The sequence below is a fragment of the Gossypium hirsutum genome, chromosome A09 (genome assembly GCF_007990345.1).
Source record: "Gossypium hirsutum isolate 1008001.06 chromosome A09, Gossypium_hirsutum_v2.1, whole genome shotgun sequence".
NCBI lineage: Eukaryota > Viridiplantae > Streptophyta > Magnoliopsida > Malvales > Malvaceae > Gossypium > Gossypium hirsutum.
The window spans coordinates 60,677,541-60,814,513 of NC_053432.1; the positions used below are offsets into that span (position 1 = coordinate 60,677,541).

Below are 136,973 nucleotides of genomic sequence, written 5' to 3' on the forward strand. Positions count from 1 at the left end.
TGAGTTGACTCGAAAAAATGAAATAACTTGATTCGATTAACTTGAAATTTGAATTTTTTTTCAAATTGAGTTTTGGTCACCCCTATTTGCATGTGTGGACGTTTGTGTCCAACATATGAGGTTAGATTTAGATTGAAGAAAATATCACGATTTTGTCAATAAAGACAGAAAATCTCATAATTTTATCATATAAAAAATTATTAAATGTCACATTGATGATTACATTAATTAAATTAAAATTGGAATTGAACTTGATTTGGTTGTCGAACAAAGAGTCAAAGTTATTAAAATATTAAAATTTTATACTATTTCGCCTCTTCTTTCTAATTAAAGTATAATAAAAGTATTATGAAGGTCCCTGTACTATGAGTTAAATTATATTTTGCCTCTTTACTCAAAATATATACAAATTAATCATTATATATTAAATCAAGGAGCAATTTGGTCATTTCAATTAAAAATTTCATCTATTTATAATGTTAAAAACTAGTGTGACTAACAAAATAACTAGACAGGGACACGTAGCGTGACACATGTACTTTGTGTTGATTTTTAGGGACTAATTTTTAATAGTAGAAATAAATAAAAATTTTAACAAAAGAACTAATTTGCTCTTTGATAAAAAAATAAACTACAATCTAACTTTAATATAAAGATCTTCATCCGAAATTTACTGTAGTTGTATTTAATATTGGTATTGGGACACGTATTCAAATATGAATAAGAGAATACTAATCTGATGTTTCCATGAAACTTAGAATAAAATTAATTTTGGTTTAAAAAATCAATCACTTTACAATTGATGTTTGGCGCCTCACCTACCAAAGCTAAATGAAAACTTTCACCACCGCCATGAATGTACAAATTACATGTATAAAAAATAATAAAAGATTCATAAATTCAATGTTGCCGCCATTGTTGAAAGCTTTCACATGAATAGAGCAGCATATAGAAGGTGGTTCCATGTATCAGGCAAACCAGGAAGACACCAATGGCTACAATCATTGCCCGAAAGACCGCCATAAGTGGAAGGATGAGCATCTTTTCTCAGTTGCGATAGTGTTGTAATATCCAGCAAATACACCGGATTCTTCATCGTCCCCAAAACTTTGTTCACGACAGCCGCCGCCGGTGGAGCCCCCGCCGGGTATGTTGGACCGGAAAGTGGCTCCAGTTCTCCGTTATAGTTCTTGTTTGGTTGGTTCCATTCCCTGCCCCTGGTTTCATATAAGCACACAATCAAGATTTTTTAAGCTTAACCGAGTTTTCGATCCAAGATTAAAAAGGAGGGCCCGGTTGGTTTTGAATCGGGTCAACTAGGATTTTAAAATTTCCGAATATTATTTTTGGTATAATTATATGATTTTTCATCCGTTCTAAGTATAGTCTTGTTTGGACCGGATAGTATTTAGATAAAATCTTCTCAATAATATTAACTTCAAGATTTGAATTTGGTCCGAATGTCTCAGAAAAAAAATTCACTTCCACTTCTTCTAATTAATTAGAATTTTGAGTTGACCAATTCTTTTATTTGTCTTTCAAGTTTGACACTTAATTTTAGATCTAGGCTCACGTTACTTCAAATTCAAGTTATGTTAGGTTTGAGTAATTTTGAGATTGGATCTTTTTGTATTCAAGTCATTTTCGAGTTTGTATTGATTATGATCAAGTTGATGGCTTTTTATGATTAAATTGGGTTAGGTTGGATTGGATTTAAATTTAGGTTAATGAAATTAAATTTTGGGTTCAAGCAAAAATTAACGACGGTAGTTTACATATTATTTTGAGACTTGATTATGATTAATAAGGTCTAATCAAACTCTAATCAAGCATACCAAAATATTAAGATTGTTGGGGGTCGAACCCCCCAACACATCAAATATTATTCTTGATTGTGAGGGGTTGGGGGTAGAGAAGGTGTCTTCCAATTATATTGAGAGCCTAAACTAGTTCAAAGAGTGACTTTGTCAATAGACTAATATACTTAGTTAAAAGAAAGAACTATTTGAGTTGCATGTTAATATTGTTGAGGGTCAGACCCTAACATATCAAGTATTAGTTTTAGTGGGGAGTTTTGTTTCTTGACTTTGCTAATGGAATGAGTAGATTCATAGAGTGAAATACCAAAAAATTTGAGTATCTAAAAAAACAAAAAGTTCACACAACGAGAAAGCCTCAAAAAAAGGTCTAAAAAGACTAACCATATGTGAATCTCAATTGAAATAATATTTGACTCGTAGTAATTCAAAACCACTCAAATTTAAAACTTAATAATCACCTAATCGAATTCAAAATTTTCAAAACAAAATTCGATTAGTTTGGAACTTACTCGTAATGGGTGGGAGAAATGCCTTGGAAGAAGACTTTGGTGATGTTACGATCCACATTGTTGTCTACCCAATTAGCCCAAGTTGTAAGCCCTTTGTTCAATGCCACCAAACGGTCCATATCTTCGTATACTTCAGACCCATCTCTAATATAATCCCATCTACATAAAAACAAAACTTTACAATCATAATTATAACAATCAGATTGATTTCATATAATGATGGACAATTAGATGATAGGTATCGTACGCTTGAGATTGTCCTTTGTGGGTCCACCAATGCCACGTGTTGAAAATCAGGAGGTCCATCCCTTTCCATGCATTGCCTCCATTGATGGAGCCTAGATTAAGCACTGCACCAACGGTTTCTCTAACTATATCTACTAAGTATGGTGTTCTATACATATACAAAGTCACTCCATAATCCTGCATAAAGTTATTATTTGTTTGTTTCAATGTTTTAAAAACCGGATCAGAAGTTTCATCCAAAAAAATGATCAGAAATTAAATTGATGATAATTTCGATTATTAATTCAATAGATTATATTAGTTGTTATATTAAAACCATAATTTAAAGTTAGTGATGTGAATTTTTTAAAAAATATTATTTGGTCGCACAGTTATAGCCGCAAAAAAATCCGATTGAGCATACTTAATTAATATTAAATTTACATGTTAACTTATTATTGTTTAAAGTTATTTATAAAAAAAAAATTATGTTATCACTTTTAACAATAATATATGGTTTTATTAATTTGAACCTACTAATGACATTATAGTAGAGAGTTGACCAACACTAATTATAGTAAAGACTAAATTCTTTAAAATAAAAGTAGGGACTAAATTCTAAAAGTATAATGATAAATTTAATCCTACATGTCTACATTTTCCATCGATTTGGCCCTTATTTGTTTTTTGGAGATAAATTTGACCATATTACTTGTTTTTCCTTAACAAAAATGTTGACTAAAATATTAAATTTTTACAATATTGATGTGGCAACTTGTGTGACAATCCATGAACACTTAATGTTATCATGACACTATTTGTTTTATATGTAATGTCAACAAACAATTTAAGAATTATAAAAAAATAGCATGAAATACACATGGATTACCATACAGGTTGCTATATTTAAAAATTTGACATTTTAATTGGTATTACCGTTAAAAAAATTATTTCAACTTTTTTTTATAAAAAAATGTTGATGGTTAAATTTGACTTTTTTATTTTTTTATTTTTTAAAGTTTGAGGGCTGAATTCAACTAAAAAAGAATTAGAGTCAAATTGATAAAAGATACAAACATTTAAGAGCTAAATTCGAAATTATGCCGATTTGAAATTAAAGCATATTTTAAGCAATACTAAAATAATTAAAAACAGACACAGATTCAATGTGCGAAAAACACACTCACCTCAAAGACAACGAAAGACAAAGGGTCTCTCCTCACATATGTGGTCTTGGAATTAGGCACCGATGCTTGAAGCATACATGCCAGTGATTCCCACATGTTCAAACTCAGTGAGTCACCCACAAACATTATCTTCTTTCCCTTCCATTTTCCCAGAAAATTCACCCCATCAAATCTAACAATAAAAGGAAAAAAAAAAACCAATCTTCCTCATTAAAACTGTCAACAAATATAAAAATAAACATGAAAAGAAAAAACCAAAGGAACTCCTCTGAGGTTAAGTGATAAGGAGCTTCGTAGAGTTTTATCAACCCGATAGGGTTAAACCGAATATCGAAAAGTGAGATAAAAGAAAGTATACCTTGGCAAGTTGCAAGAGTCAGGTTTCCATGAATATTGAAGGAACTGTTTATCTTGTCTACCATATTTAAGACAATCAAATTCAGAATCTATGAAGGGACATTGTGAAGAATTATAGAAAGGATATGAAGAAAGATCCAAAACCCATTTTCCTTGAAACAGATTACATCCATTCTTGGCTTGTTTTCTACCTTTGATATTATTACTCACATTGTAATAATGTCGGCTTCCACTTGTTTCTTGCATTAACATAACCCAAACTAAAGGGAACAAACTCAACAGGGTTTTGAAACTGAAACCCATGTCGGATTTTCTTTCTTTTTTTGTGATGAATCTCTCAAGAAAGGAAAAACAAATCCTAGCTTTGATACGAAGAATAAAATGCTATAAAACCCAAAGCTTTTAACCCTAAACCCTATATATATATTAAAATACATCATAAGTTACGTAATTTTTGAGAATTTAGAATATAACAATTTTATTATTATACAAACATATAGTTTTATAAAAAAAAATTAAAAAGCTAAACGGGAAATCTGCCATTTGGGGAGGCCACTGCGTGCCTCCCTTTTCATTCGCTCTTGGTTATAATTAGTTTAAATTTAATTAAAAATATTAACAATGTTAATAATTATATCTAAATTATAAAATATAAAAGTAAATTTTCTAAGAGTATATTGACTTATACCATATTTTAACAAATATATATTGAATGCGGTTGACAATGCGAGATGAAAGGTAGGGTAGGACTGCCTGGTGGCTTCACGTGCTGGAATAAGCTAAAGGAAATTGAATTTAAAAAAAAAATTTCTCCAGAATGATTTTTTTTTTGAAAAAAACTAAGGATTAAATTACTCAAACCCCTTTTTTTTAATTACTGGAATAGGTCGATTTTTGGAATTTTTTAGGAATTGGTTGATTTAGGGCACTTTTAGTTGGAAGCATTTTCAGGAGAAATCCAGAAAAATGCTTCCAGTTGAAAGCGTTTTTTGCGTGTCACCAGTAAAACGCTTCCAGCTGGAAGCATTTTTTCCCGTTTTATATTTGGGGTTTTAGAGTTGTTAGGGGTCTTAGTGTTTAGGGCTTAGGGTTTTAAATTTTAAATTGATTAAATTTTTAACATAATAATTGTAATTATCGAATTTGATAATTAAAATATTCATATTTATTCAAATCGTATATTCGAATTTCATTTTGTAAATCGATTAAAAATCGAAACTCGGAGTACTTGGTTTGGATGCAAAACTAGTTTAAAAGTTATTTGCATTTTTTTAATCTTAGTTTAATCCGATATTTCAATAAAATACTCGTCCATTGTAATATGTAAATGAGTGGTTTTGTGAAATGATAACAAATATCAACTTTCATTTTGTGAAATGCTAACAAATTACAACTTCAATTTTGTAAAATGATAACAAATATCAACTTTAATTTTGTTAAATGATAACAATATCCCTCTGAAAACATAATAATAAAAATCATCGATATATTATAAACGTTCGATACAATGATAAAATTAATCAGTTTAGATACCAGTAAGAATTTGTGCCATATCGGGGTGGTCGACAGTTGCGCGCTGGATTCTTTCTTGGTTTAGCCTCTGGGCAGGATTGTGGTCGTTGGGGTTGTGGTCTCGGTAGCTCCTCTTCTTCACCTTCGGTTAATTGTGATCCTTGCATTCTCGGTTGCTATTGTGCATCATCCGGTCTAAGAATAGATGGTTGGGAAGGTAACCCAACCTAGTAGAACAAAGATCCCAAGGTGTTTACCTCACAAATGACGAATGAGCATAACTATGTTGAGTTCCATACACCGATGGGATAACGAGTGGACTCTCCGTCAGTGCTTGAAACATAGATAGCCTATACGTAGTTTTTTGCATCATCGTCTTCGGAGGTGCCGATGGCATAAGCGTGTAATACATTGGGGACGGATGTAGTACACTCCAACCTGACAAAGGACTAGAAGAAAAAAAATGTAGTGCAATATATGGTGCTTATGTGAAGATGATAGGGTTGGAATACACGCCATAATAAGACGGTACATATTGACTGGTGGGTGGTGTGGGCATCGGTTCTACGACTGTTGATGCCGGTTCTTGCATGGGCACTAATGATGGACCCGTCTCGCTAGCCATTGGATTTAAAAGGGGTCGTCGTGGCCTACTCGTATGAGGATGCCGACGCATTGCCTCTTCCCCGTACAAATATGGCTTGCCATGGATCTTAATCCATGACATGTACTCCGGATCACATGCCAACTCTGGAACGATGATAAGTTCACGAGCAGGTAATAAATCATACCAATTATTCCACATGTTGATATGTTGGGAGTGGAATACAAGCCAATTCTTATTCGGTCACCGCAAGTCGATAGGATTTAGATCATCAAGGTCTTGAGGTGCCACGGGAATCAATTTTCAGAATCCAAACTGTCGCAACACTCTATTGGTCTCATATATCTCGACAGTAACGTACACTACCAATGAGACCTTCATGTGCTAGATATTGGGATTCACAAAGAATTCCTCGAGGATGACTTCTTGAATTGCCGGATCCTCGTATGGTGTCCATTCAAACTATATTAACGTGATTAAGATATTAGTTATATATATACTACTAAATATGAAATCAACTACGATAATATTATGTAGTTCAAATTTAAATAAATAGATACCTCCACTTCCGATCGTTGGTCTAATAGAAGCCATATATCTTGAAGCTCAGTAGGTAATCCCACGTGACTCGACCCATGGTTCCATCTATTTAAATAATTTGTTAGTATAATAATGTTTATTTAAATCAATTTTATTATTAAAATATCTACTGAATTTTACCTTATTACAAATGGGAATGTATATGGGTAATTTACTCGATGACGTAAAAATGGAAATTGGTACTGCACCCATGATTGCAGTAGTAAAATGCAACCACCAATTTTGATTTTTCCTTGTTGCATCACCCAACACATGTCCCTGTACAATGTCGTCAACATGGTGGACCCCCAACTGAGTTCGCCCACTCCTCTGAAATTGATGAGTTTCAACAGCCACCTTAGATGAACGAGATTTCGTGACTTATCCGACTTTAAGATAACCCCGATGATCTGAAAGATGTATGCCCGAGCATATCGTTCTCTTTAACTTTAGTCGAATCCTCATCCAATGTCACAAAATTTCTTTGTAACCAAGCCATTTCGATCTGACGTCCGTAAATCGTCTCCAGAACCAAACCTAAAAGATCACCACATATGCCTCATCAATCACCAGATTGAACAGACCCGGTGGCTATCGACCCATCTACATGTAACCTCAACTGTAAATGGACGTCCTCTAGAGTGATAGTACACTCACCGCATGGAAAATAGAATGTGTATGTCTCGGGTCTCCACCTCTCCACCAACACGCTTACGAGTTTTGGGTCCAACTTACACCCCCCAGACTACAAGGGCCACGTGCCAAAAACCGACTTCCCTCAAGTATGGTTCAATCAATAGTGATGGAGGAATGGGTAGGTTATGAATATGACATTGTAAAATTTGATCTTCCGCCTATTTACGTAAAAAATATACAAAATATTAAGTTAATATATAACAATGAAATAAAAAAAAATTAAAATTATTAAAACTTATTCTTACCATTTGCAATTAAATGACGAAAATGTGCTTGTTGTCATGAAGGATTAGTGAACCGACCATTGCTAATTATATAGAACACAAATTAATTTTTTTAAAAAATATTTTCAAAAAGTATTAATAGAAAATCTAATTTAGATATAAATAGAATTTAAGTAATAAATTTAAGAGAGAATTTGTGAGAAATGAGTAAGGGTGGTTTTTTTTTTTTACCTTTTGGGAGGGGGGGCAACGACTATTGTTGGAAAAGTATCTGTTAGAGGGGGGAACGTGTCCACCTGGAAGAGTTTTCTGCGTGTCACCAATAAAACGCTTCCAGCTGGAAGTGTTTTCCTTAAGTTAGCCTATACCTGTAAATATTCCAAAACTTGGCCTATTCTGATAATTAAAAAAAAAGATATTTTTTGGTAATTTAATCGAAACTAAGATAAGCAATTAATTACATGGAAACATTTTGAAATATAACACACTTTAACTCCGTTCATTTTTAGGATTTTTTGGATCTCTCAATTTGCATGTCTTCCGTATTCGGCTAAAGCGTCTGCAACATGGTTGTACTCTCTAGATATATGTCTTACTAGCAACTGATTTTCATGAGATAAAAAGATATTGTTGGATCCTCTTGATTAGAGCAGAATTCGAGATGTTCGATTCACTATCTTAAATAGATTTAACTACCTCCAAACTATCATATTGGATTATGACCTTGTCATGAGCTCTTCTTTAAAATTTTTTGAGGCTTTTCATAACTCAACATCAAAGACGAAGTGTTTTCTCAAAATTTTTCATAATTCAACATGAAAGACCAAGTGTTTTCTCAAATGATTTTGTGTTTTGCGCTTGTAAGTTATTTGGGTTTTATTTAAAAAAAATAGAATATTGAATGCGTTGAATTTAGGTATATTTATTGAACAAACAAGTTTGAATTAAAGTGGACAGGATTGGATTATAGATATAGCACTAGGGTTTTTGTAAAGTAGTTTTTCGTTCAATGGACCGGCTGCATGTCACGGGCATGAGCTGACAGCCTCATACTATCATTCTGCACATGCTTCAACCTTTTTGGAGTGGAGAAATTGCATGCATAATAATAATAATAATAGTAGTATTTTTTAAAGTACAAATTGATGTAATTCTAAACCCGTGATGGTCTTACAAATATTATATATTTCTCAATTGCTTGCAAAAGCATTGTTTTTTTTCCCTTTATATTAGGAGAAATAAGATAACAAGATTTCAATCTCTATCATTTAAATATTAGAAGAAAATTTTCATTTTAATTTAAATAATAATATTTTGAAAAAATAATAAAAAATTTAAAATCTAAGTTATATTTACGAATTTCAATTAAATTAAAATTAATATTTGATCATCTTCAAATGAAATGTTAAAAATAAAATTAAATAAATATTAAATCTAAAATAAGATATATTGTACTCTTAATAAGTGAGAAAGACCAACAATCATTAACTTTAAAAAAATATTCATAACTATAAAACAAATAATATTTTAATTATAAAAATAGTAAATATTTTCTCAATAATTGGCGCGTAGGAACCAGAGGCATTTGGGGGCACATGGAATTCCGGAAACTAACCAGGAATGCAAATTGTGGAACTCTAATTAATTAAAGCCCGAAAATACCATTAAGAAACGGGGGAAAACATTGTGAAACACCAAAAAGGGTTTGTGGGGGACAATATAGTTAACATGGTAGCATTAGTTGTTTTCAGCAAGCTTTTATTTTCAGGAATTTCTAATCAAAATACCTCAACTAGGCTTGATCATGGGTCGGGCCATTCGGCCCGGTTCGAAGGTCTGCTCGAAATGTGAGAGGGTTTGGACAAAAATATAGGCTCGAAAAATAAGTTTGGACAAAAAATAAAACCCTTTTAAAAAAGGGCCTGGCCTCGGGTAAGATATTTTTGGCCTGTGCCCGGCTCGGCCCAACCCGAATTAATTAAAAGACAAAAAGAAGCTGCTCTTTTTTTTAATGTTATTTTCTTGTTGTTTTCTCCCTATTTTGCTACCATTTTACATTATATTGCTACTATTTTATTGTTATTGTTTGGATATTGTATAAAACTTATTTTATTGTTAATTTTGTTATTATTTTAAAGGCATTTGTTAATTTTGTTATTATTTTAGAGGCATTTGCTTGTTAAGTTATATTTATCTTAGTGTTATTTAAGTCTACATTTTTTAAAAATTTATTTTCAACTTGTTGAGAAATATATATTTTTATGTTTTTAGTATTTTTGATGTAGTATATATATTTAAAAATTATATAAAAATAATATAAAAATTTAATACGGACAGGCCGGGTCGGGCCTGGTTTTATCATTTTCATTCGGGTTAGGCTTGGGCAAAATTTTAGGCCCATTTTTTTGGGTAGGGCCCGGGCCTAGTAAATGAGTCTGAATTTTTAGTTGAGCTCGGTTTGAACCCGACCCAGCCCAGCCCATTAGCACCTCTAACCCCAATATGATTGTATTATGTAAAATGTGTTTATGTATCAGGTTATACGAGTTTGGGTTGGGTTTATGTCAATATTGTACATAAACCATGTTGAGTGGATGTTGGCATCGGATCCTCGACAGAAGGTATTGCTTCATTTGGGGAGTTTTGTTTCTCTATTTTGAGGAGAGCTCGAAGGGTTCATGGAGTTAAATAATGCCTTGGTTGATGTACATATGATGTAGATATAACCTGTAAGCTCATATAAGAGGTATAGGTATTATTAGAAATTAATTATGAAAAGTGCGCCTGTGGGGATCGAACCATCAACCAAAGTCTTATATGCTTTTTTGCTTAGAGGTGTTGGGTCCTAGACCCTCAACGAAAGTTATTCTCACTTGGGGGTTTTGTTATTGGAATAAATCCAATTTATAAAAGTTTTTTTTTGTAACATTAAAATTTTGAAAATTGAGTCGATTTGTAATATTTATAACAATAAAATTTTGCCCAAAAATACATGTGCTTTGAGTCAGATGAATCCTAGACGTTCCTGTTAGGAAATGTGTCCATATTGTAGTAAACATGTAATTGTTTTCTATGTATTTGAACGGTGAATGAATAAATAAAGTTAATTTCACATTTTACTATTATGTCTTTTGTGTTTCTATCTTTCATGTTTTGCATACATAACGAAACTGTGATAAGTAAATATTATCTGATTGATTATTTAAGTTCAAACTGATGATAAGTGGTATTGTAAGAACATTTACATTGCGAGAAAGACAACTTACTTCAGTAGATAATCTAAACGAGTCTGTCATCTCATAAAAGAATCAAAGTTAGCATTTGATTCAAATACATAAAAGGATTATTATATCGTCTACAATTTCAATTAGAGAGATGGCTAGTCTTAGCTATCGGAGTAGTTGACTCCATGGGTAGAGATATAAATGTATTCATTGGAAGAATGATACATTGGACTATACTCAAGATGAATTAATTTTAAGTTCGTTTGTGAGTTCACTTGTAACGTTTATGGTGTGATTTACCTAAATCTTGATGAGTTAGCCACTGACCATGCATATGTAACTCATGTTCATTGATATAAGTGAAGACTTATGCTCTAAAAATGACCAAGCTCATAGCCGGTATATTGAGTACATAACTTATGTATGACATGACTTTGCTAGCAACAATGGAATTCATTACTTGATTAAAGAGTTAGCAATGTCCTCTCATTGACATTGTGTGGATTGATAAATATGGAACGAGACCACGGGTTACTTGTTCTCGAATAAGCAACTTATCATAGTCATTTGTTGACAGTGATCATATTAATTATTAAAAAGACACAATGGTGACAATGAGATAAAATAATATTGTACTGAGTGAATAAATTTAACTAAAAGGAATCAATAATATCATATGAGCGTAACACACACATGACGAGGTCATTGGACAAAGCAATTGGATGAATTGCTTTCGTAAAGAGTATATAATAAGAAGTTTTTAATCATGGTACTTTTTGTGGACTGATTCCATGATTAAGTAATTGCAAATTATTAGAACGATGCTTCTGGACATAATTGCAATTATAGAGCCTAATGGTATATATCTTATTGGTCCCTCTGCTAGCTCAACAAAAGCTCGATCGAATTGCATTTGAATCAAAAGAAAATTCTACAACTTTGAAAATAATTTAATTGAGTTGAATTAATCGATGTGGAATTAAATTAGGTGGTCGTGAGAATTGTTCAACTAAAGAATTTTATTATGAATTTTCTTGAAAAATTAATTTAGAAAATCTAAGTGATTTTTGGAAAATTAATTTCGATCAAGTAAAATTTAATTAATCAAGTTAATTAAAATTAATATGATATTTTTGAAAATTAATTTTCAAGTTAGACAATTGGCCCAATGGGTAATTAAATTTTAAAAATTGAATCTGAGATCAGAAATTGAACACAAGAACCCAATACCGAGATCGAGACCCAAAAACTGGTCGAACCGAGCTTGGCATGTGAAACTGGGCCGACGGTCCAACCGATGGTAGGACTAGACTAGTCGGTTCGTCATTGGCTTGGATCGATTTGGCAACAGCGAAACCAGCTTGGGGTACTGTAAAGGTGTCGCACTTGCGATGACACCACCAGACACGACGGTGCTAGTGGCGATAGCGGCGATATTTCAGTGGCCAGGGGGTGATTCTTTGATGGTTGAGTAGTGAAAGAATATAATTTAATGTTAATCCAAAAATAATATTATGTTCATAATTTTAATATTAAATTTAATATTAATTTAATATTAAAGTGATTATCTTAATATTAAATTTAATCTAATACTTATCTTGATAAGTACTATATTAATTTAATATTAAAGTGATTAAGTTTAATCATAATTGAATTCTCTAAACTCTCCCTACAAAAAGAGAGCCATGTGTAATTATTTTTCACACACTTGAATTTAAGAGAAAGTTGTAGAGAGAAAATTCTCTAAAAATTTATTTCAGAAAATTTTTAGAGATACTTTTCTTATTTACTATTTAGATTAGAAGTTTAGATGAATTGTAAAATTACCCTACTAGTAATTTCGTGGAAGATTTTCTAATTCGAAGCTAGCCCACACTCGACAAACGCGAACTTGAGGATAGTGGAGAAGACTACACGATCAAAGAAATCATCCGAGACAAACCGAAATATACAAATTTGATTAAGTGTTTATTATTTTAGATATCACAACCAAGTTCTTTTTTTGGAAAAAATTTTACAACTTTGATTTCCTCAAATCTAGTATATTTACTAAGATTGTCACCCCTCATGTTGCATAAGGGATATGTTTGGGCCTCTCATGTATTAGGTTCGATTATATATGCTTCCTGGACTTTTGACTCAATATTTTATAATTCAAACTAACCCAATATTTATTTTTATTTTCCAAAAATAAAAATTATTTAATCAATAATTAATTCAATAGATTAAGTTAACTAAATTAGTTTCCCAGTTAAATAATTTTCTCAATCCAATTCTGTTTTTGTTAAAGTCATAACAACTTTACTGTTATAGAATCTATGAGGAAATATATTTAATTTTCTTATTCAACAAATCTCATAATAATCAATTAATCTAATTTTATCTCTAAACTTCAATTATTTAATTATAATTAATTAAATAATAATTCAAAGAAAATTAAATTCTCATTTCATTTCTATACTTAACGAGAAAACATATATATTGCTAATATGATCTATTTCTGTTACTTCATCATTTCCATTCGTTTCTTTTCATTTGGTTTCACATGCAATTTATTTATGGTTTCAACGAGCTAACGGAAGGACTGATTAGACATATATAATTAGGCCACAAATGGTTTATAATTAAGTTCCGACTTTTCGCCTATTAATTATAAACTTATTTAGTCACAAAGTTATTTCACTAAAGTATCATGATTGAGCTCCCCCTAATTATATACTATTACAAAAGCTACTTAATAAGTGTTAATCCAATGACCTTGTTATAATTGTGTTACCCTTATAGGATATCATTAATCTCTTTGGGATAAATTCATTCTTTCAATACAAACTCATTTTATCTCACGATAACCATTATATATTTCTTTATGAAAAGTCAATTACTATCAAATAATAGTCAAGTCATTTATCATAAAGGCCAATGACTCATGGCCAGGTTTACTTTTCATCTATCATGTAATGACAATGAGAATATAACATTTACCCTTTAGCTAAGCTATGAATTTCACTATTGTGGAATAGTGCTAGATACTACAGAAGTCATATACCCAACGTACCAACTTTCAGTTTCTTATCTATTTGAATTCAGACTTTCATTTACATCAAAGTATTCAACTCACGCATACATAGTCTATCATTCACTCAGGATTAAGGTATGTCGCACCATGAACATCACAAGTGAATAAACACGTAAACGAATCTAGGATATATTTTACTTGGGTCCTGCCTGATGTATTATCAGTCCAATAAATTATATCTATGTCTCTATCTTTTAAAAGTTACCCGCTCCAATGCCCAAGACAAAATATATCCTCAATTGGACTTATAGACAATATATTAGTCTTTTGATCGGCTTGCTCATTTTCGATTAGACTAAGGACATGTTTAGATGATCTACTAATATAAGTTGTGTTTCCAAATTAAAATCCAACCATGTAATTCCGCTTAATATTAGTTAAACGTTTGATAATCAGTGAGCCAATATTTGCTTCCATTTTGCTTTGCATACAAAACTATTGAGGACAATTTACAAAGGGGTATTAATGTAATTAATGAATATTTTTTGGAACAAATTTCTTTGAAAAATACAAATATGCATAGACGAAAACTCTGCATTAAGGACACTAGGTCTAATTGTGAGTTGTGCCATTAAAGTAGTAGAAAGTGACTTCTAAGAAAAACAAAAATGTTCTTCCACAAATATAAGACATCCTTTCTCACTTTCATTTTGTGAAATTGTGATCTTAATCTTGTTGACAATAGTCATTCACAAAATATAAGGCTCAATTTGTTTGATCGTTCAAATTGTTTATAATATAACATCTCTTCCTCACTACTTGTGTCAGTAATAGCAGCAAATTTATCTTCTAATAGTGTCAAGTTAAGATCCAAAACACCTAAATGGAGATCAACTTATTCACTTTATCCAAAGAAGATTAACCCATTAAATAAAGTAACAAATGAAGCTTGCAAATGAGGAGAAATAGCTGCAAAATAATACATAAATGCTCAAATATTGAATTCAGATATGCAAACAATCCAAACATATCCTAGTTCTCCTTTTGGTAGATACTACAATTTCCTATCATGAATAAATGCTAATAACCTTAACAGACAAATTAATAATTTTCATTAAATATACATGTTTTGGACGTTCAAATATATATGTAACTAACAAAAAAAATTAATTTATTATTATAATTTTCATTATTCATAAAATAAATAATTTATCTTTAAATAAATTTAAAAATTTTTAATGAGTAGTGAAAATCAAATATCCATTTTTTTCATCACAATTAATTAATTAATTAATTATATGAATATTAACAATTTAAACATGCATAATTTAATTGGTATTTATAAAAAATTGTAATTTGAGCACTTGATGGGTGTCGAAACCATCAAATAACAGTAATTAACAGTATAGAGCAGTAGGGTCGAATTCATAGGGACTGACTATCTAATTTCGCATTTTTTCATGACCAGAATTGTTGTTGCAGTTATAATCGTGCCCACGACCTGTGTGTAGAAATGCTAAAAATAAAAATAAAAATGGAGGGGTTAAGTTGATTAAGATAATAAAATAAGGAAATACGAAAAATAAAATAAAAATAGATTCGAAAATAAAAATATAAATTTAGGAAAATAAAATAAATAGATAAATAAAATATTTTTTTAAGCTTAGCCTTAGCCTATGTGTACTCCAATTTTGAATCGATCATTAAAATAGATTTTCCCTTCCAAGCAATAAGTTGGTTATAGCGACCAAGAACATCCCGATCGCCAACTTTTCCTTATGTAGTCGACCTCTGATAAGCTATAAAAGTAACATGTTTTTAATCTCATTCTTGATGAGTTTCTGGATGATTTATTATGTAATTTAGTAAATTTGATGCTCCTAATCCTTTAAATTCATGTTTCATACTTAGGTGAGCATAAGGGAGCTAAAGGAGCGAAAAAAAGGCCAAAATCGGATAAAAAGAGTTGTTTTTAGGATCCACACGATTTAAGCATTTCCACACAGGCTAACCATACGCCCGTGTGAGCCACACGGGCTGGCCACACTCCCATGTGCCAGCCCGTGCCGATTTCGAACCTTGCTTCCCTTTTACGTGAAAAAACCTAATTTTTAGGGTTTCTGAGCATTCTAAAGTTTATAAATACATATTAGAAGAAGACCTAGAGGGCAAGCAGAGAAGAACAAGGAAAATACTAAAAGAACGCCACCAGATTCATTTCAGAAGCAGATTTCCTTCAAGATTGAAGATCTCCATTCAATTTCTTTAGAAGTTTCATTGGGTTTTTTTATGTCTTGTTGTTATTCTAACTTTGAGATGATGTTATTCCACATTATGAACTAAATTCCCTAGATACCTAGGGAAGATGAAACCTATAATGAATCTTATTATTTGATTTTTGAATTACAAGATAAATACTTAATTCTTGTTCTCAATTACGTATAATTATTTCATGTTTTAATATTTTTAAGATATTGATTCATGTTAAATGTGCTTATTTTAGTGGAGCAAAAGTCTGTGTTTAAGAGTAGATCTAGTATAATTGAGTGGAGTTGCATGCAATCCTAGAAATAGGACGATATAAATCTATCGGATTAGAGTTAAATCTAATAGGGGAATCCATAGATCGAGTTAATACGACAATAGAGGTTTTAATTAGAAAGAGATTTCAATTAATCAACTTAAAGTCAGTTGTTCTTATTCTCGAAAGAGATATTAACATAAAATAGAGATTTCTACGAATCAAGACACAAGTGAATAAATCGTTTAATTCAGATTCAGAATAATAAGTGAAGTCTAGGTGGATTCTTTCTTGGGTATTGCCTATCTTATTGGTTTTATTCGATTATTTTTCCTAATTCACTCCCTGTTGCGTTCTTAGTAATTAGTTTAGTTAATTTTAGATTAAAAACAATCATCCCATTTTATCGGCTAAATAATAGAAAAATAGAAATTACTAGTACTTTTAGTTTTTGTGGATACGATATTCCCTACTCACCATAGCTATACTATTGTTCGATAGATGCGCTTGCCTTTGTCGTAATTTTAGTTAGTTTAGTGACCATCAAGTTTTTGGCACCGTTGCCGGGAACTAAAATATTAGGAACACTCAATTTTTATTAATTTAGTCATTTTTATTTTTATTGCATTTTATTTTTTTATTTTTAGTTTAATTTTTTTTTTTCTAATTTTTCTTGTATTTGCTTCTTGCAGGTTCCTTTAGTTTATGACTAGAAGAAACCCATCGGGACCACTTCTATTTGATAGTAAAATTGAAAGTACAGCTTGCAGAAATCGTACAGAAGCAAGACAGAGTAAACAAAGTATAGTAGAAGAGTAAAAGGACGTTATTATTATTACTGAAGAGATGGCTAAAAATCAGAATAATCAGCTACCTCTTGTGGTTGCTGCGAATCCTGCAAATCCAAATCCTGCTTCTCATACTATGTACGATTATGCCAAGCCCACTTTAACTGGGGCTGAATCGAGTATTGTGAGACCTTCCATTGCTGCGAATAATTTCGAACTAAAGCCGAACACCATTCAGATGATTCAACAGTTTGTTCAGTTCGATGGTTTGCAAGATGAAGATCTAAATACTCATTTGGCTAATTTTCTAGAATTCTGTGATACTTTCAAGATTAACGACATTTTGACGACACCATTCGCCTACGATTGTTTCCCTTCTCGTTGAAAAATAAAGCTAAACAGTAGTTGAACTCCTTGCCACGAGGTTCTATCACTACATGGAATCAAATGACCGAGAAATTCCTATTGAAGTACTTTTCATTGACTAAGATAGCTAAGTTGAGGAATGATATCTTTTCCTTCGTACAAATGGATTTAGAGACCTTATATGATGTATGAGTGAGGTATAAGGACTTATTGAGAAGGTGCCCTCACCATGAGTTACCTCTATGGGTACAAGTTCAAACCTTCTACAACAGTTTGAATCCCTTAACTAGGTAATTGATCGATGTAGCTGCCAGTGGTACTCTGAATAATAAAACACCTGAAGAGGCTTATGAGTTTATAGAGGAGATGTCACTGAACAATTATCAGTGGCAAGTTATGAGGACGAAGCCGACAAAAGTAAGCGGTGATTTTAACCTTGATACAGTCACCATGTTATCAAATCAGGTAGAATAATTAAATAAGAAAATTGATGGTTTATGTGTTTCTACGCAGGTATATCCAGTGGTGCAGTGCGATGCAAATTGAGGAGGAATAAGCAATCCAAAATATTTACCCTACGGTCCTAGCACAAAAAATGAAAAATCAACTATATGGTAATAATTCTAGACCTCAGAATAATCCTTACAGTAACATTTATAATGCAAGTTGGAGGAACTATCCCAATTTCTCTTGGGGTGGTCAGGGAAACTAAATACCATAAACCCTTTCAAGCTTTCAACCACCTTACCAACAAGAGAAAAAGTCGAGCCTTGAGGATATGTTGATGAAGTTTATTTTGGTGTCAGAAACTCGATTCCAAAATACCAAAAAAATACTTAAAAATCAACAAGCGTCAATTCAAGGGCTCGAGAACCAAATAGGTCAACTTGCCAAGCTCATCTCAGAAAGGCCACAAGGTAGCTTGCCTAGTAATACCGAAACTAACCCAAGGGAGCAACTTCATACAATCACTGTGCGAGATGAAAAAGGGTTAGTTGAATCTAAACCAAAACCATGGCAAGAAAGTATGGTATGTAAATGTAAGGTTAAGGTAAGCTAGAATGAGCAGAAACCGGTCGGTAAGGAATATAAACCTCGTATGCCATATCCCAACATGACAAAGAAAGACCACACAAATGAACAATTTGGTAAATTTCTTAAACTTTTGAAAAAGTTACATATTAACTTATCGTTTATTGAAACTCTTTCACAGATGCCTAATTCCGTTAAATTTTTAAAGGAGCTTTTGGTAAACAAACAGAAGTTAGATGATTCGTCACACGTAGAGCTAAATGCAGTCTGCTAGCTAGTTTGCAAAATAAACTACCCAACAAATCGAAAGATCAAAGGAGTTTTACTATTCCTTGTTTAATTGGTAGTTTAAATGTTAATAATGTTTTGGCTAATTTAGGGGCTAGTATTAATGTCATGCCCTATATAATGTTTAAGTAATTAGGTCTTGGGAAACCCAAACAAACTAGGATGAGTATTCGATTAGCAGATAGAACCATTAGATTTCTGAAGGGTATTATTGAATATGTACTGGTCAAAATTGATAAATTCATATTCCCAGTTGATTTTGTTATTTTAAACATAGATGAGGATAGCGACGTACCTTTGATTCTAGGTCAGCTCCTTTTAGCAACTGCTAAAACTATTATTGACGTTGGTACATGTGACTAATACTTCGGGTAGGAGATGACACAATTACTCTCTAAACTCATAATTCTACTAAGATATCTAGTGATCGAGATGATTATACGAGTTCTGTTAATATGAATAACATTGTGGCTCAAACTTCTTTGCAGGAAACCCCTCGAAAAAATGTGATGGAGCCACGTTCTAGTTCATGTGACAAAAATAGAACAACTCATAAAGAACGATTACTACAGATCGATGAACTAGATGAATGGCGGACACATGTCAAGGAGAAACCGAGAATACATGATGCAAAACCAAAGCTATACCATGATGAGCATGTGGATGAAATAAATCAAACTAAGGTTGGGGACCAAGTACTGTTAGATAAAACGGACCTTCGAATTGTCACTTCAGAGCATAATACAAACAAAGCAACTCCTTTTACAGTATTGAATGTCTTTCCATATGGTACAATTAAGGTAACTCATTTTAAATTTGGCACTTTTAAAGTAAATATTACTTGACTCAAACCTTATTTGATAATAGAATTTACAGCGAGAAAGAGGAGTTTTGACTCTGCGAACCACCGTGACTGTACGAATACGAGGCAAGTCAAGCTTAGACTTTAAATAAGCTCTTCTTGGGAGGCAACCTGAGCGTTAACACTACTAATTTCTTAATTATATCTCATGATATTTTTAAAATTAATTAATTTTCAAAAATAAAAAAATAAATAAAAAGGGAAATTTTTTTTGACCAACATGGCCTGGACACACGGGCGTGTCCCAAATCGTGTGCATTAAAAGGGGCTCGATAGTGAGTTGCACAGCCTGGTGACATGGCCATGTGACCTACACGGCCTGGACACACAGGCGTGTCCTTGGTCGTGTAGATACTAGGACTTAATTTTTCCAAAAATTGACAGAGACATGGCCTAAAATAGTCTACACGGGCGTGCGACACGTCCAGTACACACAGGCGTGTCCTAGGCCGTTTAAAACTTGAAGCTAATTTCTTTATTTTAAAAATAAGTCAAAGAGTTACACGGGCACACGGCCGTGTGCAAGACACGGTCGAGCCACACGGGCGTGTGGGAGGCTATACAGGTGCAGGAGAAGCGAAGGAGGTTGCACGGTACACACGGCCGTGTGTGCCACACGGCCTGGACACACGGGCATGTCCTTGGCCGTGTGAAGATTGGGCTTGAATTGTTAAAATGCATACAGACTTAAAATGAGCCACACGAGCCTAAACACGATTGTGTCAACCCTTTTTAAGCAAACCCTAATTTTATTTTCTAAAATTTGTCTTCTTCTTCTTCCCTCCAACCTTAACCTAATCGTCGCTTCCCTACCTCCACGTTCTGGCCACCAGAATCTTTTCCCTTTCCCTTCCTTTTTTTCCTTTCACCGTCATCTCCTCCCCTCCCCCTCATCGTTCTCCTTGTCACACACCAGAACCAAACCCCCACGCTCTAAATGTAATGCCCCAAAATTTAAATTTTTGTTTTTGCTAATGTGTGACACAAATCTACATCTGCTTCAGTGGTTAAGTGTTCTGGGTGTGTATGGGAGGTCTCAAGTTCAAGCCATGACTTGGGCACATTTTGGTATTTTTATGAATAAAACCCAATCTTTGGTTGATAGGCTTTTAAATAAAAGATGCTAAGTAATTAATAAAATGGGCCTGCTGGTCTGGTGGATAAGTGGAGTGTTGGTAAGATAGAGGCTCTGTGTTCGATTCTCTGCATTGGTAAAGAATAGTATTTTTTTGACTAATTTTCGACTAGAGTTGTACTGTGGTTGGACTCTGAGTAGTGAGGTGTTGGATGAAGAAAAGTAAGGGGAATTGGGATAGGGGGTTATCAAAATATTTCTGTTCAATTTTCTTTTTACAAAATTCTATTATCTTCTACCCCTCTCTTCGCCCAAATTCCACCTCTCCCTCCTTTTCATCTTTTTTTATTATTTTATTCAAGTTCACCTCCTTTGTTTTATGCTGTGCGTAATCCTGATCATTTGGTAAGTTGTGTTTTGTCATAAGTGCTAGCGATTTTCTGACTAGATGATTAACAAGAGGATTTGATTTGCTCTCGGTTTAGGTGTAGCCCAAGAATCTGCTGAAATTCTACTTATTTTCTCCTTTTTGATCTTCGTTTTGCTTTCTTCCTGTACAATGTTTCTTATTGCTCGTTCGGTAAGTACTCATTTTTATCACTATTCTGTTGTTCTGAAATTAGTTTCTAAAAGAGGGTTGTTTTGGTTCTATCGATTTAGGTAAGGATTAGGCAATGATTAGTGCCTCGATGGAGTCTTGAACGATAGTGATATTGATTCGTTATTCAGTAAGTGACCGTGTTTACTTTTTGATGATTCTAAGATAATGTTGTGAATATTCCCGAGTTGGTTTGTGAGTGTGCTGCTAAAATTGGCTTTGGTAATGTCAACCATAGGTTCTCGAAATACGAAATTGCGTTTAGGAACGAAAACGATACCGGTGTGTACTTGATTGTGCAGAAAATAAGGTTTTGGCAAAAGCTGAAAACCTCACTGTCGACGCCATCCGGGCGTGTGATTGCCCGTGTGGTAGGCCGTGTACCTTAACACAATCGTGTGATCAATGAGGTCAGGCCGTCACAGCCAAGGCCAATTTGGGCTGTGTGGGCCACATGGGTAGGCCATATGGGCTTGTGAGTCCATTTTTACTGAAATGACTATTAAGGTTGTATGGGTCGCCCAAGTCGATTGTGAACCTTCTGTAGAGTTAGTAAGCACTACTTAGACCCTTAACTGTGTGATATTGATTGTGTGAATTATGTACCGAGTGTGTTATATGCAAGCATGTATACTGAAATGAATGTGTATCTGACAAACCTATGATAACATGACATTTCATTGTATGTTGCATTGCATTAGGTTGAGTTGATATTATTTGGAGGAAGTGTATTGAAAGGCTCTTAAGCCTAATATAATGGAGTGTAGGGATGGGTGGGTTGATTTAATCCCCACATGGAGTGTAGGGTTGGATGGAGAAGGTGTGTAGAAGCTGGTTGGATAGGACTTGGTTACTGAATACTGTATATCTGTTACTGATACTGTGATGGGCTAAGGCCCTTGTGCGAACTGATATTGATACTGAAAAAGGGCTTAGGCCCAAGACTGCTTTTGACTATGTATTGGCGGCATTGCACATTGAGTTTTCGTAAACTCACCCCATTCTGTTTAATGTGCACAGGTAATCCTCAGACCTAGATGGATCGATGCGACGGGGGACTTAACGGTGACCACGGTTCTGGATTTTCATGGTTTTATTTTATTTTATGATTTATGGTCCAATTATTATATATTTATTGGGTTGTAATTTGAGGACTCTCTGGGACTTTTGCATAAATTTGGGTTTTTTATTTACTTATTTATGCATTTTATGGATTTATACCTGCTAGTGGAAGGAAAATCGATTTTCGAAATGTTAAAGTATTTTTCTAAAACTCACGATCACATAAATTGTTTTTATTTAAGCTTCCGCAACGAGAGGTGTTTTAAAACAAATGATTTAGATGAGGAAAACAATTTCTTTTAGATTCGATAAAAGTTAAAAAAAGATAATAATATGGAAATGATTTTATCGCAACAATTTAGTTTCAAACACACTATCATGTGACATTACCAGATTCGGCCATAATGTCTAGGCCGGGTTTGGGGTGTTACATTAAATCCCCATTTTTCGTCCTTCCCTTTCCCTCTCCTCCCTTCCCTTCCCTTCCGCTATTCAAGCCTGACCACCACGCCGTCCCAAACCACCATTGTTCTGTTGTCGTTTTTCCCTGTCGCCCCACTATGGTTTACTTTGATCACTACCCACCACTGTTTGTTTTATTTTATTTTATTTATTATTTATTTATCTCTTTCTATTATTATTAGGTATCTTATTTATTTCTTTATTGTTTATTATTATGATTATTAGTTATTTTATTCTCTTTATTTACTGTTTATTATCTATTTTCTATTCTTAGTTATATTCTTTTATTTTTCTAGTAATATTTATTCCTTGATCTTATTCTTATTTTTACTTCACTTTTTTTTTTCATCCGATTTTTATTCTTAACGCTACTGTTTTGGTTTATGCTATTGTTTCAATTACCATTGTTTTTTGTTCTTAGTATTAGGATTGTTTATTTATTTATTTATTTATTTCTTATTTTTATAATTCTTAATTTCAGAATGTCATGATTTGTCTTTTAGTTACGAATTTGTTATTTAATTTATTATTCCTTATTGTTTTCACCACTTTGATTCATGATGGCTTCACTTTATGGTTTTTGCATGGTTGGATCTTTGTACGTACTGTTTTAGGAATAATTTTCTATTTTGGACTACTTGAATTTTACCTTTTTGGCCTGTGGTTATGCTTTATTTATTGATAAATTATTTTTTAGGCACACCATGACGGACACACATGGCAAGTCCAAGGTCGCTATCCCCGCCTTGAAAAAGCGGAAGACCTCTGGCGTGACCTCCTCCTCGAGCGCCTTCGCCGAAGCCCGCCACCCTTATCTCTGATTTTCTGCGGTCCCCCAGGAGGATTTATTCTAGCTACTTCGACAACGCCCACTCGGCCTAGGTCGATGTATTGATTGGGCCGCTGTAACGCCTCAATTTTTGAGATTTCTGTAATTTCCAATGACTTTTAGAAATAATGTGTTTTGACTGTCTGTTGTGGGTCTGAGTATGGTGGTGGGCCTTTAAAAGCCTCAAGAGTAAATTTAATTCGAGGCAATTCCTGAATTTTTAATTTTGGAGAGAGAGGGTTCTGGCGATATGGGTTTTTAAAATTAAGGTGGTAAACTAGGGCACAAAAAGATCTGTGGTAAAGTGGCATGTGGCGCCACCTAGGTGTTTGGGGAGTGACGTGTGGATGTTTAGGGGGAGCCAGAGTTCAAGTCACAAGGTAAGCGTGTTGTTACTTTTATTTTTTTGTGTGCATGTGCCAGGCATGTGATAGAGCTTAAGTGGAAATTCGGCTAGGGCTTTAGGAAGGTTGGGCCGTGGGTCTGAGTGGCCATTAGGGCAAGCTTTATTTTCTTTTTGTTTTGCCGAATTAGGGTTAGCCACCTAGAGCCTTCCCTTTCATTCTATTCTCTTCTCAGTATCGCAAAAAGCTAAAAAACGCAAAGTTAGATCTCCTGAGTGCCGAATTCTTCCTTCTTTTCTCCTCTATTCTTCTATTTTCTTTTCTCCTTCTTTTCTTCTCTAGTCGAAACATTCCTACCATTCTACTCATCTCCTCTTTCATTCCCATTCTTTTCTAAACCTCTATAGCTGATTGCCATAAAAGCCGAAATCCCGAAAGTTGTTTCTTGTGCCGATTTTTTCTTGTCAAAATCCTCTTATTTTCTTCATCTCTTTTGGCCTATTTTCACATCCTTTAAACCTCAAACCCTGTCGGCAATACCACTGCAAAACCACTATACCAAATCATCATCCTCTTCACAGTTCCAAAAGTCAAAAACACCATAGTTTTTAGGGACATATAGCCGAATCTTTAAATCTCTAAGATTCGATTTCTGCAAGTGTTTAAAGGCTGGATCTGCATCAGATCTGAGTAGAAACTAAAGTGGAATCGTTTTGGTTGAAAGAACCTGAGGTAGGTACTCAAATCAATTCTTTATTTCGGGTTTTAAAAAAGCCGGAATCCTTAAAGGCATAGGGAGGCTGTCGATTGGAGCTTGAGGCTCTAAGGGTTGTAACAATTGATTTGTTTTGGTATTAGTGTGATCTAGAGGCTGCTGATCGAAGGCTTGGACAAGTGGAACGACTAGATCGAGATCTAGTCACTAGTTTTGGCAAAGGTAGGATCTCAAGGGCCATATGTATTGATGGCCGATTATGGTAAGTAAGTTTATGATGGTTACCATTGTATTTTGGATCTGATATGTCTAGTGACGATTGTAGGATATCGTGGGAGATTTCGGTAGCAGTTTTCGCAAATCAGGTGTGTAAATGACACCCACTAGTAGACTAGATCGGCAAAAGCTGAAAAGCCGAAATGCCGAAAAGCCGGCATTTCGAGAACTTGCGAGCGTGCGAGCGCTCGTGGGATTGTTTGTATTAATAATTTTGGTAACTTCAATGGTAAGATTGTAGAGTGCGCAATTTCGTGCACTTCGGTATATTTAAGCTTAATGGACAGAAATCGAGTTAATGGGCCAACGAGCTCAATTCGGTAAAAACGCTCGGTAAGTGTTTCTGTTAATACGTTAATAACTGTAATGAGCATGAAACCCTAAAAAGACTGATAAAATTACTGAAATACCTCTGTAAGGTAGAATTACCGTTATACCCTTAAAAGGGTAAGTTTACGATTACGCCCCTCGAGGGTAAATAACTGTTCTTACGCTATAATCTGACTGTCTTTCTGAAGCATGCCTTGTGAATTATATATATTCTGCATACATGTCATACTGCATGGGGTTGAGTTTTGTTATGGAGGAAGAACCCGTTCTGGTGGCTGTGTCACATATTCTAATATAAGCAGCTTTGCTGCGGATTATAGTTAGTGCCGCAACCGGTGCTAACACTGTAAGTGTAGGGATGGCGCGGGTGATTTATTCCCCACAGGAAGTGTAGGGATGGACGGAGGTAAGCGCAAGGTTGGATGGGGTTATCATGCATTAATCATATGAGACTGTTTTGTTATGGGCCAACTGTATTGAAATGGGCCCAACTGTGTTAATATGGGCAAGGCCCAATATATCTCGACTTGTAATAGGGCTACGACCCAGATTGATACTGACATGGGCTAGGCCCAGTATACTCTGATACTGTAAGGTGCTATGGCCCAGATTAATATTGATATGGGTTAAGGCCCAGTTAACTCTGATTTCTGAATAGGGCTTAGGCCCAGTAAAGCTTGAACTGATTTAGGCTCTAGTTGGGTTTACTTTACACACTGAGTTTTCCAAACTCACCCCCTTTTTCCCATCCTTGCAGGTGAGCCTTAGATCGGTGGACTTGGAGCTGGAGGGATTCGAGTGGCCATGTGGACTGTTTAAAATAAGTGTTTATACCCTCACTTTTATTTTAGATTATTTCTTTTATGTTTTCGGGTTTTTAATTTGTAATAAGGTCGCTTTAATTATTTTTAATTTTTTTAGTATGTTTTGTTAGCTTAGTTTTGATATTGTTTTAATTGATTGAAATTGAATAGCTTTAGGGCGCGTTTTAAAAAGGTTACTTGATTTCAAAATATCGCGATAACAAGGCAAAGCTTCCGCAACGAAAACGTTTTCAAAATTAATAACCTTTTTCAAATGGTTTTAAACGAATTGGTTTTCCCTGAACAATCACTTAGTTAAAGTGTGGCAATGGTTGGGTGCATGTCTAGGATTGAATCCGTGAAGAGCTGGGTACTTAAGCAATCTAATTGACTCACCTCCTCTTTTCTGGCATCCTACCTGGTGCACAGCTTCCATTCACTTTAATCTTTAACGAAGATATTCTTTAAACACTAAGAAAGACTTTAGATAAAACAATGACTTTTCTAGTAACGCTTCAATGTGACACGTCGGATTCGGTCGTAACGTCTGGGCCGGGTTTGAGGTGTTACAGCCACGTTAGAGTAGGTCCACCTCACTGATCTTGTTCGAGTCTTTATTGCCACAACCCTATGAGACTAATTTTTCTCTATCATTGAACCCACATACATGGAGCTGACGTTGGATTTTTGCTCGACATTTACTCTTTCGCACGCGATGACGACTCATGAAGAGCCAAGCACCATCACCTTCTAACTCGATGGCTTAGTACGCCATATGAGTGTTCCCGAGTTCGGTGCTGCTATAGGACTTTATACTGAGGAGTTTATGAGTGCTAAGAAGTTCTTCCGCCTATATCGGCACATTCACCACTCGCTAGCTAGTTGTCGGACAAATCTTATAGCGAGTCTGACCCCCTATGATGTGAGTCGCTCGAAGGCAATTTCTCTCTCTGGCCTTACGGTATCTTCATGCCCTTTTAGCTCACACTTTGACCTGTAGGAGAGAGAACACTGGATCCGTCAGTACTACTGATGCTTATTTTCTATGGAGCATGATTATTGGGCATATATTTGATTTGGCATACTTCATCGCCTTGGCCTTCTGCCATCAGACTGACTGCCACAAAAAAGATCCCATCTGTTTAAGCCCTTATGTGACTCGACTTGCTCGATACTTAGGTCTTTTTGACACGCCGGAGTAGTCCTCTACACTTACACTCGTCGGTTAGATGTCCCTACAGGGAATCTCGAGCATGATTCATATGAGGATAATCGAACTGCGTCATGGAATGGATCCTTCTTAGTATCCTTTATTTCATTTTAACGCTCAAAATGAACCCGAAGACTTCACTGATGATGTTCCTCTCCATCACGAGGACCCACTACAGCCTCCACCTTCGAGCCACCACCCTGTTTCTTCTGCTGCTACCTTAGTAGACCTTATCGAGTGGTTCACTTGCTTTGAACAATACTGCATTCAAAGGTTTAACAGTATTGACGCGACATTGCAGCAGAACTGTTAGCATATCCATATCTCCTCCTCAGCGCCAACGACTCATGACACCGACGCTTCTGCTGATGAGGACCATTGAGTCCATTTGTTTTATTTTCTTTTTCTTTTTATTTTCTTAAACTTATTACATTTTTCTCTTTTGAACTATATATTTTTTATTCTTATGGTTGTTTTTAATCGAGTTTTAATCCCTTAATCTTCTTCACTATTTGTGTTTATTTTCTTATTTGTGTGCTCAGAATCATATTCTATATTTAGATTTCACTACAATTCCGCTGTTCACTATTTTTATCCAAAATTCAAGGCAGTTTTAGTTTTCTCCCTCTCTTATAATATTCTTGTTATATTGTGATTTTATCTGTTTGTACATTGAGGACAACATACGTCTTAAGTGTGGGGAAGTTATTTATATAATTAATAGAAAACCACTGAATTATGACTTGTATTTAAGTAATTTCTTCATACTTCTATTAGAATAAATTTTTATTGATTTGTGATTTTTGTTGATGTGTTTTAGATTAATTTGCTGATAATTTGTATTGGTTGATTTAAACTTTAAGGCATGAGAGAATCAAGCATGATAAGTCTTTTTTCAAAATTAAAAAATTTTAGGTTGTTTCCTTGAATTGAGGCGTTACCTTGAAGTTTGAGATTTGCAAGATTGACATCAAAAACCATATTTTTTTGTGAGATTTTGAGCCTTTAGAGCATACATTTTTCTTACTCATTTTATTATTGGTTATGAGTGTGTCAATATTAATTTGTTATTTTAGAATTTGCTTCCATTATGCATATCGGGACCACACCTTTGATTTGATATACTGAGATGATAAAGACACTTAGGTTTTAACCCACTTATCCCATAAAAAGCCTACCTATAAAATTAACCCTTAGTGAACCCTTTTAAGACTAACACACCGTTTCTTGATTTACCCATTAGTGTTAACCCATAACTCTTTTTTTTTTGTTCATTAAGAATTTTTCCTGTTTTATTGACTCCAATTTTTTTATTGAGATTTGATTTGGTTAATTTCCTAATTAAGCCTTTTGTTTAAGTTGCTGAATTATTGATTCTTGTTCTCAAAAAAAAAAGAATGATAATATATATACATATATATATTGACTATTATTTAGTTATATGTTAATTGAGCTTGAACAGTTAAATTCATACTTTTAAAATAAAAGCTCGTGTTATTCTTGAATGGTTTTCAGTTGATGTAATTGTTTTTAATTCAACATTTGTTTATTTTTCTAGTTTGGTAATTTATCAATTTGATCTCAATTTTAACCATCTTTTTTAGCCTTTCTCCACTCCTTTAACCTAAGCCCCATTACAACCTCTTAAAGACCTTTTGATTTGTGTATCATCTCATTTTATAGTGGTGGAGATTTGATTTTCATACAAGCCTATGGTAATGACTTTTCATGTTTGACTATTGAGTGCTTATTTTTGAACCTTAAACGCTTTGAGTGAATCTTTAGTAAGGATGTCCACTCTTGTCGGCTTTGAATTAAAGGTAATTACTTAGATAAGGGGAAATACCTATGTTTTCATGCTTTAAGAATGTTCGACTTGGATAGTTTGAATCTTTAGTGCTCTTTTAGTTAAATTATCAATGTATGATTATTTGTGAATTATTTCAAAACATTATTAATGAGAATTATAAGTTGAGAAAGATTAATTTTTAATTGTGAGTTGAGGATTTTGCTTGAGGACAACCAAACACTTAAGTGTGAGGATATTTGATAAGCTATAAAAGTAACATGTTTTTAATCCCATTCTTGATGCGTTTTTGGATGATTTATTATGTAAATTAGTGAATTTAATGCTTCTAATCCTTTAAATTCATGTTTCTATACTTAGGTGAGCATAGGGGAGCGAAAGGAGCGAAAAACATGCCAAAATCAAACAAACAAAGCTGTTTCCAGGATCTACACAGCCTGGGCATTTCCACACGGGCTAACCACACGCCCGTGCGAACCACACGGGCTGATCACACGCCCATGTACCAGCTCATGTCGATTTTGAACCCTGCTTCCCTTTTACGCGAAAAAACCCAATTTTTAGGGTTTCTGAGCATTCTAAAGTTTATAAATACATATTAGAAGAAGAGCTAGTGGGCACGCAGAGAAGAACGAAAAAATTACTCGAAGAACGCCACCGAATTCATTTCAGAAGCAAATTTCCTTCAAGATTGAAGATCTTCATTCAATTTCATTAGATTTTTTATTAGGTTTCTTTATGTCTTGTTGTTATTCTAACTTTGAGATGATGTTATTCCATATTATGAACCAAATTCCCTAGATACTTAGGGAGGATGAAACCTATGGTGAATTTTATTATTTGATTTCTGAATTACATGATAAATACTTGATTCTTGTTTTCAATTATGTTTTAATATTTTCAGGATATTGATTCATGTTAAATGTGCTTATTTCAGTGGAGCAAAAGTACCTGTTTAAGAGTAGATCTAGCATAATTGAGTGGAGTTGCATGCAATCCTAGAAATAGGACGGCATAAATATGCAAGATTAGAGTCAAATCTAATAGGGGAATCTATAGATCGAGTTAATACGACAATAGGGGTTTTAATTAGAAAGAGATTTCAATTAATCAACCTAGAGTCAGTTGTTTTTACTCTCGAAAGAGATATTAATATAGTTTAGGGATTTCTATGAATCAAGGCATAAGTGAATAAATCATTTAATTCAGATTCAGAATAATTAGTGAAGTTTAGGTGGATTCTTTCCTGGGTATTGCTTATCTCATTGGTTTTATTCGATTATTTTTCCTAATTCACTGTGTTCTTAGTAATTAGTTTAGTTAATTTTAGATTAAAAAAAGTCATCCCATTTTATCGTCTAAATAATAGAAAAACAATAATTACTAGTACTTTTAGTCCTCGTGGATATGATATTCCCTACTCACCATAACTATATTATTGTTCGATAGGTGCGCTTGCCTTTGTCATAATTTTAGTTAGTTTAGTAACCATCAATCTTAGTACGACCTGCAAACCGACTCTTATCAAATTTCTAGCTGCAATACACATGTTCGCAATTTAAGATTTCGATAGCCTTGCAATCTGAAAAATCCAACTCAAATCAACGGCCTCAACCGCGTCGGTTGTTTAAATCCAATTTCTATCTCCCTTGATGAAATCCAACTGGCTTTTCCCACCTAGACACGCTAATTTGTTCATTGGAATTCGAACACAACACGACCGATTCGTCTTCCCAACTGTACGCTAAACAACTCCAACCTAATGTACACTTTTTGAATCGAAACTGAATCAACTTTAAGTAACGAATTTGTACTATCCCATATACTAGAGAGATAGGAAATATTGCGTTGAGAGATTTTTTTGAGCGGGTTCGTATCTGATGATTGTTTTGTTGGAGAAATTTCTAGGCTAAAGCTAAAAAAGGTTTAGTTAATAATTAAGAAAATTATGCTTTGGAAATGGATTAAATGGAATTGTAGAAAGTGGAAAGAGAAAGAGCCTTGGAAGGAAATTAAACTAGAAAGGTTGAAAGTATAAAGAAAGAAAACAAAATGGCAGTAGAGGAATTGACGCAGGAAGGAAGAAAATAAAGGAAATTTATTAAATGTAAAAGTTTAAGTGTGTGTTCAATTGGTTGTAGCCACTAAGTATTTATAAATATTTTTAGTACTAAAATTTAGTTATTTTTTTTAAATATTATCACTAAATAATTCAAAATTTAAAAATCAAATTTAAACTAGAGAATAAATTTAAACTAATTATAGAGTTGTAAAAATATCAAAAATCTTCAATCTTTATCCAGCTACTTTTTAACAAAAATCTTCAACCCTTCAGTTTTTATCCAATCATCCTTGAATCTTCAATCAAGTCCTCTTTACTTTTTGTTCCAATTTAGTCTTTTTTGTAAGAGTTTGAATTCAATACACTAACTTCATTTATGATAAAAAAATCTAAATTTAATAGCATTTTATCCGATAATTAGCCAAAAATAAATATTTTAAAAATACAAATTTATTTTGCTATCAGTACTTTAACAACTAATAAATTATTTATATCACATAAATACCAAATTAAAATTTTAAAGGATAAAAATTTTTAACACCCTTAAAACTCAATATTTAGTGTACATTAAATATATTATGTAATCTTGCAAATAAGAATAACCTAACATAAAAATATCACATCTAACAAACCCAAGCATAAAAATACTCGATCAATATATAAACTAGAAAAGAAGCGATGCTAATTTAATTGATTTAGTAACAACAAACAATAAATATTTTCTCCAATGAACTTAAAGTTAATATGAATTTCTAATTAATTATAAATTCATTAAGAAAATCATATATATTCTTTAATTCAAAATTCATGGTACTGTATGTAAAATCTTTTGATCTTTTAACTTTATGCAAATCAAAATTTTAATATTGCACAAACAATGATTTTTGGACTTTTAAAGGTAATATGCTTTTCACAAGTTTGAGAAATACATGATGTGAAATTGGATTTGGTCATTCAGTTTTGACGAATAAGAATATTACAATAAATTAATTTTTCCCTGACATTTTTCATTAATTACACCAACCGTAAGTGATGGAGGTTATAATTTTTATGAGTATTTTTTTTTGTGTAATCCTAATAGGTAGAGGGAGAATCAATTTATAATGATAAACTTTTAATTCGATACATCCATTAAGTAACCAAATAAATGTATAAGATTTAATTTTTAGGGATAAATATTAAAAATATATATGAACTTCGATCCAATGTGTAATGTTACACATTAACTTTGATTTTGTGTAATTTTATACATGAAATTTTGATTTTATTCAATTTTCACAAGTTATTGACAACGTTATTGAATTAACACCATTTTACGTTGATATATTATATATGCAAACAATTATTGAAAATAAATGTATCTATTAATTTCTTTAAACGTGTACAATTAAATCAAAACTAAAATTTTATGTATTCATATAAATTACAATTCAAATTTCATATATATAATTATACCAAATCAAAATTCATATATTAAATTAACTATTAAATCTATAAATTTAATATTTATCTACAATATTTATAAAAGAAAAACTCTCATTCTATTTAAATTATTCCAAATACTTTTAGACTTCAACCACCCCAAACGCAAAGTGGGGGCAATCATATCCCAATCAAGTGGTCCTACATTAAAAGTGTTCACTTTCCAATCATTTCAATGCAAAAAAAAAAAAAAGGTTGTGCATTATCTGTCAATTGGGGGCATTCCATTGGAAGCAAATCTCTGGGATTTGGATGCAAATCACCATTTTTCTTAATTTGGGGGCATTTTCCCCTCATGGTTCAGAGATTCTTTGTGAAACTATATATGTTCTAAATTTGACAAATTAGATTCTTCATGGGACCTATTTCCGAAATATTTACTCAACAAATGCCATTTCATACATTCTATATAGTTAATGTTTCATCTATAAGATGTTTATCTTTAAAAAAGAAAACACCCACTTGAAAATCAATATCTATTTTGAATGTTGGAGTGTAAGTTGAGATTATATTGTAATTAATTCTAATATTTTTGTCTTTTTTTATTTTAGGTTTAACTTTTTTTTAAAATCGATCCTAAATTTTAGATAAATTTCTAGATTAACTTGAATAAATGATTTGACTCTTGAAGACATTTAATTAATCCAACTTAAATTCACCCAAACATAAAATTGCCAATTTTAGACTTTTTGCCAAATTCTCAACACTTTCTGGCATTTTTTTTCTAAAATTAAAAAGGAAAGAATAAACCTCCAAGTTGAAAAATGAATTTTGGTCAACTTTAGAATTTAAATATTAAAAAATAAATTCAGCTCATATTGTAAATAATTTTAATATTTCCACTCAAACCTATTTTTTAAATGTATTTTTATCCAAAATTTTTTAAATTTCAAATAGATATTAAAGTAAGCTATAATTCACCCCTTCAACAAGGTTAATTGATGTATCTCAAATTGAACCAATTCAAAACCCCACCTCACTGGCTGATTTGATAAATCTAGTAATTAATATATTGAAAAATAATAAATAAGATGCCAACCCAGTTATGATCCATACAATGAAAAATGTGCAAATTAGGTCTCTTCATAACTAAAAAGTATTAATATTTATATTCTTTTCTCCTTTCAAATTTAAGATTGTGAACCAACAGAGACCTGCCTGTCTGGATAAACTCAAAAACAGGTCTTAAATTGGGCCAACCAGCAGGGTCACCATATCCACCATATCAATCAATATACTTTAACCTACATGATTGGCACAATAAAAAATTCTTAACTAATCCAATTTATTCAGCCAATGAGACATGTAAGGTTGGTGGTCAACAACAAAATTTGGCCAAAAGTCATTGATCCTAGTGATGAAGTTATAAACTTAATTCAATTTATTTATATATTCATTCTTAACAGGTTATGTTTAATAAATTTAAAGTTCAAGTACTAATATTTGCAATCCTTCCTCTATTTTTTTTATTGAAGAGAGTAATCAGAACTTTTACATCACTCAACGTGGTCTTCCATTACAACTCATATCCTCATGCAAAATGGTGAGAATCACAAAAGGAGGCTGCAACATACGACACAGACCTAAGGGACGTTGGAGAGCAGGCACAACGAGCGCATCAGCTGTTCGATTGCCCTCACTCTACGTGTGCTGAATCCTCGCTTCCCACTGCATTTTCAGTAGCCGTCTAACTTCTCGAACTATGGCAATGCTATCCGTTTCCAAGATGATTTTCCTAGGCCTCAGCTCCCAAGCCTGCCATAGCCCATCATACGCCCCCCATATCTCTGCTTCAAGGACCAAGCAAGCGCCATACGGCGCACAACCCAACTAACCAAGTTTCCAGTATGGTCTCTCCCCCCAGCGGCTGCTGCATGCTCTAACCAACTTCCGGGTTTTCCCACTGCACCAGCGCACTTTATTATAAATCCTTCCACAAGATGAACTATGACCAACCTAAAGCCCATCCCTCTCAACACAGTGATAGGGGAAGCAGACCAAGATCCTATTTAAATTGCGCGTTTCGTAAAAAAAAATGGATTTAACTCAAAAAAATGATAAAGAAAACAAAATCAACTAAAAAACAAATTCAAGAATAAAAAAATTCAAAATTAAAATTTCAAAATTAGATAAATAAAGAAAACATAAATTAAAAGGTGAAAGATCGATTGAATAAACAAATGGATATGAATAGATCAATCGAATAAACAAATAGATATGAATAGAAGATAGTTGTCCAACTTAACCCTTTGAAATCCTCAACAAATTTAATTAATAATTCTAATTAATCCTCCAATAAATAATTCTTATCAAATTGAAGGATGAAAAATAGATTATCACAACTACTTCTAGAAAATTGAGAAGAAAAACGGCTTCTAAAATTTACAAGAAAACTATCTTGCACGAAAGAAGTTAACTCCAAGAGTTAAAAAATTTATTAATAATTACGTCTAAATAAAACTCTAATTAATTTAAACAAAAAAGTTTCAGTAGAATTAAACTTTTTTGTTTGCTATGAAACATAAAACTCCTAAACAATTTTAAATATTTAAAAATATCCTAAATTTTGGAATAAATAAATAATAAATAATAAAATCTAATAGATACAATATAAGACTCATATAATCAAAATTAAGCTTTAAACTCGAACCCAATATGATTCAAACTAGAATTAAAGTTCAAAACTCGTAATTTTTCTACTAGCATAATCTTCAATAAAATGATTATGACTTGAGCTTCTAAACTCAAAATCGAGTGATTTAAAGTGCATTTCAAAATTAAAAAATAACTTTTTAAACGCTACGCAGACATCTTAGACTAGAAATATTTATATCCCAGTTAAATATTCGTCACAGACTGATTTTTTAAATTTGAAAATGGACAGCTTCTATTGAATTAATTTTAATAAATTTCTCCTGCAATTATCATATAAGTCTGCGAGCTCTATCGATAACGCAGCCCTCAAAACGTTAAAGATGAGCCAAAAATCTCATCGTTTAGTTCTTTCCAAATGCACCAGCATATTGCGCCAAACAACCTCCAATTGTCTGGTGCCTCTGAAAACCGAATGGGGTCTGATATGTTAACATGAATCCATTCGTTCAACGGCAAACTCAAACAATCTTGTAGATTTCCAGGATGAATAAGCTGTGATCAAACTGAAAACGCCGAAAAACAAAAAAGCAAAACATGGTTGATGGATTCGGCTTGAAAGTTACACACCGTACAACAAGAGTCAGTTGCCATATGCTGTCGGATCCGTACCTCATTTGTTAGCACTTTGTTTTTAGGCCACCAGCCATAAAAATACTCTAACACGTTTGGGACAGTCAAGCTCCCATATACTCTGCCAGAAACTACGTTAAGGCACAGACGTTGAAAAAAGGGTTGATTTTGTGGAGCTAAGGGTTAAACTTGTGAAGCAAAAGGTTCAATAGTGGTAGCGTCATCAATAGAAGTAGGTAACACAATGAATGGCAAGACTATAGGTACTGAAGGGGACATACAGGATGATGGTAACAGGCTTAAGGTGTCTAGGAGTACGGGGCTTGAGGGCTGTAATAACTAATGATAAGCAAAAGTGGGAGTTTGGCTAACTCCGATGAACGTGGATGATGTTGCGAAGGAGTTAAGCAAACTAAGACTGATTGGAGTTGACTAGATTCGAGTATTCTAACCAATGCTTGAGGCACGTTGGGGTTCTGGTGGTGTAGGAGTAGTACGGCTAATTCCGGTGATAGTAGTAGTGAAGATACTAATTGTGAAGTTCTCAGCAATAAGAGGGTTACGGATATTGTGAGGGAGATTGGTTTCAATATCAGAAGGATTGTTCTTATCGTTGAGAGGGTTGACTTGGGTATCAATAGGGTTAGCTTCAATGACAGAATCCATGGCTCTTGGCTCGGTTCCCACAGACGATGTCAAATGTTAACATCTAACTAGGTGGAAGATGGGTTGGAAGTTTTCTTAGACTAGAATGATTGGAGGACTGGCAAGACAAGAAAAGATTATGCGAGGCATCAGAGTTTATGCTCTAGGAAGATCGTCTTGTACTTAGGTTCAGTTTGGCAATGCTTTTGAGAAGTGCTGTGTAAAAGTACTTTTGAGAAGTACTTTTAAAAATTTTAAGTGTCTGGTATTGCTATCAAAAAGTGCTTTTGAAAAGTAAAATGTCTATTTTAGACATGATATTATAAAGTAACAAATATGTATTTAAATAATTTTTAAATTAGTTAATATTATGATATTTTAGCAATAATATAAAAAATAATTTATTATAACTCATTGTTAATATTTTAATATATAATATTAATTTTAAATATTTCTAAGTAATTAATATTAATTATTTATTAAATTTAATTAGAATATATAAACTATATTTAAATATTTAAATATAATAATTAAATATTTGTAATTAGATATTGACACAATTGTATTATTTTTAAAAATTATTTTTTATTTTTAATTAATGCTTTTAACACATTTGTAAAACTCATATTAGATAACATAGAAAATATAAACCTAACAAATTAAAATATTACATATATTTGGATTAAAGTTTCAAAAAGGGATAATATTTATATGCCAAATATAAATACTAAAAATTTTACAATAGCATTTACAATTTAAAGTGAATTCATTAAACTAGAAGCTATAGCATCTCTTGTTAATTCTATTTCAAAACCACTTGAATTGTTTGATTCATCGTCATCATCACCATCATCGTCGCCGTCGTCATCATCATCACTTTCTCGACCATTCATAATTTCTAAATCAATATTATTCTCATATGCCCAGTTAATATCTTCGTATTCCATAAAATCTGCATCATTTCGGCCGGCATGTTTTCGGATAAAATTGTGTATCGTCATTGCAGCAACAACGATCATCGTTTGCTTTTCAAAACTATAACTTGGCATATCTCTTAAAATGGCCCTTTTTTTTTTCAAAACACCAAAAGTTCGTTCAATCACACTACGTAATGATGAATGTGAATGATTGAATACCTCTTCTTTACCAGATACCGGTCTACCTCTACGAAAGTCAGGTAAATGATACCGCTGACCTCTATATGGTCCAAGATAACCTTTCATTTGAGGATATCCAGAATCAACAAGATAATATTTTCCTACATGTCATAATATAACAAACAATTAATTCAAGAATTTTTTTATAAAAATTATCAATTAAAGAACTTATACTTTATTTTTAAAAAAATCACATATAAATAAAATATCTAACCATTTGATGGGTGCGGAAATTTGTATTTTGGATCTCGAATAGCATCAAGAAATATTCTAGTGTCATGTGCCGATCCTTCCCATCCAGCCATGACAAAGGTGAAACACATATTAAAATCACATACTGCCATGACATTTTGAGTAGGGATACATTTTCTTCCAATATAGGGAATTTGTTCATTTGGTGGAAGAATAGCGGCAATATGAGTACCATCAATTGCACCTATGCAATCCTGAACAAATAATCATATTAGTCTCGTGCATATTTTAAGTCAACCAAAAATATTAAAAATATAATAAGATAAAATTAAATTTTAACCTTAAAATGCGGCATATATCTAGAATCATTACGTATTTGTTCGGGTATTGAGCTAAAAAAAGGATCTTCTGGTGCAATTAGATCAGTGGCCATCCTTGAAACTTTTTCAAGCACAATTGCAAAGTACTGACTTATTGTTGATCCAGACCTTTGAAATCTTTCTCGACATTGGGAAACTTTTGCACCGGTACCCAAGATGTATAAAAAATTCCCAACATTTCACTAGAAGATATGTTTCTTGAAGTTTGCAAGTTGTATCTTGTCTCCAAAACTTTCAACAAACTTGTGAATACCATTTTAGACATCCTAAAATTAATCATACAACGTGACTCGTGACCGTCAAGGATCTCTCGAATCCATGTTTCACCTGACTGTTTTGAATTCATGCATGGCTGCTTTAATATATACTTCTCGAAATATAATTGTACGGAAGAAGATGCAACAACAAATAATCGATTAAAACATTCCATGCGTTGTAAAATCTCTTTCTTTTCCCTTTCATCATCACTGTCATCACTGCTGTAATTCTCAACTCTACTCATCACCTGCCAAAAAATTTGAACATCCAAAATCATATATAAACAATTATTGATAAAACTAATTTAGTATAAATAAGTAGAACATAAATTCAATAACCAAAGACCAAACATAAACAACTATTAATAAAAGTAGATTACACATAGATAAGTAGAACATAAATTCAATATCCAAAAACCAAACATAAATAACTATTGATAAAACTAGTTTAGGATTTTTGTTTAGTCACATAATAGATATCTCCTAACCCTAGAAGATTAGAAAATTTTCAGCTATCCTCCATTTCCGTCTTAAGCCACAAAGCTCTAATCTTGGGATTAATTGATAAAAACATAATTCGCTTGTCCTTATTGAGCAATAATCTAAGTGCGAAAAAGTATAGCAGACTAGCTTCTGGAACTTCTTCCGACATGCTGTCGAGCACTTTGACTGCTTGTGGAATACCATATGGATCCATAACAGGAGTCAAACTAGATGTGGCTTAACTCATATTGTCAGTTGCATTGCATAATTTTTCTATTTGACTAGACAATCTTGCAGCCCCTCCAATTTGCTTTGAGGATTTCTTTCTTCCAGTTTTAAAATGTGAACTTGATATCTCAGGATTTTTCCTTTTTTGACCGTTTCCATCAGTTTGAACATCATTTGAAATGTGAACATCATTTGAAATGTGAACATCATTTAAAATGCGAACATCATTTCTCACATTTTCTTCTTCATTCTCTTAAGGTATTTCATTGTTAACATCTTCAAAAATATCACTACGGAGTGTACCAGAAGAAGGTGCCCATGCTTTATCACCTGTTGCAACTATCCCCATGAACATTTGGTCTAACTTCCCTTCGAATTCAGGATCAATGCCCGATGTTCTAAATTTTTGAGCTTCAGGCACAACCTACATATCAAATGATAGTTTAATAACAGTAATTATCAATAAACTCATAAATAAGAAAAAAACAAAAATAAAGGGAATTATTAATGTACCTTTAGCCTACTCTCCCACCAATCATCCGATGCATCAACGGTTCTTTTTATAGGATTCCACCCTAGACTAGTATCTTCACCTTTAAGTTTCTTCCAAGCTTTCCATTCTTTTTTTAGGGCATCCCACCTATTTTTAAGTTGTCTTTGTGAAAAACCCTTGCCTGTTTCTTTCTCAGTCATTATTTTCAACCATCAATCTTTTGTGAAATGAGTACCAGGCCTATTGCCTTTCAATATCTCTTTAATACAAATATCACAAAATATTTCTGTCAATCTCTTATCCCACATTGCTTTCACTTTTTCACCACTAACTTCAATCGCCGACGTTCTCATCTATTGTGTATACGAACAGATTCGTTTCAGCCAGTAAAGCAATTAAGAAAATCAAATGTCACAAAAGTATATTTTTTTAGATGTGTATCGAAATCAAGATAGGATCCTAAGATTTTTTTTCTCAATCAAAATCAACTTTCCAAGACCGGAATAATAACCAAGAAAAAGAACACAACTAATAATAACATCAAACACAATTAAACCATGCAGCTTCAATGACAAAACAAGCATACTAATAAAACATAGAGAGGCTGTTTAACACTGAAATTATTAATGATTAATAAAATAACCTGAAATATTTTGCATTGGTTAAAAGTGCTTATAGAATTAATTTCTTTACGTTGGAGTAGAAATATGGAGAAGATAGCAGCCAAGCAGCGAGCCATGTTGAGAATTTTCTCGACAATTGGTATCGAAATAATTAACATAGATAAAATAGTTTTTAGGTGATAAATCAAAGTTAGCTTTAGCAGCAAACTTAATTAGCTCATTCATATCAAACATAATTCTTCTAATTTTAGATTCTTGATTAAATTGTTCTTAACAATCTAATAATTGTACAAATTTATCTACATCCTCTATCTTTTTATCTGTATGAACTTCTCTGCCATTCTATACTATAAATATATAATATCACTATCTGTAAATTCTTCCTTTAAATATTTCATTATTAATATTTATCACATTAATCCTATCTTTTTTCCCTACAATATTTAGCTATATCCTATTTTTCCACAACTAAAACATTTACATTCTTTTATAGATTTTTTTATCATTATCTATATTATTTTGAGAAAGTATTTTTCCTCATATATTTATCTCTTTTAGAATATGTTCTTTTATTTCTCTTAAAATCTTTGTATCTATATTTCTTATAAGGATATTTTTTACTTATTTTAATGTTATCTATTTTGTTAATATCTGAATAATCTTCTGACTCATAATTTATATTATTTATGTCTTTCCTATTACATCCTAGTTTACGTGCTTTAAGATCTGGGCATACATCTTTAATAAATTTTAGATTAATTTTTGCTCTATCTTTGGTAGATTCAAGACATTGTCTTCTATTTGACTACAGCTAATATGGTGGCCTATTGTTTTGCAACATTCTGCTATTTTTTGTTGGGCTGAAGCAACACTAACCTTTTGACTTTCCTTCTTTCTATAAATAAACTAAATTTCAACAATCTTACCCAAACTTGAACGAAAAATTATCAACAAAACTAACCCATCACTGGAAGCAAAATCTTTATAAAGATAAAAGGCATAGACATAGTTCTTTCAATCTACAAACAACTAAAACAGTTTAATAAAAAAAAGAAGACCCCAAAAAGAACCCTTTTTTAGAAATAAATAGTATGAAGCATACTTAACAACAAAATTCAACCAGAAAAAAAAGAGCAAGATTTTGCTATAACGATCAATCGATTGGAATCAAATATATGGGAAAGCAAGATCAAAAGTAACAGATTTGTGGGCGATTTGAGCTTAAGAGAGTGAGTGCAAGAAAGATTTGTGAGCTTTCAATAAAGCAGAGAGTGAGTGAGCGAAGCCCCAAACTGAGAGAAGAAGAGAAGAAGATGAGAACGAAAAAATTAAAGAGAAGAATGAGAAGGAAAAGAAAAAACTCACCGGTGGTGGAGAAGAGAATCAAACCAGAGAAGAAAATATTGTTGAAAATTAAAATGGAGGAACAAAACACTTCTGTAAGAATTACAGCAGATGAGACATGTTTTGGTTATGGTTTTGCTTTTTTTACTTAAAATGGAGGAAATAGGTTCTGCAAGAAATCTTTTAAAGCAGCAGGTGAAGATGAGAAGAACAAATCAGAGAACAAATCAGACAAGAAAAGAGGGAAATAATATCCTCTAATGTTTAGAAAAAGTAGAGGTTAAAATAGTAAAATACTGCCAAGAAGTACTTTTGGCTGATAAAAGCCAAAAATTTCTCCTTTTCATCTGTGCAAAAGTCTTTTTTTTAAGTTGAAAAAAGTAGTACAGATGAAAGTTGTTTTTATTACTTTTAACAAAAAATCACTTTTTTACCAAAAGCCCATCACACAAGTAGTGCCGAACGGGGCTTGGGTTTCACGCTTATTTTCTTATGACAACTTATTCTCATGAGCTAACATAACAATAATCAAATTTTGAAGTACTTATTTTAATTACCAATGCATAAAATCAGACACGTTGATGTTAGGACCGATTAATGTTGGAATCGTTAGCTTGTTCTTGTTGCACACGTATAACAAAAATGATTATTTTAATAAAATTTACATGCAGGCTTTAAGCAACATGTATTATCCTAACCATCCTATGATCCACACGGTTAAGGAAATTGCTATGGAAGAATAAATTCCAGCTTTGAATTTAAATTTGACTATAATATTAAGAAAATATTGATTTATTACTATTTTAAAAGTTATATATATTATATCTATATACGTTTAAATGCTTTGATTAAAATCCATCACCACTTCACAGGTGGTATATTTTGTTCTACTATCTGCCTTACTCCATTGTAGATGTATAATTTTGAAATTCATTATCACTTACATGAATGTTGGATGCATCCATTCCGGTTTCGCTTCAATTTAATTTTTATTATTTATTTTTAATACTTTCAATATTTTTAAAGTCAAGTAAATATTTAAACATAATTCTTCAAAAAAAATTATTTGAACATAAATGGTAATTTTGTATAATGGAGCAGGGTAGGGCGGGATAAGTAATTACTATAACCACTCCATACCTACTGACTATAAAAAAAAATCCACCCACCCCGCCTCACATCCACATTTAAAAAAAAAATCCACTCCATATGAAGCAGATTAGTTTGGAATCTATGGGGCAGTTCAGATTTTACCATCCCTATATGGAACTAAATAAAATGATCAAATTTTATTTATGGTAAGTCCACGTGCATGATAAGATAGACTAACTAATTACATTATAAAAATACCAACAAGTTGTTGGTTGAAGTGATAGTGACCTTAACTTCGAAAGGGTAAGAAAACAAATTCGAACCCCAAGAAACGCAATTATTGAGAGGCTTATACCTTAAACACTCCCAACCCAATAAGAATTAGTCTCGAGTCCAATGTGACTTGAAGATACATTGGGCTTACCAAAAAAGAAACCAATACGTTATCAAAAGTAAAAAAGTTCAAATTATGTCAAATTAAAATGCATAAAGTAAGTCTAAAATTTAAACATTAATCGTTTGACAAAAACAATGTGTTAACTTAAAATTTTATTAGCTATAAATTAAAAGTTGAGAATATATTCATAGTTATGAATTATATTTTATTAAAAGGAATAGCTTATTTTAATTTGACCATGATTAAAGATTTAATCAGTTTAGACCAAATTGAGGAAGAAAACATCAATAGTTTGCAAACGTACGTATTTACCAACATATTAAATAAATCATTGCTTAGCTTCGTTTGTTTACTTGTCAAGATTTGCAATCATAAGCCAACAATCTACGCGGAGGAATTTTTCCTACGATGTTTTGACAACTGTTTTCTTAAGGTCTAATTCTGATTTTAGCCCCTCTATTATGTAAAAACTTGGGTTTTAATCCCACTACTTTCATTTGACATAATTTGATCATCTACTTTATAATACTATTAATAGTTCAAATCGATAACATAGTTAACTACTATCATTAAAATACGTTGTTTCAAAAAAGAAGCTCCAAGCATTCGATTGACATGCAAAATTTATTATTTGTTGAATAGGATTATTAGATTTTCATGTGACCTTAATTGTGTGACAGAATAATAATAAAAAGATTCGCTTCATAATTTTAGTGGTGGAAACTTATGGTGTTATAACTTGGACTTACCAATACATTATAAAAGTAAAGAGATCAAAATTATGTCAAACTAAAGAAGTGTGATTAAATATCAAATTTCAGCACAATAGAAGGACTAAAAACAGAATTAGACCATTTTCCTAAGCTAGCTTGTACTGTTGGGTTTGCCAAATCTATAGGCTTCTTTTTAATTTCGAAGCAGCTTCTAGGGTTTTTCCTTTGAATCCTTTCCCAAGTTTTGTCTCTAATTTAGAAGCAACTTCAATTTCCTATATATATATACATACACACATACGTACATATATGTATGCAAACGTGTTTCAAAGAGAAAATTTAAGAACTTCAAAACCCTTCAAAAATGACGGTTAGTCATTACAACTCTCTCTATGGATCTACATGCAATAATGCATATATTCCCCCATTTATGTTTTATAGTTTTTTAGTAATGTATTGTAACATTAACATATATATTTTTCGCTGCAGATGGTAGAAATGAGAGTTCATATGGATTGTAAAGGCTGCGTAGCTAAGATAAAGAAGGCTCTTGGAAAACTCGAAGGTATACATATACATACATACATACATATATTCAACTTCTTTACCCGTAAGAGGGGTAAAATCAGGAAATTGCTTTACGGGGTTAGAGGTGCATTATAAATTTTGGGTAAAGAGTAATATGGATTTGAATAATGGAGGTAAAAGTATTATAGAGGCCCTCATATTAAGAGTCTGATTATATTTTGCCTCCTCTATTAAAAAAGGGTAAATTAGTCCCGTTATATAAAAAAACAAACTAGTCATTCTGTTAAAAATTCATCCATTTCAATTGTTAAGAATTGGTCACTATACATCAACATGAGGTATGCGTGGCAAGTCACGTGTTACTGTCTAGTTATTTGGTCAGTCACACTAGTTTTTAACAATACAAACAGATATAATTTTTAACATAAAAAACTAATTTATTTTTTGATTTAACATATAGGAACTAATATGTCTATTTTTTAAGTAAAGAGAATAAAATGTAATCTAACTCATAATAAAAAATTTCTCATAATATTTTTAACGAATGATGGATATTTAAAGGTTCACATTCGCTTCAAATCTTATACGAATTGCAATTAGAATACCCATACATGCTAAAAGTAAATCAAATATCCATAAATATTCAAATCTGCACCATCCATTATCTACGAATACATTCAAGTAACACGTAAACTAAAATCAAACCCAATTCGATAAAAATCAAAACCAAAACTGAACCAAACATTATTGTTGCAACCGGTTTTCCGTTTTTTTTCAATCCTATTTAATGGCTTTATATTTGGTATATATTTTTTATTTTTTAGGAGTCGACAGTATCGAGATAGACATGGAGAATCAAAAGGTGAGTGTAATGGGTTGGGCAGCATCTGACCATATGAAGGTACTTAAAACAGTGAGGAAAACGGGACGAAGAGCCGAACTATGGCCATATCCATTCAACCCTCAGAACCAATTTTACTACGAATATTGCCAAACCGATTCAAAGGGGCCGCCGTGGCAGTCTTCGTATAACTATTACAGGCATGGATACGACGGTCACGATCATGGTTATTATCAGCCACCGCCGTACGAAACTCTTATTAGTGAACGAGCCAGCTCTATATTTAGCGACGAAAATCCCAATTCTTGTTCCATTATGTGAGCTACAATGTGTGTGCGCGTAAACAACCACATTTCAAGTATTTGTATGTAATTTTTTATTTTTGGGTTTTTTACTTCTTTTAAGAGTTGTACATAACTTTGTTGAAGAATTGCTTTATTTGTTTTAATGGAGAACTGTTTGTTGAGGTGCTAATTTGATAAATTAAAATTTAAAATATTGAAAAAATAAATACTGAATATTTGATACACTATTAATATTTTTAATTAATTATAAATAAATGTTAAACCCTAAACCTTAGTTAGACCCTAAATCTTTAAATAAAGATTCTAAATTTAAGAGTTGTTATTATTTATTTATAATAATTACCATTAATCTTTGAATAACTATATATGACATATATATAGCTCCAACCTGAATTTGATCCTTGACTCAATTTATAAACATCTTTAGATTTAAAACAAACCTCATTATATGAACCTCATCTTTAGAAAAAAAAAACTAAACATTGATGGCAAAAAATATTGAATTTAAAAAATAATCAATGAAGTTTATAAGTAGAGATTTCTTTAAATCTAAAATTGTTCATGGGTCAAGTTGAGTCAAATTCAGGTTAGGCCTATGTAATATATCAATACTATTTATAGTTGTTCAAACCCAACCCACTCGAAATAAAAGCCTCAAATTTTGCAAAAAATCCACCAATATTTCTAAATTATTAAACCAAGCTTGTTTAAGTTGTCCAATTTTTTATTTTTAAAAATAATTAATTTTATTTAATACTAATTAATTATATTTGACTACAATTATATTTTTCCTATATTAAATTTGTAAACATATATAACTTATCATTTCTTTTTTTTATATATATTTACATTATAATATAATATATATTTAAATTTTTATTGATATAAATAATATAATATATAAACCAAATGAAAAATAATATATTATAAACATGAAAACAAGTCAAGTCCGCCTTAGGTTTTGAATATGGAAGTTAAATGGACCTAATCTTTTTTTTTCAACCCCATTTTCCAATCATAATATTTTTACTCAACTCTCTCAAATTTTGACGGGCCTTCGAGTTTGGACTAATAGATCATAAATCTAACTTCTTTTTTTGAAAGTAATGAATTTAAATCTAACTTTTTTAATCATACAATACTTATTATATTTATTATGTAATTTATATATATAATTAAATATGAAATCTTAATGGATAAAAAAATAATTGTTTAGTTTAATATAAAAATAAATATGAAAGTGATATAAACACGATACACATTTGACAAGAGTTAAATATATAAAAATAATTATTAGCATGTAAGAATATTAAAATAAATACTGATGGTGCTATGTTCTCTTTGAGGGCTTGTGCCTCTATTGGAGGTGTTATTTGAGATGTTAATGGGTCGTGGTAATGTAGTTTTTCAATATCGATTGGAGAAGGTACAATATTTTAGGTTAAAGTAAGAGCGATGCTTGAAGGACTTCACATAGCATAGAACAAAGGATTTCGAAAGTTGGAATTGAAGTATGATAACGCATTGTTGATTGAGATTATTCTTGTTGGTGGTCTTGCGAATAGCAGGTGACGGAACTTCAACTGATGCATCACGTGCTTATTCGATCTTGGGAAGTTTGTGTCAGGCATATTTCTTGGATGTAGAATACAGTGGCAGATCTTTTGGCCAAAATTGTAGATCCAGAGTTATTGAGATTTCATCTATTGGAAGAACATCTGCCTTTGGTTAAGGAACTGCTTATAACGGATTCTAATTTATTCATATTAAACTAGAATATCGCTTATACTGTTTTACTTTACCAAAAAATATATTTATATTATCAAAATAATATAAATAGAAAACGATTTATTAGCATGTTTCAATGAAAACTTAAAAAAATTAATCATTACCATAATTATACCTAAAAAGCTAAATTTCTTATCCTAATTGTCACAAAATCAGCATCCTATCTTAAATTCAGCTCTCCTAAGCTTTAAGGGAAGCTTTAAATAGATTATTATAGATAAAGATTTTGAAGGAAAAAGATCAGATTTGAATATATTATAGTTATATATGTACTCATGTCTTAGCTTTAAAACATGAAATTAAAGGAGAATAAAAGAAAAGTTTTATTAAATCTATGCTACTATACAACCACAACCACAAGAGTTAGTGAGATAGTAATGGTCTCGCTTATCCTAACCGATGGTTGAGGGTTAGATCCTCATCTTAGGTATGGAACAGCTTTAAAACTCGTGGCTAACGTTTACCCCTTTAACTAACTTACAGAAATACGAATGATTAGTTACTAAACTTATTTCGATAGATGCCTTGAGAAATAAAAAAAAATCTATATTATATATTTAAAAGGATGGGCTTACGACTTTCCTTTTTTGAAATTTGGTTTACTTTTTTTAGAAGGATAAATTACACAGATAGTCATTTAACTATAATTTTTTTATTTTAATCATTCAAAATAAAAAAAATTATAATTTAAGCACTCATATTACATAATTCAACCATTTTAGTCATTTAGTAGAACATAGCGGAATGTTAATATTAATATAAAATTTAAATTTATTATTATATTTTTTTTGTTATATTTTCTTTGAATGTTATTTAAATCATAATATTTTAATTTTTATTTATTGTTGTCATTAAGCACCCATTAAAATTTTATTTTTTAAAATTAAAATTTTAATTCATTAACATATTATTATTTTATTCAATATTAAATTTTTAATCAATTGAAATTTCCATTACTTTTTTTTTTTGGTTAATTTTATTTATCTAAGCTATATTTTTTAACTTCTCTTCCATTTTTGTTAAATGCTAACCTTAATTGCATGATATTTCATAAAAATGATATTATTATGAATTTCGATAAAAATAAAATAACATTTCATAAAAGAAACATTTAAATTAAGTACTTATCAAAATATATGCTTGATGTATAAGTACACGATTTAACATAGGGTTGAATGTTCGATCGAATTAAGTGAAAAATTTTTGTGTTGATCGAGTTGATGACTCCTATATTATCATCCTAACTTGATTTGAAATTTTTCGAATTGAGTCGAATAAAATGAAATTCGAGTCGAAACGAATTGAGTGAAATTGTTCAAATTAAATTAAAAGATTAAACATGTCAAATTAAAATTTTGTTACAGTATAACTAATTCCATGTTGGAGCACATAAATTTGAAACTATATATATTTGAAAACTTTTTCAAAGTAAAATAATAATTATAAAAAAGATACTTTAGCATGATAAACTTGAATTATTTATCAACTTATTTAGGTTCCAAAATTATTATCTTAGAAAATTTTTAATATTTTAAATTTCTTTAACTTTTTAAAAATTGTTATAATTTTTTTAAAAAATATAAATTTTGGATTTTTTATAAATATTTTGAATTTTGAAAAATTATTTTGAATTTTTTTATAATTTTTGTTGAGAGAGAGATTAATTTGTTCGTTTTCAAAATTGATAGGGACCAAAAGAGTATTTACACTATTGTTATTCGAATTATAAAATTCAACTCGATCTAACTTGAAACTCGAATTATTATTCGAGTTGATTTCAAATTTTATTCGATATTTTTAAATCGAATCAAGTTTTGTTGAACCATAATTTAACTAACTAATTAAAAATAAAACATTTACATCACAGGGTATTCCTAGTTTAAACTATTTCGAATCTCAGGACTTATAATACTTAAATTCTAAATTTTGTTATAAAGATTTAAACCCTAAAAATTTAAAATAAGCAAAAAAAGAAAAAAGAAATTGAACAAAGAAATCGTGGGAGGCCACCAAAAGAAACAGAGAGAATTTCGAAAGTATTTTTAATTATAGACTCTCAAATTTCCAATAAAAATTTATAGGTCAAATCATAGCTTTAATCCCTCTATTATACTTCAATTTAATATTTAGTCTTTATATTTTAATTTTGACATATTCCGGTACCTCTACTTTTTATATATCATTAGTTAATATAAACAGTTAACACTTTTAACTAAATTGGTTAAAATATATATTTTTTTGAAAGGTAAATTCATTAATTAATTCAATTAATGAAACCATATAATTCAGAGAAAAAAAATAGCCAACACTCGTTGTAGATGGTGAAGAACAAGTTCCATCAACACAACAAATGTTTTAGCTTTAGTATCAATAAAACATTATGGCACATTGACAATTGGCATTGTCACAACTTAAGCACGATGTATCATTGTCACAACTCAAGCACGATGTATTTAGAGTGATTGCAATCACTTAATACGATAAAGAAATCAACCCCGGATGGTCCAAAGCGGCGAGTAAAAATCGATTAAAGAATCGAGCACTCACCAAACTAGAGAGGACGTCAACAAAATCATCCCTAAAATCACTTCTAAAACTAAGATTACATGCATAAGCAAGATTAAAAAACGTGCTATAAGAGCAAACAAAATTTTCTAAAACTGAAGATTTATTGAACAACGGAAAAGCAAATAAAAAACATATAAAACTTAAGACAACACAAGTCCAAATCGACACTTGAAATTATTTATTATTCTAAAATACTTTCAAACAGAAACAGATTAAGAAGTTGATGAAGAGCCACCCATTTTCTAAGAAAAATTACTGGTGGCCGGTGGAGTTTTAGTGAACGTAAGCATCATCATCTGTCCATCACAACTTGTGAAGATAAAAAAGATACCCACTGCAAGCTGAAAAGAGAGAAGACGTGTGTGGTGAATGAGAAGAAGAAAAAAATAAATGGTTGATGGGAGAGGAAAAATGAGGGAAATAGCCCGCCCAGAGGCTGGCACCGCTACTGAGTAAAACAAATGGCTTGGAGAAAAAAAGAGAAAATTTTTTAATTGGTTGAAATATTAAATTGGAATATTTTTTCTTAAAAATATATTTCCAATAAAAAATCAATTTCAATATGACAAGTCTAAAAAGTATTTAAAAGAAAAACTCAAATATTTTAATTAAAATAATTATCAACATTAATTGTTTAGACTAACTAATTACATCGTAAAAATATAGGATCAAATTATCTAAAAAAAAGTAGGGACTAAACATTAAATCTGAACATGATAGATGGACTAAAACCAAAATTTGACCTAAAAAATTATATCTTTAAATCATTGTTAGAAAGAGGGACGCACGCAAATCTTGGGCCAGTCAAAGGTTTAACAAAAAAAAAATTAATTAGATAAATTTTTTTTAAAAATAGAAAAAGCGCGTCCGACAATAACGGAAGTGGGGCCCACCACCACCGTTCTTCAAAATAAAAATTTTTAATTTTTGTGGGGGCCACAGTTGACAGTTAGTCATCCCCCTTAATCCTTCCCGCCATTACTTATCAACAACAGTAATTATTACGTATTTTAATTAATTAATTAATCAAAAATAGCAAACGTTAATTAAAAAATTTTTGAGGGGTAAAAAAAAAGGGGTAAAACAGAACACAGCTTGTAGGGGTGGCTGGTGGGGCCCTCAAGCTCCAACTAATGATAGAAATTAAAAATTAAAAATAAAAAAACAAAATTTTTAAAAAAATAAAGAAAAATCTCTGGAATTTTTTTTAAGAAAAAACAAAAACAAAAACAAAAGAAAAAGAATTTTACAACAAAGCCTCCATTGATGAGAAAAAAAGAGCAATGATGGTCGAAGAGAAGGAATTACTGCTCTGAGATCATCCTGGAAAAAAGGGCAGTAATAGAAAAAAATCTGGGTTTTTTGTTTTTTTAATTGTTTTTTATTTATCTAATTTTAATTTCAAAATATATTTTTTTGCATATTTTTTTCTTTGCTGCCTTTTTTTTTTTCTTTTTGAGTTCAAATCTCCCATCAAAAACCTCTTTCTCCACCATTACCTTCCATTTCCCCCTCCCACCTATCAAATACATTTTTCATTTTTTCTGAGAGAATCCCATTATTATCATTGCAACAGCTGCTTCAAACCAGGGATAAAGATTTGATCTTTCTGCACCTTTTATGGTAATTCAACTCTTCATTTTTTTTTTTTAGTTTATATTCAATCATATCTCTACATTGCAATTCTGGGTTTTGAATGTGGTGAAATTGATGTTGCAGTGTTTTTCTTTCCTTTTTTTTCTTTTTGTGTATTGGATTAAGCTTTAATGAGAATTAATAACATGGTGGATTGTTATGATACTTCATTGTAATTCTACGATACGGGTGGTGATGTCGGTATTGCAGTTTTTATTTCATATTGTGGATTGTTACGATACTACATTGCATTTCTACAATATGGGTGGTGAAGTTTGGTACTGTATAGTTTATTATGAATTATGATTAAATTAAGCTAATGGCAACTACGAAGCGTTGCATGGTGATGGCTCATTTCGTCTCTTAATCTGAAAGTCGAGGGCTTGATTCTTGATAGAGGACGTTTCGTGTCAAGCTGTTTCCCCCTTAATGAGAGGATTAGTAATTGCTGCCGGAGGAGGATATTAAGCTATAATGGCAAACCAATGAATTATGAGAATAAGGGATTATTAGGTTGCAAATTTCAAGTGATTTATGTATTTGGGGGTGAAGGGGTTCTTCACCCTTTAAATCTATAGCTTTAGAGAGAGTGTTTGTGTGTCATATATAATTTTGTAGACCCTTTTTTGCCTTTATTAGACTGCTTGCTCTCAAAGTCATTCTCATGTTTTTTGCTTTTGTTTCTTTTCTTTTTTTCAGCTTCTCTGGAGATTGTAAGGAGAAGTCAAGCTTTCAAAAGTTGATAATTAACATGTACATGTTAAGGGTGTTGTAAGATCAAATTTAAAACAGAAAAAATGAGGGATCCCGATATGATGATTGTCACCGAAGGCGGCGAATTTACATTTGTTTGTAGTATATTTTTGTAATAGCATTAAAAAGAGAAAAAAAAAACAAGGATAAAAAAGATTGCTTTTGTTTCAAGTTTTCTTGTTCAACAAAAAGGAGGGTAGAGATTCTTTTTTTGTTGTTTTTTCCCCTTTTGGTGTTGGTGTGTCATTTTGTTTATTGTAGAGTGAGTTTTCAGAAAGAGTTCGGTGTTTTGTATTAAGGGGAAAAAAACCTGGCGATTTCGTATAGCGTTGTGGCTGTTGGCAGATGTCTTTGCTACCTCGGCCATTGCAGCGTTTGGCTTATAAAGGAATGGGGGATAGATGGAAACAAATTGGATTCAATTTGTTGAGCTTTTTGTTCTTGATTCCAAGTTTCATGATTGAAGGGTCTTTGGCCATTAACTCTGATGGTAATTCCTTCTGGTATTTCTGTTTGATTCTTTTCTTTTCTTTTTTTTCATTTTCATTTATGAATCATATTCAATTCAATCATTTGTTTTCTTTTTCCTTTTCCTATTGTTTTACTTTGTTTTCCTTTGATTTTAATTGGATTTCGAGATGAAGGTTTGGCTTTGTTAGAATTTCGAGCCAGAATTGACTCTGATCCTTATGGTGCGTTTGCAAATTGGAATTCCAATGATAGCTCTCCATGCTTGTGGTGGGGAGTTCATTGTGTCGATGGTAAAGTGCAAATGCTGTAAGTCCCTCTTATATATACATACATACATATATATGTACTCTTTGTACTTGTTCTTCATTGAATAGTAAAATAGAGTTTAGCATGTCACTGGCCTAACAAATTGAGTAATGAGCTTAATCACAGATTTTTTAGTTTAGAACCTGTTTATGGTGTAAACTGTGAATGGATGAATCTCTTAATGCCATTTTTGTTGTTTGCTTTTTAGGGATTTGAGTGCCCTTTCTTTGGAAGGAACATTGGCACCAGAGCTGGGGAAATTAAGCAACTTAAGATCACTGTAAGGATTCATCATCTTTGCGGCTAAATAAGTGGGCTTTTCTATGTTTTTATCTGAAATTGTTTATCTACTTGAACTCGGGTCTCTTGTGATCTTGTTGTACTCGTGTCTGATACTCATATCTGACATATATTCAAACATATTTTTAGTGCTTACTTGGGGTTTTTCTTGCTGCTGATATTTAACAGTGTGCTCTATAAAAACCATTTCTCCGGTGCCATTCCAAAAGAGTTTGGAGAGCTTACGAAGCTGGAGCTACTGGATTTGAGGGAAAATGACTTGGGTGGAACAATTCCAGCAGAAATAGGAAAAATGTTGTCTCTAAAACGCTTGTAAGTCATGTTTTTTATGTTTTATTCCGTGTGTTATGCTTTGTCCTTGTTTTTAGCTTTAACTAAACTACCTTACACCTTAGGTTACTTTGTGACAACAAGTTGGAGGGCAGCATTCCTTCGGATCTTGGGAGACTAAACTTGCTCTCCAAACTGCAATATGATGAAAACCTTACATCGACGTCAGCTACCGGAATTGGCTGCATAAATAGGAAGTTTGGACTGTGGTAAGAGCCATATTCATTGTTGTTCAATCCTCTCCCCTTATCCCATAAATAAATGTATCCACCCACAATGCAGTATGTATGCTACAACACCATCATAGCTCTTATCCCATTGTGTTTTTGTTGATATTATGCATATGGCATGAACTTGACAATATATGTTTCTAAAAGCAGATTCATTTCCGAGGTTCATTGGCCTAAAATTTCGTTTAATGCTTAGTTTTATAAGGTCTAATATTATCTTCCTTTAATACCATTTGATATGCCTATATCTTTGGCCTTTGTTGGCAACTAAACTGTTAGTTCTAGTGCTTATGACGATTCCGGATTTGTGGAATCACTCATTTTCTGTTCTAGTGCTTATGACGATTCCGGATTTGTGGAATCACTCATTTTCTGCCTCATTCTGCTGTTTGAGTTCATATTCGGCAAAAAGATAGAGAGATAACCTCTGTTTGATATTTCTATGAAGGAATTTAACTTAGTGACATTTTGCTGGGATATCAGACTCGATTCTGTTAAATGTTCTTCCTGTTTTGCAATGATTAACTAAACCTATTAAGAGTTATAGCCTTCTAGTTTCCTAATTACTTAATTGCCTAAGTTGACAGCCTATGGCAAAGCAGTTTGAAACAACTGAGCAGAATGGGTTCATTGCTCATGCCGATTAAAGGCACACTTATACGTTACCTCAATGCGTTGCCATTACCACAGTACGAACTTATCATATATCCTTTTTTTAATGTCTTATTCGTATTGTTGATTATGTTATTTCTTAAATTCTCCTTGTTTACGTGGTTTACCTTCTTACAAGGCAAAAGGACTCGCTGGCCGAGCATCAAGACGATTGCTGCAGTGATGTGCCTGGTGAGCAAAATACAATTTACTGAATCTCAGTCCATTGGAAAATCGAGTATGGTTTCCAGGAAAATGAATGACATTGTTTTGCTTAAAGCAGGTTCATCTGAACAACAGATAGCCAATAGCATGCAGGATGTTGCCTCTTTTGCACGTCGTAGGCTGCTTGCACAGTCAAAGAACCTCCCAGCTGTGCCTGCTACTGGTATGTCGTCTAACGAACAGATCATTTCTCTCCCGACTACCCGAAGTAGTGGGAGCTTCCCTGCTGTGCCGAAGGCAAAACAGCCTTCTGCACCATCACCATCACCATCACCACCAGTTGAAATGCCTCCTACCCTGGAGACTGATTCGAAGCCTGGAGAGCCACCTGCTGAAGAACCTTCAGAATCTGGTTCCGGGAATTTATGGAAATATCTCATTATCATTCCCGTTGTGGTCATCCTGCTTGCATTTTTGGCATTTTTGTTCCTGTGTCGTAAACGAGCAGCAAAAACGATCGGACCTTGGAAAACTGGATTAAGTGGACAGCTGCAGAAAGCTTTTGTTACAGGTAACTTTAAAACATTTTATTAGATATTGCAGATTTCAATTTACATACAATGAGACGCCTTGTTCTTAGATAATGTCCAGACCAGTTCGACTAAATTGGCACTGGTTCGTTTTTGTTCATGCTGCCAAAAAGACCCATAATTTCTGTTATCCAATATGCAGGAGTGCCTAGCCTAAACCGAGTGGAACTCGAAACAGCCTGTGAGGATTTTAGCAATATAATTGACACAATTGGAGGTTGTAGAGTGTATAAAGGGACACTTTCCAGCGGAGTTGAGATTGCTGTTGCTGCAACTGGCATTTCATCTTTAAAAGACTGGTCCAAGAACTCGGAGAAAGCCTATCGGAGAAAGGTTTGTCATTATTTATGGTCATGAAACCTGTACATGAAATTTTATACTTTAAAATCTCCTGATTGTTGTTTTCTTTCCTATCGGAACTCACTGTAGATCGATAAATTGTCAAGAATTAACCATAAGAACTATGTCAACCTTATTGGCTACTGTGAGGAGGATGAACCTTTCAACAGGATGATGGTGTTTGAATATGCTCCAAATGGGACCCTTTTCGAGCACCTGCATGGTAATATTGTCGATTACATGTGTAATTCACGGCAAATATTTTACTCGAGATGATTCTTCGAGAGATTAAAATATAAGTTTTTTTGTTCACAGTTAAAGAAATGGAACATCTTGATTGGAATGCAAGGGTGAGGATCATCATGGGTGTTGCTTATTGTCTTCAATATATGCATCATGATCTAAATCCTCCCTTAGCTCATCCAAACTTAAGTTCATCTTCTATCTATCTAACGGACGATTATGCTGCAAAGGTACATCGATTTCGGTTTGAATTGGGAAATTTTCATAATGTTATTATTGATATACAATACTCATTCTCATTCATCTTTTAACTTCCGCAGCTTGGAGAAATTGGCTGTTTACCATCCACATCAAAGTCAGAGACCTCAAGTGATTCTGAATCACAACATTCATCTGAATTGCCACCATTAGTTGATTTAGAAGCGAATGTCTATAACTTCGGATTATTGTTACTCGAAATCATTTCCGGAAAGCTTCCTTGTTCTGAAGAACAAGGACCAATCGAGAAATGGGTATGTTTCCCAATGATACCTTATATAACTTCAAAGGCATAGGTTTTGCATTAAGGCAAACTAATATCAAAACTTTGCAGGCGGACCAATACTTGAGCGATAAGTCGAACTTCGGCTCGATGACTGATCCTACGCTCGATTCGTTCAAAATTGAAGAGCTCGAGATAATCTGTGAGGTTATCAAAGAATGTATCGCAACGGATCCAAGGAAAAGACCAACGATGAAAGATATAATCACGAAATTGAGAGAAGTGATTCAAGTCGCCCCGGAACAAGCTACCCCAAGACTCTCCCCGTTGTGGTGGGCTGAACTTGAGATTTTATCAATGGAGGCTACCTAATTTATCTCTGAAATTCCTTTGTAAGTCAAAGTCTCTAAATTACTTTGTATCAAAAATGGAAGAATATAGCTTTTGATTACATATACTTGGTTACCAAAAACACTTCATTTTTGGTCACCATGGTCCTCATACATACATTCATACATATATATATATGAATATATAAAAATATATGTATATCATATGTGTATCATCTATTTGTTTTAATATTTTAGACCCCATTAAAACTTAGCACTTTATTGTAATAAAGAGTATATTATACTTGTTAATGGCGGATTGTTGTGTAACCATTTATAACAGATGTATGTATTTTGTGATTATTAAAGCTTGTAATATTTTTTAAAAACCCCTAACATACATTGGCTTTTTATTCCGTGCGGCGCACGGGTTAGGTTATATGTATCCACTTTAATATTTTATATTATCTTTTAAAAGTTTACTACAAAATTTGTAATGTTCCAGTAATAATATGATTAAGAAAATGAAAATGAAATAAAATAATTTTTTAATTTTTAAAATTATTTTAGTTTGTATTATTATAAATATAAATTAAGAACATAAAAAATTAATTATTGATATTCATCAAAAATAGTAAAAATTTTAAAATTTTAAAAAGAAAACTTGAATCTTTGCATTAAATAGTTGTTTCCCAGCACTACTATGGAGAATATATATATATAAAAAGTAAGTGCAATAAATTTGATCTTACACTCAATCATCGATTCTGATCATAAATGTGTACACATTACAGTATACAATCAAAACTAAAACTCATTTGAGCTTACAAAAGCTCTTAAAATGACCCTAGCATGAAGAAGGATCAATCTGAAAATTTTTCAAAGTTTGAGAATAGGCATCAATACCAATATTAGGTAACGATACCATTTTTAGCTTCAGTATTTCAAAAATCAAGTAAAATATTTAAATGTCAATACTTGGAATAAGGTACTGATACCCCTATTAGGAAGTACCGATACCAAATTGGGTATCAATATCGTTTTGGCATTCTACCATTTTCAAAATTTTGGACACAAGTTAATTTGTATCGATACCTTCATAAAGTATCGATCCTTGGGAATAAGTATCGATACTTTATACTAGTACCGATACCAAATTGGCATTTTGTCATTTCTAAATCATGATAATTTGGTAAAGTACCTATACTTCAACCTATAGTATCAATACTTTTTGCCTGAAAGTAAAAAATCTCATATTTTGGTACTTTTTCATACTCAAACCATAACCAAACTCAAATAGTGCCTTAGGCATACTTCCAACTTGATTAATACCAATCCAAAACATACCAAAAGCTACAATTCACGATTCCTCAATCAACAATTCCAACATGACTCACTTTGGCATTTACATCACAACAATTAAACTTTTACCTAACAATTCATACCAAGTGAATTATGCACATTTTCAATACATGACAATTTCATACATATAATTGACTATTCACAAGTCAATCAAACCATTGAATATCAAATAGGTACCTTGCCAAACATTTCAACCTATGAAATCATCAACCATTCAAGCTTGTGGTACTACTCAATTACATCATCCAACTCAACCATTTCACTATCAATATGATCATTTATATGCTTCGACTATAGCTAAACATATTGCCAAAGGACACACTTTCATACACAACATATAACCATTCAAGTTAAACACCATTTAGGGTCCAAAATCATCATCATTCAAGATAAACAGATATACATAACAACGCCTATATACATGCCACATAACCGAGTCCAGAATGATTAAAAGAATACCAAATTGAAGGCTGGATAGTGTGATCTCCAAGATGATTCGATCGTCACATTCCGTAAAAGACAACTACAAGACAAGAAAACATAACAGAATAAGCATTATGAATACTTAGTAAGTTCATAAGTGTTTAAATGGTAAACTTACCTCAATTCATAACTAAACATATTGAAATATCTAACTTAACTCAATTTCCTGTTATGACATTTCACAACAATAATGTGAGTTCATCAGACATTCAAATCATATATCAATTCAATATTTACATGATATTTCGATTCAGTATCGTACAACAAATTTGTCAATTATATATATATCATTAACATCATTCCATCAACATATAAACATATCATTTTAAAACAGATATTATTATTCAGACATTTCCCTTTTTCTTTAATTGTTTAACCCGATGAACTATAATGAATATATATTGATACGCGGGCAACTACACCACACCAGATTACTCGTCAGAGCTGTAACTACACCACACTAATGCACCGGAGTGCAAAGCCCGTAGGCACATATATTGTATGACATATCATCCATCCACCGCACTAGGGTCTCCATAGAGACATAACTTGGTAATTCGCAACCAATGCAAGACTCCAACATAATCAGTGAATTCTCTGTACATTAGTATACTCTATCTCTATTACATATCTCGTACAGCACGTAAATAACCCTATTTGCATGCCAATTGTATCTTATCATTTCTTGCATTCATCCGAGCACATTTAACACATCAAATCAATTCTTTACAATTCAATCCATTTCTCACTTTTTTGTACCAATATGAATACAATTTAAAGTACATTCACACAATATAAATTCATAATTCAAACTCATACAATACATTTACACATATAACTATACCATATGAACTTATCAAACAAAAACAACAATGACCAAAATGTTGAAGACTAATCTATAATTTTTCCTTTTCCTCGATTATTATTTCATTCAATCTCAATCTATACGGTAATTCATTTCAATTTATTAGTTTCAATAACTTTATACCATCATATTTCATGTATATGGCATTTTACTTTCACTTTTCAAAAGTTCCTTAAAATTCTTCATTTTATTCAATTTAGCTCCTAAAATCAAAATATTCATAACTTTCACATTTAAGCATTGTTCTACAACCTGTTTTCAAGTACATCCTTCTATGACTTTTACCATCAAATATCATAGACATTTCACACCACTTTTTACACTTTAGTCCTTTTTCACTAAAACAACAACTTCACTTTATAAATTAGTCTTTTTTAACATCTAAGGTTAACACCAATCATTTAACATTAAAAACTTCAAGAAAATAAAAAAAGGTAACTTTTATAAACTTTAACAGATTTACAAATTAGTACCTAGGTTAGCTAAATCAAGCTCCTAGGATCTAAAAACATAAAAATTACAAGAAATGAGCCAATTGAAGGTTGAAAGCTTGGAAATTAAATATGGCTTCTCCCTTGAGGTTCTATGCATGTACAATTGAAGAAGGAGAAATGAATGAATAAAATAATTATAATTTGACTTTTATACTTATGTTTAAGCTTAATTAATCATTAATTACAATAATTAAGTTTGATTAACTTAACGTTAAACCAAATTAGTCTAAGTTAGTGGGTTTCATCATCCTCCACTATCGTACAATCCCTAATGACCCAAATGCTTAATTGATCTATTAATTAATTAAAATTTCATAGCGATAATTTTTGTAAAATTTACAATTTAGTCTTTATACCTTAATTAATTATCAATTTGAATAAATTTCTATACCAAAATTCAATATAATTCTAAAATAAACTTAAAAATATTAAATAACCATTTTTAAGGACTCGGTCTTCGTAAAAATAGGTTTGAAAACTACCATTTTTGGTACCATTGAAAAATGAGCTGTTACAACTAAGAACATCTAACTTTTCCTTTTTATGTTATATTTGATGAATCATATGAGCATGAAATTGGTTGATATTTGAATGTTAATGATGAATAGGAACTAAATTTTATGATGGTTGGTTGATTGAAATGTTGCCTGGTTATTTTTAAAAATTGGACTAAATCGAATAAACTTCAAAACCTAGAATTAACGTCTCTAGGTAAACATTTAGATAGGAGAGACCAAAAGGAGAACCTATTGCCAACAAATTTGATTATCTCGATTTAGTTTGGTGAGGTCGAGAGATAAACTAAACTAAATTGTCTAATTGGGTAAAATAGTGACCGAAAGGAAAAATCGGATCAATTAGGAGTTTGAGCAATTTAGATCCCTAATCCAAGAATTAACTAGCAACATGGATATCAACCGACCACTTTGTCTCATTAAATTGATATTTTTTTTATTTTTGTCTGTTATTTAATTTATTCCTCCTAGGTGTAGTTTAGTGTAAATAACTTTTGATGATGATTTGTCATAATATAATAATCAGTGTGTAACAGTCTGTTTTTCAGTGGTGTCGAAAATAATTATTTCGAAGCCACAAATCTGACGAATGAATCCATAGATATTATTATAGTTTAATATTTATTAGTCAAATATAGTATTATATTAAATTAAATTTTGATTTGATAATTTTTGTTATTTGAGTGAATAGTTAAGTTTAAGTGGTTTGTCCCCAAAGTCAAGTGGTTTTGAAAAATAATGTATCGGGACCTTGTTTCTATAAACTGAGTCCTTAAATATTTTTATTAAATATTTACAGAGTTATTTTAAAAGTGGATTAAAGTTTGGTTCAGAAATTTTGTTGATTAAATAGTTAATTAAAGCCATAAAAGTTGTAAAAGTTAATCGGTATTCTTTTTTTTTAGTTGAATGGTTTAATTAATGATTGTGAAAGAGTCTCAGTGGCAAATAAACCCTTTTAAAAGATGATGGACGATTAGTGGAACCTAATTTGTCGTTTTAGTTTATTATTTTATTATTATAATAAAATAAGATAATAGAAAACAAAACAAAAACATCTTCCACTTTCATTTTTTTCTTTCAACAACGAAACTCCACGGATGAAAGCTTGGAGAATTCAACTGATTTTTATTCCTTGCATGCAAGTATTTTCGTGACTCATTTTTAGTAACTTTTATGTTTTTATGTTTTTATGTCAAGTTAACCCGAGTGTTAATTCGTGAAACTGTTAAACATTGTGAAATATGTCATTGTTGAATTTATGAGATTTTTGAAATTTTATGATAGTTTTGTAAGCTTGATAGTTAAATAATAGTATTTTGTAAAGAAATTTTTAGCGATTTTAATGATTAAAGATTTAATTTTTAAATTAGTAAAATTACATGGAATTATTGTGAAATTGAGTAATATATGGGTTGTTCAAGGATTATAGGAAATTTGGTTAGCTTGGTTTAAGTTTAATTGTGTTCAATTTTATAATTTCAGGTTTAGGGATTAAATTGAATAAAATGTAAAAGTTTAGAGGTAAATTTGTAAAATGTGATTAAAAGGGCTTAAATGAATAAATTTGATTGTTTATGTGGTTTAAATTGATTTAATTGAATTAAAATATACTTTAGATCAAGGATCTCATTGACTGAAGGGTGTACAAAGAAAAGAAAAAATTACCGACTAGTCTCTGATAGTTAAATTACTTTGACAGGTAAGTTCATACTACTATCCGTGGTTACAATTCATTATTAGATGTTGTTAATTATATATATAAACTGCTGAAATGGAATTGGACCATGTGAAACAAATGAACTCTGAGATAGTTTCGATGGGCCGAGTAAAAGTTTCATACATGAGATTTCTGAATGATTCCCGTTCTGGACCGAGCTCCAGCATTTGTTGCAGACTTAGATATATATGTGACACAGATTTAGCCTGGAATGATAATTTGTTGACATTTTAAAAGTTTAGCTTAGACTAGTAACCTTACATGTATACATAGCCCTGGCCAGTCTATTTCTCTATGTTGTCAAAGATTTAGCTCGGAAGGGTAACCTGACACATATATTTCTATACCTGACTAGCTCGAATGAGCATTAAGTGTTTCCCTCACTCGTGTATTGAGTTTTTTTTTATAAAGTTCCATCGGAACAATCAAAGGATATACAGTGTGAAATTGTATTGTTAATGTGGATGAAATACGAACTCTGAATATCTATATGTTCATTACCTATTGACCTAGAATTGTTGAACTATGTCATGATATAAATGAATATGACAAAGATATATGATGAAATTTTTAATGATGAAAGTGTTGCAAAGTGATAAATTGAAAAATTGATTCATGATGAATTTTGAATTCAAGTTGGAATTTTACCATTTGAAATTATATATGTGGTTTGGACTAAAATCTCATATGGTTGATGTTTTGAATGTTATGATAGGTAAATTTGTTTCATATTGATTCATGTAATTGTTAAATGGTTAAGGTTAATTATTTGTTTATATTATATGAGCTTACTACATATTTTATATACTTACTCGGGTTACTAATTTTTTATAGATTTTGAACTATCTGGAATATGTTGATCGGATCAGCGAGAAGCATACACCTTTCATCTCCCGGTTCAGTAGACTTTTCATGTTTCGAGCTTGGTTATTTATGGCATGTACTTAGGAGGATTAAATATTGAAATGTAAAGCTTGTGTTTGTGGTTTGGCATGGTTGTGTTTGAATGAATATAAATATTTTAATATATGCATACGGTAATTTAGCACATAGATGATTATGGCAAAGACATGGATAATATTAAGTATTTGTTTAGTTGATTTGGTATGTTAGTTAAATGTTTACATTTGGTGTAATTGAGTTGTGATAGGAAATGATTGAAGGTGTCAAAACCATTTTTTTTAAAACCGAGTTTTAGGAAAATGGGAATCGACTTTAAAAAACGAAAACGGGAGTCGCCACCAATCTTTTTAGGTGTGATTGGATCACTTTTAAAACATTTTGTTTTAAAATCATTAGTTTTGGTCTACGAAATAAAAGAACGGGTCTGAGAGTCGGTTACGTACGAGGAAGGATTAGCACCCTCATAACGCCCAAAAATTGGTACCTAATTGATTATCAAAATATCTTTAATGTCAGAAATTTAAAAATTTTGAGATGCAATCCTCTTTTAATATTTTTTATTTTTGAAAATTAGGGTTTACTTGTATCGAATAAATCAAAATATTATATCCAATAAGTTAGGACACAATATTTTTAAGATATTTGACACTAAGTTAGCCATTTTTTGAAATCCCTATCTTGAAACGACAAAACGTCACATCCAGTAAGTTAGGACACAACACTTTGAAATTCCAAATCAGTTGCTCGTATTTTGAAAATTTTTTAAAAACTTAGAAGGGTGCTTGACTATTCGAACTCAACGTGAAAAGTCGCAACCCAGTAAGTTAGGGCACTACTTTTCTCGAAGCTTCCAAACACCAAGCATTGCCTTTTTATTTTTGAAAACTTCAGAATCTTGTTTTTTAATTAATGCATGAGGAATCACATTATCATTATGGAATAGAATATTGCAATAATAAGTGAATAAAACATGCATTTAAACGATACAATGGCAATAATACAAAGATCATATACTAGATACATACATGCTTAAAATTACATAACATCATATATACAAAGATATACATAGCATATATTGAAGATGAATAAGCAAAACATACAAACATACATAATAATAATCAAGAAATGATGCATGATACACAATTTAATATAAAAAAATAGTAATATAATATCAATGTACATGTTCATAAAATATAACATCAAATAATAATTATAAAATAACATTTAATACATAAATGATATATACCATATAAAAATATATAAAAGAATTAGTATATATAAAAATATAAAATAAAGTGAGTAATTGTTAACGAAATATACTTATAATACAAATATGATATTTAATAATAATTTTAAAATAGTATTTAATATACAATATATAATATGTAATAACAAAAAATTTCACAAAAGAATAATAATTATATACAAAATAAAAATATATTGGTTTTTTAAAAAAATAATATATAAAATAAAAAGTATGTAAAATAATTTATAAAATAATTATATAATATATAAAAATATCAATTTAAAATGAAATAACACATAATAAATAATATGTGAAATATGTATATAATATGAGTTACAAATATAATTTAATAATAATTTTAAAATTTTAAAATTATGAATAATATAATGAATAATATAAAACATAAATAATATAACAAATAATATACGATATACATAACATATAATAAAAAAATAATAAGTAATATATAATAAAAATATAATAAATGTTATATAATAAAATAAAATATAAATATATATAGGAAAATAATATATGATAAATAAAAATTTTATATAAATATATAAATAGTACTTTTAATAATAATATATGTATAGTTTTTTTTATAATAAATAAATTATATATAAAAAAATTTAAAATAATAAAGAAATGGCTAAAATTGAATAAAATTATGAGGCTAATTTGCAAAATAGTAAAAATTCTGGGCCTGATTTGCAAGAATTAAAAAAAAAGGTCAAAGGACTCACTGGGCAATTTGCCCTAATCCTAAACGACGCCGTTTTCTGGATTTTGTTTTAAAAATCACTTATGGGACCAAATTGAAACAAAATTAGAATATTAGGGTTAAATTAAGAAATAAAATAAGATCAAACTGAAAATTCAGAAAACACGGGAGGATCAATCGGGCAAATTGCCCATTTTTCAAAAACACGCAGATCCTCCCGAGTCATGGGTCAACGCGCGGATCCTGTGCCTAGAAACGACGTCGTTTTATGCTTCTCAGATTAAGCCAAAACGGCACCGTTTCAATTATGCTATATAAGTCAAACTTTTAGTTTTAAATTCATTTACAACCCGAGTTTAAAAAAAAACTAAAATTCTCTCTGAAATGAGAGGGGAGAGAGAGAGATCTAGGCTCCGGTCTCCGTCGAGCCGAGCCCCAGTCGTCGACCTCACACGCCCACACGCCCACACGCCGTCGCCAACTCCTCCCCGTACGGTGGTCGGAGGCCTAAAATCTCGATTTTCAACGCGATTTTGACGGTAAATTTATTTTATTTTAATGGTATTTGCATGCATGTAGAGAAGACGAAGAAAAATAAAACAAAGTAAGAGTATATCACCTCTTAAAGAAACTGTTTAAACCCTTTTTATGAATAAGTATATGTATTTCTCTTTTTGTCAAAAAAAGTCGGATCTTTTACATTGTTTTGATTCAGGCTTTTATAGCCACTTTTGTTATTACATTTAGGAAAGAAATCTTTTTATCTCCTTCCATATTTGTTTTGTTTGCTGCGGTTCCTTTCCTTTTGCAGGTGCTTGCGAGAAATCCGGTGGTGACGAGGGCTTGACGATGGTCTATCGGTGGCGTTGATCTCGGCGTGACTCGGGGCCTAGAATCGTGGCCTTGATGGAAGGCAGCTGGAACGATGGAAACCGAAGGCTCGTGAGGCTTGGCTTTTGGAACCTTCTGTTTGCGGCGCGAGGAGAAAGGGAGCTAGGGTTTCTAACCCTATCTAAAAGTCATTTGGGCCCCTGCTATTTGGGCCTTCGAGTTTGGGTCTGTTGTAGGTTTAGGTTAGGTTTGGGTTTGAAAGTTATTTGGGTTAAGGTTGTAACTGGTATAGGGTAATGGGTCTGCTGGGTAGTTCTGATTTTGGGCCTACTGTTTGGGCTTTGTAACTTGGACTTTTAATGGACTGTTAAATATTTATTTATTTGTTTCTTTTTGTTTTATTTAAGCCCGGTCAAATTTGGGCTGCTACAGAAGGCATTGGTAGTTATAGTATGTTTTGCTTGATGATATTGGTATAAAGTTTTAAGTTATATTTTGAACTTTGCTTATTGATATTCTAGTTAAAGAAGTAATGCTTGCATATGAATTGTAACACCCCAAACCCAGCCTAGAAGTCTAGACCGAATTCGAAATGCTACATTGACCACTGAAGTGATCGTGAGAAAATATTTATATAAACATCCTTTACTTGATTTTCGAAAAACATAAATATCACATGTTAAAAATCCGAATAATAAAATGATTAAAACATAAAACAGCATTCTACCACAGTGTTAATAAAAACCTTACTTTCAAAACTGAATAACAAATAGAAATCAGAAACCATAACTAACAATTTATTAGTCTCAAACTGCCTGAGTCCTCCATATACCGAGTCCAACATCAAATTTTTGAAGTGTACCTGAAAGGAGAAACAAAAGAGGGGGTAAGCTATACGAGCTTAGTGTGAGATCAAACTAACTAACTACCGAAACAGAAACAAATACAATAAACCCAAAAATAGTTCAGTAGCGGAACATACTTACAAAGCGACTTAACAAAATAGACCATATGTAACTTTACAGTCATACGGCTCTGTTAAACACAATACCTAAAATTCTCAGAAGTCACAAACTGGGCCTAAGCCCTTTTTCAGAATCCGAGTCGGTTGGGCCTTAGCCCATCACACAAAATACCTTTAGGCACGAGTGCCTTCCAGTCAGATATTGCAGTCAGATTTCCCAGACATTCAGACAGAAATGTTTCAGTCAAACAGATATAGCACTCACAGAATCAAACAGATGCATATGAGTGCAAATGCGTTATAAAATAACCTACCAATCCAACCAACACACCATCTCTGTCCCCCATCAAACCTCAATAGAGCTGTAAGCTCATCCAACCAATCACTCCAAATAAGACCTCGAAAAGCCCATCCAACCTTATATCCCCCATACATTGTCACGACTCTCAGGGAATTGGGACTATCAAAAAGTTGTACAGTACCATGCAGAAGACCGCGGTACAGACATGCAGTATAACTGCCAGATCAGATAATAGTACGTAGCGTAGCTAAAGTACATGCGGTACAGTGCAAGGCGGTAAACCGCTATACCGTTAACGGAAATGTCCACGACCCTTAGGGTATTGGGACTACCTATGACCCTCTGGGTATTATTAAGGCATTCAGAATGCAAATCAACTGCCAGATCGTAAATCTCCCTTCTCTTCAACATCCCACCCAAAAAGGTTTATACAGATGAGTGTATGCGATGGTATAAATGTCGATGCATCAATCCACAACACAATCTTAGTCAGAAATTAGTTAATCAATTACAGAAACATGCACGCTTGTGCACTTAGATTCGATACCTAACATGTCACACTTCAATCACAAACAATACATAAATCAATGTGAGAACAGAGTCAAAATCACCCTCAGAATTATTAGTCGAAAGGTTGGAACAAGCAGAGATCACGAATACACTTAAATCAACCTAAAATCAAACTTGGTAAGATAGGGCCACACGCCCGTGTGAAGGGTAGCACACGGCCGTATGGTGCAGAGGCACGGCCGTACGACCAGGCCGTGTAAGACACTATCTAATTTTGCTAAATTCAAGTGCAAAGTAAACACGGCCGTGTGAAAGTGTCCCATGCCATTGTGGCAATCAGACATGGCCGTGTGTCCCATAACACACGCCCGTGTGGAATCCCTAGGCCCCAAATTGGCTACATGGCCGTGTGTCCCGAAACACACGCCCGTGTGAGAACCCTAAAATTCTCAAATCAGTCCCAAATCTCAAATCCCTAATTCTCAAAGTCACACGCCCGTGTGGTTTCCGAAAAAAATCCCCAAATCGGCCACACGCCCGTGTGGCCAAGCCGTGTGGCACCCATAACTAGCCTGAAACCCTAATCCTCAAATCCACACAGCTATGTACCTCAACACACGCCGGTGTAGCCATCGGGGTAGTCACGAAACCACCATTGAACAGCCCCAAAAACACCACCTCGGCCACCAAACTGTCCCCTATCAAAAACACACCAAAAAACAGAGTATCGCACTCCCTTTCAGCCATCAAAACTCTAAAACTAGAGAATCCAAGCACTCTCACGGAAAGCCGAAACAACATTTGCAAAACATCAGAACGGTAGATTAGTTAGAGTTGAGTCCCACACCTGTTTCGATGACGAAGAAGACGACAGATGAGAGAAATTCCCGAAGTCCACAAGCCAAACCGAATTTGAGTATATTTAGAAAATAGCAGAAAGGCAAAAAACGAAGAAGAAGAAAAGAGAACCCCAAACGTTGAAAAGAAAAGAGAAAATAAAATACCAATCCCCAAAAAAAAATCCCCCAAATAACAATAGGCATAAAAATAAAAAAATAAATAAATATTTAACTAAAACAAATCAAAAATAAAATAACTCAAGCACCCAAAGACTCGAACCTCAAACCTCAAAGTTAACTAACACTCCTCTTATCCCCCAGATTAGCAGGCCCATTCTAACATTAAATTGCACAGCTAAGCACATATGTGCGGCCTTCCCTGCGACCCAACCACTAGATCTCAAAACTTCCAGGCCCAAAATTTGGGGCGTTACATGAATGTTTAAGTATGATTAATTTGTCAAGATGATAAAGTTTCCTTATTGTTTAATGGTTGAATTGTTAGTGCCAATGAGGGCATATTAGTTGCTTGTTTGTATGATTAGTAAATTGATGTTTTGGTCTTGTAATGCACATATTTTGGAGTAGGTCCCATGTAACACCCACTAACCCTTTTCCGACATCAGAATAGGATGATAGAGTATTACCGGTCATTATAGTGAATCAAATAAAATTAAACGTTGTACAGTTCAGTAATATACCTTATTGACTTTTAAACAAACACTTGGGCCCCAATAAAGATGTTAGAAATAAATCGGAATCTATCCGGATGCTTATAAAATTTTTCATAAAATTTTCAAAATTTCCCCTTAATGAATAGTACCACACGCCCGTGTGGTTTTGGGGCATGCCCGTGTTGTCACCCCGTGTAACTCATACGATTAGAACACGCCCGTGTCCTTTACCCGTGTACTTCTCTGACTTATTACTTATTAACAAACTAGTTTCACACGGCCAAGACACACGCCCGTGTGGAATTATTTTCAATTCGAATCTAGTGCAGTTTTCACACAACCAGGCACATGCCCGTGTATTCTGGCCGTGTGCTTCATATGGCTGAGACACACGTCCATGTCTCTGCCCGTGTGGTAAAACCTGAGCATTCTGTTTTACAAAATTTGGGTGTAAGGGACACATGGCCTAACAACATACCCGTGTGCAAGCCGTGTGTCTCACACGGTCTGATCACACGCCCATGTGGCAGGCCGCGTGGACTCAAAATGAACCTTATAGTCTAAGTTTACCAACACTGCAAACTTTAGTAACAAGAAAAATTTAAAACCAATCTTTAAAACAATTCAAAACATGATTAAATACATCAATTTCACATTATAATCATCAAAATGTTACAATCCAACTCGAGTGTATTAGTAAGTGTCTAACATAAAACTTCTAGACAGTGTACTTCGGTACTAATTAAATCACTTCAATTAGACTATACAAATGACCATATTGTAAACATAAACTTTGCATTCATGGGTTAACCATTATCATCCTTACACTATTAACATTCACATTCAAAATGATTTCCAAAAGATAACCTAGGTAGATGCCATTTCTCAAAATAAGATACATCACCAAGTATTTGAGTTCGGGCTTGGCTTGGATGCTGAGTTGTTTGTCGCTTTCGTATCTAACCTGCACACGGAAACAAACTGTACGTTGAGTATACACTCAGTGGTATTTCTATAAACCAATACTTAAATTTAAATCTATATTTAAACCATAGATTTTAATAAATAAACATATCATGAATATTCAATCAATTGTCTTTATTTTATAAAACATATATCATTAGAATCAAAACCAGTAAGATTTTCAGTTCAATCGGTATCATTCAATCTTCAGTACAGTAGTTTACCCCTATTAACATAACTCTGACCTGGACAGATACACGGATCCAACCCACACACCAGAATAGCACATAGTGCTTCATCGGCCGAAGCTGAAAAATAACAGTAACAGTAACAAAACAGTACAAAGTACCTTATCAGAATTTAATCCAAAACAGTAACAGTAACAGTACGACACACGAGGTGCCTTATTGACTCAAGGTCGAATATCCCTGAACATTTCCAATCATATGGCATGCCAATTATATCTGACTAGCTCGACACCGTTAATAGGGTTTCTCAGTTCCTTTTCAATTTAAAATTTCACGTTTCAAATCAGTACAATAAGTTAACAATACTTACCTCATTTCATTTTTTCATGTAATTTAAATAATAAATAATACAGTAAATAATTATTAAGTTCGGTTTATAGAAATACAAACAGTAGTTTTCGAATTACTCTTCGTCAACCTTCTCTTTTTCTTTTATCATCGATGTCTCCGGTACTACGTTAGCTACGAAAATTAAACAATTCATACTATTAATACAATAACAATTCACAATGAATAATTGAACTTCTATTCAATTCAAACCTCAATTTCAATTTAATCCTAATTAACACTTTTACTTCTATCACTCAATTCATACTTTATCTTTATTCAATTTCCTATCATATTCACATTAACCATTAAATATTCATAGTAAAACCCTAACCTCAAATTTCTTTCAATTTAGTCCCTCAATTATAAAACTTATAGCTTCTTTTACAAGTTAATCATTTAATCAATTCTAACTTGAAATTTATTGAATTAAATCCCTAATTCAACAATTTGTTCAATATAACCCATGTCTAAAAATCATGTAACTTTCAATATTTCCAGTTATATCAGGTAAAATTTGTCTCTAGGACTCCAAAAACATTAAAATTGCAGGAAAATGGACTAAATTGACTTACCAAATTAAGCTTCAAGCTTCAAAACCTTAATTTTCCCTTTTTCTTTTCTCATTTCTTTTTCTTTCCTATTTCGTTCCACCTTCTCTGTTCTCTTTCTTTTGTTTCTTAATTTTTATTTCTTTTATTTCTTTTATGTTTTACTTAATTAATAATTAATATAATATATTATAATTAATAAATATCTTATACTTAAAGTATAAGTAAATATATATATTACATTTGTATAAATACAATTATTACAAATGTATAAATTTTATACCACACATTTGTCCCCATATGGTTTATTTACTAATTTAGTCCTTTGACTTTTCTCTATTCCACAATTCAACTTTTACCATTTATTCAATCTAGTCCTTTCACTAAATTAGCCTTAATTCAAGCTAATTTACTTAGCCAAAACCTAATTAACTACACTACTAACTTCGTAAATATTTCTAATAAATATTTAAGAATTCATTTTACGAAAATTAATAAGCCGAAAGTACACTTTTCCGATACTCTTAAACTTTGGGTTGTTACATCCCGAATGGTGTTAAATGGCACTATAGGTCATTGGGTATGAATGATATGGAAATTGCTTGAAACAGGTTATTTATGTTACACATGAGTTATCATACGACCGTGTGTTACACACGGGTGGTTGACATGGCCGTATGTGCTACACGTTCAGGATAATTTTAGGTCAACACAACATCAGTTAGTTACATGGTCTGGAGACACGACCATGTGTCTCCTTCCACACGATCTGAGCTCTGCCACACGGCCATGCTCCTGCACCACACGGTCTTTGCCTTGTCACACGGTCGTGTGACCCATGTTTTGCATTTTTATCTTTTATTTTGTAAATGTTTCAGATTGGTCTTGATTTAGTTCTGAACTTGTTCAAAGGCTTTCGTAAACCCGATTAAGACTTAGTTTTGATTGTAATGCATGTTTAACATGGAATTAACTTGTATTTACTAATTATTGAGTATTATTGAATAAATTGCTTATGAATGTTTCAATTTTTTGTTGCAACATCCTATAGCTCGGGTTCGGAGACTGGATAGGGTGTAAGGTGTTACATAGTGATTAGCTAGTTAAATGTCTTAATTGCAAGCGTTATCATTGTCATTCACCTTATCGTCCAATATCTCTCGGGTTTGATCCTTAGAATATTTTTATTGTTCCATTGTAACACTTAAAAATATTACAACTGACTTATCACACTTGCTGTTAAGTTGCTTTAATTTATGATATTTTGTGTCAATTCTCTACTCGCTGTTGGGGGGAGAGGGAGGGGAGAGTAGTGGGGGGGTGGAGAAAAAGGGGAGAAGGACGAGGAGGGAAATTTTATTATTATTAATTAATATTAATATTTATAAAAAATATATGCTTATATGGCACGATGTGATTGGTCAATAGTTTTTTTCTAAGTGTTAAAACTTGGTTTGATTTGGGTAACATTGGAATAGTTCAAGGGACACTTTTGACTAAAAAAAGATTTAAGTACCAAGTTGAAAAAAAGGGTATAGTTTAAGGTGTGATTTGTCAATTAAGCCTATTTATATATATGATATATATTATCTATATATCAAAAACACTTAACGAACTAAATGTGTCAACACTAATTTTGCAAGCAAAAAAAGGGCAAACTATATTATTATTTCATAATACAAACAAAATAAGATATAAATAAATTTATAGAATAATTAAGTATAAAAAAATTAGTGAAACATTCCGATTAAGTCTTAACTCGACTAGTATAGATATTATTGCCAATGCAGAAGAACGTGGGTTCGAGTGCGCTGAAACATATTATGTCAAAAAGATATTGTGTCAAAAAAGAACAAATATAATCAAAATATTGAAAAAAATTCTTTTACTAAAAAAATATATAAACTCTTTAGAAAAATAAAAATAATATATATAAAAATTTAGAATCAAATCATTATATTATAAACAAATTAAGAACTGATACAATCTAAATTAAAGTCAATATACTAACTGAACTAAAATTCACTCATGACAATCACATAAAAGGAACTTGGAGGCCTATGTATAAAATTACATATGATAAGTCTTAAACTTGAGTATTCAAGATTTAGGGCCTCCACTTTTACTAATTGAGCTAAGACTCCATTCGCAGAGTTAGCTTATTTAATATTAAATGCAGCGAAGAAGAAGAAAGGAAGAAAGTAAAAAATAATTAATAGTAATACATTTAATCTTCTTAATAAAAATAAAATAGGTGTGGTGTGATCTAATTGGGCATCAGTTTCCTTTAAAGGTCGGACTAAAACTCTTAACATTTGAATATTTTAAGTAACTAATTGGGCATGCTTAGGTGCAAGTATACAATTATTTTCAACAGAAAGAGGAAGCATTTTTGTTCCTACTTGTAATTGAGCCTCCAAAACATCACAACAGTGAAACAAACCCAAAATTCGTACTAACTTTCCCAAAAGTCCTTTCTGAGAGGTACTACATTTGTTATTAAGTAAAAGTGTTGTCAATAGTTGCTGCCAAGAGCAATATATCCAAAATTCTAATTGCAAATAATAGCGCTACGTGACATGAAGTTTTAGATCATCTAACTAAAATTTTAAAAAAAATATTAGATTTATTAACAACTTTCAAAAAAAAATTTAAGGGATCTAATTAAAATTTTCAAAACTTTGATAGATCTTACTTACATTTTTTTAAAATTTGTAAAAGTCTCAATAACAATTTTTCTTATTTTTTAGGGGTCAGTGCCCCCTCTAGCTCCTCTTACATTTTGCTCTTGCATACAAGGGTAAAGTTAGAAAAATTTTGAGGAGGGCCAAAATTAAATTATATATTTTTATGATAATAAAAATATAATTTCATAATTTTAATAGGTTATATTTTTATAATTTTTAAATAATTAAATAAAATTTTTATCATTTTAAAAAACCAAAATACAACTTTACTATTATTAATTTAAAATTTTATAAATTATAAAATAAAAAAATTCATTTTTGGTGGGCTGGCCCCTGACTACACCACTGCCTACGTGCAAGGAACGATATTATTTGGCATTATTGTCAACATAAGTCTTAATAACCAAAAACAAGTGTATACAAAAGATTATTTGGTGACTAAGTTTATTAATTTATATAAGTAATAAGCTTTGTTAATAGAAAATAAGTTTTAATGTTTATATTTACGAAAAAGATGTGATCTCTGGAAATAATTTTATAGGATATTAGGAAAGAGTTTGATAAAATACCGAATTAACGGGATAAGGGTATTTTATATATATTGTGAACATTAATATTATTATAGGTTTTTATTATTTCTTTAGATAATATCTATAATTATCTATAGCCCTTCCTATCCCTTAAATAGGAGGATAATGCGCTTTAGCGCATTTAAATTCATGTCCTCGTGCACTAGCAACAATGCCGATATTGATACCAATCAAATTATGACTTAATCGGTAAGGTATTTCATATATTTAAACAACAAGGAGTACAAAATTTATGTTAGGACTTGGGGTCTTATTTTTTAATGTTATTTTTTCAATACTAACAACAAGAGTAATAAACCCTAAACAAATTAACTACTAAATTTCATCAACCATTAACAAATTGATATCTCGCCGGGCCTATGGTGGCTCATCATAAATATGAGATTAATTTACCTAAAAAGGTCCATTTCTTGACATATTTACGAAAATGGGCCGATTACAGTATTATTTACCGAAAAGGACCGATTTTGGTTGTAGCGACGTAAAAATTTCTTCTTTTGGTCACTAATTGAGGCGATTTATTGGAAATTTAAAAACCGACTTTCGATTTTATTAAAAAAGGGAGTCGCCACCGATCCTTTTTCCTAGGTGTGATTGGACACCTAATAAATCCTCTTTTTCAAAAGAAAACTTATTTTTTAAACAAAAAGAAGGCCGAGTTTAGGTCTACGTTTAAAGCCAGAGAAAAAATAGGGTTCGGGAGTCAGTTACGCACGAGGAAGGTATTAGCACCCTCGTGACGTCCAAAATTGGTATCTTATTAAACTTGTGTTGTCTTGATTTTCAAAAGTACAAATTCAATCTGACATTTACTCGTGATCCAATTGAAAAATGAGAATTTTTAGTTTTCGATTTTTTAGAAAGGGTGTCCCGTTTTTAACACGAGCCTATGAATTTCTCCCAACATAGCGATGAAGTCGATGGCTTAATGTTAAATCGGTACATTGCCTTATTTTTGAAATTAATTAAAACATGAGAAAAAAATATTCCTAAAGTGAGAGATTAAAAATAGATAAACGATACAAAAAAAGATATCATTAATGAAAAATATTAACATGGAATACTAGAATATTAGAATAACAATAATAACGATATTTACAAAAAAAATCATGTACTAATAATAAAATAGGAAAAAATGATATATTTGGTAATAATAATATAAAATAATAATATGTACATAAAAATACATATATATATATGCATATAATAAATATATGTAATAATAATAATATCTACAATAAAAGAAAATATTAGGAAATGTACATAAAAATATATACATAAAATTTTTTTACAACAATAATATAAAATAATGATATGTACAAAATATATATATGTACATAATATAGTTATAAAAATATATATATTAAATTCGGAATAGGTAAATAATAATAAAAAGGGTAAGAATATACCGAAGCCCCAATGTTATGGATTACTGAAATTAATCTCTTTTCTTCTCGGGCTGTTGAAATGGGCCTTTGTTGGTGATCTTCACCGGATCAGATTGCCGCAAATAGAGTCAGGTTGACCCAACCATTTTAAAATTTAATATTTTTTATTATTGTAGTTTTTTTAGACCAATTTTTGTTTAGCCCAATTACAAATAAAATCTACATAAAAGATACAAAATCCAAATTACTTCAACCCAACACAAACCAACCTCAACCCACTAACTTAATAATCCAACACAACCAACCCAACCCACTAACTTAACATATCACCCAACCCACTAATTAACCCAAACTAAATTTAACCCATCAAACCTTACATAAACCAACCCATTAACTAAAATATTTCTTTTTTTTTTAATACTAAACCCCCCCCCCAAACAAACAAGTTCCAGCAGCAAACAAAGAAAATCCAAACTTCAAGCTGCCTATTCTCCCTCTCCTTCCACCGTGCACGTCACCAGCGGCCACCGTATGCACCACATGAAATCAGGCTACGGGTAGTTGAGGTTTGGGTTTTGGGGTCAAAATGCAATTTTTATTTTTTAAAATTTTTTTATTTTTATTTTTTAAAAATTTTGAAAATTAAACAACAAACTCTAGTCGAGCAAAAATTTAGTGTTTACATTGGTAAAACGAGTCCACATAGGAGTGTTTAGGGGGAAATTTCTAGGAAAACGCGCCCCTGGGAGAGCATTTTTGCCATGTCAACACAAAACGCACTGACGTGAACACACTTTGCTGACATGGCAACAAAAACGCACTAATGTGAATGCACTTTTGCCCATTCTCGGATTAAATTTTCAAAAAAGGTCATTATTTAAAAAAATATATAAAAATAGACCATTTTTTTTGAAAATTTACAAGAATAAGCCTTTATAAAGATCCAAAGTGGCAACACTTTTTTTTTTATTTTAAGGTATCACCAATCAATATGAAAATAAAACTAACAAAGCAGATCTTTATATATACCCAAAGTCTTATTTCTTTTGTTTTCTTAAGTAATGTGGGATATGACACATGTGTATATATAGCCTCATGAATAGGTTTGCAGCTTGTTCGTAAACAATGTGGGATTCTTTCCTCTTTTAACTAACAACATAAAATTAAAGGCTACACTATATTTTATAATTTTTTTACAAAACAATTTCTAATTTTTTTATATTTTGTTAACATTTTCTCATATTATAAAATTATCTTTTGAGATCTTTAATCTTGTTGCATTTTAGAATTATTAGCATATACAAAATGACTATTAAAAAATAAATAAATTGCATATATGAAACTTGTACATGCAATAATCTTCTATTCAATTTTAAATGTTTGAAGTTAATATCCATGCAATTCTAATTTTTAAAATAATTTTCTATTATTTAAATTTAGAAGTTATACTTTTAATTTTTTTATTATTTATTTTATTTTATTTTATGAATGTTTGATTAATAAATAAATGGTGAGTATTTGGTACTCAAATAGTTTTTTTTAGTTTTAAAAAATTGATATATCTTTTTAAAATATTTATTTGTTTTTAATATTTTACTATACTCATTAATTTTTTAATCCTAATTTTAATTTAATTTTCATCACCTAATGAATGCTGATAAGTTTATTTCAGATGTATTTTGACTAGATAGATAATCTATTTAAACATAGTATATAATTATGTTAAATAAGTTTTTTTATAGAAATATATAATATACATAAAATATAATAATTATTTTTCACAATTTTATATCTAGATTAAATTATATTAGTAGTCCCTTAATTATAATTTTTTGGCGATCGAATTATAAAAACTTACAAAATGATCACTCAACTATTAGTAATTTTTTAAATATTTTTTAAATATTTTACTATACTCATTTTATATTTTATAATTTTTTTACTTATAGAGTTTAAAAGTTTTATTTATAGTGTAACAAATGTTAACTTTTTATAAAAAAAAATTAAACTCTATAAGTAAAATAAAATAAAATATAGTGTAGCCAATGTAAACCTTTCTAAAAAAACCCTAAAAATAATTTTATTATAAAAATTATTATGTCATTAATAAAGTCATATAATAACATGTTAAAATAATGTGTAAAGTGCACAGTCAGTCACCGATTTTCATAAGTTTTCATTTTAAGCATCAAACATAAAAGAAATATTTAAAAAAGAAAAACCTATCATTACTTTGAGGCTAAGTGTGTTATTATACCTTGTAAACTGGCTTTCAACTCCTTTGACTTTGAATCAAGTACTTGGCCCTTGAGGAATAAACCTAGCTCCTTGTCCTTCATTTCAAGATCGCGTCCATAATTTTCAAGAGCTTGATTAGATCTATCCTTATTTGGCTTGTTATTCATGCACGCAGTTCAACCCTCCTCCTCTAAAAAATCTGTTATCAAAACCACATTAAGAAAAATTAGAAACGACAAAATATTGTATAAAATAGTAATATTATTTATTTCTAATAGTTTAATGTCACGTTGATAATTTTATTTTAAATTTCACGATTTTCATTTTCATTTGATTTTTTTAGGATAATAATATTGAAATTTAAGATGAAAATATTAATTTAGCATTAAATTATTAAAAAAAAGATACAAATAATGTGACGAAATTATTTCTTACAATTTTTTACTACAAAAAAAATTGCATTAGCATTATATTTACTAGACAAGTCGATCTTGTAGGCATTGTCATCAAGTACACAGTCAAAACAAGCATGTAGGGGCTTTGGCCTTTAATCCATTTAAAATGTAATTCTTCAATTTATTCCTTTTTAGCTCTTTAATTATAAAAACATTGTATTTTTTTTATCTCACTTAAAAATTAATAATTCAATTTCAACCATTTTGATATAAATAACTTTAACTTTGACCCTTCCAAAAAAAATTTAGTTCATTTCGACTCCGATTGTCATTGATCTTCCAAAACATAGGAAGAACCGCCTTTGATTGAATCAAGCTTAGGTTTCCTCTTAGAAGGAAATATCGGCTTTAGCAACTGCACTCACTCTTTTTCAACCCAATGGTAATATTTAGGGAGCTTGAACAATTTCACCGAAAATTTGAAGTTAAACCTATTCCACATTTGATAGACCAAAAACTAGAAAAAGAAATCAAAATTTAGAAAAGTGATCTGACTTCCACAGTGATCGGACAATGAAAGTGAAAGATAAAGAGTTTTTTTTCCTAAAATTTTGGTTCCAAGTTTCTTCATTTTGGAAGGGAGTTTCTTTAGAATCGAACTTGAGGATGAGAAAGAGGGAGAAGAGATGAACAACTTGAAGGGATTTTTTATCAGGAAGACCACCCAAAAACGACGGTGCAATTGATGGTTGAACCCAAGCAGTTTTGAAGGAGAAGAAAATTGTGATGAGAATAATTTTAAGTTTCTTTTTTCGAAATCGAATTCGAAAAGTTTTTTTAAGATTTTTATCATTTACATTTCTTTTAAATTTTTATTGGATTTATTCCTAGCAAAGCTAATTTAATGACCAATTTGATAAAATTTGTAAATGTAAATAGTTAAATTTGTTCAAATAATTAGAATTAGGACAAAATTAATAGAATGTATAACTGCTGAGAAATAAATGTGTTATTATATCATTTAAAAAAAGTTTATGTATATTTGCTCTTTTTTTATATAATTACTAGAACTAACCATAGCCTCTCCCCAACCCATAAATAGGAGGATAACGCGTTTTAGTGCACTCGAACTCACGTCCTCCTGCATTGACAATAATATCCATATCAATTAAGTTAAAACTCAATCGATCACATTAATAGTTGAATTCTAAATGATTGAGCTAAGAGCCAAAATTGTCCCCCCTTTTTTTTTAATATACCATGCCTAGAATTACTTAAAACCCCTCCTCAGACTTTAAATAGAATGATAAATGCACTTCACTTCAGCGTGCTTGACACACATTCTCTCACACTAATAATAATGTTAATATCAACCGAGTTAATACTAAATCGACAAGAACTGAAGTTTTAGATAAATATTTATTCACATACTCTGACATGCCTTTTTTTTATCAGTACTTTTAAAATTTTAAATTTAATTATCAATTATTTGTTACAATATTTATGTAAAATAAAAATGTAGTACATTATATTTATCAATGCTTGTATATCTTATTATATATATATTATATAATTATAAGTGTTTTAATTTAGGTATTGTTTGATAAACCTGAAAAATTAATTATTGAATTTAGGTTATAAAATTTGTTTGAGATATTTCTTGAAATTAAGTATCGCATATAATTATAGTGTTTAATGAATTCATTTTAAAATTTTAAAAGTGAAATATTTAAAAGATAACATTAAAAGAAATAAATTAAAATGAAATGAAAAAAAAATCTACATTAATGGTAGATTTGGTAGGAGTATTATTTCTACACACGTTTTAGTATATGAGTTAGTAATAATCTAATTCAATTGGTAATTTTTAGTAAAGAGATTTTTAGTAAAAAATTTCGTTTATTTAAAAGAGATCTTGTTATAAGAGTTTTTACTCATCTTTTTAATTTCAAGTTTAAGTTCGTACTAACTAATTCTTTATTTTAAGTCTAATTATTATAATGCATATGTAATAAAGAAGTTTTTCTCTCATGTTATTATACTAATAACCAACGAGACATAAGTGATAAGTAGCTCCTTATTTACTTATCATTTTCTATACTTGATTAAAAAAATCTATTATTTTCATTTTATTATAAATTATTAAAGGTGTTTAAAAAATTAAATCATTGAATAAAGGTACATTGTTAGCGGGTTTTTTTTCGACATATTTAGGCCTGCTACTCTAGCACGAAATAGTATGCCTTCTCTGGCACGCTTCTTAGGTTTTCTTTCTTTTATTTTTTTGTTGATTGTTTGCTTGATGGCGGTGCGCTTTAAAAACTCTTGTGTCTCTCGTATAGCAAAGTGGTATCCAAGATCGGGCCTTTTGCCTGCAATCAATTAAAACCGAATTAGCGGGATTAACACTTAATGAAGATGAAGAAACAGTCTTACAAATTCAAATAGAGCCGAATACAGATAGAGAAGCGGGGGTTTTCAAGTTAGTGGGTTGTTTCTTAACAGCTAGTATTATTCACTTCCCAGCAATGAAAAGCACTATGACAAACCTGTGGCACCCTCTCCGGGGTGTTCAAATTCGAGATCTGGGAGAAAAATGATTTTTGATTCAATTTTATCATGTTATGGATATGGATAGGGTTTTGAAAGGGTCTCCATGGACATTTAATAACCATCTATTAGTGTTACACAAATTATAGTGGGGAGAGGATCCATTAAAAGTACCCTTAATCCTGACCCCTTTTTAGGTACAGATCCATAATGTGCCTATTGGTCTCTTTTTTGAAAACTTGGCAGTGCAATTGGGCAACTTTATAGGGAAATTTATAGAATATGATGGATCGAATCTAGGGAAAGAAAACAAAAATTATATGAGAATAAGAGTTCAGATTGATGTGCGGCGTCTGTTAAAAAGGAAAAATCAGATTATGTTTTATAGAAATTGCACATATGTGAGATTTAAGTATGAAAGACTGTCACTATTCTATTTCTACTGTGGTCGCTTAGGCCATAATGATTCTTTTTGTGAAGCAAATATGGCGCTAGGTGTGGAAATTGATGAAATGGACTGGGATTTATCATTGTGAGCTCAATTTCGAAGGGCTTTAGCAATGAACAGTGTTTGGTTGTGAGAAGAAGGTGAAGGGAAATTGAATGGAAACTGAGAAGATAGTTATATGACAAGAAATACTCTGTGGGCAATTGGAAACAAAAAACTAGGATATGAACAGCCTTTTGATCCGGTTTTAGGATTCAATCTGGAAGACAAGTCGGCGTTCTTGAATTACTTGAGGGAAAAGTTATTAATAGATAAAGCTTTAATGGATATAGAGCATGACCTAGAAGACAAAGTCTTAATTGGAGAGAAAAGGAAGAAGAGAGCTAGAGGGGAGATGGAGAAGCCAATAGAAATGGGAGAGATTAACACTTTGGCGGTAAGAAACATGAGATTATTGGAGATTAACCACTTATCATCGGCGGCTGCCAAGAGGCAAGTCGACCGGGCGCAATAAAAATCCTAAGTTGGAATGTCCGTGGATTGGGGAGTCCAAGAACAGTTCGAAGACTTCGGCATATGTTGAAGATAGAAAATCCCCAAATGGTCTTCTTTATGGAGACGAAGTTATGCAAAAGTTAGATGGAAAAAGTTTGGTACAATTGTGGTTATGTCAATGGGATTGAAGTTGATCCAGAGGGTACTAAAGGAGGATTATGTCTGGAATGGAGAAATGAGATATGTGTTACACTTCGAAACTATTCAAAAAGACATTGATGTGATGGTCGATGACAACGAAGTAAGAGGTAAATAGAGATTCACTGGCTTCTACGGGTCTCCTTATATACAAGATAAAGATATTTCCTAGGCAACGTTGAGGAATTTATACATTGGTGAGGAAAATCATTGGTTTGTTTGTGGGGACTTTAAAGAAATCATGTATGGTTTTGAAAAAAAAGGAAGGATTACCTCGAGATGAAAGGAGAATGGAAATATTCCACAATGTTCTGGTAGATTGTCACTTAACGGATGTGGGGTTCTCTGGAAATTAGTTAACTTAGGAGAGGGGAAATTTACCTGAGACAAATATTCGAGAACGGTTAGATAGAGGAGTTGTAAATGAAGAATGGATAGCCATGTTTCCTGAGGTAACTATTCTACACCTAATCCACTTTTTCTTTGATCACTGTCCCCTTTTAATAAATACAAGAAAGGATGAAAAATGGTCGAATAAGAAAGTATTTAAGTTTGAAGCCTGGTGGATAATGGAAGAGTCGTTTGGTGAAGAGGTTAAAAACATTTGGGAGACATCATCAGGAAATTTGTTGCAAAAATTAGATAATTTAAAGGAATGTTTGCAAAAATAGGCTAGTCGAATTTGAATAGACAGACGCAGGCAAAAGGAATTTCTTACAGCCAGATTATCAGAACTTATAGAAGCCGAAAGAGATGATTTTAATTTGGCTGAGATGATTGATATGAAGATTCAATTAAATTTTGAAATCAAAAAGGATAAATGCTATTGGGAACAAAGAGCTCGTGTAAATTGGTTGAAATTTGGAGATAGGAACACAACATTTTTTTATAACCAAGCGATACAGCGTCGAAGGAGAAACTTTATTCACAAATTGAAAAATGAAGAAAGGAGAGAAATGGAAATCATTCAAGAAATGGAAGGTATCGCGAGATCCTATTTTCAGAACTTATTTATGTCAAAAGCAAGAAGAAACCACAATCATTTGCTGTCGAGAATTGTTAGATGCATTTCCGAGGAGGATAATCAAAGACTTACGGCGCTATACACAATGGAAGAGATTAAAGAAGCAGTGTTTAAAATAGGACCCACAAAAGCTCTAGGAGAAGATGGATTTTCGGCTTTATTTTATCAAAAGTGCTAGCACACTATTGGGGATGATGTTATCAAATTTTGTTTACAAATCCTTAATGAAGGTATGGAGGTTAAACAGATTAACTTTACTCATATGGTACTCATTTCAAAAATTGCCAACCCCTTTAATATGAAGTAGTTTAGGCCTATCCGCTTATGCAACTTGATTTATAAAATTTTGGCAAAAGTTATTGAAAATCGGCTTAGAGGAGTTATTGAGAAATGTATTGATTTGACTCAGAACACTTTCGTACCAGGAAGATTGATCTCAGATAATGTATTGCTGGCTTATGAAATCCTCCATACACTAAATCAGAAGAGGCTGAGGAAAAAAGGATTCATGGCACTGAAGTTAGACATAAGTAAAGCTTATGACAGAGTTGAAAGGAATTTTATAAAGGAAATAATGATTCGAATGGGTTTCGCTATAAACTGGATTGAAATTATTATGAAATGCTTAACCTCTGTTTCCTATTCAGTTGTGGTTAATGGATACACAAGAGAAAAGTTCCAACCAACAAGGGGACTTCGTCAAGGAGATCATTGAGTCTGTTTTTATTTTTCATATGCAAAGAAGGTTTATCCTGCTTAATGTGACTTGCAGCTAGAGAAGGACTATTGAAAAAAGTAAAAGCCAGCAGAAGTGGCCCACGGGTATCGCATTTGCTATTTGCAAATGGTTGTATCTTATTTAGTGAGGCGACTAGTAGAGGAGCTACTTTATTGAAGGGAATTCTAAGGGAATATAGAATCTGTTCGGGTCAATGCGTTAACTTTAAGAAATCAACTATCTTTTTTAGCAAAAACACATCAGCAAAAGATAGACGAGCAGTTGTCAACATTTTAGGGGTACGAAGCTCAAACGATCCAGAACGTTATCTTGGATTGCCTAACATGGTTGGAAGAAAGAAAAGAGAGTCGTTTCAGAATTTAAAATATCGGCTTAAGAAGCGTATAGATAATTAGAGCACTAGACACTTATCTTAATGCGAAAATGAAGTATTCATTAAGGCCAATTTACAAACCATTCCAACCTATACAATGACATGTTTCTAATTACTTAAATCGTTATGTGCTGAGTTAGAGAGCATTATTGCTAAGTTTTGGCGGCAGAAGGAACAAGGCAAAAGGGGAATACACTGGTGTGCGTGGAGAAACCTTTGTATTTTAAAGGAAAAAGGGGGTATGGGTTTTGAAATATTAGCCAATTTAACATCGCATTATTAGCTAAACAAGACTGGCACCTTATTAATCATCCGGATTCCTTATTAGTGAGAGTTCTTAAAGCTAAATATTCCCGCATTCAGATTTTCTTAATGCCGAATTAGGAAACTTACCTTCACTTACCTGGAAGAGTGTCTGGGCTGCAAAGGGCTTGTTACAGAATAGGCTGTGCTGGAGAGTTGGAAGGGGAACTAGAATATCTGTATGGGATGATCGATGGATCCCAGGAAAAGATACAGATGAATGGAGCAACAGAAACGACAATAAAGGAGTAAAGTTAGTCTCAGACTTAATTGAAGTCACAAATAGAACTTGGAAGGCAGATTTAATTAATAGTACCTTTCAAGCAGATATAGCTTAAAAAATTTTGCAGATCCCTCTTGCGGAAACACATCATGACGATTTTCAAGTGTGGAAAGGAGAAACATCTGGCGAATCTTCAGTGAGAAGTGCCTACAAACTATTACTAGACTCTAGCTCGAATCCTAATAATTTTTTAATACAGATCGATCTAAAAGATTTCTACAAAAAGCTCTAGAATCTAAAGCTACCTTCAAAAATTACAATTACAATATGGAGAATATCCTAGAATTATATCCCTACTCTAGTCAATCTAAAGTATAAACGAGTGACTAATAATGCAGTATGCCCTCGATGCGGAAATGGAGAAGAAGACAACACTCATGTTTTTCGGCAATGTCCTATAACATCAGAGGTATGGAAAATGTTAGACCTTTCTTGGGTTATTAACAGTACGATTCGTAGTTTCTGAGATTGGATTACCTGGGTCTTCAAGAGGAGTATTTCTGAACAGTGTCGAATGTTCTGTTGTGGATTGTGGTTCATCTGGAGCTCGAGGAATGAACTCATTCATGAAAGGAAGTCAGAGACAGGGAGAGAGTTATCACAAAAAGCTGAAAGATACATGGCCGAACTTGAAGGTTTGATAGAAAGAATGAGTACCTTGAATACGGATAGAAACCATAGCTAAACGAGAGGCTAATGCTAGGGTGACAATTCAATTTGACGCAGCCTTTAGCAAAAGAAATTTCAAATCGGTATCGAGTCTGGTGGTTTGGGGCCAGTCAGGGAAATTCCTAACAACGAAGACTGTATCGAATACAAACATTTCATCTCCATTTGCAGTAGAAGCTTATGCAGGACTACAGGCTCTAAAGCTAAGAATCTCAATGGATCTCCTCTCAATAAAGATAATGGAGAACTCTCGTACAGTTTTCAAGAAATGCCAATCAATGAAACTAGATAAATCAATTATAAAGGCGATCATCAGTGATATTCAAAGTAAGAAGATTTGTTTTCAAGAAATCAGTTTTTAGTTTATTAACAGAATAGAAAAAGTTTATGCCCACAAAATTACAGCAGAATCTTTAAAGAAAGGAAAGGAAATACACCTGATGAGAGTGACTTCAGATTTTAACCATTCAAATCCGGAGGGACGCTAGAGAAAGAACCCAGATTAAGGCTTATTTTGTGAAGGAAGAAAAAAATCGGATAACAGGCAAAGTAAGATATTGAAAAGGCTATCGACTGAACAGATGGGACAAGGGATGTAAAAAGACGATGAAAGGAAGCGTCCAACTATTCTTGAAATCGACTAGACATAATTACATTAGGTTTCCTTTTCCGTAGCATTAAATGAATTGTCTTTTCTTAAGTTTTGTTTTTTGAATTTTGTTCTGCTTTTTAATGGGAAAGCCGACCTTAACAAACCAGTATTAGGACCCAGTTATGTTTTCCTCATTTACTATTAATAAATTACTAGTTGATTTTATTCAAAAAAAAATTAACTCATTGAATATGTTAATTTTAAATTAATTTAAAATTTCAATAGATTTTCAAATAATATCATAATTTTTAAACTCCCAAATTTATTTTTTTAAAAAGATTTTAATCCACTTTTACCTAAACATATCAAAATATAAATGAAAGAAGTAACAAATTTCAACAAAATTTAAGGTTTAATCTTTATAGTTAAATATTCCTTCAAATATATTGTATTATCAACTTACACCAAATAATTATAGCACTTAGATGCTTTATCTAATCCATAAAAACTATAAGAATAGTAAAATACTATACATAGGAAATAACAATGTCCAATCCTTGCAAGATAGATTCATCAAATCTCTGCTATTTTTGTAACATGTCTGGTTCTTTGTTCGGTTTATTTTTATAGAAGGAGTGAGATTCGTGGGGATTTTTTAAAAAAGAGTCATATTTGCATTTATGCAACAAAGAATTAACCAAAATTTAAGCCATTTTCAGAGGGGATTGATTATTTGTAGCGATGGTTAATACCAATTGGAATGCATGGTGTATTATTTTGAGTCAGCCATGCACATGATGGCCCTCTCTCCTCCATTGTTAAAACAATAACAACTTGCTTGCTTTTAAAGTTTAACCATTAATTTCCATTGTTGGACCTTGTATAAGCTTCAGCATTGGGAATTTTTGTTTTTTGTTTTGTTTTCTTAAACATGGAGAAGAAAGGGAGGGTTTTGATGGAAAAGTTTGAGCTCGGGCGATTGCTTGGCCAAGGAACATTTGCCAAGGTTTACTATGCAAGAAACACGACTACTGGCCTAAGTTGCGCTATTAAAATCATCGACAAAGAAAAGATAATGAAAGGTGGTTTGATTGACCAAATCAAACGTGAAATCTCCGTAATGAGGCTAGTTAAACATCCCAACGTTGTTCGTCTGTACGAAGTAATGGCTAGCAAGTTAAAGATATACTTCGTGATGGAGTATGTTAAAGGCGGTGAGCTCTTTGGTAAAGTTACAAAAGGGAAGCTTAAAGAAAACAATGCACGACAATATTTCCAACAATTAATCGCCGCGGTTGATTATTGTCATAGTCGTGGTGTTTATCACCGTGATTTGAAGCCAGAAAACCTCTTGGTCGACGAAAATAGGAATCTTAAGGTTTCGGATTTCGGGTTAAGTGCTTTGAGAGAGTCACGGAGGCAAGATGGGCTCCTTCATACAACATGTGGAACACCAGCTTATGTTGCCCCTGAAGTTATAAACATGAAGGGCTATGATGGGGCCAAAGTTGATATTTGGTCATGTGGGGTGATTCTTTATGTTTTGTTGGCTGGTTTTCTCCCATTTCATGATGAGAATTTGATGGAATTGTATAAAAAGATAACCAAAGGTGAATTTTGGTGCCCGCAATGGTTTCCGCTTGAGGTTCGTAAGCTTCTTTCGAAGATACTTGACCCTAACCCGAGCCAACGAATTATGGTGGCAAAAATCATGGAGAATAGTTGGTTCAAGAAAGGGTATAAACACTTCGACACCCCGCCGTTGACACCCAACCAAGTTCAAGATAAAAACTTGATAATTGACGACATTCATGCGGCGTTCGATGAATGGTCATCATCACCTTTAGAAAATAACGATGATACTAAAGGTACAATCGAAATTAAATCAAATTATTTATTAATTAGTTTAAGGTTTAATAATTGAAATATATTTATAACATCATCAAATGACTTTCATTAAATTAAAATTATATGACATTTTTATAATATAAAATATTGATATGATCAAACATTACATGCGTGAAAGGTTAAATAAACAAATAAAAATGATGAATATGGAATTGGAAGATTTCTAATTTTGATTATGGGGTTTTATGGTTCTATAATATCATATAATCTAATTTAATGGAAGTTTTTTTGTTATTAATTTCAATTTAATTATAAAATCAAAAGAGCAGAAGAATTAAGTTTCCAAAATTAAAAGTAAAGGACTAAATTTCAAATGTGCGAAAAATAATTAGACCTAATTAATTAGTTTAAATAGGATAACTTCATTTGCAAGAAAAGTCTAATTATTTAGATAAATAGTTTTGTATAATAAAGATTTTTCTAAATTCTAAAATTAGGGTTTTATTATTGTTCATTCTTTAATTACAGTTGAGAAACAACAGTGCATTTTGAGGCCTAGTCTCTTCAATGCTTTTGATCTAATATCACTTTCCGAAGGCTTTGATTTGTCGGGTTTGTTCGAAGAGGACTTGAACGAGAGGGATTGTTCTCGGTTCACGACGCAAAAATCGGCGACCGACATCGTTTCGAAGTTCGAGCAAATAGCTCGGACTGAGTGCTTCCGAGTCACGAACAAAGGCGGAAAGGTGAGGCTACGAGGCGTCAAGGAAGGCAGGAAGGGGTTGCTCGCCATTGATGCCGAGATCTTCGAGGTTACGCCATCATTTTATGTGGTGGAAATGACGAAAACCTCAGGGGATACCTTGGAATACAAGAAATTTTGCAACCAAGAACTCAGGCCTTCGTTGAATGACATCGTTTGGGCTTGGCAAGGATCTCGGCAGCAACAACCCAATGACAGTTAATTTATTGCTAAAAAAATGAGTTAAAATATGCTCCAAGCTCCTGTATTTTTCATACATTTGAAATTTAGTTTTTTTATTTTTATTTTTATTCTTCATACATCTTTAAAATTTTTATACTATACTAAATTTACTGGTTTAATATTCTAAAATAAAAAAATATACTCAATCGATAGCCAAAAAATTCTATTATAATGGACCAAAATTTAATAGAAGAATTTTAACCGTATTAACAATTAGACTTGCATTTTTTGAATTCAAAACGTAAAAAGACTAAATTTCTAAAAGTAGAAATAAGAGGACTAAATTACAAATGTAATAAGAGTAAAGGGACTGTTACGATATTTTAACCCAAAAACATTATATAGTTTCTTGCCCTCCTCGATGTGGTTTTTTTTTTTGGTAAACGTAACAAAAGCATGATAAATTGCATTAGTATAATAGCTAGTAGTCTATATTACAAAGCAAACATCCAAACCACCAAAGCCTTGCAAGCGGTCATCAAATCGTTCTGCCAATTCTCCGGCCAATCCATCAACTACAACAAATCCGACATCAGGCGGATAAAGCGCAGCACAAACGATGGATCACCGGTATTCTGGGAGTACACCGTTCGGACAACCTAGGATGGATCATGATTTTCTTTCCGTGCAGTCGCGTCCCAGTGATTCCTCCTAGACATGAAAATGCATACTTGATGTACAAATTTGGAAAGGTGACAGAGTCTCAATTCATGGCAATGGAATGACACTTCACTCCCAACCGTCTGGATTCCACTGCCACAGTTGCTACAGACATCAAAGACGTACATACACACCAATGGAATCAACGAAGCATCCGTGAACCACTAGGCGAGACATGGGAACTAGAACTCCCGTGGTTTTGCATTAACCATGGGACAAGATCGACACGTCTGGAAATTCAATTTCTCTAGACAATTTTCTGTAAATGAAGCCTACAAACTCCTATTCAACCAAACTCAACCCAGCAATTCGATAAGCTCCTATGACATCTAGTGGAAAGCTCTTTGGAAACTTTGCCATGACTGTCTTCCGTTCCGTTCCCGTCTCTCTCAACGCCATATCATTGCGCATTCTCACTGAGTCACTGTCTGCTATGTGGATATGAGGAGGGAAACCTGGACCACCTCTTTCGTACATGTCCTTTCTCCAGAGTTGTATGGTTTGGCTCTACCTGGTCTATCTGTATGGATCAAATTGGATTCTCGGATATCCGGGATTGGATTACCCACTAGATCCATTAACACCAAGCATTAGATCTCAGTTAACAATCCACTTATAACGCTTGGATTATTATCCTGTGGCAAATTTGGAAATGCAGAAACCAAAACTACTACGCCAAACAGCAGTCCAATCTCATGTCAGTCCTTAGATGCGCACTGATTTGCCATCAACAGTATTAGATCTTACTCAAGCCATCCACGCATCCAAAACAAACCAACAGCAACCAGGAACATAACCAAACTCATCTGGGTATAACACCAGTTACACGACGCTACAGCATTGATCAACATCTGTCGCTTGTCTAAGTCATCATTGCTTTCTCATACAACAGTGACTCATCAACCTTTTTGCCCCAAGTTCGTAAACTTCTCTCAAATACACTAAAAATATTAAAATAAATATTTATTAATAAAATAAAAATATATTATAAAAAAGTTTTTTATTTAAATAATATTAAAATAATTATAATTTAATAAGTAAATGCCTCTAAAACAGTAATAAAATTAACAATAAAATAAGAATTATATAATATCCAAATAACAACAACAAAATAATAACAATATAATAACAAAATAATAGCAAAATGACAACAAAACAACAGGAAAACAGCAGTAGAAATTATTTTTTTAGCCAAATTCGAGTCAAGTCAGGTCGAGCCCAGACCAAAGAAATCTTACCGAGACTTGGCTCATTTAGAAAACGAGTCTTATTTTTTGTTTAACCTTATTTTTCGAGCCTATATTTTTACTCAAACCCTCTCACTTTCTAACAAGCCTTCGAGCCTGATTGAGTGGCCCAACTCATAATCAAGTCTAATTTGTGATAATTGAAGTTGTTGGTTATTTAATTGGTGAAAAATCAAAAAATAAATCCTATTATTATCTCACTTATCTCTTACTAAGGGTGAGTTTGGATGGGTGATAGAGTGTGATGTGGTGCTTACTTTTAGTCTCACAATATAGTATCCTACAGTATCTAGTATCACTATCATTGTTGTTTTTACACTAACCACAGATAAATGCACCGCTTATCCAAACCCACCATTAGAGTTGAAGTCTTGTAAATCTATAAATAGGCAATTTAGTTGTGGGGTTGAGAGAGAGCTTAAAGTGCTTAATTTGGTTCATTTGTAAGGAATATTTATTTTATTTCACCTTTAATTACTTTATTTTTCTACTTTTAGTAGGAAAAATAAGTAGGAGAGAGTTCATAATAAGGGTGAGTTTGGATGAGCGGTTAGTGTAAAAACAGCGGTGACAAAGAGATTAGATATTGTAACGATACTGTAGTGTAAGACAAAAAGTAAGCTAAACGCACCACATCGTACCCCACTGCCCATCCAAACCCACATTAGGTATGATTGTAATTATTTGAGGGTTAGGATAGATTGTACTTAAATTACTGCTTATGCTGTAAGATTTAGTATTGTGGAAATCTTCTCTAGGTAAGGAGACATAGGTTAAGTTTGAATTACGTTAATAACTCTTTGTGTTATGTTTAGATTTTTTTGTGCGTGTGTTTGCTTGTTAGTGTATCATTTGTTATACCCACATCTCTTAACATACATATCTACCAGAATTTCCATTTTCAATTGGCATTAAATCCACATACCTTAAGTATTTAGTGAGATATTGCATTTGGTAGTCAAGTGATGGAAGGTACGAAGGAAGATAGTTCGACTATACACCCACCATTCTTAAATGTCTTTATCTCTGTTGTAAAGTTCAGATGATGACTTTCATCAAAACCATTGATGAGAAAGCATGGAAAACAATTTTAACTGGATGAGAGGCTCTTTACATTAAAACAAATAGTATACGTACCTCAAAGCCTAAAGTTGCCTGAAGCTACCTTGACCTCTGAAGAAGATTAAGTAGCAAACTTCAATCTGTTATTTCAATGGGGTAGATCAATAAGAAATCAAAGGATTTCAAAGTATTGGCTAGACTTTTATGTTAAACTTTTGAATTTTATGTTAAACTTCGTGGCATAACTAATAAGGCTTTTACTCATGATGATGAATATTTTAAGGTAAATGGTTTGAAAGATACTATGATCATTTCTTGAAAAGTTTGTAAACAAAGTGGCAACCATTAAATTGGCTAAGATTGTAAGCTGTATGGATATGATAGCTTCATTAAAAATTTTTGAAATGAATCTAAAGAAAGCTCAAAAGTCAAAAGTCAAGTAGAATAAGATGTGAAAGCTAGTGTTGGTACATTTGATTACACACTTGTCTTTATTGAAGAGTTACAAGAACAATTGTCTCTTTTTATTAAAGAACTTCAATAAAGTTGTTCAAAAGTATAATAATTAAGGCAAAAGAATTATGGCAAAATATAGAAATAGGAAAAAGGAAACTTAATTCCATGAATGTAGAGGTTATGAGCATGCCAAGTCTGAGTGTGCCAACACTCGTATAAACAAGAAATCCTTTAACGTTAGAGAATATACAAGTAATTACATACCATTTACTACCAAATCACATGATGTGCCTTCTAGTGTGGCCACAACAACAACAACCATAATTTCATACGTAGCAAGTGTTAATAACAATGATGCTCATTGTTGTAAAGTAAAAATATAGAAAAAAAACTTTATTATAACATATTATTAATATTTTTATAAAATATAAATTTTAAGTATTTTAAAGCAATTGATATTAATTATTTACAAAATTTAATTTTAATATATGAACTATATATTAAATATTGAAATATAATAATTACAAATTCATATATATATATTGTTACATATTTCAAATATTTCGAGAGAGAAATAAAGGTTAAAACTATGATTTAACTTTGAAAGTGTATTTTTCAAACACAAATGCTATAAATTATAACTTTTGCGTTTTGATTTAAACGCACTTTTCAAATACACTATTAACTTTAAGAATCTATAAATATATTCGTTTAGCATTGCTTTTGACTTCAATAGTGATTTTGAGCTCTAGTTTTTAGAATCGGATTTGATGATTGAATCAGTTAGATCATCGATTCGTTAGTCTAACTAGTTCGATTCAATAAATTATTAAAAATATATAAAAAATAAATAAAATTCTAATTTAACTGGTCGGTACTAATTCTTGAATCAATCGATCTAATGTCTTTCTCTATTAAATATGACTCCTATTTTCAGTCAAATTTGAGAAATAATCTTTCAGTTAAACTCTGTTTATTTGTTTCAATCAAACATTGATTAGTTTAGATTATTTTATTATTATTTGACCTATGAATTTAGCCTATAAATAGGCTATTTTACAATCTTAGAATATACACCTATTAGATATTAGAACTCATAACACATTTAGAGAATTTTGTGTTTACGTTTTGAAGGTTCTTTGTTTTCGGGTTTTCGGGGTTTAGTTTTTATCTCCATCTTTTGTACTTTTCGTTCTTTTGCCATTATAGTAAAATTATCTTTGCCCGTAATTTTTTATCCTTTTTGTAGTGGTTTTTTTACGTTAAATTTATGTGTTCAATTTCTCAATTTATTCCGCTATTTTTTTACTTGTTGCTTAATTGGGTCGATTCTAACAAGTGGTATCAGAGCTAATTCAATTTTCATATATTAGCTCATTCAGATATGACAACAACAAGGTTTGAAATTGAGAAGTTTGATGGTGAGAAAATTTCAATCTGTGACAAGTTCGGATGATGGCAATTCTAGTTCAATCCGGCTTGAGAAAGATTGTTACTGGGAAAAAGCCTGAGAATCTAAATAAAACAGAATGGGAAGAGCTTGATGAAAAGGTTTTGTCTGCAATCCAGTTGTGCCTCGCGAATACGGTATTGTAGGAAGTATTGATGGAGAAAACCTCATCCACATTGTGGAAAAAGTTAGAAACTCTTTATGTGACTAAATCTTTAACTAACCGTTTAGTGTTGAAACAACGTCTATTTACGTTTCGCATGAACGAAGGTGAGCTTCTTAGAGATCACATCAGTCAATTCATTACTCTTTTAAACGATTTAAAGAATGTTGAGGTTCATATTGACAATGAAGATCAGGCTATGCTATTATTGTGCTCTTTGCCCCTTCATACAAGTCTTTTAGGGAGACCCTGATTTATGGCAAAGACAAACTCTTGTTCGAATATGTGAAGGGTCATTTGTTGAGTAGAGACAAACTTGACAATGAGTTTCATTTGGATAGCAAGACAGATAGGCAAGCTTCCGTTTTGGTAGCATTAAAGAAACGAGACAAAATGTGTTGTTATTGTAAAAATTTAGGTCATGTCAAAGCAGATTGTTATAAACAGCGAAATAAAAGAGCTACTGAGAGTAACGAGGAGATGTAGCTAGTGCTAATTTCGCCGATGAAAATGGTGATGATTTCTTGTTAGTGTCAACGAGCAATAACTCCAAGCTCACATCCGAGTGGATTCTAGATTCGGGATGTTCTTTCCACATATGTCCCAATAGAGAATGGTTCTCCACATACAGTTCGGTTGAAGGTGGAGTTGTACGCATGGGAAACGATTCATCTAGTAAGGTAATTAGTATTGGTACTATTAAAATTAGGATACACGATGGGACGATTATGACACTCTCAGATGTCAGGTATGTACCTGGTTTACAAAAGAATCTCATCACATTGAGTATTTTAGACTTGAAATGATGCAGAATCAACATCAAGTCGAGTGGCATTAAAGTATCTCGTAGAGCTCTTGTTTTGTTAAAAGGTAAAAGAATCGGCAGTCTTTATATTTTGGAAGGTTGTACAGTGACCGGTGAAATCGGACATCCCTCGTCCGTTATGGAGTTGAAGTCAACTTGTTTGGAGCAAAGGCAACTTGGTCATAGGAGGGAAAAATGTATGACTATTTTGTTGAAGAGAGGTTTTCTTTTGGATGCAGGTTTTGAAAAGTTAGGGCACTATGTTCGTGAAAATTAGACTCGGGTTAGTTTTGATTTGGTAGTATACAAGTCGAAGGCTAGAAGTCTTCCAGTTTGTAAGCACAAATTCGACTCAGTTAACTCTCTGCATAGCTCAAGATAGGCTTGTGGCGGGCTTTGGCAAAGACGACGTTATATAAATATGAGTCAAGGTGGAGATTTGTTAAATATGACTCCTATTTTTAGTCAAATTTGAGAAATAATCTTTCAATTAAACTCTGTTTATTTGTTTCAATCAAACACTGATTAGTTTAGATTATTTTATTATTATTTGACCTATAAATTTAGCCTATAAATAGGCTTTTTTACAATCTTAGAATATACACCCATTAGATATTATAACTCATAACACATTTAGAGAATTTTGTGTTTACGTTTTGAGGGTTCTTTGTTTTTAGGTTTTCGGGGTTTAGTTTTTATCTCCATCTTTTGTACTCATCGTTCTTTTGCCATTATAGTAAAATTATCTTTGCCCGTGGTTTTTTATCCTCTTTGGAGGGGTTTTTCCACGTTAAATTTGTATGTTCAATTTCTCAATTTATTCTGCTAGGTTTTTTTACTTGTTGCTTAATCGAGTCAATCCTAACATTCTCTAAATAGATACCTCAACCACTTCCTAATCTAATATGTCCAGTTTGGTTCAAACAATCATAAAAGCAGTCGAAATTGCATTTTACCTCATCTATTTAAAAAAAGGTAAATTAGTTCATGTATATTAGATCAAATAGTAAATTAATTTTTTTATTAAAAATTTTATTAATTTTTACTGTTAAAATTAACATGACTAATAAAATAATCATATAATTACGCATAACGTGTCATGTGTATTTCATTTAAATGTACGAAATCAATTTTAACAACAAAAATAAATACAATTTTTGACAACTTCTAAAAAAACCTACACAAATATGCTTAAAATAATGTAATCCCATACACAAACTTGTGAAGTGTAGCTTGTATATATTGGGTGTGTCAGCAGAGAAATCAGAAAGAAACAGAAGCAGGTGTTGACTCTGACCAGCCTACCCTAACCCACCTTTGGTCTATTTATTTACACTTCAAAACCTCTTTTTTTCACACTTTTAGCTTTTATACTATAAATTTCTAAATTAATTTCACCTCTAGACTAAATTAATTTCTCAAATTATTAAATAAATAAATTTATTCTTTATATTGTTAAAAAAATTTAATAAGTTTAAATTATAATAGGATTAAGATTTACTGAAAAATATTATTTATTATTTAACATAATTAATTTTTAAGAAATTTTTTTAAATAATTAATATTAACTTTATTTAATTTTTTTAATAATACCCTAATTAATTTAATCGAGAAGAACGAATTTGATCAAATCTCTATAATAGAATAATCCTTTCTTTTATTTGATTAATATGTTTTCTGGACACTTAAATTAACCTCCAGTATTAAGGGGCAGCATAGCCAAGGGCGGGTGGGGCCTCGGTCTCCATTGATTGATGGTACAATTTAATCTTAGTCCTTCTAAAGTATTAATAATTTAATTTTAGTTTTTTTAGTTTTTTCTTATTAAATAGAAGTTTTATATTTTTGGCCCGTTCCAAGGAAGAAAAAAAATAATTTGAGTTATTTTAATTTAGCTTTTTAGCTTTAGTCCCCAATTTTCTTTTAAATGTTATCTCGACTCCATCACACAATTTTTAGTTTCACCCTTAGGTATTCGATAGTCATATTCAAAGAGAGGGAATCTCCAAAGCATCTAGTTTCTCTTTTCACAATATTCGAACATGAAACCTTACTAAAGGGGTACCAAGCTTTTTTCACTTTACTGATAAAATTAATATTTAAATAATTCAACAGTTGTATTTAAAAAATAATTATATTTATCAAAATAATTGTATTTATAATGCATCTAAAGTTTTAAACCGATTCAATATATTTACTATATCAACATAGATTACTACATTTCTTAATATATATTTAATGGTTGAAAGTATTTTACATTAAATAAACAATTAGACATTTTTAATTTACTCAAAAACTCGACATGCATAATTTATATAAATATAACATGAAATATGACAATCGAAATGTTAAAATTTATACATAGTTTAAATAAGTTAAAAGAATCACACGAAAGACATATATGTAACCAATATTCACACCTGATTCAAGTTACATAAGAAATAACTGCAAAGACAATTCAAATGTTTTAGTATTAAACTTGAGTAGCTCACAGGTATAATTGACTATTTTTTAGTATTCAAGAATCTAAATTTGAATTTAAATAGATCGAGTAAAGAATCAAGCATTAGAATCAAGCTTATTATTTACTAGTAAACAAGCTTAATAGAGCGCAATCAAATTTGTTACCTAAACCTTAGCTTTGAATTTAATTAAAATTTAGTAGTGTTTAATCAAGAAAACTCGAATAAGTAATTTTTTTTCTTGAATAAGAATCTATATAAAAAATTATTCATCATAAAACTATATATGGGGTTACTGTTTATTATTTATTTATACAAAAAATAATTTTTTAAAAATATTTATGAGAGATTTATTTTCTCAAAATAAGTTTAAAAATATAAAATCTTCAATTAGTTATGAAAATAAAAATATAAAATCTTCTATTAGTTATGAAAAATTAGTAAATTTATATTTTGATCATTCAAATTTAAAAAGTTACAAAATAGTCATTGAACTATTTGAAAGTTTTCATTTAAATAAAAAAATTGAACCCCCCAAATTTGAGTGATTTGAATGAAAAAATTCTAATAGTGACTTAAATAAAAATTTCTGAATAATTTAATAACTTAAATGAAAACTTTCAAATAGTTCAATAACTATTTTATAAATTTAGAAATAGTTTAGTGACATTGAATTATATAATACTAAAATCTGCTTAATAAAGGTAAAGGATATAAAACAAAAGCAGGTCCAAACGGAAGGGAGGAATGACGGAAAACGTTAAAGCTGCATAATGATTAAAAAAAAGCGTCGGCGATTAATTTATTTCAATTTTATTGTTTTTCTCCAAAATTTTCCTTCTGGGGAAAATTTCAAATCTCGTCCTTAATGGTTAGATAAGAATTCAAAGGGCTGCTTGGTAAGTTTAGGAAAAATAAAAATGGAGAGAAGAAAATAGAAAGCAGAGACAGAAGACCAAGAAGAAACGGAAGAAAATAAATATAAGGAAAGCAGAGAGGGGTAAATTGGAGGGAGAGGTGGAATCACATGCGCATTAGTTCACTGTCGTTCTCCTGGGTCCTCGTTTAGCTTAGCTTGTTCTATTTCTTGTTAATCATCATCATCATATACCTTTTTTTTTTCGTCATGGCTGACGATAAGGTAAACTCTCTTCTCTCTTTTTTTTTTCCATTTTTTTTCTGATATCGGAATTCGGAACTGGATCTTCGATTTTTTTGGTGAATATTTTGTTCATGCTTATTATTAGAGCTTTTTTTTTCCTTTAGTTATGAAACGTAATATTATTTTTTCTTACGGCGTTGTTGATTATGCTTATCGAGGAACCCTAGATGATGAGATTTGGCTATGTATTTGTTCGATCTGTCTGTGATCACTTCTCTGCATTTTTGTAGTTATGAGCTTTTAATTATTTTTCTTTTGTGGTTTTATGTTTGATTTTTGGCTTAGATTAAAAGTTCTCGGATCAAAGTGAACATTGTAGCTTAAATTGTTTAATGGATTTGGCTATAATATTCATTTCTTTTTGGTGTTCATAACTTGTCTTAGGGAAAAGCTGGTTCTTTTGGATCTTCAGTTTCTGTTTTTTTCTCCTTAAAAGTCTCATATCTCTTATTTTCTTACCGTGAATTTCTTAATTTATCAGGAAATCTCGGCCCCTGTTGTTGATACTGGTCACATCATTTCCACCACGATTGGAGGCAAAAATGGAGAGCCTAAACAGGCATGTATCACTTATTGGGTTACCAACTTTCATAAATGTTCAAATTATGCTTTAGCAATAAGCTTTTTGTTTTACTTGGGTTTTCATGTTTTCTATGTCTTGATTATTGTAGACCATCAGTTATATGGCAGAGCGCGTAGTCGGCACTGGATCTTTTGGGATTGTTTTCCAGGTACTGAGACATAGTTAGACTGTAGTGGAAATCCAATGGTACGTTGTTGAGATCTAACATGCTGGTGCATCTACTTCTTCAGGCAAAATGCTTGGAAACAGGAGAGACTGTGGCTATAAAAAAGGTTCTGCAAGACAGAAGATATAAAAATCGTGAACTGCAGTTGATGCGTGTGCTGGATCATCCAAATGTGATTACCTTGAAGCATTGTTTCTTTTCCACGACAACCAAAAATGAGCTTTTTCTTAACTTGGTTATGGAATATGTACCGGAGAGCATGTATAGGGTTTTGAAACATTACAGTAGTGCAAATCAAAGAATGCCGCTTATATATGTTAAACTTTACACATACCAGGTGCGCATAGTAGTCTTTTCCATTCTTGGTTTATTGCACAATTTTCTTTATTCTAATTAGACGAAGTTTTACAGATATTCAGGGGGCTTGCATACCTCCACAGTGTTGTTGGAGTTTGCCATAGGGATTTGAAGCCTCAAAATGTTTTGGTACTTTTCTTACTGATGATTTTTTGTAGACTGTTTTGAATATGTTATTAAGGTAATTTTGGCCTTTTACAGGTTGATCCTTTGACTCACCAAGTTAAGATATGTGATTTTGGAAGTGCAAAAGTGCTTGTAAGTTAGCTCACTCTATTTTTCAATGTCTCTTCCTTTCAATTTTGTTGGGTCCATAAGCTTCTAATACTAAAATAGGATTTTGGTTCTGCATTATGTGAATGTTTTCTTCTGATTGTAATTTGTAAAGGATTTTCATGTGTTATCATCTGCTATTTTCAAGATCAAGGGTGCAAGTTGCTACTCTTGCAATTATTTGCAAAATTTGCATTGTGACAATACAATTCAGTGACTACTTACTGTTGATTCATGATTGTGCAAACTACTGAAACTTGTTTTAACTTTTTTATCTTCATTTGTATCATCTTAAATACTATAAATACGGAATCTAAGCTACCTTTTCAAGCTTAGCCCTCTTGAAAGAGGCACTTCCCTTGTTAGAGTTGCCCCTTTCATTTAGCTTCCTTTCTGGCCTTTTTGTGGTGTGAAGAGATGAAAAGGATTGGATTGGATTAAGATTATTTTAGATAAAAGAGTACTATTAGCATGCTTATTTTCCTCTTTTTCTCGTATTTTTCTCTTAAAACTTTATACTTACTATTAATTTACTTTCAATCAGGTCAAAGGTGAAGCTAACATTTCATACATATGTTCGCGTTTCTATCGGGCTCCAGAACTTATCTTTGGCGCGACAGAATACACAACCTCAATTGATATCTGGTCAGCTGGTTGTATTCTAGCTGAACTATTGCTGGGCCAGGTTTGCCTCTTTTTTTTTCTTTATTTATTAGTTTGATATATCATACCTACCAATCTTTTAGTTTCTATGGTCCTTGATGCCTTTTTCTTTTCTTGTGTAGCCGTTGTTTCCCGGAGAGAATGCTGTGGGCCAGCTTGTAGAGATTATTAAGGTATGATTTGCTTTGCAATGCTTGATGTTGTGCATTTTATAGATTGTACCATCTGTCTGCTCATTACATCTTTTCCTCCAGGTCCTAGGTACTCCTACTAGGGAAGAAATTCGCTGTATGAATCCCAATTACACGGATTTTAGGTTTCCACAGATGAAAGCGCATCCGTGGCATAAGGTAAATACCTTTTTCTTGTACTTTTTTAAATTTGTCACTGAAATGATTGGTGTAGAGACGCATTATTTTTGTAATGCCTTCAGAATATCTTTCTCATGAATGTCTGCTTCTTTTCTTTTTTTTTTAAATAAAAATTCAAAATTCTTGAATATCTTCTTTTTGGTACAAGGTCAATTTACAAATTGTGGGAGTGAGAATTACATCAACAGGGTTTGGACCCTAGTCATTTGGGTCTCAACACGGAGCTTTAACCACTGCTTCCTTTTACTGTTGACAGAATTCTTGAATATCTTGAATTATGTTTTACTTGACTCTATGTTTTTAGGTTTTTCACAAAAGGATGCCTCCCGAAGCTATTGATCTTACTTCACGACTGTTGCAATACTCACCTAGTCTTCGCTTTACAGCTGTGAGTTCTGAGTGTCTCCCACTTTTGATGAGTGATATTTCCATTTTAGTCTGGGAAAATATGTACAAATTATTCAATTATCATTTCGCTTCTTCCAATATTTATGTTTTAGTAATAACCATCCCCAGTCTCATGTTTCTGTAATCTGCCTTTTGCTACGACAGCTTGAAGCATGTGCGCATCCCTTCTTTGATGAGCTGCGAGAACCTAATGCTCGCCTACCAAATGGTCGACCTTTACCGTCACTCTTTAACTTCAAACAGGAAGTATGTTTCTGAACTAAACACCATTCCAACATTCTTTTCCTTCGTACAAAGATGTCAGTTTCTCAATGAATCAACGGGTTTCTTTTGGCTACAGTTATCTGGGGCTTCACCGGAGCTGATTAACAAGTTGATTCCGGATCATGTGAAACGGCAGATAGGGCTCCAACAGTTCATGCATCCAGCCGGAACATAAAACTTCAAAACTGATGTAAGACTGAGTATCTCCTAGTCAACACAGGACACAAAGGAAAGTACTATCGTTGGATAACCACCACCGATCTGAGCCTGTCTCAGCGGCATGTAAGTCTCAGGCCAGCCTCCCTTGCTCCTTTATTCTATGAATATTAGCTGTTTGTGAAAATGCGTTTGTTATATGTACATGTAAACATGTTTGATAGTAAAAGATGAAGACTTTAAGGTGAAAAAGACCATAAAAGGGTGCTAGTGGGGGGAAAAGTACCGATAGAAATGGCCCAAAGATAGGCTTTAGAATGGTTCTTGTGTTTTTTAGTTATTGTGGTAGCTGACTTCAAATGGCAGACAATTTATTGTTACTGTTAGTGTGCAAAGTAATATTATTACTCTTTTTTAATACTGGAATAGGAAACTAAACCGGCCAGTCAGATCGGTTGAATAAAAAAACTTATGGTTTCTATAAGAATAGGGTCCTATCAAAAAATCAGTCCAACTGGTAAAGGTTGAATTGAAGATTATGCGATCCAAGTTAAATAAATTCATTGAAGTTGGAATCGGATTATTTTCAACTTTGAATTTCAATAAATCTAATTTCGGTACAGCCTTTCCATTCTATCACTTCTGTATTCTGTTTCCACAGGGTAGTTAGTTGGTTCCTCGAGGTCATTTAGTATTCATTTGAAGGGTTACTATTAGTTGCAAAGGAGGGTTAAGAATTCTATTTATTTATTTTTAGATTTTTAAATATAATTCAACTATCTAAAGGATATTTGTTATCATCAAACCTCGGCCTGTGGAATTTTTATTTTTATTTATTGCAAGTGGAATAGAAAACAAAAGGTTAATATATTATTTGATACTCGAGTTTCACACTTGTTTTTAGTATGGTTTTTGTATTTTTCTTATCCAATTTGGTACCTGTATTTGACAAAAGTTATATATTTTGGTACTCAAAGATAACTATGTGTGTTCACTTTTTAGTGTTTAATTAGAGTTTTTTAATTGTTAATATTATTAGGCTTGATTTTTCATGATTTTGTTAATAGAATAAGTTTAGTGTTAATTGTGAATTTGTTTAGTTTTGAGTTGAATTTGTCAAATATAGTTTGATAGATATGATTTAATTCGAATTTTAGAATTGATTTGATGAAAGTTTATTGTTAATATTATTAACTAATTATAAATTTTCATCAATTCAATTCTAAAATCCGAATTTAAGATTAAAAAATAACATTTTTTTGTCCAATACAAGTGCTACTTGGGACAAGGTATCACATTATATACAAATTATATATCAAACCATAAAAAAACCTAGACAAAAGTGTTTAAGATGTCATTTTTAATTTATTTTTCATTTTTACAATGATATATGGGAACATTGCTAAACTCACCGTGTGTAGAATATATTATATGATAATAGGTTACATGCTTAATATTCTTCCATTGAAATAACTGACCAAGTCCATATGTTCAAAGTAAAATAATATTTTATAATGTAAAATATAATAAATTTTGTTATATTTAATTTCTTAAATGGAAATGCAAAATGATTAAATGATTTTTTTAGGAAGTGATAAATATAGTTGTGAGTATTTTTATTATCTTTTAACGTAATTTATAAATCCAAAATAAATTTAGAAAGTTTATCACAATCCATCGAATTTCAATTTAAAACACTTTTTTTTTTGTATTGGAAAACAATTTTTATGAATATATTTTTATATAACTTTTTCCCGTGACGTTATAATTAAGTTTTTTAAGTATTTTTAATTTCACATAAAACTTCTAATATTTTTTAAAGTATTATTATTAGAGAAATTATAAATTTTAAAGGAATTAAGGTGTAATTTTATTTTTATTTTTTAATAATTTCACAACTTTTAAAGGAATATTATATCAAAAAAAATTGACGGTCAGGGCACCAGTACCCTTGGCGGTGTCAGTTCCTGACTATCTCCTAAAGTGAATATACATTTGGAGAAAAACAAAATAATAAAAATAATTTGGTTTTGCTCTTAGTACTTATATTTTTTAAACATTTAAATCTTTTTTTATTTTTTTTACTTTTAATTTCAAGAATTTATTTTTTACTTAATTTAATAGTTAAATTTTAATTATTAATAATAATTAGACCTAATTATAAGTTGTATTGAGTCATGTAAAATTTTAAAATCGTTTTTTACGTTTAAATTTACTCAACTCAGAAAATTGAATTTAAAATTTTATTTAAATCCAACTTAAATTAAAAATGTTAACCCAGACCAGGCTTGGATTAACTGTTGCAACCTCAGGGCCCAAGATATTGCTCCCAAACTGGTGGACATGTCACGCATGCTCTCTTTTAGTTGGCCATGTGGATTTTAATATATTAGTAAAAATACTAGTATATAAACATTTGCAGTCTAGACCTGTCATGCTTCTCTTGATGTTATATATTGCTTTCCTCTTTTAATTTAAAACCAAAATTAATTTTTTATTTATTTGCTTAGATATATTAGCAAATGCCAGTTGTGGACAACCAGCTCTGCTTTTAGTTTCAGATTAATTATATTTTTTTTCTTTTTCAAGATAGTATTTTTTATACCATGATCCAGATAGTAATTAGCTGAGAGCAAAAACATTGCATGATGAGGAACATGCATATAAATATATAAAACATAAAAAAAGTTAGAAAAGATTGTAGTTGCTGTAAAAACCATAAGTTGTTGTCAGCAATGCAGTTCTATGATTGGGGGGGTTTTTGTTGGCTAAATTCTTCTGGCATAGAGGGAAAAAAATAAAAGAAAGTATATGCATGTGATTTGGGTTGGGTCAGCGACAAAAAAATTTACTTGATGCTTGGGCGATTTAAAAAATAGATATTATTTTTTGGATTTATATTTTTATTCAAATCGTTTCACTTTTTAAGCAAATTTTCAAACTTAAATAGGTAACTTAATCCATGGTATTTTAAAAAAGAAAATCTCATAATTTCAAAATTAAATTTTTTATTTACATATTTGTCCTTTCACTTGCATCATATTAGCCATGCAAATAATTTTTTTTAAATGTAGTATAATTTTAATTTAACGAAAATATTTTAATAATATTATTTGTTGAGCTTCAATTCTTAAATAAAAGAAAAAGTAAAAAGATTACATTTTTGAAATTAAAGGCAAAAGAATTAAATTACAAATGTGCGAACAACATGTAAGACCTAAGCAATAAGGATAACCCTACCCAATCACATCAAGTTACATACCAAACTTAATAAATCACTTAGGGTCCTTAGCGTTTAGCTAAGATTATAACATCCCTTTTTAGTTTTTAGGTATTCAATTCAACCCTTTATAAACAAACTTTTTAGTTTTGCCTCCCAAATTTCTTAAATTTTATATTAGCCCACCCAATAATAAATTGTTGGTTTCGCCCCTTGAAGCTCTCATGTTGAATAATAAACTTATCAATCAAAATATGACATGTAACCTATAAGTGTTCCCTTTAAATACTTCTTCATACCGGAGGAATCAATCTTTCTTCTACTACTTCTCTCTTGACTATGCCTCTTGAATTTCTTTACAATTTTGTCACTTGTTAACTCTTGGCCTATAAGGTGAACCATCTTTTATCTCCTCACCACATTCTTGTATCAACAATTGGTACTGTGAGCAAATGTAACATGATTCACTCAAACTCAAATAGAATTTCAAAATTTTAAACTTGTCAAAAACTAAACTATCAATTTGCATTTTTTTTTCCTTTTTTTTATTAGTCTTCGATTTGAATATGTATATAATATTTATACCATGATAGTGGTTTTCTTATACCAAACTAGCTGGTAACTAAGGGTTAAATTAGGTATATATATCATTTTTTAAAAAAATATTTAAGTGATTAGCTCAATTTCTGGGATATTTACAGGAATAAGTTGATTTTTGAGAGAGAAAGCAAAAAAGGTGTCTAGCTATACACGCTTTCAATCACTTTTTTAACAAATTATTTTTTTTGGTCAGATGGTTAAATGTTAATATTTTTATACTTAAGTTTCAGGTTTGATTTCTCTCTTACTCACATTTGTATTTTTTATTTCATGTTACTTCAAGCTCTTTTCTTTAATTAATATTTTTATCATATTAGCTCCTTTGGGTAGAGATGGTTAGATAATTGCAATTACATCCTTGAGTCCTAAGTTCAATTATTTTTATAAGCATATTGATGTATTTTTTACTTCATGTTGTTTCAAACTTTTTTAAATTAATGTTTTTAATTAATAAATATATTATTTTCAAGTTTTTTTATTTTTAATTAATAACTCTTTAATTTATAAAATCAAATAATTATTGCAAATATCATTATTTTTAGTATTATATATTTTTTGTATGTGTATTTGAAATATTTCACATATAAACTTAATGATATTTGAAATAATTAATTGAAATTTATATTTACTAAAAATAATGATATTTATAATAATTATTTGATTTTATAAATAAAATAATTATTAATAATTAAAAAGATGAATTAAAAATTAAAAAAAATATTAATATGCTTATAAAAATAACTGAACTTAGAATTCAAAGATGTAATCACAATTATCTAACCGAAGGAGTTAATATGTTAAAAAAAAAAACTTAAAGTAACATGAAATAAAAAATACAAATGTGAATTTGAGAAAAATCAAACCCAAAACTTGAGAATAAAAACAATAACATTTAATCATCTAAAAAAAATAATTTATTAAAAAATTCAGAAGATTGGACACATTTTCGGCCCGTAAACATCTCAAAATTTGACCTAATCAGTCAAATATTTTTTTAAAACGAAATATATGCGTAAATTAGGTGCAAACCATTATTTAAACCCAAAGTTAAACCACATAAAATAATGTAATCCCATAGGCTAAGTTTTGAAGTTTAGTTTGTATACATAGGCTAACTTGAGTTAGCAGAGAGATCAGAAAGAAGCAGAAGCAGGTGTTGACTTTGACTAGCCCACCCTCGGTCTATTTATTTACACTTCAAAACCTATTTTCTTCGTCATCAATTAATGCCATGGTTCAAAGAATTCGGCTTCCTTCATTCTTCTTCTTTGAATTTGATTTAGCTTTAATACTTCAAAATCCAGTTTTAAAAATGAAGCTGGATTAAACTAAGTGAATTTTTAACATTTAATTTTAAGTAAAACTCGAATTTTTTGTGATTTAAATTTAACTTAATAACAAAATATTAAAATTTATTTATTTTTTACTTGTTGCCACTACTTCGCTACCATCGCTATCATTACCTCATCTGCATAAATGGTTGCCAACACTTGGTTATATGAAGGTTTGTAGACGTGACATGCGAAAACAAGAGTTATGACTTTTCTTACGTGAGGAGCATGTGATACGTCACTTGCAAAGTACCCCCATCATATCATCGCTTACCTAGAGGCTAAATGCTTCTTAGGTGACTAACCATGATTAGACTTGTAATAACTCAATTTGTTCGGGCCCAAATTACAAACAAAGAAAAGGCCCAAATAGAATCAGATAAACAAAACCAAAAATAAATGATAAAATCCATTAAAGTCCAGTCCATTTACAACCTATGCCAAACCCAATTTATAAATACAAGCCCAAGTACAAAAGACTAGCCCAACAAAATTACACAGTCCAATTGGCCCAAAACTTTAAAAAATTTTCCGTTTCTCCTTTGCCAAATCACCCACACCTCGTCTTGAGGTTCGTCTGCAAGCTTGCACCGAAATGGAAAAATCCCTTCTCCGCCTCCGTCAACGCCTGCAAACAAGCAAAAAAGGGGAAAGCAAAAACAAAGCAAATAAACAGTAGAAAACAGTAGCAAACCTTTTGTATTAAGCTATAAAACCGCAAAAAGAACCAAATTGTGACACACGAAAAAAAAGCAATTAAAAACAGATTAGAATTTTAAAAGGTGAAATTTTTATTTTTTCTTTTATTTTTTTTTGAATATGTTATTTGTGCATATAGAACAATAATAAGACTAAAGATCTTACTGAAGATATTGTCGATGCCGTGTGGTCCTTTCCATCAATTTGAGGGACCTGGAAACCCATTAGGGTTCCGCCGAATGCCCCATCGGCGAAAGGCTAAACCTTTCGATTTCTTCCCCCGGGATGAACACAGGTTAGATTTTATAGGGCTTTAGAGCCCAAACCTAGGTTTCTATTCGGAAAAAAAATGCCTCTTTCTCTCTCCGGCCATCGTGGATGGGGGCGCTGTCACCGTTGCTGGTGGCCATCACGGTGGTCCGGACCATTGGCCGACCTTAGGGCCTGGTGTAGAGAAAAGGGAGAGCTTTTGGTTTTTTTTTTAAATAAGGTTGAAATGAAAATTTTGAACAAAATTGATTTAAATTGCAGTGTGAAATGATGCCGTTTCACCTTGGCCATTTAAGTGCCAAAATGGCGCCGCTTTTTAGTGATGTTTTAATTCGGTCCCATTTCTTTTTTAATTTGCCCCTAAAATTTCGGTTTGTTTTATTTACATCCTCTAGGAAACGACGCGTTTAGAGGGCTTGGGATAATTACCTAGCCGGTCCCCCTTCATTTTGTTTGCGTTCCATTTGGATCCTTATGTTGTTTTATTATTTATTTTATTCGGATTTATACTTTAAATTTTGTCTCAATTTCAATTCGGCCCTTTACTCAATTAATTTAATCTTTTTATATTTGTTTATTTATTTATTTATTTTAAAAAATGGGGAACCTTAATTCGATATATTTATTTATTTGTTCATTATTCTTTTATGTCTTTAAAATATCTAAATTTAATATTATATATTTATTTTATTTATTTACTTATTTATTTATCTAATTACTATTTGTTTATTATCTTTTGCATTTAAAAAAAAATTAAATTGTTGCATTCTTTTATGTAGGCAAAATTTTATTTACCGTGGTTATTATTTTATTTCATGTTACCTTTGTCATTTACTTTTTATGTTCTCATGTCATGCTTATTTATTTTGGTGCATGTTCCATATTTTATTTTTATATAAAATTTATATTATTCATTTTAATAATATCAATGCTATTACTATAATTGCGTTGTTGTTATCATGACATTTTTGCATTTACTCATTATTCATCGTTACTACCCATACAATTTGTTTAAAAATAAGATAAATATACATCGCTTTAAAATGTTATATTTGTTATTATTCAAATTTTTTTAAAGAAAAATAATAATAAGGCAATGTTCGTTATGTGAGGACTTAAGAAGTCGTGTCCTAACTTACGGGGCCTTGACTTTTTCGTTAAGCCTAGATGACCGAATCTCCTTTTAAAATACGCGAGATTTAAAAAAATAATAATAAAAGACAAACTTATTCTCAAGAATACGGGATGTCGTGTCTTAACTTACAGAATGTGACATTTTGTTACTTCGAGATAAAGAGGCGTTTTATACATTTTAATTTACTCGAGTAATTTTAATTCAAATTAACATTAACATAAAGAGGGATTGTATTTTAAATTCTTTTCGAGTTTTCAATTTTCGACACTAAGACATTAAGCAATCAATTAGTTACCAACTTTGGGCATTACGAGGGTGCTAACCCTTCCTCGTGCGTAATCGACTCCCAAACCCTTCTTTCTGAACTTTGTAGACAAAAAATCGTTATTTTAATAAATTAAACATTTTACTAAAACGATCAAATTATGAGGTGATCCGAACACACCTCATAAAAAGGATTGGTGGCGACTTCCCATTTTTCGTTTTCTAAAAATTAAAGTCGATTTTCAAAAAATGTTTTCGACAAGACTCATTTCGTACACGTGTCAAGATTTGAAGATGAGATAGAGGACTATGATCTCTCATCAACCTCTTCATTGACGGTCCTCATCGCATCCTCCTTATGAATCATCATTTCAAGCCTCTAACCTTATTTTTACCTCAACAATTTGGTGTTGTGAGCATGGATTTATCTGAACGAGGATACCTGATATTCTAACTGTTTCTACTTTCCCTACCACTCCAAGTAGGTCAAACCAGTAATCATGTTCACAATCCTTACACATGTTTTTGGGAGTTGGTTTCATCAACAACTAGAAAACGCAGCTCAGAATGATTATTCTCTACTGCCACAAGCTTAAAACCTATTGTCAAATCCCAATTCTTTATCTCAACATTTTCTGGTTCTGTAAGAGCAAATGAGAGCATTAAAAGATCAGATGCTCCAATAGAATCTTAGGCATGAGCAACAATATTGGTAGTATCAAGACCAACTCCAGCAAAGTAATGAAACTATAAAAGAATTGAGAATTGGGCACCGTCCTTCCTCTTCTTGCCAGCTGGAAGAGGCAGCATCTTCTTTAGACGCCCAAGAGTGCATGCAAGAGCCTCAACAAGAGCACAATATGGATCAAAATCGTCCTTAGATGCGACAAGTATGGCAAGAGGAAATAGAGGCCTTAATGTGCGATATTCAGGCATTGAGAATGGATGTGAAAGATATGGACTGGGTCCATTGCTCAAGCAACTTGTTAGCATCATAAATTGCAAGTGTAAATCTTCTTACTGCTTTTAAGTTCCTTAATGAGACTTATGAAGGGAATAAAGATCATGGGCCCACTTAATGTAGTACAATGATTAGTGTAAGTGTAAAGCTTTCCCTCCCACCTTGACAGGAAATGTGAAGAACTGGTATGTTTCTTTGCAAGAGGGATCTACCCACAATTTTGAATAGTTGGGACGTCTATTTTTGGGTAGATTTTGAGCACATCGGAACATCATTAACACGCCTATGGGTAGATTTTGACTACATTAATCGCTTTCATATGGTGACCCACACAAGGGATCTTAGTGATCATGGGCAGTGGATGCATTCACAATGTGTGTAAACAACAAGTATGTATGGTACTCCTTTACTAATAATAAGCCTCTAGACGTGGTTAACCTTTATGAGAGAGCTAAAAAATTCACAGAATTTGAGGAAATAGAGAAATCTGCATTTGAATTTTCTACCTCATCGTAAAAGAAATGGAGATCACCTCGTCCATAGGCAAACATTAAGTAGATATTAGGGTCACATTCTTCCCAACTGTAGGGTGAACTTAAGAGTGAGGACAGCATATTCGCATTTCCTCTATTTTTTAAAGAGCTCCCCAAGGAGTATTACCTCACATTTTGAAGCATATGAAGATAAAAGGCACCAAGGCCCCTTTAACAAGTTGAACAATTATGCTCCTTTAAACTTTTCAAGAACCTACATCTTGAATTAGATTTGACCAAAATATTCTAGAAAATATTCTTTCAATGAAGCCCTATGTAATAGCTCAAATTTTAGCGATATCGAAAATAGTGGTTCGAGACCACCAAATCTAAAAAATGAACTTGTAGATTATATTATTTAATATTTATGAGCCAAATTTAGCTTTTAAAAGATTTTTGAAATAGTAAATTGTGTTTTATAAAGATTTATTTGGTCAAGAAATTGAGAAAAAAGTATCGAGATCTTGTGTTATAAACCGAATAAATATTTTTATAAATATTTACGGAGTGTCAATAAGGTAGTATTAAAATTTCATTGGAAAGTTTTGACATTTGGGTGATTAATTAAATAAAAAGGACTAAATTTGAAAAAGGTGTAAAAGTTGCTAGAAGGATTAAATAGCTTAATTGTCAAATGAGGAAGGAACTAAAGTGCAAATAAGCCCAAAGAAGTTATTTTGGGTGGCAATAACTGAGAAAAATCAAGAAATGAGTGAAATAAGGGCAAAATTGAAAAATTGCCAAAATTAGCTAAATAAAAATGGGACCAAATTGGAATATCTAGAATTCTCTTCATTTTTCTTCATTTTCATTAGTTGAAAAATAGCCATGAAAGAGGGTTCAAGCTGGTTTTCATACTCTAGCTTCATGTAAGTTTAATTCTTGCTTTCTCCTTAAAATTTCTAAGATTTTGGACTTTTACAATTGGGTCTAACTTACTATGTCATTAGTTTTTAATTCCATGGCTAGTTTTTAAAGTTTCTATGGATGAGTTCTGGAAGAATATGATGAATAAATATAAAATTGAAGCTTTAATTTTGATATATGATGATTTTATCAAGTAAAATTGATAGAAATTGATTTCAGGACCTAATTATGAAAGAGTTTGGAATTAAGGTCTAGTGCTAAAGTTCTGATTTTCAGGGGTTATGAATTTAAAATGATATACTAAAGTATTAATTGAGAAAAATTAGCTCAATTGAGGGGTTAATTGAGCAAGGACTGAATTGTATGAACTGTGAAATTTGGGGTAAAATGGAAATCAACATTTTGCATTAAAACTGTTTTGGACAGCAGAAGTATTCTAACTTTGAAAAATTACCAAAAATTTTAGAAATCGAATGAAAGGATAAATAAAATATGAAATTAAAGCTTATTGAGTCTAGTTTCTTATAGAAGAAACGATGTAAGCAATGGAATTGTAAATCATGAGATATAATAAATTTTGTGAGACAAGATCAGAATTATTTTGGGTTTCCTTGTTCTGATTTGTGAAAAATCATAAAAAATTGAAAAAAAATAATTAAGGGCTTAAATTTATATGTTTAGAATCCTAAATGAGTCTATTAAGAGAAATAAACGGGAACATTATTCGAATCCCGTACGAGGAGATAATTAATTTTTAGTGAAGAAGGGTCGGAATTGTCAGACAGCAGAACATGGGTGATTTTAAAGAATAAACTGTACTTATGGGTAAAGAAAAAATTTTGAAAATTTTATGGTAAGAAGATATTCAGGGAAAATTAGCGAATTTTAATTTGAAAATCCATAGCTCAAGTTAAAAACAATTTAGTGACTATGACACGGATAGACAACTTTGGAATATAAATATAAATAAATAGTGAAATTATAGATAATGTTACTTATAAGCATGTTATATACATTAAAGATGTGGAATGGAAAGGAGGAGGAGGAAAATATGTGAGTGACTTATGCATAAATTGATCACATGCTCGATTATATTTGGTAAATGTTAAACTTTGTTAAAATGAAAAATGTTATAAATTCATGTTTGAATTAAATGTTATATGTGTTAAAGAATAATTTAAATATTTGATATTGCCTAATAAATGAATATCCGATATTGCTTAGTAAATGTCAAGCCAAATATAAAAAAAAAATGTTATAAGTGGAACATGTTTGAAAGAATGTGGTAAGTATTTTCATGGTTATTATTGAGCTCATTCACATGAATCTATCATTTGAAATTGTGATAGATAGGAAGAAATAGTGAATGGCATGCTTATGTATAATTATATGTATTTATCTGAAATACAAGAAAATGATGGTTATATATTTGATATATGGAGACATCAGACTATGATATATGAACATGGAATATATTTTATAAATGTGTTTGTTCATAATTATAGAATTGTGCAACTCAAGTGTACTATTTGTATAAAGATCGCATTTTAAATGATTTGATGAGTAAAGCTCCAATATGAGATAGTATGAAATCAAGACAAATTGTTATGAAAGCGTATTTAAAATACATAGATATGATTGTTATAAGTTATGTGAATAAATGATGTGTAAAAATATATGCATATGAGAAATTTAATGAAAGTTGAGCCCATACATTTTTCTTGATATTTATATGAATTATATGACTAACAATGTGATTAAAATAGGTATTAGGGCTCATGATCAATTCGAATAATTATGCTTTGCATAATTATGTTGAATATAGAGAAGCGGTAAGTTAATTACCATGTTAAACGAATTTATTAAATATTACATGTTTACTTTGTTTTATTTTCCCCCTAATTAATAATGATTCGATAAGCTCCGATAATTCTTCATACCCTGTTCCAATGACGGATACGGGTAGGGCGTGTTACACCGGTTCACAAATCTCTTTATAGACGTCAATTTCATAATGACTTATGGCATAAGATTGGGTACTTTTTACTGACACGTGGCAATATATCATTGGTTGATTTTATTAATGAAAATTTGGGTTAAGGATAACCATGATTACAAAATGTAAGTATAGGGCCAAACTAATAAAAAATAAAATACAAGGATTAAACTAATAAAAAAATTGTATAGTTATTAAAGTGATAATTTAACTAAAATAAATGAGTCAAAAGAAGTATTAAGCTTTTAAATTTATATATATATTAAGGGTTAGTTTTACAATGCTTTTGAAAAGTGCTATAGAAAAGTGCTATTGAAAAGTTTGGTTTAAAATTTAAGTGGTTAGCATTGCTGTCAAAAAGTGCTTTTGAGAAATAAAATGTCCATTTTAGATATGATATTATCAAGTAACAAATATGCATTTAAATAATATTTAAATTAGTTAATATTATTATATTTTGTTAAAAATATAAAAAAATTTATTATAACTTGTTGTTAATATTTTAATATATGAAATATAAATTTTAAATATTTTTAAGCAATAAATATTAATTATTTATAAAATTTAATTAGAATATATAAAATATATTTTAAATATTTAAATATAACCATTAAATATTTATAATTAGTATTTTAAAAAATATTTTTTATTTTTAATTAATAATTTTAACACATTTGTAATTAAACACCAAGAAAAAAAAGGAAAAATACTATGTTATTGGAGGGGTGAAAAAGTAATTAAGCACTAAAAGCGCTTTTGGGAGAGAAAAAGTTAAAAATTTTAATTTTTTCTTTTCAAAAATACTTTTGAAAAGCAAATTTTAAAAAGCTAAAAATTTCAGACAAAAATAACTTGTTTAGCACAACTTTTCTTTTAAAAGTACTTTTAAAGTCAAAAGTACTTTTTTTTAAGTACAACAGAACAAACCCTAAGGTCTTCCATACATGACACATGTCCAAGTTAAAGGTTTTTTTAATGTTATATTATAGTGATCAAATTTCAATTCTAATCCTTTTACTTCTTTTCTTTTGAAATTATATACTCAAAATTAATATTTGATATAATTTTGTACCTCAATTTTTCCTTAAAAAGATATGTGTCTAAGTTTTCCTAACATTATAAGGTTTTGATTAAATTTTAACTCTAATCCCTCTCTTTTCTTTTCTAAGATTATATAAAAATAGTTAATTTTCAATTTTGGTTTCTATATTTTAATTTTTGACATAATTTCATACCTTAACTTTTACAATGCCATTAGTCTAAATAATTTATTCTAATTAAATGCTGACATCAAATTTAAGAATTATTAACCGTATTAAATTTTTTTTATTAAATTTAGGTCCATTACAATGTAATTTTTTTCACGATTATTTAATTAAATTTTTTAAATTACAAAATGTTACAATAATAAATTTAATAAAAAATTCTAATGCTGTTAAAAATTAGACTTAATTTTTTAAATTCAAAAAATAAAAAAAGTTAAATTCTTTTAAATAAAAGTATGAGCACTAAGCTTTAAATATATAAAAAATACAAAAATTAAAACATATTTTAATCTTTTTTTAGTTTAAAAAAATTAACCAATGAAAAGAGAGGGTGAGACCCGTACTAGCAGAAAAACAAAATAACGTAGTAACGGTAAGAATAACGGATATAAAACAAAAGCTTGTCCAATCGGAAGAGACGAATGACGGAAAACGTTAAAACTGCTCAATAATTAAAAAACGTCGGCGATTAATTTATTTCAATTTTATCTGTTTTTCTCCAAAATTTTCTCGGGAAAATTTCAAATCTCGTCCTTAATTATTAGATAAGAGTTCAAAGGGCTGTTTGGGAAGTTTAGAAACAAAAAGAAAAAAAAGAGAGAAGAAAATGGAAAGCAGAGACAGAAGACCAAGAAACGGAAGAAAATAAATATAAGAAAAGAAAAAGAAAAGAAGGGAAGAATGGAGGGAGAGGTGGAATCACATGCGCATTAGTTCACTGTCGTTCTCCTAGGTCCTCGTTTGCTTGTTCTAATTCTTGTTAATCATCATCATATTCCTTTTTGCTCGTCATGGCTGAAAATAAGGTAAACTTTCTTCTTTCTTTTTTTTTTCTTTCAATTTTTTCTGATATCGGATTTCGGAAGTGAATCTGCGAGTTTTTTGGTGAATGTTTTGCTTATGATTGTATTAGATCCTTTTTTTTTAAATTATTATTAGATTTTCTTTTATTTTTTATGGCGTTGTTGTTGATTATGCTAATCGAGGAACCCTAGATAATGAGATTTTGCTATGTATTTGTTCGATCTGTCTGTGATCACTTCTCTGTAATTTTTTTTTTGTAGTTATGAGCTTTTAATTATTTTCTTTAAAGCTCGAAATTTGTATCATTCTTTTTTTTTTCCTTTTGTGGTTTTATGTGTTTGTTTTTAGCTTAGGTTAAAAACTATCGGATCATATTGAACATTGTAGCTTAAATTATTAAATGGATTTGTTCTTTTTTGGACTTCATAACTTTTATCAAGGGAAAAGCTGGTTCTTTTGGATCTTCATTTTTTTTGCTCCTTAAAAGTTTCTTATCTCTTTTTTCTAACCATGAGTTTCTTAATGTATCAGGAAATGTCGGCCCCTGTTGTTGACGTCAATGATCCGGTTACCGGTCACATCATTTCCACAACGATTGGAGGCAAAAATGGAGAGCCTAAACAGGTGTGTTTCACTTATTGTGTTACCTACTTTCATATATGTTCAGATTATGCTTTAGCTATAGGCTTTTACATGGTTAAGATCAATGTTAGTAATGATAACAAGATTGTTTTACTTGGGATTTCATGTTTCCTATGTCTTGATTATTGTAGACCATCAGTTATATGGCTGAGCGTGTAGTCGGCACTGGATCTTTTGGGATTGTTTTCCAGGTACTGAGACATAGTTAGACTGTAGTTGAAACTGATCTTATGTTGATGATATTTAACATGCTGATACATCTTTTCTTTCAGGCAAAATGCTTGGAAACGGGTGAGACCGTGGCTATAAAGAAAGTTTTACAGGACAGGAGATACAAAAATCGTGAACTGCAGTTGATGCGTGTGCTGGATCATCCGAATGTGATTTCCTTGAAGCATTGTTTCTTTTCCACGACAACAAAAAATGAGCTTTTTCTTAACTTGGTTATGGAATATGTACCAGAGAGCATGTATAGGGTTTTAAAACACTACAGCAGTGCAAATCAAAGAATGCCGCTTATATATGTCAAGCTTTACACATACCAGGTGTGCATAGTAGGCTTTTCCATGCTTGATTTATTGAATAATGTCCTTTATTCTAAATAGCTGAAGTTTTACAGATATTCAGGGGGCTTGCATACCTCCACAGTGTTGTTGGAGTTTGCCATAGGGATTTGAAGCCACAAAATGTTTTGGTACTTCTCTTACTGATGGTTTTTAGTAGAATGTTTTGAATATGTTACTAACTTTTGGCTTTTTACAGGTTGATCCTCTCACTCGTCAGGTTAAGATTTGTGATTTTGGAAGTGCAAAAGTGCTTGTAAGTTAGCTCACTCTATATTAATTTCCCAACGTCTCTTCCTTTCAAATTTATTGGGTCCATAAGTTTGTAAAACTAAAATAGGATTTTGGCTCTCTGTTATGTGAATGTTTCTTCTGATCATAATTTCTAAAAGGATTTTCATGTGTTTCAAGGGTGCAAGTTGCTACTCTTGCAATCATTTGCAAAATCAGCATTTTGCCAACCCAGTCAGTGACTCTTTACTGTTGATTCATGATTGTGCAAACTACTAGAACTTCTTTAACTTTTTTCTCCTCTTTTATATCACTGTAAATACTATAAATACGGAATCTAAGCTAACATTTTCTAGCTTAGCCCTTTTGAAATGGGCACTTCCCTTGTTAGCATTTCCCCTTTCGTTTAGCTTCCTTTATGGCCACTTTGTGGTGTGAAGGGATGAAAATGATTGGATTAGATTGGATAAAAGATTACCTTAACATGCTTCTGATTCTATTTTGCTTATAATTTTCTCTTAAAACTTTGCACTTACTATTTATTTACTTTCAACCAGGTCAAAGGTGAAGCCAACATTTCCTACATATGTTCACGTTTCTATCGGGCTCCAGAACTTATCTTTGGTGCAACAGAATACACAACGTCAATTGATATCTGGTCAGCTGGTTGTGTTCTAGCTGAACTTTTGCTGGGCCAGGTTAGTCTTTCCCCTGTTTATACCTTTTATTATTATTTTGATCTGCCATATCTAGCAATCATTCAGTTTCTCTGGTCCTTGAGACCTTTTTTTTTTTTCTTGAGTAGCCATTGTTTCCAGGAGAGAATGCGGTGGGCCAGCTTGTAGAGATTATTAAGGTATGTTTGCTTTGTGATGCTTGATTTTATGCATTTCATTGCACCTTGTCTTCTTTTTACATCTTTTCCTCCAGGTTTTAGGTACCCCCACTAGGGAAGAAATTCGCTGCATGAATCCCAATTACATGGATTTTAGGTTTCCACAGATGAAAGCGCATCCGTGGCATAAGGTAAATAACTTTTTACTGTTCTTTTTAAAATTTTTCATTTCAATGATTGGTGTAGAGACGCATTATTTTTGTAATGCCTTCTTTCTCATGAATGTCTGCTGTTCTTTTTTAAAAAAAATTAAAATTCTTGAATATCTTGAATTACTTTTACTTTACTCTCTATGTTTCTAGGTTTTTCACAAAAGGATGCCTCCCGAAGCAATTGATCTTACTTCACGACTCCTGCAATACTCACCTAGTCTTCGCTGTACAGCTGTGAGTTGCGAGTATCTCCCCCTTTTGATGAGTGATATTTCCATTTTTGACTCAAACAATATCCGCAAATTATTCAATTATCATTTCACTTCTTCCAATATTTATGTTTTAGTGAGAACCACCCCTAATCTCATGTTTCTGTAATCTGCCCTTTGCTATGACAGCTTGAAGCATGTGCTCATCCTTTCTTTGATGAGCTTCGAGAACCTAATGCTCGCCTACCAAATAGTCGACCTTTACCACCACTTTTCAACTTCAAACAGGAAGTATGTTTCTGAACTAAACACCATTCCAACATTCTTTTCTTTCATACAATGATGTCAGTTTCTCATTGAATCAACGGTTTCTTTTGGTTACAGTTATCTGGGGCTTCACCGGAGCTGATTAACAAGTTGATTCCAGATCATGTGAAACGACAGATAGGGCTCCAACATTTCATGCATCCAGCCAGAACATAAAACATCAAAATTGATACAAGACTCAGTATCTCCTACTCGACATGGGACACAAAGGAAAGTACTATCGTTGGACAACCACCATCGATCTGAGCCTGTCTCAACGGCACGTAAGTCTCAGGCAGCCTCTTTTGCTCCTTTATTCTATATGAGTATTAGCTGTTTGTGAAAATGCCTTATTTGTTATATGTACATGTAAACATGGTTTGATAGTAAAAGATAAAAGACTTTTAAGGTGAAAAAGACAGTAAAAAGGTGCTGGTGAGGGAAAAAGTACCATAGAAATGGCCCGAAGGTAGGCTTTAGATTGGTTCTTGTGTTTTTTAGTTATTGTGGTAGCTGACTTCAAATGGCAGACAATTTATTGTTACTGTTAGTGTGCAAAGTTAATATTATTACTTCTTTTCTAATACTGGAATAAGAAACTAAACCGCCCGGTTAGATTAGTTGAATCAAAAACCCGATGGTTTGTTCGGTCCAGTGATTATATAAAAATCGGGTTTCTATAAAAAAAAAATCAGTCCAACTGGTGAAATGTTGGAGAAAAAATCGGATTGAATCTTTAGTTTTAAATCGAAGATCATGTGATTATATTTTATTTCTATTTCCACAGGGTAGGTTAGTTCATTCCACAAGGTAGTTTATTCTATTCTGTGACTGCAAGTGGAATAAAATAACAGCACAAGCAGGTTTAGGATACTGTTATTTATTTATTTATTTTTAATTTTACAAGGACATATTGGCAACTCTGTTAAATCTTTTTTTTGCAGTGTATAGAATAATTATCCTATTTTCATATATGTATATATTATATGATAATATGTTATGTGCACAATATCCTCCCATTGAAATAACTGACCCAAGTTTATATATTAAAAGTAGAATAATATGTTTATAGTTGAAAAAGATACAAGGATCTTATCTTTACTATACGCAAGATCGAGTTGATGTCAAGGGTCAATTGAATATTATTTCGGTTGGTAAATGACTTATTTTAACTAAGTATTAAATATAATTATGAGGGTACAAATTTATAAATTCAAAATAAATTTATAAAAATAATCCCAGCTCATAGGATTTAAATTTAGAACACTTCGATTTCTAGCTAGTCAACTTTATTGACAACTAAGGTTTCATTTTTCTTTAGCATCAATTTTTTATAGATATCTTTTTATATAATTTTTTTTCAGAGTTCAGTGATATAAAATTTTAAAAATAGTATAGTTTACAAATTATAAAGCGGTTATAGCAACTATTTTCTAAGGTTATAAATATTCATTTGGAGAAAAGCAAAATAATGAAAATGGTTTAATTGCTCTTGGTCCCTTCAGATATTCGAGTTTTATTTTATTTACTTTTAATTTTAGAAATGTATTTTAATTTATTTTACTTGCGAAAGTAAAAAAGAAATGTTTACTGCCAATTAAAAGCGTGTGCAAGCCATGTACTTTTACTTTGTTTTTATCAAGTCTGTTGAAAAATCTTACAATCTATTCGGTGGCTAATAGCATATAAAAATCCAGTTCAAAAATGGATAAATAAAGCTTTAAAATAGTGTTAAGGAGTAATAATTAGAATAAAATAAATATGTTAAGAAATATTTCAAGATCAAACGTACAAAAAAGTGTGCAGTTAGACTTCAACTAATTTTTTATAAAACAACTGAATATAAAGAGTGTAAAAGGAATGCAAGTAAATGGAACAATAACATATTAATCTTACTTGTTGAACATCAATTCATAAATGAAGTAGTTAAGGATCAACTTCAGTCTATGGCAATTATTGAATAATGTCAGATTAACTTAAATTTAGAATTAATAATATGTCATTATTTGTATTAAATATCCGTTTGTATACCTTTAATATTGTATATATAAAAAAAAAAAACCAATGACATGAATGCGTCTCCTGATTTAGGTTAAGTGCTTGGAAAACATTAAGTATTATCATCACACATTCTTAACGCCTCCAAGTGATGTGCTACCATTACCAGCTTCTCCTTAGCTGTCGGGGTCTTCAACTAGAGGTTGCTAACTGGAATTAATCTTGGGTAATCTCTCGATTAGATCACTAAAGCAAAAGTAAGGAGCTACTCAACTTACTTTCTCTTTAAAATTCATATTAAAATTAATGACAAGTGCACAAATCAAGAAAATTAAACCACAATCATCTTTTTTAAATCAAATTATAATTATATTTCAATTACTTATTATTAACCAATGAATCTTGCAACTACGTAAATGATTTAACTCATTATAAATTTACAAATAATATAAGAGATATAAAAGTAAAGCGCAACAAAGAAATAAATAAAACATAATATTAACTAAATCCCAATGTAGATATTGCAATCCACAAACGAATGGAGAGGTTTCTTAAAAACTATAAAGAAATTGTTTTTAAATAAAGATCACGTCCTCTTCTCAAAATTAAAGAACCACATCATATAAAACTTTTTAGGGCAAAATCATGAGTGAACGTGAAAAGATCTTACCTTGAATAGACCTTGCACTATTTCTTTCGATTTTCAGCTTCTTCTTCACTCCATTGCCTCCAAATCTTCATTTCTCAAATCGCTCCAATGCCTACAAAATACCTTACAAAAGCTTATTAAATAAAAAATTAATAATCTAAAAATAGCTTAAAAATTACTAAAAGAACCACAAAGAATCCTTTTACAATCAAAAGACCCATAAATAATAAAAACATGGTCGATACACTGGATCAACAGTTAAATTCTTTAAGGGTAGAGAACTAGAAGTCGAGAGGAAGAAGAAACCCTCTTTGGAACGTCCGTCGACTTTAATTATAATCCGACTCGGTTTAATAAAAATTGACAGACGCCTAATCCAATGTATCAACAAACACAAATATTTTATTTAAATATCTTATTAAATGTTTTGTTATCTAATTTATTTTAAACAAAATATTACCCATATATTTTAGTTTATATGATTAACTACTTGTTGCACATTGGATTGTTTCTCAAAATGCTGGCAAACCTTGTTATAATATTAATATATATATTAGATTACAATTTATTTGCTAAAAATCAACTCATACAACTTTTCCCGATTGAGTCTTAGTTCGATTAGTATTAGCATTGTTGTCACTGCAGGAGGACATGGGTTCAAGTTTGTTGAAGCGCATTATCCTCCTATTTATGGGTTGGGGAAGGACTATAAATAATTCTAACTATTGTGTCAAAAAAGAATAAATATAATTAAAACGACAGAATCTATAATGAAATTATTTAAAAAAAAAAACCTCATTACAATTTTTTAAAAGTTATATTGTTATTTGGTTCTTCATCCCATTTTGTCAATAAAATTTTATCAACTCTTGGTATTTTGAAATTAAATTGTATTGCTTGAAACAAAAAGCTTTGTAAAATGTAAGCTCTTGAGTTAGATCTTCAATTTTCTTCTTCACTTCATCCATCTTATGCTGTAAAAATGATATGCTAAGAACATAAAACATAAAAATTAGTGAAAAAATACGTTGATCTAGTAAAAGCATATAAATAATAAGTGTATTAAATTATTGAAATGTTTTTAAAAAATACCATGTTAGTTAAAATATTACTTACCAAAAATTAAGAATTGTAAAAAAAAAATTACACCTTTCAAAATGAAAACTATAAAATTTAAATATAATTATTATGTAAAAATTAAATCATGATTTTAATAGATAAATATGGTAAAAATATTTTATATTATTTGATATTAATGATTTTTGAAATGTAAAATAATAAATATTTTATTTATCCTAGATTGAATATTTATATATCTAATTCAATTTAAGAATAAATATTTATATTTACAAAGTAATGTATATAGGACAAATATTTATTTAAATTTTGTATTAATTTTTAACTCTAAGAAAATTTTATTTTTAATGGTGCGTGATTTAAAAAGTTTATTTGTAGATTGTTATTATATATATAAATTATTTAGTATATTGTCAGTTGAGTTTCTAGACTCCAAAAATAAGGTTAGGAGTTGATAAGTGCTATGTAGAAATATAATAAAATATTAAAAATAAGACACAAGACAATTTTTAAAATTACTTGTAGAATGAAAATAATCCTAAGTAGCATATTTAAAATGATGACAAGTGAATTATGCCTTGACACATTAATTGATTTACCCGAAAGGTTAAAAAGGCAAACTTAAGATATGTTGCACATAACTGTGCGTGAATTTGAACCTCACAAAGTCGTAGATAATTTTATGATATTATTAAAAATAAAAAATATATAACCACGATAAATAGTAAGATGGTATGTGTCTTTTCTACCTTACTCATCTCACTTTATAGCACAAGATTTTGTATTGCTCGTCAATTTTTGTGTCATTTGTTTATCGATTCTTTTGATTTACTAAAGATATGGAGGTGAAGTTTCAAGATTTGTCTCTCAAAGAGGAGGAACCGAAGTTGGTTATTTTCGAAGAGGAAGTTCAAGTCAACGACATTGATTATAACTTATGCTTGGTAGTTAAGTTTTCTGGGAAGCGGATTACTAAGCCATGGAGAGAACGTTGTTTTCATTACGGTCACCGATAAGGGTGAGCAAAATTCGATTCGATTCAAAAAATAAAAAAATAATTTCGAGTTAATCGAATCAAATTATTCGAGTCAACTCAAATAAAAAATTTCAGATTTCGAGTTTGAGTCGAGTTGAATTTTTACAATTCAAATAACTCGAATAATTCAAATAACAGATTAGTGTGAATACTGTTTTGGTCCCTGTTAATGTTGAAAATGAGCAAATTGGTCTATCTCTTAATAAAAATTACAAAAAAATCAAAGTAATTTTCAAAATTTGAAAATAATTTTTAAAATTCAAAATATTTATAGAAATTCTAAAATTTATATTTTTTAAAAAATTATAAATTTTTTAAAAAATCTAAAAAAATATAAAAAAATTTAATAAAATAATAATTTTAGAATCTAAATAAGTGATTAATGATTCAAATTTATCATACTAAAATATCTTATTATTATTATTATTACTTTGCTTTAAAAAAGTTTTTAAATATATATTGTTTCAAATTTTTGTGTTCTAACATAGAAATAGTTATATAGTATAAGATTTTAATTTAACATTATTAATTTTTCTAATTTAACTCAAACAGTTTCACTCGATTCAATTGAACACTCACTCCTAATTTGAGTTATCCAAAAATCCAAATAAAAAGACAAAACTACGTCGTTTTGATAAATGTTTACCTTTTCTAAAGTTAAAAGTCAAAACTATAAAGTTAAAAGGTAAAACTACTTTGTTTTGATAAATGATTACCCATTAATCTTACTTTCCTTCCCGAATAGCCCTACCCTCATTGTTTTTTCCTTTACTCAAAATTAATCTAAAAGCTTGTAATTTGTCTACTAGTAAAATAATTGGTCCAAGTAAATGGAACATCGAGTATAAATAATAAAATTCATTAATTCGACTCGACTCGACTAAAATTTTTTTGATTTGATTCGAAAAAAATTCAAATTGAGTTTGGTTGCTAAAATAGGATTCATCAACTCGACCAACTTAAATTTTTTTAACTCAATTCGACTCTACTCGATCAAATATTCACCCCTAGTCTGCAAGTGGCTAGAATCAAACCTATCGGAGAGAGTGGTCTCTATATGATTAACTTTTTTCATATTTTTTATTTGAAAAAGATGATATCAGGTGGCCCTTACTCGTTCAGCAATTGCATTCTCTTGGTTCATCAGTTGGCAAAGAGGGAAAATCTATGAGGAAATTAACTTTCCATTTGGGCAGTCTCAACCCCCACCTACCATGCCCTTTAATTCACATGCCATGACTACACGTAGCAAAGCTGGCATATTCAAACCAAAGGCATATATGAGCACAGTCCCTTGTATTCCTTCTGATATTCCTGCTGACATTCATGAAGCCATGCGACATGGAGTATGGAAAACTGCAATACATAATGAGCTACAGGCTCTACTTCACAACAAGACTTGGAGCCTTTGCTCTCTTCCTTTCAATCACAGGGCAATAGGCTGCAAGTGGTCATTTAAAGTAAAAAAGAAGGCTGATGGAACTGTGGATAGGTACAAAGCTTGACTGGTCGCGAAAGGGCTTTCTCAACACATCAGAATTGATTTTTGAGACACTTTTAGTCCAATTGTTCGAGCAGTAACCATTCAGATTGTCCTTGCTGTAGCAGTCATGAAGGGGTGGTCATTACGACAAGTTGATGTCAATAATGCATTCCTAAATGGAGAGTTGACTGAAGAAATATACATGGACCAGCCACCTGGATTCGAAGTATCAGGTCACAATGGACAAAAGCTTGTCTGCAGGTTGAACAAAGCACTATACAGGTTGCGCCAAGCCCCTCGTTCGTGGTTTCACACACTCTAGCAGTATCTCGTTAACACACTTGGGTTTCATGCATCGAAAGCAGACCCTTCTCTGTTCATTCGAACATCATCAGGAAGCTACTTGTTACTTATGGCCTATGTAGATGACTGTAACACCCCTTACCTGAGTTCGATGCTGGAACAGGATACGAGGTGTTACCAGACTTAAGTACATACAAACATACATTTCCCATTTATGAAGTTTCGCTCTAATTCAAAACTTTTCATAATACCTTAATGTCCCTACTATGGGCCTGTAAGGCCTCGAACACACTTTAGGATTGATTACAGACAAATCCGTGCATCCTAGAAAACTTTGTAAAATTTCAAGTAGACAGGGACACACGCCCGTGTGGAAGGGTTACACGCTGGTGTGGAAGGGTTACACGCCCGTATGTCTTTTTAACATGGGCATGTTGAAGGCCCGTGTGACTCATACGGCCTGAACATATCAGAACACACCTGTGTTCCTAAATCGTATAGATTTATTTTTCAATTCGAACCTATAAGGGTTTTCACACGGCCTGGCACATGCCCGTGTCCATGGTCCGTGTCCTTCACATGGCCATGACACGCCCGTGTTTCAGCCCGTGTACAAAAACCTTGACATTCTGTTTCTGACGTCAGCAACTAATTAAGGGTACACGGCCAAGGCACATGCCCGCATGTGAGGCCTTGTCCCCCACACGGCTGAGACACACGGCCGTGTCTCTACCCGTGTGTTTACTACCATGCATACTGACTTGTAAAATTAAGGTGCAGGGGAAACACGGCCGGACTACACGCCCGTGGGGCAAGCCGTGTGTCACACACGGTCTAGACACACGCCCGTGTGGACAAAAACAAGGCTATTTACCAAGCTTTTTTGTCACCCTTACTTACACCAACCTACACAACATCAACCAAAACCAATGTAAGCATAACACATATAACCAAATCAACTACAACCATGAGAAATTTGCATCAAATGCATTTAATAATAATCAATATTAGCCAACATTATGGCCTATACAAAATGAATATCACATCCATCATATGAGCCAACACTTGTGGCTAAACTAACAAGACACTAAAAAAAAGATTCAAGTCCCTATACATGCCACAATCAAAACATTTAAACTAGCTATACCAAAAGCTTCAGGTGATAGTGTGATCGATGCCTCCGACGTCCCTTGATTCCCGATACTAACTTGACGAAACTATAAGAAAATAGAAAAGAGAGGGAGTAAGCATAAAGCTTAGTAAGTTACATATAAATAAGTAACAACATCTACCATGAATAATATAAATCAACACAACATTCTTGAATGAACGAAATAAATATCACCACATGCTTTTACATCACAAGTATAAGCCAAAGATTATATTATCGTCCCAAAATCATCACCATAGCTAGAACTTACTCATGCCATTCTTACGATCAAGGCAATATAACTAGACTCATATCTAATGAGTTTCAAATAAGAATTTGTATCACTCACGACATAATTATATCATTCCATATTATCGTCATAAACTTTTAAAATAACCCGTGAAACTATTTGGAGTACTAAAAGATATTCGAAAAGCTTTACATAAGAGGGTAAATTGCCGATGCATGTCCCAGATATGGTCTTACACTGGCTCACATGTCGAGGCCGATGCCATATCCCAAACATGGTCTTACACTAGCTTTTAACTCAATATCGATGCCATGTCCCAGTCATGATCTTACACTGGCTCTCATAATGTGGTCGATGCCATATCTCAGACATGGTCTTACACTAGTACACATGTCAATACCGATGCCATCTCCCAGACAAGGTCTTAAACTGGCTCTCATAATGTGGCCGATGCCATGTCCCAGACATGGTCTTACACTAGCACACATGTCACCTAAATACCGTAGCATGGATATCTAATCTATTTCTAGGTTCAATTGGGACTCTACTACATTAAATTTCATCATGCATTCTCAACCATATTACGCAAAATTAATCATTCAACACATAATAATGATAAAGTTACCTTACTTACGTGTAACTTACCTCGGTATACAAAAAGTGGACGACTAATTGGTTTTAGTCTACTTGCATGGCCTTCCCCTGGTCTAGGCCTAAACTTTGTAGTTCTTGATCTAAAATGATGAAAATTCACTAATTTAATCATCATATTAATCAATACAATTCATAATTTTTATTTTGGCAAAATGACCGTTTTGCCCCTAGACTTTCATAAAATTATAATTTTACCCTTAGGCTCGTAAATCAATTTTTATCAAATTTCCTTATTAACCAAGCGTAACCGAATCTACTTGAAGCCTATGGCATCTCACAATTTCAATTATTACTCATACTTATCACTCATTTTATAATCTTTACAAAATGGTCTATTTTAGGTATTTTCATGAAAATCCTTCCACAAAAGTTGTTTATTTAACAACCAAGATTCATTTTCTTCCATAAAAATTCAGCAAAATTTATTTTCTTCCATAAAAATTCAGCAAAAAACATAAAAACTCCCATGGAAAAACCCTAGACTTTCAATTATTTTGTAAAATAGTCCCCTCATTAGCTAGCTTATGCTACAAGGGTCCCAAAAGTACAAAAATTATCAAGAAAGGCCATCAAAATGTAATGCTCCAAATTTCTGTAAATTCGAATTTTGTGATTGTTGAGCATGAAAATATCAAGACAATTGTTTTGTGTTATTTTGGCATAAAATAAATGTTGTTTTAAGTGTTTATGTACTCTGGGTTGTGTTTGGGAAGTCCCAAGTTCAAATTTTAACTTGGGATAAATTTTGGTTTTATTTGAATAAAGCTTAACTTTTTGTGAGTGGGCTTATAAGAATTTATTGGTAGGAACTTAACAGAATGGGCTTGTTGGTCTAGTGGTTAAGTGGCAAGGAATTATGTCTGAGATTCCGAGTTCGAGTCGTGGGTGTGGCATTAATTTTATTGACAAGTCGTGCGGACGTGTGAGTTGGATTAAAGTACTAAAGTAAGGGTAAGGTTTTCAGGTGTTGCCTAACCTGTTTTCTTTCTTTTTTTTTCTTTTTGCTCTCTGCCGTCTTCTTTTTTTCCCAAAACCTCTGCTGTCAAGATTTACTTCTTTTACCTTCTCTTCCGTTTTTTTTCTTTCGATTAGTTTGGCGTACTGCTAGTAGGTTCTGTTGGCTAAGTAAGTATGGTTTTGATAAATTATGGGGTTTCTTTTTGGAGATTGTTTAAGAAGGATTTGATTTTCTGTTTAGGGGATAACCAAGGTTCTGTGGATCATTAATCGACGTTCTAAATAGCAAGGAATCGTCGTTTATCCTATAAGGTAACGTTGTCGATAACTTTCGGGATTTGCCTATTTCTTAGTAACTCAGATTAAGTGATTAAAAGGGTGAAATACTGTTTAATAATAGGTTCTGGAGTGTTCGGGATTGCGTTAGGCTTCAATCGGAACTAGATGTGTACTCCAATCGATCTAAAATCGCGTTTCGACAAAAGTCAAAAACACTGCGTCGACGCTACACAGACGTGTGGACTGCCCGCGTGGAGGCCGTGTGGTGAGACACGACCGTGTGGTTTATGAAGTAGGCCATGTGCGTGGCACACAGACACGACAGACACAGGCTTGTGGGGCTGGCTAGGCCGTGTGCGAGGCACGGGCTAGACCAATTGGGCAATGTGGGCCACACGGGTGTGTGGTACCATATGGGTGAACCATACAGGCGTGTGAAAATCAGGGCTAGGTTGTGTCAACCACACAGGTAAGCCCAATTTGGGCCGAGTGACCCATACGGACGTGTAGGACCACACGGGCAAGGCACATGGGCGTGTAAGCCTCTTTAATCTGAAGTGTTCTGTAAGGTTGCACAGGCCGTCCAAGTCGACTATGACCTATCGTAGGGTCGGTAAGCTGTATCTGGACTCTTAATTCTGTGATGTATGAGTTAGCATGTTATACCTGGCATGATTATCTGATATGTTCTTAAAATATATGTATGCCTCGCTTGTTTATATTACAGCATGCCATATTTGTATGATGCATTGCATCGGCGTGGGTTTGATGAAGTGAAGGAAGTATTGAAGGGCTTTAAAAGCCCGTTATCTGGCAGCTAAGTTGCATACTATGATAGGTGATGCTATGTCGTAACTTATGGTGTGTAGGGATGGATGGGTCAATTTTATTCCCCATATATGGTGTGTAGGGATTGGTAAGTCGATTTTATCCCCACATGGTGTGATGGGTTGGAAGGAGTTTGTGTGCAGGGCTGGTGGGCTTATTCTATTAATCTGATATGCTATGCATGCTATATCTGATAATTATTCTGTAAGGGCCCAGGCCCGAATTATGATTGTATTCTGCTGTCCGTTTGTATGCATGCCATTTTGTGAGCGATGTACACACTGAGTTGCGAAAACTCACCCCTTTATTTATTTGTCTGTTCAGGTAATTCTCAGCAGAAGATGGATCGGTACGACGGAGAGCTCGACGGTAACCACTGCTTCATATACTCTGGTTTTATGGTTTAATGCTTTTATTATTTTAACTGCGATAGTAGGGGGTATTTATGTAATTTTTGGCTCAGAATGCTTAGTTTAAATTAGGGATTAGAACTACAGTTTATGGATTTTGAAACCGCAACGTATCACGATATCTCTAACTATTTTCTTTTAAGCTTCCGCGTATAAAGAATTATTTTCAAGTAATAATTTGAATAGTGATTTTCTGATTTAAGTAAAGACAATGAATAGAACGATTTAAAACTTGTTAAGATTTTTTAAAAGCACTCTCCTGTGATGCAGCCAGATTCGGCCATCGCGTCTAGGCCAGGTCTAGAGTGTTACATTTAGTGGTATCAGAGTCAGGTTCAAAACTCGACTGTGAATTTTGGGTTCCAAAATTTGTTTTAAAGAAATATTTTCGAATATTTTCAAATACTCCGATTAAGTACGTGGTTCATCGAGCCTCCAGTACTGATCTTGTAAGTTCTCTGAAACTTTGATATGTATTGGCTGAAAGCATGCTTATACTGGGATTTTTGTCTGTATCTGTCTGAAATACTATGTATGCATTATAAAACACTTTAGGTAGTGTAAACTAAAAATCGTAGTGAGCTTGTTACTCGCGATAACTAACTCTGAAACTCTGATACTGTTCTGCATAAAATATCTGTTAATAATTATCGAAACTATAAACTGATGTGCATAAAACTTCTAAATACAGATTAATTCGATGGTTATGATGAGCACAGGTGGTACTCGTGGACGGGGTACTAGAGGCCGAGGTAGAGGCCGTAAAGGGATTCGAGCTGAGTCATTCGCATTTGATACGATCCCTAATCTGGACATTAGCGAGACGCTGGTGTCACCTGTTATAGAGGTTGGTACTGAGTCTCAATACCGTGCAGCTGGGGACGATGCACTTTCCCAGGCCATGCTGCGGATTCTAAAGAGGGTCGTTGGGGCTAATACTGGATCTGGAGGTCGTGGGTCAGTTATGGAATGACTCCGGTCAAATGAGGCTGAGGTATTTAGGGGCATCACTGGAGTTACTTCTAATATGGCCGAGTACTAGATAGAGGCCACGGAGCGTATTATGGATGATCTAGATTTCACTGTCGATCAGAAGCTCAAGGGGGCTGGATTTCAGTGGTGACTAACGGTTAGGGATGGCACGCAGCTTGGCAGTCTGACGTAGGATTTGTTTAAGACAGCTTTCTAGGGCAAGTATGTGGGAGCCAGTTATATCGACGCTAGGAGGCGTGAGTTCTTGAATCTTACTCAGGGATATAATTTAGTGGCCGAGTATGGGGCCGAATTTCTGAGACTGAGCCATTATGCGCGAGGCATGGTGGCGACTGAGTATGGGTGTTGTGTCTGTTTTGAGGATAGTCTTAGGGATAACTTGAGGGTTCTGATAGCTCCACAGAGGGAGCGTGAGTTTGCTGTGTTAGTTGAGAAGACCAAGACTGCGAAGGAGGTTAAGCGCGCTGAGCGCCAAAACCGTGATAGAGAGAAGACCAAAAGGGACACAGAGTCTTCGAATGCTAGGATGAGGCCTAGAAAAAAGGCCAGATCTGATGGGTCCGTGAGAGTTGGGCCTACTATTGAACTTGCTGCGGTGGCGATGTGCCAGCTTTGTAATAGACGCCATCCAGACGAGTGTTAGAGGTCCACTGGAGCTTGTATTAGATGTGAGTCTTCTAAGCATCGTATTAAGGATTGTCAATTGATGACTAACCAGATGCAAGCTCCGGCTACTGAGACTACACAGTCGCCGAGGGTTGTTCAGCAGCCACCTAGGGGTCGAGGTCAGGCCAGAAGTGGTAACGGCATGGGCCGAGGATAGAGAGCACCGACCAGAGGTGCTAGACCGGCTGAGGCAAGGCAGCCTGCACTTGTCTATATTGTACGTCGTCGTGAGGATGGAGATACTCTAGACGTCATCATGGGTATGTTTTTAATTCTTAATGTACCTTATGTTGCACTGATAGACATAAGCTCTACGCATTACTTGTTATATGTTCTGTGTCTAAGACCTTGAGAATTCCGCATGAGAGCACTTCTAGTGAGATCTCAGTGGTGAGTCCGTTGGGGTAGTGTATTAGGGTTAATAAATTGTTCCGAGACGTTCTGTTAGAGGTTTAAGGGATGACATTTTTGGCTGATCTGATGGAACTTCCATTTGAGGAGTTCGAGACTTAATTCTGGGTATAGATTGGTTGGTAAAACATCGCGTAAGTCTGGATTATGCAAAAAAGAGGGTTGTTTTGAGGATCGAGGAGGATAACGAGATAGTCGTGATTGGTGAACGACGAAATTATTTGTCTAATATGATATCTGCGTTAGTGGCAGAGAAGTTGGTGAGGAAAAGGATGTGAGGTATTCATGGCCTACATCAGTATGTCTGATTCTGTGGACTCCTCGGTTAAGGACATCCGTAGTGTGAGGGACTTTCCAGACGTTTTTCCATAGGAACTACCAGGATTGCCTTCGAGTCGTGAGGTAGAATTTGGGATTGAGTTGATTTCTAGTACAGCTCCGGTGTCTATTGCTCCTTATCGAATGGCACCGAAGGAGTTGGCTAAACTTAAGGCTGAAATTCAGGAGCTATTAGATCGTGGGTTTATTCATCCTAGTGTTGTCTCCATGGGGAGAGCCAGTTTGTTCGTAAAGAAGAATGACGGTACAATGAGGATGTATATCGATTACTGTCAGTTGAATAAGTTGACGATTAAGAATAAATACCCACTCCCGAGAATTGATGACTTGTTCGACCAGTTCAGAGGGCCGTCAGTGTTCTCAAAGATCGATATACGATCTGGTTATCATCAGTTAAGGGTCAAGGAGGCTGATGTGCATAAGACAGAATTTAGGACTTGTTATGGACATTACGAGTTCCTAGTTATGCTCTTTGGGTTGCCAAATGCACCAGCAGCATTTGTGGACTTGATGAACCGTGTGTTCCAGCCCTACTTGGATCAGTTCATGGTGGTATTCATTGAGAACATCTTGGTGTATTCTAAGATAGAGGATCAGCACGATGAACATTTAAGAATGGTTCTACAGATTCTTCGAGAGAAACAGTTGTATACAAAGTTCAACAAGTGTGAGTTCTGGCTTCGGGAAGTGACATTTTTGGGACATGTAGTTTCTGCTGAGGGGATTCGTGTGGATCCTCATAAGATTGAGGCCTTTTTGGATTGGAAGCAGCCAAAGAATATGTCTAAGATTCATAGTTTTTTTGGACTGGCAGGATATTATCGTTGGTTCGTAGAGGGGTTCTCTTTGATTGCTGCCCCGATGACTAAGTTACTACATAAGGGAGCCCCTTTCGTGTGGACTGATGCATAGCAAGAGAGCTTTGGGAAGCTCAAGATTGTGCTAACTCAGGCACCTGTTCTAATTCAGCCTAAACTGGGTAGAGACTTCGTGGTTTACAGTGATGCGTCCAATGTAGGTCTGGGTTGTGTGCTGATGCAGGATGGTAAGGTAGTTGCTTATGTATCGCGTCAGCTCAAGACTTACGAGGCTAATTATCTGGCGTACAATTTGGAAATGACTGTAGTGGTCTTTGCTCTTAAGATCTGAAGGCATTATCTGTATGGATAGAAGTGCACCATCTACACTGATCACAAGAGTCTTAGGTATCTCCTTACTCAGAAGGAGTTAAATCTTAGGCAGCGTCGATAGGTTGAGCTACTTAAGGATTATGACTGTAGTATAGAGTATCACCCTAGAAAGGCCAATGTAGTGGCCGATGCATTAAGCCGTAGGGCTGTAGCTGATTTATGGGCATTGTTCGTTCGACTGAGTCTTTATGATAATGAGAGTCTTCTGGTGGAGTTTCAAGTGAAGTCGACATGGATTGAGCAGATTAGAGCTAAGTAGTTAGAGGATAAGACTCTCGAGATGTGATTTCGTCAGGTTGAGACTGGGATTGCTACAGATTTTGGACTGAATAGTGATAGGGTATTATGCTTCGGAGGTAGGATTTGTGTACCTAATGATAAGGATTTGAGGCTGTCGATTTTGAGGGAAGCGCATAGTAGTCCATACGCTATGTATCCTGGTGAAAATAAGATGTATAAGGATCTCCGAGAATTGTAGTGGTGGCCAGAGTTGAAACGTGAGTTGACGGATTATGTTGCTCATTGTTTGACTTGTCAGCAAGTTAAGGTTGAGCACTAGTTACCTTCGGGTTTGCTACAACCAGTAAAGATACTGATATAAAAATGAGAACGAGTAACAATGGACTTCATTAGTGGGTTGCCTTTGACACCCACTAAGAAGGATTCTATTTTGGTTTTTGTGGATCGATTGACCAAGTCGGCATATTTCATCCCAGTTAGGACGGACTTCTCCCTGCAAAAACTGGCTAGGTTGTAAATTTCTGAGATAGTGAGGTTGCATGGGGTTCCTGTTTCGATCATCTCTGATAGGGATCCTCGTTTTACATCTTGGTTCTGGCAAAAACTTCATGAGGCTTTGGGTTCTCGTCTGGATTTTAGTACTGCAGTTCATCCTCAGACAGATGGTCAATCGGAGAGGGTAATTCAGGTACTGGAAGATATGTTGAGGGGATGTGTTATGGATTTTTGAGGTAGTAGGGAGGAGTACTTGCCCTTGGCAGAGTTCGCTTACAACAACAGTTATCAGTCTAGTATACAGATGGCACCGTATGAGGCACTTTATGGTCGTAAGTGTCGCACTCCTTTGTGCTGGACTGAGTTGGGTGAGCGACGTGTTCTGGGTCCGAATTTGATTTCAGAGACTGAGGATAAGTTTCGTTTGATTCGTGAGCGACTGAAAGCGACTTCTGATAGACAGAAATCTTATACTGATTTGAAGAGGAAAGATATTGAGTTTTTAGTGGGGGACGTGGTCTTTCTAAAAGTTTCACCGTAAAAAAGGTTCTGAGTTTCGAGCCCAAGGGTAAGCTAAGTTCTCGGTTCATTGGGCCGTACCAGATTTTGAAATGAGTAGGGCCAGTCGCATACCAGTTAAAGCTACCTCAAGAGTTAGATCATGTACATAACGTGTTCCACGTCTCGATGTTGAGACGTTATCGCTCTGATCTCACACACGTGCCAGTGGAGGAGATTAAGGTTAGACCATATCTGTCATTCGAGGAGGAGCCAGTTTAGATTTTAGATCTTGACGTCGAGGTCCTGCGTAGGAAAACTATACATTTGGTGAAGGTGCTGTGGAGGAATCATAGCACTGAGGAGGCCACATGGGAGCTAGAGGATTTGATGCGGCAGCAATATCCTCACCTTTTCTAATCAGGTAAAAATTCAAGGACTAATTTTCTTTAAGGGGCTAGAGTTGTAAAGCCCTAAATTTCTGTAAATTCGGCTTTTGTGATTTTTGAGCATGGAAATATCAGGACATTTGTTTTATTTTGGCATAAAATAAATGTTGGTTTAAGTGTTTATGTACTCTGGGGTATGTTTGGGAAGTTCCAAGTTCAAGTTTTAACTTGGGCTAAATTTTGGTTTTATTTGAATAAAGCCTAACTTTTTGTTAGTGGGTTTATAAGAATTTATTGGTAGGAACTTAACAGAATGGACCTGCTGGTCTAGTGGTTAAGTGGCAATGAATTATGCCTGAGATTTCGAGTTCGAGTCGTGGGTGTGGCATTAATTTTATTGACAAGCCGTGCGGACGTTTGAGTTAGATTAAAATATTAAAGTGAGGGTAGGGTTTTCAGGTGTTGCTTAACCTGTTTTCTTTTTTTTTGCTCTCTGCCGTCTTCTTCTTTTCCCAAAACCCCTGTTGTCGAGATTTACTTCTTTTACCTTCTCATCTATTTTTCTTTCTTTCGATTAGTTTGGCGTACTACTGGTAGGTTCCGTCGGCTTGATAAGTATGGTTTGATAAATTATGGAGTTTCTTTTTGGAGATTATTTAAGAAGGATTTGATTTTCTGTTTAGGGGATAACCAAGGTTCTGTGGATCATTAATCGACGTTCTAAATAGCGAGGAATCATAGTTTATCGTATAAGGTAACATTGTCGATAATTTTCGAGATTTGCCTGTTTCTTAGTAACTCGGATTAAGTGATTAAAAGGGTGAAATACTGTTCAATAATAGGTTCTGGAGTGTTCGGGATTGCGTTAGGCTTCAATTGGAACCAGATGTGTACTCCAATCGATCTGAAATTGCGTTTCGGTGAAAGTCAAAAACGCTAATGTCGACGCTACACCGACGTGTGGACTGCCCGTGTGGAGGCCGTGTGGCGAGACACGACCATGTGGTCGACGAAGTAGGCAGTGAGCGTGCTATACGGGCACGACGGACACGGGCGTGTAGGGCTGGCTAGGCCGTGTACGAGGCACGAGCTAGACAATTGGGCTATATGGGCCACACTGGTGTGTGGTGCCACACGAGTGAACTACACGGGCGTATGGAAATTGGGGCCAGGCAGTGTGAACAACACGAGCAAGGCCAATTTGGGCCGAGTGACCCAGATGGACGTGTGGGACCACACGAGCAGGGCACACGGGCGTGTGAGCCTCTTTAATCTGAAGTGTTCTGTAAGGTTACACGGGTCACCCAAGTTGACTATGACCTGTTGTAGGGTCGGTAAGCCGTATCTGGACTCTTAATTCTGTGATGTATGAGTTAGCATGTTATACCTGGCATGATTATCTAATTTGCTCTGAAAATATATGTATGCTTCACTTGTCTGCATTACAACATGCCATATTTGTATGATGCATTGCATCACTTATAATAGGTGCTGCTATACTGTACCTTATGGTGTGTAGGGATGAATGGGTCGATTTTATTCCCCATATATGGTGTGTAGGGATGGGTGGGTTGATTTTATTCTCACATGGTGTGATGGGTTGGACGGAGTTGGTGTGTAGGGCTGGTGGGCGTATTATGTTAATCTGATCACCTATGCATGCTATATCTGATAATTATTCTGTAAGGGCCCAGGCCCGAATTATGATTGTATTCTGTTGTCCATTTGTATGCATGCCATTCTGTGGGGGATGTATGA

The 136,973-nt window shown here is 32.3% G+C and overlaps 6 protein-coding genes, 3 long non-coding RNA genes and 1 other non-coding gene across 21 annotated transcripts; 5 read left to right on the forward strand and 5 right to left on the reverse strand.

The window, feature by feature from the left end:
• Window positions 1-747: 747 nt before the first annotated feature.
• On the reverse strand, window positions 748-4,674 carry LOC107889019 (protein trichome birefringence-like 38). The gene is made up of 5 exons (XM_016813313.2): window positions 4,100-4,674; window positions 3,742-3,913; window positions 2,577-2,752; window positions 2,330-2,488; window positions 748-1,217 (listed from the first exon to the last, which is right to left on the reverse strand). The coding sequence occupies exons 1-5, from the start codon at window positions 4,399-4,401 to the stop codon at window positions 929-931; spliced, it is 1,098 nt and encodes a 365-aa protein (XP_016668802.1). The 5' UTR covers window positions 4,402-4,674; the 3' UTR covers window positions 748-928.
• A 13,083-nt stretch (window positions 4,675-17,757) lies between these two features.
• LOC121207382 (small nucleolar RNA R71) lies at window positions 17,758-17,864 on the reverse strand. The gene has a single exon (XR_005902473.1). It is a non-coding gene; the product is annotated as a small nucleolar RNA R71 (small nucleolar RNA).
• Window positions 17,865-37,553: 19,689 nt separating this feature from the next.
• Window positions 37,554-42,221, reverse strand: LOC121206076 (uncharacterized). The gene is made up of 3 exons (XR_005901059.1): window positions 39,946-42,221; window positions 38,425-39,856; window positions 37,554-38,338 (listed from the first exon to the last, which is right to left on the reverse strand). It is a non-coding gene; the product is annotated as an uncharacterized lncRNA (long non-coding RNA).
• Window positions 42,222-44,398: 2,177 nt separating this feature from the next.
• Window positions 44,399-45,970, forward strand: LOC107890262 (heavy metal-associated isoprenylated plant protein 28). Its single transcript, XM_016814739.2, has 3 exons — window positions 44,399-44,464; window positions 44,584-44,659; window positions 45,447-45,970. Exons 1-3 carry the CDS (start codon window positions 44,459-44,461, stop codon window positions 45,782-45,784), a joined length of 420 nt encoding a protein of 139 aa, XP_016670228.1. The 5' UTR covers window positions 44,399-44,458; the 3' UTR covers window positions 45,785-45,970.
• A 5,260-nt stretch (window positions 45,971-51,230) lies between these two features.
• LOC107889020 (protein MALE DISCOVERER 2) lies at window positions 51,231-57,310 on the forward strand. Of its 7 annotated transcripts, none has more exons than XM_016813314.2 (14): window positions 51,231-51,747; window positions 52,459-53,002; window positions 53,151-53,289; window positions 53,498-53,569; window positions 53,758-53,901; window positions 53,985-54,128; window positions 54,737-54,838; window positions 54,940-54,992; window positions 55,081-55,536; window positions 55,698-55,888; window positions 55,985-56,117; window positions 56,210-56,367; window positions 56,458-56,649; window positions 56,730-57,310. In XM_016813314.2, the coding sequence occupies exons 2-14, from the start codon at window positions 52,858-52,860 to the stop codon at window positions 56,988-56,990; spliced, it is 2,190 nt and encodes a 729-aa protein (XP_016668803.2). In that variant the 5' UTR covers window positions 51,231-51,747; window positions 52,459-52,857; the 3' UTR covers window positions 56,991-57,310. The 7 variants fall into 7 exon arrangements, with proteins under 7 accessions (XP_016668803.2, XP_016668805.2, XP_040932216.1 ...); XM_016813316.2 differs by having other exon boundaries at window positions 53,157-53,289; XM_041076282.1 differs by having other exon boundaries at window positions 51,232-51,747; window positions 52,459-53,015.
• Window positions 57,311-80,867: 23,557 nt separating this feature from the next.
• Window positions 80,868-86,514, reverse strand: LOC107889022 (uncharacterized). Of its 6 annotated transcripts, none has more exons than XR_001681621.2 (5): window positions 86,282-86,514; window positions 85,653-86,128; window positions 85,209-85,570; window positions 84,983-85,069; window positions 80,868-81,134 (listed from the first exon to the last, which is right to left on the reverse strand). It is a non-coding gene; the product is annotated as an uncharacterized lncRNA (long non-coding RNA). The 6 variants fall into 6 exon arrangements; XR_001681620.2 differs by having other exon boundaries at window positions 84,993-85,069; window positions 86,282-86,513; XR_005901061.1 differs by having other exon boundaries at window positions 85,653-85,979; window positions 86,282-86,512.
• Window positions 86,515-87,117: 603 nt separating this feature from the next.
• On the forward strand, window positions 87,118-89,362 carry LOC107889021 (CBL-interacting serine/threonine-protein kinase 20). The gene is made up of 2 exons (XM_016813318.2): window positions 87,118-88,304; window positions 88,813-89,362. Exons 1-2 carry the CDS (start codon window positions 87,368-87,370, stop codon window positions 89,247-89,249), a joined length of 1,374 nt encoding a protein of 457 aa, XP_016668807.2. The 5' UTR covers window positions 87,118-87,367; the 3' UTR covers window positions 89,250-89,362.
• Window positions 89,363-98,319: 8,957 nt separating this feature from the next.
• Window positions 98,320-102,395, forward strand: LOC107889023 (shaggy-related protein kinase eta). Its single transcript, XM_016813319.2, has 12 exons — window positions 98,320-98,715; window positions 99,218-99,295; window positions 99,408-99,467; window positions 99,550-99,822; window positions 99,897-99,971; window positions 100,044-100,100; window positions 100,660-100,800; window positions 100,901-100,951; window positions 101,033-101,128; window positions 101,454-101,537; window positions 101,702-101,803; window positions 101,898-102,395. The coding sequence occupies exons 1-12, from the start codon at window positions 98,701-98,703 to the stop codon at window positions 101,994-101,996; spliced, it is 1,131 nt and encodes a 376-aa protein (XP_016668808.1). The 5' UTR covers window positions 98,320-98,700; the 3' UTR covers window positions 101,997-102,395.
• Window positions 102,396-107,508: 5,113 nt separating this feature from the next.
• On the reverse strand, window positions 107,509-108,526 carry LOC107889024 (uncharacterized). The gene is made up of 2 exons (XR_001681624.2): window positions 107,993-108,526; window positions 107,509-107,756 (listed from the first exon to the last, which is right to left on the reverse strand). It is a non-coding gene; the product is annotated as an uncharacterized lncRNA (long non-coding RNA).
• Window positions 108,527-115,587: 7,061 nt separating this feature from the next.
• Window positions 115,588-119,504, forward strand: LOC107889025 (shaggy-related protein kinase eta). Its single transcript, XM_016813320.2, has 12 exons — window positions 115,588-115,924; window positions 116,454-116,546; window positions 116,696-116,755; window positions 116,837-117,109; window positions 117,184-117,258; window positions 117,327-117,383; window positions 117,916-118,056; window positions 118,164-118,214; window positions 118,289-118,384; window positions 118,556-118,639; window positions 118,804-118,905; window positions 118,999-119,504. Exons 1-12 carry the CDS (start codon window positions 115,910-115,912, stop codon window positions 119,095-119,097), a joined length of 1,146 nt encoding a protein of 381 aa, XP_016668809.2. The 5' UTR covers window positions 115,588-115,909; the 3' UTR covers window positions 119,098-119,504.
• Window positions 119,505-136,973: the final 17,469 nt, after the last annotated feature.

Excerpts from the sequence above, each read along its gene's own strand:
- LOC107889019 (XM_016813313.2), bottom strand. The coding sequence starts at position 4,401 with ATGGGTTTCAGTTTCAAAACCCTGTTGAGTTTGTTCCCTTTAGTTTGG. Across the intron at positions 3,914-4,099 it reads GACTCTTGCAACTTGCCAAG|ATTTGATGGGGTGAATTTTC; the intron begins GTATACTTTCTT and ends TTTTATTGTTAG. Across the intron at positions 1,218-2,329 it reads ATTTCTCCCACCCATTACGA|GGGCAGGGAATGGAACCAAC; the intron begins GTAAGTTCCAAA and ends ATATGAAACCAG.
- LOC107890262 (XM_016814739.2), top strand. Across the intron at positions 44,660-45,446 it reads GGCTCTTGGAAAACTCGAAG|GAGTCGACAGTATCGAGATA; the intron begins GTATACATATAC and ends TTTATTTTTTAG.
- LOC107889020 (XM_016813314.2), top strand. The coding sequence starts at position 52,858 with ATGTCTTTGCTACCTCGGCCATTGCAGCGTTTGGCTTATAAAGGAATG. Across the intron at positions 54,129-54,736 it reads AATAGGAAGTTTGGACTGTG|CCTATGGCAAAGCAGTTTGA; the intron begins GTAAGAGCCATA and ends CTAAGTTGACAG. Across the intron at positions 55,537-55,697 it reads GCAGAAAGCTTTTGTTACAG|GAGTGCCTAGCCTAAACCGA; the intron begins GTAACTTTAAAA and ends TCCAATATGCAG.
- LOC107889021 (XM_016813318.2), top strand. The coding sequence starts at position 87,368 with ATGGAGAAGAAAGGGAGGGTTTTGATGGAAAAGTTTGAGCTCGGGCGA. Across the intron at positions 88,305-88,812 it reads AAATAACGATGATACTAAAG|TTGAGAAACAACAGTGCATT; the intron begins GTACAATCGAAA and ends CTTTAATTACAG.
- LOC107889023 (XM_016813319.2), top strand. Across the intron at positions 99,972-100,043 it reads TGAAGCCTCAAAATGTTTTG|GTTGATCCTTTGACTCACCA; the intron begins GTACTTTTCTTA and ends GGCCTTTTACAG. Across the intron at positions 100,101-100,659 it reads TTGGAAGTGCAAAAGTGCTT|GTCAAAGGTGAAGCTAACAT; the intron begins GTAAGTTAGCTC and ends ACTTTCAATCAG.
- LOC107889025 (XM_016813320.2), top strand. Across the intron at positions 116,547-116,695 it reads AAAATGGAGAGCCTAAACAG|ACCATCAGTTATATGGCTGA; the intron begins GTGTGTTTCACT and ends TGATTATTGTAG. Across the intron at positions 117,259-117,326 it reads TGAAGCCACAAAATGTTTTG|GTTGATCCTCTCACTCGTCA; the intron begins GTACTTCTCTTA and ends GGCTTTTTACAG.